The 107,920-nt window shown below is 36.8% G+C and overlaps 4 protein-coding genes and 1 long non-coding RNA gene across 6 annotated transcripts; 2 read left to right on the forward strand and 3 right to left on the reverse strand.

Annotated features, from left to right (window-relative positions):
• Window positions 1–8,246: 8,246 nt before the first annotated feature.
• Window positions 8,247–14,493, reverse strand: eef1g (eukaryotic translation elongation factor 1 gamma). The gene is made up of 10 exons (XM_030145836.1): window positions 14,386–14,493; window positions 13,389–13,547; window positions 13,119–13,182; window positions 12,777–12,919; window positions 12,494–12,637; window positions 12,263–12,392; window positions 11,663–11,867; window positions 10,762–10,934; window positions 9,304–9,428; window positions 8,247–8,608 (listed from the first exon to the last, which is right to left on the reverse strand). The coding sequence occupies exons 1-10, from the start codon at window positions 14,395–14,397 to the stop codon at window positions 8,450–8,452; spliced, it is 1,314 nt and encodes a 437-aa protein (XP_030001696.1). The 5' UTR covers window positions 14,398–14,493; the 3' UTR covers window positions 8,247–8,449.
• Window positions 14,494–14,609: 116 nt separating this feature from the next.
• On the reverse strand, window positions 14,610–20,601 carry polr2g (RNA polymerase II subunit G). The gene is made up of 8 exons (XM_030145840.1): window positions 20,462–20,601; window positions 20,140–20,249; window positions 18,349–18,508; window positions 17,789–17,839; window positions 17,613–17,678; window positions 17,352–17,423; window positions 15,964–15,997; window positions 14,610–14,962 (listed from the first exon to the last, which is right to left on the reverse strand). Exons 1-8 carry the CDS (start codon window positions 20,471–20,473, stop codon window positions 14,949–14,951), a joined length of 519 nt encoding a protein of 172 aa, XP_030001700.1. The 5' UTR covers window positions 20,474–20,601; the 3' UTR covers window positions 14,610–14,948.
• A 483-nt stretch (window positions 20,602–21,084) lies between these two features.
• On the forward strand, window positions 21,085–26,976 carry LOC115427327 (uncharacterized). Of its 2 annotated transcripts, none has more exons than XM_030145839.1 (5): window positions 21,085–21,346; window positions 21,444–21,599; window positions 21,678–21,777; window positions 25,687–25,817; window positions 26,017–26,976. In XM_030145839.1, exons 1-5 carry the CDS (start codon window positions 21,293–21,295, stop codon window positions 26,305–26,307), a joined length of 732 nt encoding a protein of 243 aa, XP_030001699.1. In that variant the 5' UTR covers window positions 21,085–21,292; the 3' UTR covers window positions 26,308–26,976. The 2 variants fall into 2 exon arrangements, with proteins under 2 accessions (XP_030001699.1, XP_030001698.1); XM_030145838.1 differs by having other exon boundaries at window positions 21,087–21,346; window positions 21,438–21,599.
• A 2,839-nt stretch (window positions 26,977–29,815) lies between these two features.
• On the forward strand, window positions 29,816–55,660 carry LOC115427330 (uncharacterized). The gene is made up of 4 exons (XR_003936478.1): window positions 29,816–29,828; window positions 30,266–30,268; window positions 31,395–31,403; window positions 55,519–55,660. It is a non-coding gene; the product is annotated as an uncharacterized LOC115427330 (long non-coding RNA).
• On the reverse strand, window positions 46,483–101,979 carry LOC115427324 (neuronal acetylcholine receptor subunit alpha-7-like). The gene is made up of 9 exons (XM_030145834.1): window positions 101,688–101,979; window positions 76,675–76,814; window positions 70,661–70,705; window positions 69,032–69,141; window positions 57,312–57,559; window positions 56,044–56,238; window positions 54,895–54,981; window positions 48,658–48,767; window positions 46,483–48,562 (listed from the first exon to the last, which is right to left on the reverse strand). The coding sequence occupies exons 1-9, from the start codon at window positions 101,755–101,757 to the stop codon at window positions 47,939–47,941; spliced, it is 1,629 nt and encodes a 542-aa protein (XP_030001694.1). The 5' UTR covers window positions 101,758–101,979; the 3' UTR covers window positions 46,483–47,938.
• Window positions 101,980–107,920: the final 5,941 nt, after the last annotated feature.

Consider the following 107,920-nt stretch of genomic DNA (forward strand, 5'->3'; position numbering starts at 1 on the left):
TTGCAAAATGTCACAATTATTAACAAAATTCTTTCCAAAGTGAAGACAATAGAAACATTGTGCTCTGCAAAAAGCCTGTTTTTTATGAGTCATCAAGATAGCTCTCTAAATCATGAGATACAATAACGGGATTTTATTTCAAAACACATTTAAGAATACAATGGAGCACAGCAAAAACATGGGCACAACATGTCTAACATATTTAAAAACTGTAACTTTAACGTGTTGACTTAATGCAGAGCCCTTATCAAATAAAAAGGACACATATTATTTGTTATGTATGATATTAATCCTACTTCAACTTCATTATCCTTAACAAACTGCATCTACCATATTTATATAAGCAGCAAATGCAGTCAAAGCAGCTACTTTCATGACAGTGAAACTGGAGCTTTGTTTCTTTAATTGTTTCTTGAACATGTCAATAAGTGAAAGGGTTTTTTTTAAGTTTGCATTCTGGAGGGTTTGTATTTGCACAGACTCACTACACAAACTAGACCAGTGCAAACAGAACAGCTCTTTGTGTTCCTTCTTCATTGGATTTTTGTTTTACACAATGCAACATTGTGAGTGTTGACAAGTGCACCTCCACTGATGCTCCAGACACAGTCATGTAAACACTGCCAATAGGACCTGCAAAAATGTCAATGGAAATGTACTACAGACTCAGCTTCTGTTTTTCACTGAAAAATTAATGTGCCACCTTTGAATAGAAAAGAAGAAGTCTGCAAAATTAATTAGTGGGTCACAAATAATGAGTAATTGCAGGCTCCGTCTGAAATTTCCATGGATCATATCTGCAAAACCCACTTTCCTCTGGCTGAAAATATTTTCCCTTAGTTTTGTTACTGTTTCTTGGGAGTTCCTTTTGGACTAGACAACTCTTTAAATGAGCAAATGACAGATTGTGATTGCATCTGTACTTCTAACTTACAAAATTAATTTTGAAGCATGACACAAAGAAGCCATACAAGAATAGTTCAAATTTAATCCTATTTAGGTATTTGGGTATGTCATTCGTTATGGGGAATAATATAACTACAAAATTCAAGGAATCTGAATGTATTTCAGTATCTAAAGGAAAAAGGCACAAACCCAAACTCAATGTTGTATGAAGTAGTGGAAAGTCACACTTTAGTAGAAGTACAGGTACTTTACCAAAAAATAACTTTGGTAGAAGTTCAAGTCACTAATGAAATGCTACTCAAGTTAAAGTCTTTTATCTAGTATTTGCTGTACTTAAGTATATCAAGTAATCTACAATTAAATTTACACAAGTAATGAAAGCAAAGCAAAATTTCCTTTCATTTCTTTTTTGTAATGATATTGTGCATTAAAAAAATACGGTAGTAAGAAGTATGTAATTGAGTCAGGAAATGTAGTGAAGTAAAAGTAAACAAAAGAAAAAATACTCAGTAAATTACACATTTTCCCAAAATATACTTGAGTACAGTACTGAAGTATTATTACTTTGTTATTATACAACACTGCCCAAACTGATCTTTGATACCTCAAACAGCGCCAGAACCATCATGGTCTTCTCTGGACTCTTCTTCTCAGTCCATATGGGACGGACCATCACTCAGTGTGAACGTGGACTCAGACTGAGCAGTTTCCCATGGTTCTTTTTAGGGATGGGGAAATGGCTGACATGAGATCTAGACCATAGATAAAAAAAAAAAAAGTATCGACTGCGACCAGCAAAAAGTTGACAAACCAGGGTCTGTGCTGGTCTGGGGTTGTGTCAGTACCCGTGTCGAAGATCATCTGCATGTCTGTGATGGAACCATGAATGCTGAAAATTAAAAACCCTCAAGTTGACAACTTTTCCAGAGACACCCACATATTTTTCACTGAGATAATGCACATATTACACAGGTCTGGCTGAGGATGAAGAAGGGGCAGAGGATGAACTGACTGAGGAATTACCCACTTGTGCCCCACAGAGATGAACCAAAAAAGGTGACAATGAAACCCCATGTTGTTGCAAACCTTAAGACTTGTTTGCAGGAACAAACACTTCATTCCCTTGGTGTCTGGCAGTGGTAATAGGATTACAAAGTGGAAAATGTTTTACTGTGCCAGCTGTATTGACACAGTAACTACTGTTGAAGCTTAAATGTGAGGATGTTCAGTATTTTTACAAACAAAAAAAGCAGACAACCAGATAAAACATTAAATAGAATGAAAAACAAACCAGAGTAAATTTGAATATCACTGCTTTTTTCAAATCTACATTTCCATACTGTGCCAACTGTTTATTTTTTGGGGTTGTGATATTCATCCTAAACCTAGAATATCAAGCTGAAAATATGTCAATACCTTAAAACTTCAAATTTGACAAGAAAATAACTAGAAAATTCTAGACAAATCTCAGTGAAAATTCTATAATAGCCTTATCTCTTTTTGCGAAACGTTTCAAGTGAATTAGCACCACAAATCAAATTTCATTCATTCACCCGGGAAATGAATAAAGACACCAGCAATACAACCACAGTGATAATGTTCCTTTTCACCTCATCAGCATCAAGAGTACTTTTAACTCATCAGCCTATACAACACATGCATGCTCTCCAGCCTCCACAGCTCTGTGAGTAACAGGCCACAAGCCGAACCCCTCAAAACAAAGTGGACCTAACGTAACCACTGAGGCCATTGTGTATCCATGGAGAGGGTACCGCTACAAAGAAATAGTCAGCTAATGACAGTGTGATGTCCTGAAGATAAACTATCTTGCAACACATGGGTCACCCCGCCTGATATTTGCAATCACCATAGTAACTTATATTGATAATCTTTTTGGAATTCCCCACGGCGCATGGTCCCTCACACACACAAACACACTCATATACACACTGAGATGAATCAGACAGGCAGGCTGTTCCTTTGGTGCAGTAAAGAATGTAAGGGAAAAAAGGGGAATGAGAGACAGATTGAATTGTGGTTTCCACTGCAAGTTGTGAGTCACGAACACGAGGGAGGGACAGAGAGGAAAAAAAGAGACTATTCTGGGATGGCTGCTATAGCAACATAATAAGCAAGGGGGCAGGTACTTAAAGGGATGTTTCCATAGCAATGCCCTGTGTGTGTATAGATAAATATCACATGCCACAAAGGAGTTTGTAATGTAGTAAGAAGCACTGCAGCATAACTTGCTAAACAAAGTTTGTTCTTGTTTTGTAGAGAAGAGGGCATCCCGCTTTCCTGTTGTTGTTATCAAGTCTGAACAGACTTTTTGTTTCTGCGCACCAAACTAATACAGACATAGACTTACAGTCTTTTTCAGGTTCAGTCTTGTCACTACCACAGCATCCAGTCAGAGGGATTAAGTAAACTGAAAACCTGCCTTTAGGTGTAGTACTGTTGCTCAATTACAAAACATACCCACTCCTAGAAAGGGCAATCAAAATGAAATCAAAATGATATGGCAAATTACTCTGTTTGTTTACTTCATTATATGATCTGGTTTTTTACAGTGTCTGGAATTCACTCTTTTAATCACTTTGGATTATTGGTTCAGAAGTGCGATAAGAGGTTTTGCAACAGATTCTCCTCCCTGTCTCACCTCCCATCTGTTGTGCTTCAACACAAGCAGATACCTTCCTGAACTGCGCATTCCAACCATAGTTGTAAGTGTTTCAAACAACACTCACACTCTTTCTTTGGGTGTGATAACTACCACCAAGTCAATACATGCAACTGTAATCAATCAGGTTCAAACATCCTGACCAACTTGTAAATTACTGATTTACTGATCTTAGGTAAAACAGTCTTGTCAATGTTTTGAAACAGCTTCATTTTTTTCTAAACTTTGCAGATTTTAGGCTGTATTACCGGCAAAGTATTTACAAGAGACAGTTGCACTTTTGTTTCATGAGAGGATAATTGATAGCCTACGGCTTAAAAAGTGGAGGCTCAGTACACGCCCAAACCACAAACTGCTTGCAAAGTCATTGTGCTTGACTTTTTGCATGTACAATTTGCAAATATGTAATAGAGTACACCTCTGGAAAATAGTGCACTAACTGATAGAGGGTCTTCATGTGTCTTGTAAACTTTTTTTATTTACATAATGGAATTTCCAGGGAGATGATCAATAGTTGTGCATGTGGTAGTGCTGGTAGTGTGTATTATAGTTGTTTTACTTTGACAATATCACTTTTAGTGCCCCACCTCCAGACTGGTAATATGAGCCAGTAGCAACACTGGGGTTTCATGTCCAAAAGTGCAGGGGCTGTCTGTTTTCCCTCCGCTGTACCTCTCCTCTCTTCCCTCATGTCACGCATTTTCCTCTCCACTCAGTGGCCACCACTGTTGCAGAGCAACACAACCTCTCTTAGAAATAAAACATTAATAATCAGCTTTGTAAACAATAACTGTCCCACTTCAACTTAAGGTGTTTTATGTAGCCATGTCTGCTTGGTCACCATCATATATCTTGTCATTCCATGCCTTCTTCAGCTATTTCCCCTCAGCAGACTCAACTTTGACCTCCCTCATTCCATTCCAGTACTGAATTACTATGCTGCGTTTAAGTGCCACAGAGAAATGTGCAGCACACACCCCTATAAACGCACAAATAGAAAACAAACACCCCCTCACCCTGTAACAGACAGTATGATCCAAAAGACTATTGCTATTGCATAGATGTGAGTTAGAATTATTTGACTTACATAAATTTGCATCCTTTATGTATGTCTTTTGCTTTTGCTTTGACTTATTTTTCTTACATGCAGTTGCTTGATTGCTTTTTTTTTTTAGCCTCCAAAACCCTGGTTGTTTTCTAAACGCAAAGAGGGGACCCGGGGTTAAGTAGTCCTTAAGAGTGCTGACTAAGGTTCCATGTTCCTGCCCCCATTCCTTTTGCTTAAGTATAGCATATGTGTATTGTATGAATGTCAGTCTATGTGAGTTAGTGGGATGTGAAGCCCAACCCCAGACAAGGTCTCAGGAAACCTCCATAAACATAGAGGGTGGGACTGTGTGGTAGCAGAGTGTCGTTTCTGTCAGCCTGGAGACATCCCTCCAACTGATTAACAACACTCGGCACTATTGTGCTGATCATGAAGCTCAGGCAATAAAAACATGTCTAAAAGAAGACACAGTTCCTATTTAACGCCTTTGTGACCACAGTAAGGAATCTTACTCAATTTAAAGTCTAATTTTGTCACTCATCCTGGCGTCATCCAAATATAAACAAGGGGAACCTCTGCAATAGCAACATTACAGACATGATGTGGTGGCTCTTAAGGGAAAATGGAGTTTGATTCCTTGAAGTGCTAGTCCCTCACCTCTCTGTTCCAAGCCCTCTACTGCCTCACTCTTTTCCAGATGTGTGTCTTGCACCACCAGATGCTCAGCACATGCATACCATGCCTACAGCTCCAACAGGGGGCTGACAGCCACACTGGGACCTTGTGTGGTGAAACAATACAGCCTCTCTCTGTGTTCCTCCCTTACAGGCACCCCTCATTGCAACTGCTTTTAAGAAAAATCCCCCCTTGTGCACGGACATAGAAAATGTCCACGGAGTGAGGAGTGGGAGAGAGGAAGGAAAAAGAAATAGTGAGTGTGTGGCCAAAAGAGAAATAAGGACCAGAGGGAACAAGGTTGGCAGGGCTGGAAGAGAAAATGTTGCTGTTGGCATGAGACTGTGTATTGTTCTTGTGGGTTGGTTTGGTTTAGCTTTTTAACTCTGAAGCTACTAAACACAAATAAGTACCACAATACTGTATACTTTTCATTTTTACTGCTGTTGCGTCGGAAACTTAAATGACCCAGGAGGCTTTAAAAATGCGTGTGATCTGCTCATGTGTTTTACAATCAATTGCGTGAAACAAAGGGTTTTGCGGCACCACTCCTTCAGCAATCCAAGGGTTAGCCATCAGCAGTGTTGTAACTGCTGCAAAGCTCTGGGTGAAGTTATTTGCTCAAGTTACAGCCCTCCTTCATGATCCACAGGATGGGTGAGTCATGTGCTCAAGGACTTGGGCGCTTCACTGTTGTGGGAACATTTCCATTTTCTGATTTCCATGAGACCACAGAACAAACTAAAATGGCCTCCCTGATTCAACACTACGGTGAAAGATGGTTGCGCCAAAACGATCTTGAATCATGCTTAGTTAGACGGAAAAAATGACACATCTGACTCACTCCAGGATGAGATTCCTTTCTTGTGCATCTCTTATGTGTGCGTGTGAAGGCATCATAGAGATACGCCTATGCCAAAAGCCTCTAAACATTAAAATTCAGCGCTGATGTACAGTGTCAACACAGGGCACACTTCCCTTTCATGAAGCATTACGGAATATTTTTAAATTGACAAGAACTCTTTATTATTAATCCGGATATCATCTTGTGGGCGGATCCAGGGTTCCTATTTGATCCGCAACTATATACGAAACACCGCACACAATGAGGCACTGAACAAAGAAATCAGGCAGGGGATAAGTGAAAGGGCAAGCAAGGCCACAGGTGAGAGAACAATCAAGAACTAATCAAAAGCATTGTACTTCTTTCATTAAAGTTGGGTGTGTCTGTTTTTGGAATATGATATAATGTGCCTGTGTGCGATTGGTATGAAGCTGTAGAGAGCTTTTCTTCAAAACAAAAGAAGGAAATCATTGAGGAAAGATTTGAGCCTCAGTTTAGACATGAAGTGTGATACAAACGCAGACTGACATGTCTACACAGAACATGTAAGATCCTCTTTTCCACGCAGCTGTAATAACACAATTATTAACACTAACCTTTCCACAACAGATAACTCAAACACAAACAGCATAAGCAGGGTGTGGTCTGAAAAATCATGTTAGATCTATATAATAATGTAAATATTCACTAACATTATGGCACATTTATGATAACGTGTAGGCCTATGCAAGTAAAAAATATAATATGCACAAAGTCAAAGCTTCAAGCCTCTTAATTTGATTTGGAAACAAAAAGTTACAGACCCCTCATGACCTCTGTCCTTAGAGATGACATTTCTAGTGGGAACCAATGCCAAGTTTTTTTTTTGTTTGTTTTTTTTTTAAATACAGAATTGTTCCAGGCTGTCTCTTTGGGAGACATAAGCAACATCAAAACAAGAACCCATGGTTTTAAACAGAGGACATTCTTGTCTTTGTGCAAACCACAGCCCAGTAATTTTCTTTGCTCTGTTGGATGCTCTCCATTTATCACATCAAACAGCGTCCAATGTGAAGTCTCTGCCTGCCCTCTACAGGGAAAAACAGAACAGAGCGGCACCAGTTCATCCCGTTTGGCTTCTAACGGTTTCGAGTTACAAGAACAGCTGCTCTTCTAGGAAACACTTCCAAGTATTGCATACCAAATGATTACCTAATAATCTGCAAGTGTGTTTATATTTACTTTAAGAAAACAATGTATTTTGAGTGCAACGTCATAGAAATTTACACCAAGGTGAGGAATCCTTCCACTGACCTCTTCTAGATATAGACTATTGCTGCATTCCAAAGTGCTGGGAAATAGAATAGATCTCATTTGGAGTTAACTTTAACCCACCCTAAAGCATTGCAGACTATCCACATTGAACATAAACAACAAATATGGAGGATCACAGATCTAAGTTTTTATTTGCTTTCTTACTGAAGAGGCATTTTGACTGTTGACCGTAGTGTTCTCATATACACAAACGAGATAGAAGTAAAATGACAGATGAGCTAATTATACATTGTAAATTTTTTTCCATTTCAAACTTGCACACTGTGCGCCGCCATTGTTGTGTTGACGTCATACTGTAGTTCAAGGGGAAGTCGGGGTATTTCAATCTGGCCCCACTTTGCAACTAGGACCTCTGACTTCAACAGCACAATGCATTTTACCTAGTTGGATGTCGGTAAGTTCCCACCTCCCAGCACTTTGGAATGCAGCATATATTCTAGATATAGTTACAGCACACCTTCACCTACATACTGAAACACCACAAGGTACTGTCAGATGCACCGCTACACCTGTATTCACACTCAAACTGACAGGATTTATTACACTGTTACATCATGGTAGCAAGACTGCAATGTCAACCACTGCAAATTAAGATTTAGCCGTTAAATCTAGTAATCAGTGACATGTGTGAAATCATAAATATTTCCAGTATTCTTTGATGGCAGGTACTTGAACTGGGGAAATGCAAACAGTAAACCTTGTTACCAATTAAGCATAATTAAAAAAAAAAAAAAAAAAAAAAAAAAAAACTTAAAATCACAAACAGCCAAACCCAATAGTTGGCATTGTGGAAAATGCTTTATTTCGCAAGTCAACCAGAAAACAGTTGGGGCCACTGAGACAGAATTCACGCATCGTCAAACATCGTCATTCCAAGTCAGTTTTGCAGGTAAGTAAGCACGTGGTGGCTGAGAGTCCGAAAGTTTGAAGTGTTGAGAGCAGAAGCGCATAGTGCTTTTGTTCAGACTATCCCAGTGTCCTCTCACTTGAAGACCTTGCCCTGGTTGAAGGCTTTACCAACGTGCTTGAAGTCTCCCTCCCAGGCAAAGTACTCCTTCACCATGGTCTTGCACTCCTCGCTGTTTGGGTCCAGCTTGCGCCAGTCGTATGATTCATAGTCAATCTGCCAGTCTTCAGACAGCTGGGGAAAATAAGGACAATGTCTTAGCTGAATTGGAGCATGTTCCCCTAAGGTTAAATAAAACTGATAAAGAACCAGTATCAGATTATCAGATGATACTCATGCTTCCTTATTTAGAAGAATCGTTGGACCATCACATGTGCATTCATAAGTAGATGATTGAAGCCACAGAATATGCATAAACAATTCCAAGAAATTAATACTTCCAACATTAACTGACAAGTTCATTAAAATTCTTCTCATGTACTTTCAGGCTTCTGTATATTTTAGCCACTGATAAAAAGGTTCCAGCTGAAGCAGCACAGAGACAACTACCCGCTCTGATTTAAAGTCAACTGCACATCTTTACTTGATTCTCATTTCATGTGGCCACAGCATGAACCAGCCTTTAAACTCACTCAAACAGAGATGACTGGGATGAATATGGTCTTACGTTTCTATTCCCCTGTCAGATTAAGACTTGGTGCCATGAGTGGACACCGCCTTGCCCAAAGACAGGGGATGAATACAACTCACTCCCCACCCACCCAAAAATGGTGTATAGTGCCAAACAATTACAGATGTACCAATGTTATTTTCATGTACTCGCGTTTAAAGAAGTTCAAACCAATGTCTCTAAAATTAGTGATTTGACAGTTTCTGAATCGCAAAAAGGCAATAAGTGTGTTTATCAACTCGGGGTGTTAAATCCTTACAGTGAAAGCCAGTTCCTGGCCTCTGAAGATCCAGATTCCAGAGATGCTGCTGTCGTTGTTGGTGCCGAACAAGATAACACTGGCAAAGGCATTCTTTCTGAGTTTGTCCAAGCGCTGGAACATACCTGTAGAAAGACACCATAGGGTTTGAGTCAGTGGTATTTTTAGTCTTACAAAAAAGCCACCAAATACTTTATTGACTTCAAAAAAACAAACAAACAAAAAAAAAAACTTCACTGGGAACACCACATGTTTTAACTAACGTGTTGACCCATGGGGATCCACATGTTCTAGATGTGGCAGTTTTTATGCCGTTGTGTATTTGTGCATGCCGTACTGCATTTGTCCAGCAGTCACCAGCCAAAGTGTTCTGGGTACAGCAACATTATTGTAAGGCAACTATATTCCAAAATTAGTAATATCTCCCAAAATATTGGTCCCATCAACTTGCCATTTTCGCTAGTCTGTTCCTTGACCAACAATACCTAAGTATGCCAAACTGCAGCAGTCAGCTCTTCCCAAATTGTGTGAATCCTGAGACACACACACACACACACATACAGAGGCCACTTTGCTTTTATAATATAGATTCCAGCAATTTCCACAGTAACCTGCTCTCCAGACACTGAAAATGCTACAACCAAAGGACAAGAGGTGCCCACAGTCTCATTTGGTACCAAAATGTCAGTTTCAATGTGACCACAGCATGAACCAGCCTTTTTACTCACTGACAAGAGACGACTGGGATGAATATGGTCTTCTATGTTCTTCCCCCGTCAGATTAAGACTTAGTGTCATAATTGGACACTGCCTTGCCCAATGACAGGGAATTCCACACTTGATTAGGAGCAGTTTCTGACTGAGGTTAAGTTTTTAAAAAGCGATTTCTACTTGGCACACTGGCTGTGAAAGACTTATACATGCACTAAAAGTGATCTTAAATCAACCTTCCTGACTAGCCAAGCATTATGGAACATAGACCCAAAATAACCAAGTTGTTTTGAGACATCTAGTCAGCTACATTATGTATAGCCGAGTTAGTTGTACAAGCTTAACCACTAAAAATAATTAACCCAATCATCTGTTTACATACAGGAGCGGTCTCTGGTGTCTACATAATCCAACAACAGAAGACAATATTTCTGTCTAAGGACTGATATAACAAGAGCAGCGAGCCCTCAATTAGCCTACCTCTAATCTACATGAGGCCACATTTCAGTAATTTTACAACACAAGTATTACCATATGCTCAAAATCCCCTTTGATTCAGACAGATGTAGAGAACGTAACCTGCCAAACCACAGAGACAGTCTGAAAATTTGAAAGACTGTTGTGTCAAACATTATGTTTCTCTAGCAAACCTGTTTAGTGTCCCATCACCACAAAAAAGAAAAACTGTACAAATACAATGGGCCATACACAGAGATGGTCTTTAAACATGAAGTGGTGGAGTCTCACCTGTGATAAGGTTGCAGCTCTTGAATGTAAGTGTAAGCTCCTCAGGGTATTTGTATACACTATACCAAATGGAATAGCCTTCACGGTCGAAGTGCTCCCAGAAGTGGGGAATGGCGACTGACAAGGTGTCCTCATTGGAGTATTTTCTTTTGAACTCATCCATAACAAATGGGCTGGAGAGGAAAACAAGAAAGGTTGGCACAAATGAAATTCCTGTCAATGAAGTAGAATGTATTGGTAATAATGTAAGCAAAGACTGAATAGTCAAGCATCACGATGCCAATTTTAGTGCCGTGCATCATGAAGTCACTAACTTTTCCATTCTAATTAAGATAAATGTTACCACAAACTTAATTTTACAAAATTACCAGCGACTGAGAAAATTTTGTGCAAAATTGTAAATTACCCCACTTTGATCAAACAGCCTCTGGTTAATTAAATTTCTTGATGTGATATTTGATAAATGTGGCCACAGCATGAACCAGCCTTTTGACTCACTTACAAGAGATGACTGGGATGAATATGGTCTCAACTTTCTATTCCCCTGTCAGATTAAGACTTTGTGCCACAATCAGACACTGCCTTGCCCAAAGACAGGGGATCTAGCTGACCCCAAAGATAGCTAATCACTAGCAGACAGGCCAATTCCCATGTTCTCCACATGGAAGGCAAATTACAGGCATGCAACTCTTGTCTCAGTGTGCAGACAAAACACACTGGCACACTTAGGCTATTCAATTGCATATTGATTTCTATGCAATATCACTTATGATAAGCAATTAAGGACTTATGAGAAAAGCAACATTTAATGCTGGATTTTCAAGACAAGTTGCCTGCATTGACAGTTTAGGTTCTTATTTGCTCAATTGTGTAAGGTATATAGAGGGCTTGATTTTTACACCTTTTTGGCAGGTGTGCAAATGGGTCCTTGGTTTTGGGTTCAGCAGCCAAAACTGCATCGCAGTCATCCATCTCCTCTTCTTGAGCAGGCTTCTTTTCTTCCTTCTTTTTCTCTTTCTTCTCCTGGGGCTTGGCTGCCTCTTTTCCTCCCTTCTCCTTCTTAGGAGGGGCTTCTTTCTTGGGCTGCATCTCAGCAAACTTCTTGGCTGCAGCAACAACAAAACAACCAAAAACAGGCTCAAGTCTGGAAAGTACTGGAGATGAATTGTGAAATATCACAAGCAATGACATCTGTTTAGAAGAATGTTTCATGAACTAAAGTAACTCTGCACTTCATTTTATTACTTTTCATCTTAATCCAATCATAAATTTATGTACAAACAACATTTTGTATCTTTCTGCCAAAAGCTTTTTCTTCACCTTAATAAATATGCAAGTAAACGCTGCACATTTCAGTGAACTTTCACACTTAAAGACAACAACTTCTTTAAGCAGTTGTGGCTTGCAGAACAGTTCAACTGGGGGGGAGCAAAAATCTTAATGTAAGCTGCAAAGCCAGCATGCACCCTTAACATGTCTCACTTCTTTGCTTATTACTCACCATCAAACTGAGCCATCTTTTCACACAGCTTTACATCCCCAAGGACAGTCTTAAATTGTGGCTGGTTAATACAGGTAACAAACCAGCGGGTAACATTGGGGTAAGGCTGACGGAAAGAGGGCTCCAAAACCTACCAACAAAAAACATAGGGAATGATCGTAAAACTGAAGAGTTTCACAAAGAAAAGTTAACATGTATAAAAGCATGTTATGTTCATAGTGCTTGTCATACCTGTTTATAAAGCCAGAGCATAGAGCAGACCACAGTGATGTCAGCTAGACTGACCCTCTCACCCACCAGGAAGGTACGTGTGTTCAGGTGTTGATTCAGCACTGTGAGGACCTTCTTCACATCCTCCTTGGCCTGCTCTGTAGCCTAGAGGGACCCAGACAAAAAGGGGTGATTACACTGGACTAGAAGACACAAAAAGTACTGAATCTGTTACATATCCTATTCTCAAGTTTAAACAAAAAAAGTAAGGCTGCCAGTTGATTTAATACACTGATTTCCACACCTGCTTGTTGAACTGCATTATTCCAAGAGTGGGGAAGACCCATGCGCTGGCTGGGGGGATGATCTCAGAGTCAGCAAAGCTCACCCACTGCAGTATCTGGGCAGCAGCCTGAGGAGTGGCACCACGCAGGGCATCATTGCTCACTGCAATTAAAGTAAGAAAACATTGTAAGACATTTCTGTAGGCCAGCATTAATGACTGGTATAACTACTGACAACTGTACTATGTGAACAAGTCAATATACTACTTTTGCTGGCAGAGTGCATGGCAAACAAGCAGGACATGTTAGAACGTTTTGTGCCGCATTACTGAAGACATGGAAATCTTAGATTTATCACTTACAGTAGTGAGCAATGGCATTGCTCTCGAACAGACAGAAACCGTCATCTCCCTGGAAGGCAGGTACCTGCAGAGACAAGTAGAAATTGGGTATAAGTTTGAGTTAATCTCACCCAAACAGAAAAATTGAGGTACTGAGACCATCTTTTGATAGACCAATTAACTGCCATAATGACGCCAAAACAAGGACTACTGTGACCCAGTGAACCCAAAAATCATACATCAATGTGCACAACAGTGACAGTCCTATCACTACCAGATTGTTGCACTCACCTTGCCCAGTGGAAAGTTGTTGAGGAAGGCAGGAGCACGGTTTGTCTGCCCGAAGGTGAAGGCAGGGGGGCTGCTAGCAACTTTGAGGCGAGCGCCACTGTACTGGGCTGCAATCTGAGCCTTGAAGGCCCGCCAGTTCTCTGGATACGTGTACAGAGTCTGGAAAGAGGAAGACAACACTGAAATTATGACAAAATATACACACACAAATGTGAAAATTTAACTGTGAGGTTTTCCAGCATGGTAGCAAAGGTAGGGTTAACTTTACAACGCTGAGAAGTTTAATGTGGTGAAAATATACATAGGCCCTTTATTTGGGTAATATGGAAATTTCCCAATTAGGCCACAAACCTAGTTATACCCGGGATGCATGCGTTCCTGGTGCAACTCAATGCCAACCAAATTCAGATGCTACATATGGACAACAATGTAGGGAGAAGCTGTAACATGTTAACACATTAATCTATGTTAGCTACCAAGATCAAATTTAAACTCAAACTTTACTTGCCACGTAAACAACAATACCTAGCTATATTCACGTGGCTGTTAGCTAGCTTTAAATGTTAGCAGTCAACACCGGTAATACACTCCGTAGTTTTTCAGCTTGATTTCACATTGATGGCTAGCATGCTTGTCAACCTAAGGACTACACAAACTCAACACCAGCACTAACGTAAAATTTAATATACGTATAAATGTTTCGGCAAGTTGTCACAGTGTGAAAAAAAGCTAATGATAACGTGGCGCAAGCCTGGCCCGGTACAGGGGCGTCATTCAGTTTGAGTGCAACGTCAGATAGCCGGAGCTAATGTTGGTTTCAATGAGCATTGAATGAAATTCTTTAAAAATAAACCCAATAACAGCAAATTTACAAGCACAACACGTTGTATACATGATAGTGGGTTCACCAGGACTGCAGATGGAGCTGATATTATACGGATTGTATCAGAAAAGCTTACAAATTATCCACAAGTGGCCATCTCTCCATCTTACTCACCCCTGCCGCCATCTTCAGGACGAGAGAAAGAAAGAACGAGGGCACGCTCCTCTGACGTATTTACGGACACAATACGTGCACGCACGTGAAATATGCGCGTTCACATTTCTCATCTGGCATTGTACTGGTTGGATGTAGTTACACAACTGAAGTTTGGGTAAAAATAACAGGTGAATTAAGGCCCACACATAACCTTTGTACAAAAAATAGACAGAAAGCAAATATACAGTAAGAACAAATAAAATTATTTATTCCAATCCATGTACAAAAAACAAATGTGCCATTAAGATGCAAGTTAATTGTATATGAAAGCAAACTAACTCCCAAACTCTGCTAAACTGTACAACAAATTCCTCCTTGAAATTTAGTGAAATCTTTAAATTTCCTTTGATTAAAACTAATGTAAGCTGCAATGATTAATTAAAAAAAAATAATATCAAAGGCTCGTCACTACCTTTCACCACACAATGTTAATCATCATAGAAAAATATTTATTTTAACATAGAAATAACTAAACTGCTTAATAAAATGTCCCCTTAGAAATGGGCTTCCACGAGGCCAAATCAGCTCACAAGACCTGAAACACAAAGCACAGAGCAAGTTAAATGATAGAGCACAAATATTTTTTTACACATAAAAAATAAATTACAACTAGAGGGGAACATAACTTCAAAATCAAAAACAGGACAACCTTAAAAAACTTTTGTTTATCAATTTCTGGTGTTAAGCTATTGAACAATCTAAGTGAGGAACCCAAGCAAAGTCCAAATATTATCCAGTTTAAAAAAATGTACAAAAATATTTTGTTTAGCAGTTATAAGTGATAATTATCATTACTGACTATTCTCCCTTACTTATTGATATGGCATATGGATTAGAGGCAGAGAAGCCTATGTGAATGTATATGTGTATGTATGTAACAGTGTATATAGGAATTTATACATGTATATGTAAGTGTATGCGCATGGGTATGTAATGTGTGTATATGCATTTATGTGTATGTATGTATATGTAGGTGTATGTGTATATGGTATATGTGGATGTGTATATGTATGCATGTATGTGTGTGTGTGTGTGTATATATATATGTGTGTGTGTGTGTGTATATGTGTATAGATGGATAGATGTGTATGTATATGGGTGTATATGTATGTATGTATATATGTACATATTGTTGGTTTAGACAAAGGGGTGAGAGCTAATAAGCTATGCTTCTTCTCACTCCTTTTTGAATATGATTTTTTTTTTCTTTCTTTTCTTTTTGTGTGTATCATGGTTTTATGCTTCCTTGAATTTTCATTTCTATGTTGTGTTGTGCAGAGAAGTCAGATAGTGGTAATCAGGAAGCTTGTATCATATTCATATTTAAAATAAATAAATAAATAAAAAAAAAAAACATCATTACATTTAAAACAAAAACATTCAAAACCATCTATTGAAGTAGCAACGGTGGCTTTAACTGAGCATTATTATTTAATGCAAATTACAGTGTGTAAAACATTTTACCAGTATAAACCTGTTGCTCCCCAACCCCCACCAAACATGTCATAAGGTTGTATTATCCCATGTTATACTCACCAAGGTAATCATCCATGAGAGAGCCGATGGCAAACTGAAAAAGAAGATGAGACTTAATTTACTGTAAACTGAAATTAAAACCTTTTCTGCAAATTACTGTGTAACATTTGCGCTATAACATGCAATGTGTGTGATGAAATTTATAGAAATTTAACAGTCCTCAGCAAAAATAGTCAATTACTTTTATATTTTACACATTAATTTTCATAATTATGGTGGCCATAACGAGGAAAGATGAGAGGTCTAAGGGGCCGTTTACACGTAGCCGATGATTTTTGTCTGTTTATGCCTATCACTTACACAATGACAGGCATGCACACAGTAAATGAAGGTTTCTAATAACTCCAGCCAAAGTGGAGATTTCAGCAAATCTCTGTGTTCATGTTTGTGTGTAAATAAAGGGAAACGGGAAAACAGAGATTCTCAAATGGACGAAGGAAATACTCCACTAAGTTCACATGTGATGATCCAGTTTAGAGGAAGAGGATGGAGCTGATAAGTGAAGTTACAAGGATTAAATGAGAAAATAAGGAAGTGTGGTGCTAATGAATGTTAGCATCTTAGCTAATTAGTGCCAATTACATCTGCTTAACAGGATCTTCATGTATTTACTTGATATAAAATAAGGTTTTTAATCAAGTGTTTCCACATTGTCATACTTCATATTTTGTTTATTTTATTTGTTTATCCTTTATCTGTTCTGTCCAGTTCAGTAGAAGGTAAATGAAGTCATTTACATCTGTGCACAGCAGTCTTCATGAACTAAAGTCAAAACACGACTGAAAAACAGATGCAGCTGTTAATGACTACAGAACTAACATGGTTCGACTCAGGGTTCAACCCCTTTTTCATCCCCTCTGTCACATCAGAAAAGCAGTTTGTGATTGTAAATTAAGTCACCGGCTTATCCATTTGCATTGCAATGTATAGGTTACACGTCTCGGATGCGGAACCAGGAAAACTACAATCTCCATAGGTCGAAGTAATGTTTCGTTGTGATTCTTTTCAGGATTCTAATTGGTTAATGGTACTTGATCATCCCACTACACTGCCATCTACAGGCCTGGCATGCTCTTGACGATATAGATATATGGGGCCACATAAATGCAGAGTTTTCCAAAAACGTTCACGTCTCTACGGGTTTTTTAAACTTAAACAGCGAAGGAGAAATCTCCATTTCAAAAAATACTCGGCTACATATAAACATAGCCTAAGCCACATCCGAATCCCTGCTGTTACAGTGCTCAGCATATGCACTACCAGATGAGGCCCACTAGGTTCAGTCTGTTTGGGAACTTTTGCTGCACATCATTCTATCTCTCAGCATTCTTCCTGTCACATAGTTACTGTTTATGTACAAATGCTCCAAAAATCTAAGAAACACTTACAATGTCATTCTTATCCACTCTTGTACCCACAATCTTTAGCCTGATCTCGTCATCTTGCTGGATCACGATGTCCTTAAAGAGAATCACACATTTTTATAGCAGTGGTACTTTGACAGTGAGCACTACTGGCTGAAGTGATAGCAGTATTTATGACAATATACTGTGCTCTCTATCCTTATTTTGAGAGCACAGTACTATGGTTTTTAACTGATTTTAGGCAGAGTATACAAAAAAGTTCAGTTAAAATATTAATATTCATACCTCATCAACTGTCTTATAGCATGGTGGATTTGAGTTTGGGTCAAACTCCATTTCAGAAGGTATAGACTGCAAAAAAAAAAAAAAGAAAGAAATGTAGTTAGATGATACACTTTAAAAATAATCCAATGATAAAAGGAAACCAATTCAACCAAAGTCTAAATATCAAGGTAACTCACATGACGAGAGATGAAGCAAGACATGGGACCGATTTCTGTGAACAATCCAACCTGAAACAAATTATATTATATATGAACGTTAAATAGATCAAAATTCTCACTATTAATTTGGTTAACTAAAATTTTGTTTTTTTTAGTAAGTTGAAGAAAATACATTGTAATTCCAAGAAAAGAAATGTGTTATGTGGCAGAGCTAAAGAGATTTCAACAAAGACTGCAGCAAAAAATGTTATATAGGTCAGTTATTCACGTCTCCCCATTTTAAGCTGCAATGTGTAACATTCACTCATGCGCTTCAAAAGTTTGTATTTATGATTCTTGCACATGGCTCCTAGGAAGAAATAAATGTAGATGTATCATGGATGTAGGCAGCAAGACATTTGGGGAAAGGGCTGAGTTTTTCATGGTGCATTAAAACCCTTTCAAGCTTTGCAAATACCAAAAAATATTAATACATATAAATTCCTTCTCATGTCATATATTGCACCTTTAAAAATTAAATGCTTTAGGTTCATCATTCATGTTTATCATCACTTTAGTTGTACTGTAGTGCTTTATACCTTGTTAACCTGTGTGACCACAGCGTCCACAACCTCCCCCTTGAACGGCCGGAACACAATGGCCTTGTACTTGACTGGATACAGGACAAAGCCTCTGCCCGGCTGGATTACACCCGCTCCGATGTTGTCAATGGTGGTGACAGCAATGACAAAGCCATACCTGAGAGGCAAGCATAAACATCTTTACAACAGGCCTACTGCATCTACACTGTATGCAAATTAAGGCTGTACACAACTGAAATATTATGGGTTGTCTATGTGGCAAACTGCAATATCCAAATAACAGCAGCAGAAATGTTTGGATAAATGTAAAATGTATCACAGCATACCCTTTAAAATGAAGTATTGTAATAATATAGAGATGTTCCCACCTACAAATACACAGGTTTTTTTCATTAATTTTATGGGAATCCCATGGATTCCTGTAGCATTCCATGAGGATGGAGTAAATGTAGCTATTTATCGTGTATTTAGCACAGGACAGAGGAAAAAAAGAGCAACAGTAACAATAGTTTCTTTTAGTTATGAATAGGCTATTTGACCCGGAAATATGGAATAAAATGAAATCCAGATGAAAAATAGGCCTATATCTTTTGTGAAATGCAGTTGTTAGATGTGCCAGAAAAACAACGTGATCCAGACTACTTCCCCTCTCAAAATATTCATAAAACAAGAATGGGATGGAACAGGAAATTTATTAAATTGTGTCATGGGATCTGCACAGGGCAATGGTATGAATCACATTCTTATTAAGGGAGTGTAGTTGTTTAGTACAGACCACAGACAAAACGTGGTCTTTGGTTTTCTCTATTTTTTGTATAAAAATACCTGAAAAATTCCCACTGATACTATAACTCATACTGTAATCTTAGTATTTATTTATTGTGTAAGTGTAGGAAAGCTATTAAGAAAAAAAATAATAATTTAATAGAGTGACACTCCGATGCTGACAAAAGTCAAACAAATATTTTGTCAGTCACATGCCTGCCTTGGTTCTTAGATGCTAATGTGAAAAAGACAGGGACACCCAATGTAGATAAGGTAAAAAAATAAATAAAATAAAAATTCTTATTGTGATAGTTCTACCATATGACAAAGAGGCAAACCAGAGTGTGACTCATTTGTTAAACCAGTGGTTCCCAACCTTTTTTTCAAAATCAAAAACTTCTGGTGACCCCAGACATTCAAAATGGAGACTTTTTTTTTTGGCTAAAATTCATTTGTTTTTGATCATGTAATAGTTTGCTATACTATGTTGTAAATAAACATTAGTTTTAGAGGACATTTAGTCTATATAATGTCTATTACTATGGACGGAGGCAGAAAAGCCAGGTGTAGATTACTGCACAAAGTGAGAATTTTATTTTCCTTGGTCAGAATATGTAGTCAGTCCAGCTTGGATTTACAAGGAGGACAACTAATACTGAACAAACAAGAACTCAAACTATGAATTATGAAAGAGCTGCAGCTTCAGCTCCACTGTTTGTCATGTCTTTTCCTGTGATTCTCTCTCTCAACTCACCATGCATTTTTTTATTAGTACGTTTTTTTGTTTTGTTTTTTTAGCAATTACTAGAAATTCCAGGCGACCCCAAGGTTGTAAACAGTGTTAAACCAAATGTATGTTCAATATAAAAAGACAGGGAGGTTCACATTTGTTTACTTTTTTCCTATAACATTTAACAAGCATATATACAATTTATCTAAAATGGTAGGACATAGACAAGCATATACCAAGAGCCTAAAATACTGGAATTATACTGTGTTTACAGACGGTACTTTGTCCCTTACTTGCCGGTACATGTGCCCTCCACTTCTGTGAAGAGCTTTTGCTTCACGGTGTTGAGGAGATTAGGACCAAAATACCTCGGATGTAGTAAGATTTCATGCTCCAAAGAAATCTGTATTAATGTAAAAAGCAACATAAATATTTTAATGTTGATTCTGTAAGCAGTGGCTGTTATACAAGACAAAAGAATGCGAGGAAAGGTTTGTTTGGGTATCTTTAGCTTTGTCCACCGAGCCACGATCACGTTCAAGCATCGGTGATGAACAAAACATCGGCACGGTGCTATTAGCCAGCACATACACGGTAATTAATAGTCATACTTACATGGTAAAACATTTCAGATGTAAAGTCTCACCCTATCTTGAATCGTTTTGTCGTTTCAAGAAATGTTTCACTACGTTTTGAAGTTGAATGAAATCGTCTCTAATGAAAGCAGTTTCCGGGTCACGGGGTCATAGCGACTAGGAATTATTTGCCCAGAGTTTTGTCTAACAGGAGATGAGAGCACGACTCACGTTTATTTAATGGTATTTAGAGAAACGCAGGGATGAAAATAACACATATGTGGTGTTATCTTATTTCTCACAAGCTAATACGCCTCGCATATGAATCGCCGATTTATATGTGAGGCTAGCTGCGCATGTCTGAGCCCTGAGTAATGTCTGTCAGGGAACGAGAGGAAAAACATTTATTTACGAGTATTTGGAGAAACACATGAATGAATGAAAATAATACAAATATATGGGTGGTATAATCATATTTCTCTCACATATAAAATTTAAATACTTTAAGTTTCAGATAAAGTCGGGAATTTACATGTTCATCGCAAGGCAACACTAAAGCTGCAGTTGCTACTACATCCATGCACGTGCAAACCCCGCCCCCTGGCGTTTAGGAGGGGGAGTTGACGAGGGGCGGGCCAGACGTAAGGCGTAACCCAGAGCTGGACTGTGATTGGACTGTTAAACTGGACTGTTGACGTCTGATGTAAGCGAAACAGGTCTTTAAGGTGATGTTTACATGTTTAGAGTAATAATGAAGACTTAAAGTCGGTCGGTCGGTTATAAGTAAATATTTTAATCACTGCCTCATCGACGATCTGATTTCCTTAACTCGTCTTTGACCCACTTCCGGATAATCCCTCAAGTTTGTGTTATGGCGAGCACCCTGGTCTCCAAGTTGTGTCACCGTCCTGTGATTACAAAGCTTGTAAGTGATCCGACTTTGTCTGATCCTGATTTGATCTCACTGTAGGCGCATATATGTGCAACTCTTGTGTCATGTCATTGTCATGTCATAGGCACAGGTGTGTCTCAGGTCCGGCTGCGGGTCTCAGGGGGCACCAGGGACCAGACATCTCTCCACCGAACCCCCTCCGGAGAAAATCAGCCGATACCCAGTACCTTACAAAAAAGACCTGCCTTATGACATAGTGGCGTTTATGGAAGAGGTGGAGTCAAAGGTAGAAGACACTGAATGTGTGTGGCATTAAATCTAAAGTTGCACAGACAGATTTTATTCACTGAATGTTTCTTTACAGGGAGGCTTTTTGCCAAATGTCTTCAAAGTCCTTTCTCACAGACCAGCAGAGTTTAGAGCCTTCTTCTCTTACTATGGAGAACTCATGAACAAAGAGACAGGTGTGTTTTTTCTTCTTCACACATGTATGAGTATAGTATGAGTTCAGACTTTTAATACTACTACTATTACTACTTTGAGCTGCTGGGTCATTCCACCTCAATTCAACGGGTTTAGAAAAAAATTCCTGCTCGACCATCTTGGATTTGCTTCAAATTTTTACCATGTGAAGTTCAACCATGAAAAGTAGCCCAGCCAAAATTTCAGTTATAACATATTTATATGTTATAACTATTGTCATGTTCACCGTTGGAAATATGTTACAAACAGATTGTTCTATTACATTTGGTGTTTAGTAAATAAATCACTATACTCTGCACAGTCAAACAGTTCAAGCATCTCGAATTTCATGAGCAGATGATAAGAATCGTGAGCGATATAGCTGGGTTATTCAAAAATATTTTTTTGTTGGTTGGAGTCCTAGAACCATCATGAAATTTTACATTTTGTAAGCATATGTGATGGTCTTTCAGAAAATAAGTTCTTTTGGTTGGTACTCCTTGTCATACTTGTGGTATTTGAAAGTGAAAATTAATGAAAAATGTTATTTTGCGATTTTATTATGACAAAAACAACAACAAAAAAGGATCATACCCATTAATAAATGCTGATCTGATTACTCTATATACTTATGTAAAAGGATGTGTAATTATTTGCAATATATCATATTTGGTTTGTGTTTAATTGGTCAATAAATATAGGGGTTCGTAAAAGTTTCAAGTTTATTTTCCAGATTTCACAAGGTCATACCACAGTCCCAATAAAGACAATGTTATTGATAATATACATATGCAATCTATATGTGGTAGTCTTCCTTTGCTGAAAATTTCATGCATTTAGCTAGAAAACTTACTGAGATATTGCACTCTAAAATTTGCTGCGTTTTAAGACGATCACGAAATGCACCAAAAACGGCACGAGGGGTACCCTGTTCATGAATTTTTTTCTTCAAATGTATTTGATATACCAATGTGAAATTTTGGCTGAGGTGTTTTTTAGTGTTGAACTTTATATGGTAAAAATTTCAAGCAAATCTAAGATGGTCGAGCAGGAGGCACTTGTTGAATTGAGGTGGAATGACCCTGCTCCCTTTAGGGGTCACCACAGCAAATCACCTGCTTCCATCTGATCCTGTCCCCTGCATGTTCTTCTTTCACAGGGGTGTCACTTCAGTATAGGGGCCACATCCTTCCAATATTATCTAAAGTGGGCCGGACCAGTAAATTAAAAACATAATAATGTATAAATAATGCCAACTCCAAACATTTCAATGTGTTTAATAGTGAAAAAAGTTAAATTACATTATAGAAACATTTACATGTATAAGCTGTCCTTTTAAAAACATGAACAACCATGAAAAAACTGAAATTTATTAAGAAAAGCAAGTGCAATTTTAAGTATATTTTGCCTCTGCTTATCATTTGTAAATGTGCATTACAACTTCCAGATGACAATGGAACTGCAAATTTACAAAGTATTTTAGTAACTGGCAGAATAGTAGTAAAATTGCACTTACTTCTCTTAGGACATTTCTAGTTTTTCATATTTTTTGTGAAAGGCTAGTTTGTAAATTTACACGGTTTCATGAAATTTAACTTTTTTACACTAAAACAGAGGAAAAATTTGGAATTGTCATTATTTGAAGGTTTTTATGGTAGTATTTTACTGATCTGACCCACTTGAGACTAAAATAGGGCTTTATACAGCCCCTAAGCAAAAGGATTGACTGTTAATATATTCAGTGTAATCTTTGCATTTCACAAATTCATCCTACGGGCCGGATTGGACCCTTTGGCGGGCCAGATTTGGCCCCCGGGCCGCATGTTTGACACCTGTGTTCTTTCACATCAACTCCCTGCATGTGCTCCACCACATACATATATCTATCTCCTGTTTGATCTTCCTCTATCCATTCTGCCTCGTCCATCATTCATTCCCTAAACTCTTTTCTTTCCTGTTTTTATCTATCTCCTTTCTTGGACCAAGTTCAGGCTGTTAATGAATAGGTAATTCCCAGAATGTGTCCCCAAATTCAATCCCAGATCATGCTACCATCTTGAAGAAGCCAGGTTATTTGTTTGCACACTTTATTTCTCATAGTTAGTTTGCTGTGTGTTACTGGAAAGGCTCACTTTTGGAGCAGGTGATGCATGCCAGGTGTGGTGCTGAAATATTTTTACTATCAGACAGTGGCAGGTATTGTAGCAGGTATTGTAACTGCCCCTGATGCCATTGAACTGTGAAGCGCTGTAAGACAAAGAGGAAAATATCATGTAATAAACAAGCACTTATTCAGGTCAGCAAGTAGGGCTGTTCTGTGTGCAAACTTCAGGAAAACTAAATACAACAAGAACAGGGTTTGATTATATGTAAAGTCATTTAAAGGATGTAATCTGTTAGATTTAATGGGACAGATTTACTGTTTACAGTACAGTGAGTGGAATAGACAGTACTGTGCAAAGGTCTTACACAGCCTTTAACTTTATTGTTTGACCAAGACTGTGACCACACACGTATTTTAGAGGTCGACTGATATGGGTTTTTCTAAGACAATATAGATTTTTTAAAAATTTGGTCTGTCGATGGCCAATATCTACAGCTGATTTTGGAGGCCGATATTTAAGGCTGACTTTTTTTTTTTTTTTTTTTAAACACATTGACTAAAATACAAATGTAAACACTCAGATAATTAAGATTTTTATGCAGCAATATAAATGAAATTATTAATACACATAGTACTCTTTTAACATTTACTGAACTCCAAGTGCTGCCCGCACAGGTGCCTGATCAAATGTCTTATAACATTTTTACTACCGATCAAATATCGGCTTTCAAAAAAATTAAGGTCAGTGGCTGATATTGAAAGGAATCAATATACTGGCCAGCTGATATATCAGTCTGCATCTAATGCATTTTTTAGTCCTTGTACTAATATATGAACAACTGGAATTTACAGCAAATATGTAAACAGCATTAAAAACAAAAACACATTTAAGAGAAAAATAATTCTGAATATAGCAGAAGCTATATTTGATCATCTGGACAGAGAAAAGGATAAAACACCACAAAAGCCTCTGAGACAATCTGAAGGTGTGTAATACAACACAAGATTATTTAAGAAAACATCCAGACAGTCGACCCAAGAGAGTTGAAGATTTACTGAATCCAAATGGACGTCACACTAAATACTGACTTTACCTGCAGAAGATAAGTTCAGATTTTTTGTTTTGTTTGTTTTGAGTTTCAATACTGTGCACATGTTTCCTGCATATTTCTTGTTAGAAATGAAGACATACACCTGTTAAAACTGTGCAGAAACTGTAGATATAATTGGTATTAGACTTTTGTCATTACTTATTTTATCTTGTTAGGATTTGGAATGAGTCTCTGCATTCATTGTTAGAAAACCTGAAACCTAGTAATAACCTTCGACATATAAAACAGGATGCATGACTAAACTCTGGATAAGTCTGTTTTTGTTATTCCAGTGCTTACTGAATAACCACAATTTGGCCTTTTATTGTTTCATGTGTTAAACTATATGGGGGCTGTTTAGACATTTGTATGTCACGCTACTGGTCTATCCTGTTGAGCAATGCCAAAGACCAACTGGCTTACATTTTTCATAGAATTCAAGAAAGGTTTTCTCATGAACAATGAGCTTATTTTACAGGAGCTCGTGTAGGCATTTTTCACAATGAAGGTTTTCTTATTGATCTGGATAACTTAAGTGTGTTTGTGAACAGCATAGTGTCTTAAAGTCCACTCACTTCTGACGTTATGCTTCCTGGAACAACAAATTAAATACAGCCTGGCTTTTCTTTATAGTCACTGTGTGAATGTATCTGCTGCGTGTCTTTGTGTCCTTCTATTTCCTGACTGCAAATTAATTTAATTTAAAATATCTTCAGGCGGACTTACCAAGGCTGACCGTGAGCTAATTGTTGTGGCAACCAGTATCCACAATAAGTGTCTCTACTGTGTGGTATCCCATAGTGCATTGCACCGCATCTACTCAAAGAAGCCCACTCTTTCGGACCAGGTATTTTCCTCATATGTTTCAGTGATGGCTTCTTGCTTTGAATGAAGTGAATGAACAGATGTACTGTTGGTGTAACAACAACTAATCTGAATCTTTCATATGCTAGATTTTGCTGGGTTTTAATGTGTTCTTCACAAATTAACCTTTTTTGTGCTTCTAAACAAACACCCACTTTGTTCAACTTCTTGCTTTCCTTCAGGTGATTGTTAACTATGAGAATGCAGAGCTCTCACCTCGGGAGCGTGCCATGCTAGATTTTGCCATGGCTGTGTGTCGCTGCGACACGATCACAGAAAAGCACTTCCAGTCACTGGAGGAAGTGGGCTTTGACCGAGAGGATGCCTGGGACATCGCCGCCATTGCTGCTTTCTTTGCCATGTCCAACCGGCTCGCCCACCTCACAGACATGAGGCCAAACACAGAGTTTTATAACATGGGCCGTGTTCCACGGGACAAGAGCAAGGACAAGGCAGATGGAGAGAACAAATGAAAAAGGGCCACTGTTACAGATCGGATAATCAAAGGTCAGACCACTTACATTATGCAAACTTTGAAGCACAAATTGTTGCACATTTGATTTACTTTATTTTGTCTCCCTACCTTGTGTGAATGATGGGATGTTCTTGATTATTTTGTATATTTTGCAATACTAGATGTACAAATACTTAACCTGAACTACACTGCACTCCATTAGCCTGACTAAGCCGCTGTTGGGCAGCAGGTATACAAGTGAATGGATTATGAACTTGTGTCTGCCTTCTTTTATTGATTAAGTCATTCTGTCATTTTACTGTTTTGATTTTAGGTGGTTGTTCATTTAACACTTGGTTGGGAAAGTTGTTTTTTTTTTTTTTTTTCTGTTAGATGTTCAATATATTAACACATAAATGAGCAGAAACACAATATCTTAAATGTAGTAAAGCTTTCATAATAAATACATATTTTGTTCATTGTAACCAACACAGTCATGTAAAACTCAGTCTATTAATGCATTTTTTTGTCATTCACTGATGGGAGATACTCTTTGTTTAAATGTGTTCCTTTATTCAGAGTTACTGTCACTGCCAGAAAGATTGTAAATACTGTATGTTGCTGGCAAGAAAATGCCTGTACTTCCCTCTCCTCCTTTCTAAATAAATTATATTTTTCTTGATTTCAACTAAGGTCTGATTTATTTTTTTTCTGATTTTACCACCTTTCATCATATTTTTCTCTCTCTTCTTTAAAGTAAATCATCTGCTTCAAAGCAGGAAGTCCACCATGAGCTGAACACAGTGGTGGGTTTGTCAGAAGTGAAGTTAGTTAATGTCAGTGTGGTGCTGTTTGTCACCACTAGGTGGCACCACATCTGCATTCATACACATGGGGGATTTACACAGCTACTAGATTATTGGCAAAATTATATATATATATATATATATATATATATATATATATATATATATATATATATATATATATATATGTGTGTGTGTGTATATATATGTGTATATATATATATATATATATATATGTATATATATGTATATATATATATATATATATATGTAGAGAGAGAGAGAGAGAGAGAGAGAGAGAGAGATAGATAGATAGATAGATAGATAGATAGATATAGATATAGATATATCCTGTAAGTACTGCTCACATAGACATAGAAAGAAAAACTGACATGAGCATTAGTGGTGAGCTTAAAATATATTTCCTTGTCATGATCTCAGTATCACATATAAGGAGTGTAAATCTTAGGTGGAATTTGTTTAGTGTCTTCCACTGCCAGAGTTCCATGCCAATCCTGTTCTCATTTCTTTGAGTTACTCATTTTCCCCACAAATTTATTTTCTGCCAACCTACTTATAATACTGACATCCACAGGCGGTCTGTTATCTAAAGTGATACAAGTCAAACATGACTCCAGGCATCAGGAGAAGATTTACTTTTCTGTGTGAGTATGAGTAATGTTGAAGTTACATATTGGGTTACAATGAGGGAACGTCATCGAATTGTGTTAAACAACATTGCTCTCCTTGATTTAATCGTCACCGTCTGAGAATTACAAATGTTGTGCTATTATTAGCATGTTGAGAGTCATTCAGAATCTGGAAGTTGTTCAAAGTGGAAATGTACTGCTATAGAATTATTTAATCTCCAATTACAATTATACACAATTAATCATAATTCCTACATCACCACATTAAATTCCTCTGACAGAGCTTTACAGACCTTGTTAAACTATGTCACAGCGAATCCATTCACTTTAGTAAAGGTCACTGCACTGACAGAGTCCTTCCCAGGCCTATCCTGTCCCCGTCACACTGATAAAGTGTCATATGTCTCAGGAACTGCTCATGTTCTATCACAGTTCCTCATTAAGTGCCAACCCGGCTGACCCCCGTGTCTCCTCTTAGTATTAAAAGGCGACAATAGGCTCCAGACAGACTAAATTTATGGTCTGCACATGCCATGTTTTTAAACATCCTAGAATAGAATAGAATAGAATAGAATAGAATAGAATAGAATAGAATAGAATAGAACAGAATAGAGCGTTGGAAATAAAATAGAAATTCAGTATATTTGCTTTTCAGTACGAGCTTTGGACACTACTTTTCGAATGTTCATTTTTCTAGGTGTCTTTTCAATTTTCAGTGTTCTTGATTTACAAGTTGCTTATTATTGCAAAAAATAATAATCTGGTGGTATTTCATGTACATAATATTTATTCCACAGTTAAGTTTGTAAAAACAAACATTTCATGTGTTTTTTCCAGTCTGTGGAAAAACTTTACAAGTCACTTTTATGAAAACTGTTGACTCTGCACTTTGTTTTTACAGTGGTCCAATATTCATTTGTAAGCTACAGAACAGAATAGAACAGAATAGAATAGAATAGAATAGAATAGAATAGAATAGAACAGAATAGAATAGAATAGAACAGAATAGAATAGAATAGAATATTGATCTCCTTAAAAAAATGTTAACAGCTATTACATGGAGGCCTGCACTTATTTTCTTTATTCCAGCCTGTTGGTAGAATGATGGATAAATCAATAACATTTTGTCTCTGTTGTAAGCTGGAGGGGAATCGCCACTGTGTAATGATTCTCCTGAGGCTGGTAAAACCTGTCATGATACTCACTTGCCAAATGAGGCATAATACAGAGAAGGAAAAATGGAGTATGTTCCAGAAAGCAGGAGATGTGGGTCAAGTGAAAGAAAAGACCAGTAATACCAATCATTTATGAAGTTCAATGAAAATAAAGAGCGATAGCAACAGGTTCTAGACATCATTCATGTGACCAGTCCTTGAGTTAGATCCAAGAAATTGCAACAGTTCCTTAGTAGACTTCACATCAAAGTCAGCAGCAAAATTCATTTTAAAAAATTATATTTCTGTGTATCATACAGTAGATTTGATTCAGTTTGATTTGGATTTGGTTTGATTCAATTTAATTTGATTCAGTTTGATTTGATTCGATTTGATTCAGTTTGATTTTGATTGGATATGGTCAGTGTTTACAGCATAGAAGTATTTTGTAAATGGCTTTTCTAATACTAATCAAAAGTGTTAGTATTTACTGAAGGTCACACACATTCCTCACTCATACTTGTCTAAAAGAAATTCTCTGGAAATAATTTACATACTAATTCAAGTTCTTTACTCAACGGCAAGTTCTGAAATGTACTCAAAGTGTAAAAGAAAGGCTTCTATGTTTCTGTTTCTTTGTAACTCTAACTGAGCATGTTGTTATTGTGCACTGCACTAAACACCCATTGATCATGTGTTCTATGTTCTATGTGTTCTATGTATTCTGTCCATTTAGACTGGGATCAGTTTTGATGTGGGGAAGGCATGCAATGTTCAAATAAAAAAACAAAACAAAAACAAATAAAGTAACACACCTGTTTTGAAAGTGTAAGTAGAAAGTACAGATATTTGTGTTAAAATAACTGAAAACTGGACCCTACAGTTCTCACTTCTGTGTTCATTTCAGAATGAACAGTCTGTGTATTTTGTGTTACATGGACCGGCCTGGTCAAATCGCCAACATTTGTCTTTAATTATGTAATCCAATGTGCGTTCTCTAAATCAAACCTATTTTCCCGTTTGTGCTCAGCCTTTATACTTCCTACTGGTAACCCACATAACTGAGACAGAGGCAACCAGAGGAGAGAAAAGAAGTGGAGTTAGCATAAAGTGCATCTCATTGTTTATGCTTCCTCTGGGTTTTCAGCCAAACTTGTCCACTTCAGTTTTAAACAACTTTCAGCAGTGTCAGATAAGTCCTCCATTCTTTCAGACTTGTAGAGAAGGGAAGGTGGAGTCAGTCAGAAAGTAGGAAAAACTAATTTGATTAAATTTTGAGGGATATTCTGCTCCTTGTACAGAGGTTATAGGAGCTTTTCCTTTAATTACGTGGTGGTTTTTATGTTGAGCAAATGATCAGTATACAGTTTGTGTTTCTAGTAAATGTGCATTTAAAAAAAATAACATTTACATTTTTTTCTAATCTCTTTAATGGTATGTGTCTAGGCTTTGTAAGTGATGCTGCTTCTCTAATATGTGATATATAGTTAGGTATTGTTGGCTAAGTATGCGGTGTGTTCCTTTCCTAATAGAAATGTTACCTTTTTATTTCCTAAAAAATTGTTTTTTTTTTACTAAGCAATAATTCCAGGTTTGACAAAAAATAATATGTTGTGTAAATTGTGCTTTGTGTGGAAGGGGTTTTCCCATCATTTTATGATATAGTGGCGAAGTGAACCATCTAGATATTGATCTAAAAGTTTTATGGAAATAATATTCAATTTCTTCAACAATACAATAGTTATGAAAAATATCACAGTGACATGGACAGAAAGGATTACATGTATTTGTATTTGCATGATGTATTTTGAGCTTCTTTCATTATATGGATTTAATGAATATCAATTAAAAAAACCTTCATTTAATCTATGGTAAGATGAACCATTTGATATCTTAGCACATAGTTAGCAAACATCCAAAATGTGTCTGAGACCAGCAAATGCCCACCTAACTTAAAATAAATATGAACAACTTAAAAAAAATTCATATACCCTGTAAGCTAGAAATAACGCGTGAATGTGTCCTTGATTTATTTACCCTTTTGTTTGTTTGTTTGTTTGTTTATGTTTAGTGGCAGTTTGTATGCATATGGGAAGGGTGGGAGGGATAGGATTCGGTTGGTTAAACTAAGAAAAACAATTCAAGACATTGTATCTAAAATCATCATATATTGTTTTTCCTGTCTTGAATAATAATAATTAAAAAAAAAAGTGTGTCAAGCAAGCGAGTTGCTAACATTCGTGTTGATAAAATTGACAAATAGAAAAATGACTGTGTATCCCTTGTGTTCTTATTACTGTTTAGTCTTACCTAAGTGTCCTAATCTGTTATGGTCCTTGTATGTCCTGTAGTGTGTTGTTGTTTGTATCGAGAAGATGACATAAGATGATGGTAGAGGTTTCTATTATTTGTACTAACAGCTGCAGTAGTAGTATATCCACTGTTAATACTTGTATTTGTAGTAGTAGTATTAACAGTTATGGACATTTGTTCTAGCTATTGGTAGTTATACTAACACCAGCTGTTTTAGGTTTTAATAGCTGTAGTGCAGTTTGCTGTGCATGTGTTTCCCCCTATTTCCCCCCTCCTCCCCTTCCCCACTCTCTCTCTCTCTCTCTCTCTCTCTCTCTCTCTCTCTCTCTGTTTCATTTTCTTCCTTTAACCCTCTCTCTTTAACCCCAACTGGTGTAGGCAGACGTCCATCCTGCAGGAGTCAGGGTCTGCTCCAGGTTTCTGTCTGTTAAAAGAAAGTTTTTCCTCGCTACTGTCACCAAGCGTTTGCTCCTGGAGGATTCTGTTTGGTTTCTGTAAATTGGCTTAAGAGTCTGGTTTAGACCAGCTCTGTTTGTAAAGTATCATGAGATAACTTTTCTTACGATGTGACACTATATAAATAAATTTGAATTTGAATTTGAATATTCTCATCTGTGTGTAATCTTTTATCATTATCATGTGTCTAATGGGTCTAATATATGCAGTAAGCGCCTGTCATAATGGATATAAGTGTCTTCCATTTGGATGGTCAACAGAGGTCCCTCCTCACACCCCGACTAGCCTTTGGTCACTGTGTGAGCTCTAAAACAAGGCATTTCTTTTTTGAGCACCTTGTCTCAGAGTGGTGATTTTCTGTCGTAAAATCCCACATTAACACTAAGTTGTAAAAATTGCTCCTCTAGTCTTGTCTTTGTACCTCTACTTCATAATTGTTATTGCAGAAATTTACAGCTGTTTCCCGTGGCACATCTTTATTGACAGTGACACGGTGAGTGCTAAGGCTAGCTTCTGTAATTAGGCAAAGGGTCAAATGCAAAGATCATTTGAAGAGGCAAGAGGAATTGAAAATAATGATAAAACTATCACGAAGCTAAAATCGTCAATTACATAAGAAATGAAATAAACATCAGTTCATTACATATTTATGGGAATAACTATTCATTTGTGTCCACAGCATAAAAAGTTTGTCTAATTTGTCATTAGACCTAAATACAAAACAACAGCAGCAAATCAAGTGTAATAACTTTAGTGACATGGTTATATCACAGAGATATTTTCGGGTACTCTTTTACATTAACTAATATGCCCTATTTATTCACAAGGGATGTACTCCCAATTTGTGAGTCATTGACGAGAATGAAGACAGACAGAAGGGCTGAATTTTAACCAAGCAAGCACATATGGGACATTAGCAAATGGACAGACACAAGGATGAGACCATTACTGTGGCTGTTAAAAATGTGTCAGCCCCTGTTAAGGATGTGTGCAGGCATCCATGTGTAGAAGACTGCATATGCACATAGGCTACATTGTGTTAAAGTGTATACAAAGCTATTTACCTCCTCTGGGAAAGTGTGAATGTATGCAGTGTAGGGGGGTCATATGCATTAAGTAGGATCACTGTTAGTGTTATAAGGGAGAATCTCTACATCACACATACGACATGCACATACGACATACATCCACTCATAGATGTGGCAAAGATAGGACATGTGAATGCTTGCTGCACCCACACATGGTTAAAATGATTTATATGTCAGTTGTTGAGTTATGTCCTGAAAACTCCAGATATATTCCTCACAAATTTACAAAGTAGAATGATCAGTTTATCAGACTAGAACTGCACTGGCTAAGCAAGAAGATGCAAAAACTACTGCACTGATTTTCCTGAAACCAGGTGGAAAAGAACAACCAAAGCCATAGGGCCGGATCTGTTAAGGTCCCAGTTTGTGTGTACTAATGTGTGTGTGTGATCTAGAATTTTGCATGTGGGGTTGAACTGTGGTTTGCGGGTGATTTACTAAGATTGCCTGCGTAAATGACATCAGGTGCAAAGTCTCCGAGACCGCCCTATTTAAATGAGGATTTTGCGTGTGCTACTGGTTGTTGTCATGGAGACAATACACTGGAAAAACTGCTCTGGGATACGCCAGCACTAGTGGAAACAGTGACTGGAATGATCCAGACACAAGGAGTTGGAAGGAGTTTTTTGTCACAGAAGGTATTGCTTGACTCTTCCTTGGTCCCAAATCATCCCTTAGTTCATCTAGAAGTTCTAAAATGGCATTATGGGGCAGCAGCGTTGGATTCATTTTAGAGGTGGGGGGGCTGTGGGGGTTGTTGAATTGAATGACTGTCAGGTGCACATCATTTTGTCACACTGTAGCGTAATGTTGGTGTGTGTTTTTAATCACAATCATAAGATCAAGTGGGAAAGTACAAGCTACAAGAGTTCCATAAAATGTGTGTGTGTGTGTGTGTGTGTGTGTGTGTGTGTGTGTGTGTGTGGGGGGGGGGGGGGGGGGGGGGGTGTACAATTATTTTTTCTTCCGTCATTCCTGTTTCATCATTTTGATGTCTCCTTGCGACAATACCCACTTCTATGTGTGCACAATTACACATCCAAACTGTTTACACCTCCCCCTCAGATGTGTTAAATATAGACGCAGTTTTTATGAGCAAAATGGCTTTCTGGTTTGATAAATCACTTTGCGTGTGCTATATTAATATATTTACATTTTCTCCTCCCACCACTCACACAATTGTGTGTAAATGCCCCATATTGCATATTCATTGTAGCAAATGTACTAACTGAATGTAGATGTGCTTTTTTGCACCTTTGAAAGACGCAACCCTTAGTGCTCACTGTTAGTAAATCAGTTTGTAAATTTTTTTACATGTGTAATGAGTTTGCACATGTTTTTATACATGCAAACCTTTAGTGGATCCAGCCCATAGAACGATCGCCTTAATTTTTGCAGGAAAAGGGACTTGGATTTCAGTGCTAATCTTTGTCAATTTTAGTGATCTAATGATATTGTGGGATGAGAAAAAAGAGGATCACTGATCTCTCTGAGTATCTAAATAAATACATGATGACCTATCAGAAAACAGAAAAGCAGATTCACACATAAGCAGTAGACCTGTCACATAAAAACTAATGATGATAGAAGTTGTGTTGACTCAATGAAAAGTGGAAATAAAGGTGAAGCAGCAGCTGAAGGATCTTTAAACCGCAGCTGTTCCTATAAATGACCACGTTGCATGCTCGACCAACGCCGCTGCACCAGAGATCTTCATGGGTCTTTAAAGGTGATTGATCATACCACACACTCACCAAATGTCTTGCTTTTTGTGGCCAAAAATCATGTGTTGGACCCAAAGATGTAAGTGTAGTAAACTGCAACTGCTAGTGGGGACTGGAGTCAGTGAAGTGTTTTAATTTCTTTTGTGAAGCAAACACTGGTATGCTGCATCTCCACATGACTCAAGCTCTGACCTCTCCGAAGTGTTTCAGATTAGACTGTTCCAGACTGATAATCCAAATGCACATTCACTCAGATTACTTGATGCGGATTATGAACCATGCATCATCTCTAATTTACTGCAGAAAGAGAGAGAATCCTGCTTGTTGTCGTTGTGTGTCCTTGCATGTTTTATTCAGGTATTTGTACAGTCTATGTTTACTTTTTGCATTCACGTCATTTTTTGCGTATGTTTATCACCCCCTTCTTACTCCTAGAATATTTAAATCTACATAAAAGAGCAGTTCCTGTCATTGTAACAATAAATAGTATGGCCTGCAACTTGCCTGGTTAGCACTAAAACAAAGGGCTTTAATAATGGATGGAACATTGTTTAATAGCTGGGATATGTTCTGTTTGGCATCATTCCACATTTAAAGATCTGAAGTTTTAAATGCCTTGTTTTCTCTGTTTTTATGTTTCAGTTTGTGACTCAATCTGGGTTGCAATACTCTTAAAAACATTTTCAGGAGTCTGCTTTCACTGGCGTTGTCCTTGAAACTTGGCAATATCACCAGTTGGCAGACTATATTGTATGTTTTTGCAAATGCTGTGCTCATATGTTTGCATGTGCTACCATGAATATGAATGTATTATTTGACTCATTTAACTGGCGACGCATCTCTTCAGGGGGATTTAGACGTCTCACACACACAACTCATGTTTGGGTTCTAGCCTGTATTCAGGTTCATGTAAACAGTTATCCAGACCTCTGGCCAAGAGAGGAGGAACGGCTCAGCTCTGTCAGGAAAACCCAAAGGAAACTGAGAGAAGATGAGACTGATGGATGACAGCACTCTCTGCTCAGCCAACCCCAGCTCTGCTCTCTCATTTAGCGATGCATCACATTAGCATTCAGCCTGCACCTTTTGCCCACCCACTGAAATAAATCACAGCTTATTACAGTAATGAAAGTGTCATGACAGAATTAATTAAATAATGCCTTAATGAATTACAGAAACAGAATAGCACAGCAGAAGAAATAGAAAAAAATAGAACAAAATAAAAAAAAAATATATTAACACAACAGGGATGAGAATGCAAAATTAAAAGGTAAAACAAAGCAGAATAGAGGATAAAAGCAAAAAAAAAAAAAAAGGGGGCACACAGAAATTAAGTGAGACAACTAGCAACAACCAGAGAATACGAAAAGAACTGCTCCAATAAATCTAATCCAGACCAGGACAGGGTGTGAAGGTGGGACTGTTTGGATCTGAGGACCAGACAGGTGGCTGGACAACATGCAGGGCAAGGATGGGAAAGATGATCATCTGGTATGGCAGCAGGATCCAGCAGGGTTGTTTCTCAACACTTACCCCCAGGGGATTGTGGGAGTGGTGGATTGATTAGGAATGGAATGAGAAAACGTGAAGAGGAAGCAAGAGAGGAAGATATAGTCTTGGGCGTCATCCAGGACTAACCTACAGGGCTGATGCTCTTGGATGTGTGTGAAAGAAGGAAGCCTGCCACACACACACCTACTCAGCAAAAGCTTTTTTTTTTATTTATTTATTTATTTTTTACTAATAATGCTGGGCCAGCCGTTCAGCATGCAGAGGTCATGACTATATTGGATGGTAATAAGATTGCACTTCAACCCATAACTTTTTTATGGATTTCATTACTTTCCTCTTTTTTCTTCACTTTGCCCTACAGCCCCTCAACCTGTTTATATTGTAAATTTCACAATATTTTGCCTATAGGGTCTACTTGTATTATTTACCTTCAAAGATTAGATTTGATTCTATACTTGGCGCCATTAAAAACACATGGGTCAGAATAATATGTATATTTGGAGATATATTAAATTAACTGGTTTGGGATTAACTTCATATTAAAGAGGGAAGCATTGGTCAATAGAGAGCAAATTGTGGACAAATTGTGATGAACTTTGCACATTTATTCAGTGCATTGAATACAGGGACTCAGAAATTAAAAGTGTCATTATTCAATATTGGGTATGTCCACCTCTGGGTTCCAAACAAGTAGTGCAGCGACATGGAACTGTCCGATCCGATCTGGCACTGATCTGGCACTCAGATGACTGATTGTACTGCGATGACAGCACAGACGACGAGCAACTTCGCCACAGCTCAGACCTGCACGTAACATACCAATGGTATGTTCTCTCTGTTGCATCGTAAGTCGTGGCATTTTGAGCTAGCAAAAACATTTGGGCGTTTTCTTTACTGCCTTTATATAGCCTATTGATATGACATTAAGGGATTAGTCCAAATGCAGACGTTGCACACATCGGGAATGAAAAAAATACAGCTGTTAACTGTGTTACTCATCTCGTGAGCAACATATATAAAATAGGCATATGAGCAAATCATTTTCTGGAAATTACACCACATGTTGGGACCTTGCGTTTTTAATGGTGTTAAGTACATAATAATAATAATAATAATAATAATAATAATAATAATAATAATAATAATAATATAATTATAACAAAAGCATTTCTGTTCTTGGTTCATAACTTTTGAACTTTTGCGATTCCCTGTGAAGTATACATCAGCTCCACACTGAGCCCAGCAGTCTGACCGTTTGACACTCTCTGATCATGCAATCTGGTCTCATTCAGACCCCCACAGTGCACAGTGTGTTTGTGAATGTGTTCATGTTTATGATGCACAAGCATATTTATAATTAAGTGTGAGTCTGATGGTGTATTGTGGATGGGAGCCAACCGGCCACTCTGTCTTGCACTTCCACCTCTTTACCTTTTACATGATCAGGCTCCACATCTGAGCTTCCTGTTGCTGGATTGACATCAAAACACGAAAATAAACACAACAACATTTCAGCAACAACAAAACATGTTTACATCTTGTCATCTCTGGAACCCCATGACTGCAGAGGTCTGGTTGGATGTTTTAAGTACTTGAAGACTAGCAGCAGAGTCTCAACAGGGGTTTGCTTTGTACGCCAGTCGGTGTTGATGAGATTGTGGTACGGCATCTGTTCCAATGGTTTGTTTTCCCCAGACTGTTATCTAATTTTATAATATATGCCCTAATGCTGGCCATGTAAGACAAAAACAAAGGATGTGGGAGGAAGGCAACAGCTTGCAACTTATGGAAGTCAGCAGAGACATTCTCATGGATAAAATCAACGTTTCATCCAGTTACAGCAGCACATCATTACCACAAAGGCCTGGTTTCTGCACTTTCTCTGTATCTTGGTACATTAGCTGCTTCTACAACCATACACTGTTTTATAATATGTAGTGTCAGTATGAAAACAGTGGGAGATATTATTAGAAATACTACGGTCTGTGTATCTTTTGGTAATTGGATTTTCTTTTCAGAACAAAAGAAAAACTTGCACTTAATTGATGTTTATTTTAAAATAGAAGAATTAAAATAGAATTTCAAGGTGTTTTCTTTTTCAGTGTCAAAGCAGATAAACCAAATTTTAAAAACTGATTGATTTTCGTTTTCTCTTTCTAATAACAAAAAATAAAGTTACTACCTGACACAAATGGATTAAAACTGACCAAAAATGCTTGGTTTTGTCATTTTCTGAGATGTTGTCATTTTTAAGGTAAGAACGCTATGCCAAGGTCACAAAGATTCTTATGAATGATGGGTTTGTATGAAAACTGGACATCGTAGACATGCTCCTTCCGTGAATGTCTACAAACTCCAGATTTCGTACGAACTAGAAGACTCGTACAAACTAGGGATGCACCGATACCACTTTTTTCCAGACTGAGTACGAGTACTTACATTTGAGTATTTGCCGATACTGAGTACCGATACGAGTACTTAATAATCCCATTCCAGTTGTTAGTTCCTTTTGTAAATGTGCTTTATTGTCTTTGTCATTAGTCTGACTGGAACAAAGTGCTGCTACTGACATTTAATGTGTTGGAATGAGCATTTCTCAATTAATCCACCAGGGGGCGCTGCTCTGAATTAACCATACTGGACAAATACCACGAAGAAGAGTAAAGTTTTTTGAGAAGAAGAAGAAAGTCAGTAATAACAAACATGGAGACGACAGAGGCAACACTAATATGGTACTAATATTGCAGCGTTTTCACTGGTAAGGTTTAAAAGCTTAGCTTCAGCAGGTAGAGAAAAGAGAAATGAGTGATAAGTTTTGTTTTCACTTCCGCTGGCGGTGGTCCGCACCGCTCCGTACTCCCGGTGGTATTCTCTGTCTGGGTACGCATCCCCCAGCATCTGGAAAACGGATGGAATGTACACAGAGGACGAACAGAACGCTGCGTCCGTATCTGTCTGTGTCTTTAACATTACCTGCAGTCAGCGTTACTTTTATCACCGTCATTTATTTTGAAAAATCTCCACACTCTTCACACTCCACACACATTATTCCACTGCCGCGTACCTGCTGCACTGAACTGTGGATGTCACACGGCTACAGAGGGAATGCACATACGTCACTTCCCCCCTGGGCCACGCCCCTCTAAATCAGACTGAGTGGCAAAAACAAACCGGCTCAACATGGCGGAGCATAGCAGTAACTACAGCGAGACCAGGAAAAATGTGGAATATAACATGAAATTAAAGACAATTAGACTCGACATGGATCCATACAAGCTACCAAACAACAAGTGGTCTACGAACATTGATATGTGGCCGGAAATCACGTATCCTGACATTTATATGAACCTGATTTCAACGCTGGGAAAATCCCCAATGCAAAGGCTGAAAGCATACAGAAGCCAAAGAGCTGTTTACATCCTCGTCATTGTTAATTAGAGGATTACAGCTGGTGAGTGCTTTCAATTCAACATACTATTGTTTTTGAGGTTTTCTGTCAGTGCAGACGTATTTTCTTGGCGGTGATTGCCGAGGTAAAGGCCCAGCAGTAGTGCTCACAGTTCACTACTGATTTACTGGAGTTGAACCCTTAGTATTGACCCAAGTGAGTGGATGATCTACTGGTACTGTGGATATTTAAGTAGAGTTAACATCAAATACTTGATACAACACAGCTACAACAGCTTTGTGCTAGAGTACCCCCTTATGTGGAAAACTAGGTTAGCCTCAGTTTAAGCTATGTAAATTATGTAGAGCACAAGGTTCAGAATCACACAATTGAAGACAAAAACGTTTCAGTTATGAAATATAGAACTAAATGACAGGTGCTAACATTAAGAGCTTTACTAAGAAGTAATGTTAGCCAAAACCATATGTAATTTAAGGTCTGATTTTTTGCAAGAATACAGCATAAATTAACGTTACCTGACACGAAATGACAACCACAAATCCAGGTTTCGTTGCCTGGATTCAAGTTATTTCTACAAATTGCAGCGATCCATCTGCTTCTTCTGTCTTTGGCTTTAGGTAGCTGGTAAAACGATAGCTCCGAGTGCTTTTTAAATCTGTTTGTGCAATCAATGGCACAACAGCTCTTCCCCATTTTTTAGATTGTTGTAAAGTTTTCGCAGTATTCAAGCCAAAGCCGCTACTCATCTCCCTCTTTTTGCCACTCAGTGGATGTAACCGTGGTGACTTCCACTAGCGGTGACGTCATGTGCATACCCTCAATAAGTGGTATTGGTGCATTTGTATTGGATTACTTTTACGAGTACGAATACGAGTACACACACTGAGTATCAGAACTGAAGCCCAATACTCGTATCGGTATTAGTGCATCCCTAGTACAAAACCATCGTTCGTAAGAATCTTTGTGACCTACGTATTAGCGCTCTTTGCTTCAAAATGACAACATCCGGTCTCAGAAAATTAAAAAAAAAAAAAAACTGGCGTTTTTGGTCCATTTTTCTATTTTTGTCAGGTAGTAACTTTATTTTTTGTTATTAGGAAGCAAAAATGAAAATCAACCCGTTTTAAATTTGGTTTATCTGTTTTGACACTGAAAAACACCTTGAAATTCAAATTTAATTCAGCTATTTCAAAACGGAAATCAATTAACCACTAGTTTTTCTTTTGTTTTGGAAAAGAAAATCCAATTACCAAAAGATACGCTGACCTATTACATATACATAAAGTTGATGACCTAAATGAGTAATAATATGTTTAATGTAATGTTTATTTTTGTTTGCGTTACCATGACTCAACCCTTTAACCACAGCTGTAATCCTTGACAATATTCACCTCTCAGAGGGATGGAAGAAAAAATAGATGTCTAATTAAACTGTGTGTAATGAGGTGAGTGACTGTTAGGTATGTAAATATCTGAGTAATTACAAGGGTAAAACTGATTTAGCATGCTGTGTACCATCACACAGGTTCTAACATCCTCTAGATTATTTAGCTGTGGCAGTGAATTGGTTTATTAAGACCCTACAAATGAACTTTAAGGATCATTAGTTTCACAATTGTCAACAAAAACAGAGTTGCCCTTCTCTCAGTGCAGATCACATACATAAAGCAGATTTATTTATTTTAAAAAAGTGTCTACGGACTTGTTTTTGCATGTCCCTTCTTATCTGTTTGCATTAGTTGTGTGTTTATGTATATGTAGGGGGTAATGGCCCATGACACACTATTGGAGCAGACACTCTTTCCTCGTACTCTTGAAGCCAGGGATCCACAGAGAGCTGATATAAGCAAAAATAGAAATGATGCGAAGAGAAACAGCTGCACTGGCATGTGTGTGCAGACACACTGGTACATTTCACATTGAAGGTGTCAATAATCACAGACAATAATGTTAATATGCTCACACTCAGGATGTGTCCTTGTGTCTCTCACTTTTTTTTACAGTGTTTATGTAGCTGTTTATGTGGCTGTGGCTTTTGTGTCAGTTCCCAAATAAATTTTTCTCTCTATTTAACCTTTCCTGTGAGATTTGTCACCATACAGTATAATATTATCCTCTGAATTTTGCATTTTTTCCAGTGAAAATCATCTATTTTCCTATGTTTACTTCACTGATCATGTAGATGTTCATAAAAGCTCAGATTAAACCTGTAAAGCCTGAATCATTAAATCATTGACAGAAAATTCCAGTTCGAGACTGGAGCCTTTATTGGTCCCTCTGAACAACCCCCATTTTTTTTTTCCCCAAGTATCAATTTCCATGCATGAGTTTAAATTTTACATCATATTTGGTACATCGAGTCTCAGTGCTCAAATATTATTATTTTTGAACAAACAAAAACATAATCTAACACAAACATGTCTAACAAATTGGTAATTCTTTTTCAAAATTAGCAAAGTTCTGCCTCCTTCCTCATTAATGACAGTCTTGTCGTGTCACCGGAAAGGCCTCAGGTGAACGAATTCCTCCCCCCTGGTGGATTATCTGTGTATTGCATGTATCTAATTGTATAATCAGGTTTTCCAAGAAAAGAAAATGTTACACTGATCATCTAGAGGGCTTTGAAACTCATGTATCAAATATGATGCGTTTGGCGTTATAGTGTTAAAGTCAAAGGTTATTATATCAAAACAGAAAAAAACAGAAGAAAAAGTGACTTAAAAGTACAATATATCATTAACTGAACATAAACCCAGTGTGTCCATCCACTGTCATTTATTCAACTCCATGGGTTTTACTGGTGAATCAGTGTTGTAGAAGATGACAGTGTTTCCACGGTAACTACGGAGCGTCTGAACGTCCAAATGGTTCATATCCGATGACTATAAAAAGATGACAAACTGTATTTTACACCAATTATTTACACGTATTAATAGGATTGGTGGATCAACAGTTTAGATCAGTAGATGCTTTTGGTCGACAGTGGATCTTTAGGTCTTTATGGGTTAAGGTTACATATATGATTACCCCTGTTTGTGTGTCTGTCAGAGGGATTATGCAAAAACTGCTGCACTGATACTGATGATGGTTGGTTTGAGGGTTGGGCATGAGCCAAAGACAAATCCTTTAAATTTTGGAGCAGATGCATGAACAGTTTCTTTTTAACATTGCATTATGGTATTGTAGAATGAAAAAAATGACTGTTGTCTGACCTAATTTTCATAGTAAGTAGTGTTTTTTTTCTTATTCTAAACTCATTTCCAATATCATATCAAAGTGCAGCTGTGTTAAATGTAATATTGATGTTTTGTGGTGTCAATGGTAGGGGGAACCAAAACCGAAATGCACCAAAAACCACCAGCAAATAAAAATTGCATCTCCACAGATTGAAAAATGTGAATCTCATCTGTATCATGGTGTCATCAAGTTTTCTTTTTCGAACAAAAGCACGCTGCCTTTTATTGTGATAACTGGTCAAAACAATACTTCTGTTTTATGGTCTTCATATGTGAATAATTTACTGCATCAATCAGGAGTTTACATTATCAACACAGTAACACCTCTGTTGTCTGTATGTTATTTGTTGCCAAAAGCTGCACTAAAGATACATTCTGAATTGTGCAAAGAAAGTTCAGAACCAGATTAGACTGAACAGTGTATCATCAAATGGTGAACTTAGCAAAGATAATAACTTTATACTGTGCCTCGGTAAGCCTCATAATTAAAGTCACGGGTAGAGAAGAAATTCTTTTACTTTAGAACTCCAGTGTAGAAAGTGTGTCCAATGAAGAAAACAACAGCAATGCTTCTATTTTTTTATTACTTTGACACTTTTAATATCTTAGAAAGTAGTTTCTTGTTCTCATCTCATCACTCTGACATTTTAGTCAAATACTCTATGACATTCGTCTCCCTCTAATGTTCATACAAACCCCCTGAACCATCAGTGTAATATATTTAGTGCATATCTTTGCAATCCAATACAGTGGAATCTTCCAAATTCCTTCTAAAAACTCTAATGCCATCATTCATTTATTTCCATTTTAACCCATAAAGACCCAAACATCCACTGGCAACCAAAATCATTTACTGATCTAAAATGTTAAATACCTGTTGAGCCACCAATCCTATCACTACATGTAAATAATTGGTGTAAAATACAGTTTGTCATCACTTCATGGTCATCAGATATGACCCATTTGGACATTCAGAGGCTCCATAGTTACCGTGGAAACACCATCATCTTCTACAGCATTGATTCACCAGTAAAACCCATGGAGTTGGATCAATGATAGTGAATGAGGACACTTGTTTTATGTTCAGTTAATGATATATCTTACTAAAAAAAAAAGGAAGTTTTTCTCAAGTTTTCTCTGTTTTTGATATAATAAGCCTCAACTTTAATCTGAGCTTTTATGGACATTTACATGATCAGTAAATTAAACATAGGAAAATACCTGATTTTCACTTAAAAATGCAAAAATACGTAACATAATATTAAAATAAATTGTGATAAGTCACTTAAAAAAAAAAAAGTTAAAAATTGAAAAAAAAATCATTTGGGAACTGCCACTAAAGTAGCACTGGGTGTTTATGGGTTACGGGGCTACTACATATAGCTCCTTATGAATAAAAGATTAGAATTAATTTAATGTAGCATTTAACACAACTTGATTTTAAGCCAAATTTCATTGAAAACCTTCTGGGTCTATATATATATACACACACAAATGCATCAACACATGGACTGCCAGAGCTCAGTCTTAATCGAGAAGCTGCTATTCCAATCCTTAACCTATAATCTCGCCTCGTAGCTGGGATTCTGTGTTGATCCTTGGTTATGTAATATTCTTTATGTGTGGCCCACTTGCTGATCATTACCAGTCAGTGCTACCACCCTGTCTCTCTCTTTAACTTTCATTCTCTCCATTTGAACCAGTTTATGTTTGGACTGAGCCTAATTTATGAATAAATACAAAAAAATCCAGACAATAAGTTTACTTTTGGCCTTATTTGCTCTTTCAAATTACTTTCATTACCACCTCAGTGTTTTATCAGTTTATTCTTTTGCTTTTTGAGCTCTCATCCCCCCCACTATGAAGTTAATTGGTTCTCTTCCAAAAATGTCTACAACTGTAGAACTGGGCCATGAGCCAGGCAGTGCAGAGCATTATCTAAATTGTAGGGAGATCACATAAACAGCACTGTCATGTGTGATGAAAATCACAGAGGTGACAGCCTCCTATTCCACTGTTACACCTCGATGCTGTTGTCAGTATCATGACACAACTATAGTGAGGCACTGTTACATTACGTATATTTATGGCCTATGTATTACTGATTGATCAAAAGTATAATTGTTGTAACCAGATGCCTAATTATACTGTGATAATTATAGGATTGAAATGTAGTTACTATATATTCTATATGAACTCCCTCTTTAACAGCTTGTGCAAAATGCTGCCCATGAGCTGCAGTACTTTCATTTGGCTCCGTCATGGACTGTTTCACTCATTTTTATTCCCATGCCCCTTTAATAAATGATTAGAATACTGACACAGTGCTAGAGGCATTACTCTGCAATTTGGCCCCCCAACGCACACACATTTTCAACAATGCAGAATGATGCGCACAAGTTTGCACTTCCCATTTATCAGTAAAAACTGCATACATGCATTAAATAGTCCCTGACATAAATATTTGTCCCCAAAACTCTGTACATTCAAACAACAAATGTTGTATCAAACTTATGATTTATTGCAGTTGAATTAAGTTCTATTTGTAATTATAGCTTTAAGTGATTTTATGTCATTTTATGATTGAATTCAGGGTGCACGTTACACAGTTTTGCCATTTGAAAGATAGGATTTGTGTTTGTCTTTAATCGCTTTGCTTTTGTTCTCGCCAGGTCTGCAGATTTATCAAAATAAACTAACTCTCAAAAGAATAAGTTCACCAACCATTCAGCTTGAAATGCTGTCTTCGTTGTATTGGCTGGAGTTCATCCACAAAACATCAAACAATAAAAGCTCTGAGGAAGTCTTTGTTGGTCAAACAAAAAAGAAATCAGAGCACATTTCCTAGACCACAGAAGGAAAACATGCCCCACATTCGTCATCTTGCTTTTTTTGGCCTATTTCAATTCAGATTTCTATTTGATTTCCTCTCCTGTTCAATTTTTTATTTTGTTTTCTTATCTCACGGCAAAGACAATTTTCTGCCATTATTTCTAAAAGCCAGATTTGTGCTGAAGTAATTGGAACTCATACTCTGGGAAATGCAACATTCACCTTGTCTGGATGAGATTCTTGGACTGTTTGGTTCATCGAAGATAGATTAAAGGTATAACATGGAACATTCCACATGAACCTCTAAAACCCACCAGACATGTATTATATATTTTGTTGACTTGTGCATTTATATTATATCATGTTTCCAACAATGTTCAGTTTTGAAGAAATACATCATTTTATTCACTGTAGTGGCCCATTTAAGTAAGTAAGTAAATTTTATTTATAGAGCACTTTTCATAGACAGGGAGTCACAAAGTGCTTTACAGTGCAAAATGCAATTAAAATACAATTTAAAATGCAATTAAACTACAGTTAAAATACAATTAAAATGCGATAAATACATTAAGTGCAATCAGTTTGTAGCGGCCCTAAGTCAGTTGGATTTAAAATGCTTGCTTGAACAAGAGTGTCTTATTTCATTTGTCAACTGTCAATGGCTTACATCAACAAACATAATGTGAATAAATCTTTAATGGATTAGTTTGTCTGTGAACACAAGTCACACTGGGCAGATTTTCATCTTTAATGACAGAGGTGAGGATTAAAGTTTTATCCTCATTGAAACTGATCTGACTTTTTTCAAACACTTACATTTTGTTGTGTTATTTTTTTCCTATTAGGATTAGGATAATAATACTGCTCAAACCTGCAAATCCAAATCTTATTTATCTTCTGGATGCTAGATTGAATGTCAATAACATGATTACTTCAGTTTAATGTTTGTGGCACCATGATGTTATCCCTCAAAGTCTGTCTTCAGTTAAATCCAACAGATCTATACAGACCATGTTATACACAGAATAAATATACTTTTATTAACACAGAGAGCCAAAACTTACACTTGGAATGACATAGAAAGAGAAAAAAAGGCCAGTGACTGCAGCTACAACAAACAAGTGACACAGAGATGGAGGTGGAACTAAATACATGAACAACTGTGTTATACTTGTACCTGTCAGTCATGTGGCTCCTTCTATAAAATGCAGACAAAAGTGTTAGTCACAACAGGGCCTTGTGTACATCTACAGTATATTCTCCAGTGATATGTTGGCTGATGTGTTGGTGAAGGTTTCCCCTTGCTGTGAAAACTCTAGTCACTGTCTATGAGGTAACAGATTCACAAGTCACAATGGTCTTCGTTTTCAGCTAACACTTACATATGTACAGTCCAACAAGTACAAAGTCTCACTCATCCTTTAAAGTTTTGTAAATGTTACACTTTTTACAGCATTTAGACAACTTTATTCTAAACCCACTTGACCTGTTCCCTACATAGAAATGTGTTGAACTGTTTGTGTTGTTGGTCAACACCAGTATAGACCTGTCAGTGTTCCACACCGTCTCAAACTGATCATATTACATTTCTGGTTTTAGAAATAAAAGCAAGCAAGACACAGTGAAAAAAGATCTTTACATCAGCATTCCTACACTAACAGACCTAATGATAACAGCAAGTGGCTCTACACTTGTGTCAAAGCAATAAAGTTGTGTCTAATGCTTTGTTGACTGAAGTGAAGCAAAAAACAATAAAGTTCACAGTGAAACATCTCAGTTTAGTTACTAACCTAATATCAGTACAGGCATGGTAACATCATCAGAAGAGGTTTGTAATATTCTTAGTAAGAGTTCAAAGGGTGAACAGACAGTGGTGTGTGAGCTATGAGATTGTACATGTAAGTGGGTTTGTACATACAGGACATCAGTCAGAGAACAGTCCGTGAACTGGACTGTGATAAGAGTCATTGCAGGTGGACTAGTTTTTAAAATGAACACTGCAGAAAAAACTATGATATATACATATTTTAATATAAGAGAAAAGACAGTGAGCAGCATCAATATCTTCCCCTTATTTATATTTTAATTAAAAAAAGAAAATCTATACAGTCTCAGAGATTCCCACCCTTTTTCCTACAGTTACAAGTGCCAATAACTCTTACGCCCTAAACTTTTTAATCTTCAAGATACAAAAAGGATCAACTGCATAAAGTCATATAATATTTAAGGTTGTTTTACTAGTTCTGAATGTGATAGTTGAACATAATGATTGGTAATTACTAGAGTTAGGTCATTAGTGCTACACATGTTAATCCTTACAAAAAACAGTGTGGCCTTCAGTGTCCTGTCTCATGGGGCACTCAGACTGTAGGTTGGAAACCACTACTTCTGCCTTCATTTTCCTTGTCCTCTCTACGTTTGTTATTTACCTCTTCTTTTCTCTTCCATCTCTCAAGCTGCTGCGAACCAGCTATGTGAAGTCCTTGGAAACAGCCTCTATGAAGTTGGGGGCTGACATGAGAATGGTGAAGGTACAAATGATGGAGAAGAGGGAGAAGGCCACCAGGCACAGCCTGTCCACCACTGCTGCAGCAAACTTCCACTCGCTGCAGATAGCTTCAGCCTCGTCCTGATCCCGGAACCGCTGGGCGATGTAGGACACCTCCTCTAAGATTCGTTGAATCTCTGGAGGAGGAATGCTGATTCCCATCCCTGCTCCAACCCCCATCGCCAGCCCCCCCATCCCACTGCCAACTCCTCCAGGTGGTTCAGCCTCCTCACTGGGGGAACCATGGGCACGTCCCCCCAGGGCTACCCCGGAGTCGCTGGAAGTTGGGCAGTGTGGACTCTCCATGGGGTGGTAATTACTAAAGTAGAGGCTCATGGATCCGTTTGAGGTGCCTGTGGGGCAAGGTGGGCAGGACGCCTGGGAGAGAGGCACAGTAAGACTAGGAACAGTTCCCATCTCTATGGAGCTGGTGCTGGAGTGGTGGTGGGTGGCGTGGCGATACTTATAACCAGGACGCTTGCGCTCATCACCCGGCTGTTTCATACGAAGAAACCAGGCACACCAGTTCAGGAGAACCACTCGAACCTGACAAAGAAGATCACAGACACATATATAGTTCATATATGCTTCATGTCAAATGTGACTGGAAATTATAATAAAATAATGTTTCAATTACTCACCCACTTAGGCATTTTGCCTCCATGAGGGTCATGGTGGTGAAACTGCAAAACTATAACTGTCACCACCACAGACATTCCCACAATCATCATGGTGCTGGCAAAGTACTGGGCTGCCAAGTACACACAAAAAACATGGATATTAACACAATTTTAATGAATACATGGTTTTAGTATGTGTCTGTGCGCATACATATACATACATACATACATACATACATACATACATACATACATACACACACATATATATATATATATATATATATATATATATATATATATATATATATATATATATATATATATATATATATTTAAAGATTATATTACTTGTTGAATCTTTCTTCTTTTTAACACTTTTACTATTGCCTAATAGGGTTTTAATTAACATGCACTAGCAGGTAAAACATTAATCTTAAATTAATTCCCAAAAATAGGTTGATTTCACACTCCAACATAAAAGTAAAACCAATCTGATCAACCCATGCAATGAGTTGTATTGCCAAAGGGAAAAGATGCACACTTGAACTCATACAGAGAGAAATTGTGACAAAACAGAGAATGGGGGTAAACAACCAAAAAAACAGTAGGAGAAAATAAGAGTGAGACAGATTAGTGCAGATTCTGGGGGGATGTTTTCATCCACACGAGGGAGGAGGGTAACATTAACTGAACACTGTGCTCTCACTCTCTCTCTCACAGAACCACAGTATATCTGAGGGCCTGCCCTCTTTTCTCTGGTCTGACTGTGAACAAAGGGCTAAAAGCTCACAGCAAAACATGACTGCAGCTGATGCAGAGCAAGTTAAACTTTATGTGACCTCATGAGGTCAGCACATATGACCCTATTTGTTAGAGTCATGGAAAGACAGATAGACATTATGTACCAGAGAGGACAAAAGAAAGGTAGAGCTGAAGGTAAAAGAAGTGAGCAAAGATATGAGGAAAGAAAAATCACCCCGGACCTTAAAAATAGTCTTAAAGGACATTTTTACTGGAACTAGAAGGGCATTTGCTCTCTCCTGGCTGCTTTATGGGGCTTATCACTTCCCTCCATGGAGAGAGACTAAAGAAGATGCCTCAACATAATATATAATCATTTGAATATAATTGTGAGACCTTCGGACATGAACCACATTGTTTTTCATGGCTGCATATAGTAAATTATAAATTAGGAATGAACTAAATTAAAATGAACTTAGCCAAATGGTCTTTAACAAGATAAGACACGTCTTAATAAATCAGCTAAAATGGAATAAGTCCACGTATCTTATCTAGTGGTTCAGGGCTGACGATAAAAGACACAGTCTAATTCATGCAGCGACACTGATCCCTGCTTCATATATTTACAGCTGAACCAAACAACAACAATAATTCACACCAACATGCAGCCACTGTGTTGTAAATAGGCATGAGTCATTTTATGTAATAAGGCTTCTAAATGTGTCTGTGTCCGACTTGTGGTCAGATGAAGGCAAAATTTAGAAACAGATTAATCACTGTATAGATGAAACATTTGACACGGTGTTCTCATTAGTTATTTTAGAAAGTCCACCTTTCTGATGAGCTACATGGGACCCAAGTGAAAAAATATGAACAGCGGTTAATGTTGAGAGACAACTCATTTTTATGACCCTGTTTGAATTGTGCCACCATTTACACATATGATGACTGACAATTTAACAGATCATGTTAGGAGCCAAGAAAGACAGTAAACAAACATGTCATTTTGCATTAAATGTCAAAATGATCTTCGTCTCTTGTCACATGTCATACACCACCAACACCACAATGACTGTTGCCTTGGCACGTTTTACCTCAATCTTCCAGAACAAAATGTAATAAAAGATGCCAAAATCACCACAAGTTTAGTCACATTTAAACTGCAAAGACATATTCAGTGGCTCTAAACTGATCACTGAGAGACACAGTTAAGATGGCATCATCTCTGTATTTATGCATTTTCACAGTCTGATAATTTAACACTTTTACCACAAACTGCAACTTTCTTGACTTGCAAAATTATCTCTCAAATGCACAAACATCACATGGGTAAATGATGATATAATTCAAAGGGGACCAAAACTTGTCTCTTGCCATTGAATGTATTTTTTTCCAAAATAAGGGGTATAAATGGAAGGGGCAGCTTCCATTTATACCCCTTATGACTTTTGATCTCTGTTGCAAAAATAAGAAGTGGTGCCAGGCACAACAAACCCCGCCCCTCACACGTATTGTAGTTTATTTTGGCATCGATCCAGCGATGTCATCATGTCTATGCATGTGCTGATGTCAACATATCAATTGCCTCTATACAGGGTGGGGAAGCAAAATTTACAATATTTTGAGGCAGGGATTGAAAGACAGTGTATGACCAATTAGTTTATTGAAAGTCATGAGAATTTATTTGCCACAAGAAAATTTACATAATAGAAAATGTTTTTATTCTATGTGTCCTCCTTCTTTCTCAATAACTGCCTTCACATGCTTCCTGAAACTTGTGCAAGTGTTCCTCAAATATTCGGGTGACAACTTCTCCCATTCTTCTTTAATAGTATCTTCCAGAGTTTCTCGTAATAGTTTTGCTCATAGTCATTCTCTTCTTTCCATTATAAACAGTCTTTATGGACACTCCAACTATTTTTGAAATCTCCTTTGGTGTGACGAGTGCATTCAGCAAATCACACACTCTTTGACGTTTGCTTTCCTGATTATTCATATGGGCAAAAGTTTCTGAAAAGGTATGGATAATAGTGTTAGGTATGATTATGACATCAATATATGTTTGGTTTCAAAACAATTGACGTAGTGCCTGCTGAGAAAAAACAACTAAATGTTCATTTTAAATTTTGCTTCCCCACCCTGTATATGTGCCAAGTTTGAAGTAAATTGAAACAAAATTGATGTTTTTATAGACATTTGAAATTTCGCCTATGATAAGTAAATGGGAGAAGAAAAAAGATAATCATAAAAAATTTCAACTTTGGCCTGCTTTTCCCAAAATGTAATGACATCTATTTTGGGTCACTGGCAATCTATAAACCCAGTTTGGTATGAATTCAACCAACAGGTTTGCTGCTACAGACATTTGAAATTTCACCCATTATAAGAAAATGGGGGAAAAAAGATTTTAAAAAATTCATTAAAAATTTGAACTTTGACCTAATGTTCCCGAAATGTAATCAGATCTATTCTGGGTCACTGGTAATCTATAAATCCAATTTGATATGAATTGAAGCAATAGTTGTGTTAACAAACAAACAAACAATCAAACAAACAAACCAACCAACCAACCAACCAACCAACCAACCAAACCAAAAACAATACCCCTTGCCTCCCCTTTGGGGGCGGGGCAACTAAGCTAAACATGGTCAAACACTTGTAAGTATTAAATATGACCATCTGATAGCAGTAAATATCTACATTTACATGTAAGGTTGCAGTTCTAATCCAAAATATTTTACCAGTCTGTGATGCCATAGTCCTTTTAACATATCCCTTAACCTGCTCATTTATGCTTCTGAAAACTTCAGTCTCAAAATTTATTCATCCCTTCTCTCTCTTCTCTCTTCTTACTTTTCTGTCCATTATTCCTACACTGGCCTTTCTATTCCTTCTTACTTCCCTAGTGGAGAATCAGGCATTACACAGACTATTAATGATGCTGACAGCTTTAGTACTGGCCACCCAATATCCTCATCAACCATCAGGAATTATTGTGAAAGATGGATAGAAGCCCCTAAGCATCTCAGTGAAGTCTTTAGATAAGAAAGCATGTGACATATGTACTGGTAATGCATGTTTTATAACACTGGTGTTTACTGACAGGACAAGAAATACTCAAGGGGACCTTCAAAATGTTGCTTTGTGCTCAGAAATGTCTATGTGTTAATGGACTGAATCGATATTGCAGTCCCTTCAGTCGGTTTACACAAGAACATTTTATCTGTTTGTTACATGAACATACAGAACAGGAGCAGCAGTACTAGGCAGAACTCTGATGCACATGTTCTATAATGTTTTTATACACGTGGTTATATGTCATGTGCCAGAATACACAAGGAAATCAAAACCACCAATGAAAGAATATATCCACAGACTGCATTACTCACTGAATAAATGATCAAGCTCATTGTTTACACACATCTGTATTAGGTATCATCAAGTTTTCTTCTTCAAACAAAACTTAATAGCTGGTTATTTTGACAGTTGGTCAAAATAACACAGTGAATTATAGCTGGTAGTTTGCATTTTAGCTCTGTTAGCTCTGTTTTTAGACAGAAAACAGCCACAGTAAATTCACAAATCACCTGTTTTCTGTACGGTTTGAGTTAATGTGTTAATATCTGCACTAAGATCTGTTTGGAATCATCCAAACTAGAGGTAGACCGATATATTGATTTTTTTTTTTTTTCAATATCGGCCATTGTTCTTTATTTTTTTTTGAAAGCCAATATTTGATCAGTAGTAAAAATGTTATAAGATATTTGATCAGGCACCTGTGTGGGCGGCACTTGAAGTTCCATAAATGTTAAAAGAGCACTATGTGTACATGTATTACTAATTTCAATGATATTGCTGCATAAAAATCTTAATTATCTGAGTGTTTCAATTGTTTCAACATGCTTTAAAAAAAAAAAAATCTGCTTTAAATATCGGCCTCAAAAATAGGCTATAGATATCGACTGTCAGCTGACCAAATTTTACAAAATCAGCATCGGCCTTAGAAAAACCCCTAACAGTCGACCTCTAACCCAAACAAGGTCAGAACTGTCACAGTTTAGTTTGAATCATGGATCAGCAAACAGAGAATTGAACAAAGATAAAAACATCACATGAAAACTTCATACCGTTATAAGCCTCATAATATCATCATTTCAGCATCAAACTCCATTCTTTTCATTTAGAGCTGTGTCCAGTGGTGAAAACAACAACAGTGCATTTAGCTTTAATCACTTTATTTGACTCTAAAACTTGTGTCTTAGTGGTTCTCATCACTTTGGTCAAAGGCCCTGTGGTGGTAGTTTTCCTCACCATGGGAGACAGGCAGAGTGACTCACTACTCCCTCTAGTGGTCACATAAATCTGTCTGACTGTGAGTATGAACAGATTCAGCACATACTGCATCTCTACAACACAAAACACTGGAACTAAATTTCATCATTGCTCTTTCTAAATTCTAATTCGGTGCCAGGCACAACAAACCCTGCCCCTTGTACGTATTTCACCCATTATAAGTAAATAGTAAGATTTAAAAATTCATTAAAAAAAATTAACTTTGACCTACTCTTCCCAAAATATAATGAAATGTATTCTGGGTCACTGGAAATCTATAAAGTCCATGTGGTATGAATGCAACCAATAGTTTTGCTGCTACAGACATGTGAAATTCCACCCATTATAAGTAAATGGGGGGAAAAAAAGACTGAAAAAATTCATAAAAAATGTAAACTTTGACCTATGTTCCCCAAAATGTAATCACATTTATTCCGGGTCACTGGACATTTATAAACCAGATTTGGTATGAATTCAACCAATAGTTTTGCTGCTACAGACATTTGAAATTTTGCTCATTATAAATAAATGGGGAAAAAAAAAGATTTTATAAATTCATAAAAATTTTTAACTTTGACGTACTGTTCCCAAAATGTAATGAGATCTATTCTGGGTCACTGGCAATCTTTAAACCAAATCTGGTGTGAATTTAACCAATAGTTTTGCTCCTACAGTGTTAACGAACAAACAAAGAAACAAAGAAACAAACCGAGCCAAAAACCCTACCCCTTGCTTCCCCTTTGGGAGGGCGGGGTAATGATAATTTTATCTTATTTTTTAATACATATAAAAGTAGAAATGCTACATATTAAAAGCTACCTTTAAAGCTACAGTTGGCAGAAATCAGGAAAAAAAACACAACTGTCACTCTCTCCTTTCTGTCCTAAACCAACATTCTATGTCACTATGTAAACATGAAGCGCAGTGATTGGTTATTACAGCTGTCAATAACCCATTTTGGTGTAATTTCTAAACCCTGAAAACAGAGCCAAGATGAGGAACAGAGGTGCTGTTTCCTCTCAGACTTATTACAATTTACTAAAAGATTATTATGGATTTTTTTTTTGCCAGTGACACCAAAAAATGTTGTCTACTGAAGCTTAAAATGTATACTATGTTGTGTCCCAGATATTCAGAAATGATAGATTTGTAAACAGACACAGACAGATAAATATTACCCACCTATGAGGGGCACAGAGTCAGATGTGGCAGGCATGATCTCTGCGACCAGGAGCATGAAGACAGTGAGCGACAGAAGCACAGTGATACCTGGGGACAGAGATGAAGACCGGCCGACAACATGAGCGTATACATACCAGCATCACAGTCACTGGAGTGTGAAAGTATCCATGTAATTACTTGTGTATGTAATCAGTTATGTTCTCATGACCACAACCATTTGTCAGCTGGTGACTCCTCTGACGTGTCCAAGGTAGGTTACACCACCATCACCAATCAGGGTGGCAATTTATCATAGCTCACGGCAATGACAGCATTTCCAAAGTAGATTTAATGACAGAAATATTCTTATGTTAAAATGCAATAATACCAAGATCATTTGACATGCATTTATTCATGTTTGTGAGACTCATAAGGCCTTGTCTGTCTATGAATACACAAACATGTGAGAGTCGTTTATGCTTTATCGTTCAATTTTCACCTCAATAATTATTTAACCCATAAAGACCCAGTGCTGCTTTTGTGGCAGTTCCCAAATGAATTTTTTTTGGTCTATTTTTGACCTTTCCCAAGGGATTTATCAGCATTTACTCAAACATTTTGGTATGTGTTTGGCATTTTTCAGAGAAAATCTGTTATTTTCCTATATTTACTTCACTGATTATGTAGATGTTCATTAAAGGTCAGATTAAAATTAAGGGTTATTAAATCCAGAATGGAGAAAACCAAAGAAAAAGATAACATTTTTCTGCAAAAAATATCATTAACTGGACATTGCTCAAACTCCATGGGTTTTATTGGTGAATCAATGTTGTAGAAGATGACAGGGTTTCCACGTTCACACTATGGGTCATATCTGATGACCATGAAAAGATGACAAACTGCATTTTACACCAGTTATTTACATGTATTGATAGGATTAGTGGATCAACAGTTATTAAATATGTTACATCAGTGAATGATTTTAGTCACAAGTGGATATTTGGGTCTTTATGGGTTAAATCTTTTTCTTCTCTTTTCCCGTCTTTTTTATCTTATCAAGTGATCAATAAATCGAAAAAAAATGTACTGAATTCAATTGTTTTGCAAAGCGCAGACCTTTTTACACCTTACTTAAAACTGTGTGTGGTTATGTGTTTTTCAGTGTCTTACCCAGAGAGATTTTTTCTCCAGAGTCTGCAGGAAGAAGGAACACGAGTAGGGCCAAGCCAGAGATCAGCACACATGGAATAAGCAGATTGAGTCCGTAATACAGAGTTCGTCGGCGCATGGTGACAGTAAATGTCACGTCTGGGTAGGGCTCCTTACAGCACTCATAATACAGCTCATTACGCTTGGCTGGTACACCTGAGGGTGGAGCATGCACATACAGGTACGTTTACTTGACTGATGAACTGGAATAAGATGTAGTGTACGGAGATTTGAAAATATATGTAAACCAAAAAACATTATTCACAACCATTCTTATATTGTCAGTGGATTCAGTTTTTCAGTGTATTCTTCCATAGTGATGGGGGAATAAAAACACACTGGGTCAGATAATACATGGATGAATTCAGCTCTGTAGCAGAATGTAAACTGTTCAACCATGAACACTTTCCACAGGAGGGAATCAGAGTCCGACCAGGTTGAGAAGTTTGCATTTCATGAAACTTTTTTTTTAGCATTTTTATACTAAAAAAAAAAACAAACCACTGAGCAAGCTCAAAAATCAAGAAATTAAATAGAGTTGTCATGGTAACACTGGATGTGGTGTGACGTTCTCACAAATAGCCTGGCTACATCCTTGTCTATATGTCAGATAATTCTTTTGCGTGCCATCTGGTCCTGTCTGACATCCATTTCCAGCTAATCAACACCTCGGGGGCTGAGGCACTGGGACGTGCTATCACTGCCCCAGCTGGAAATACCCTGGCCGGGAGGTCTTCCAAACCTTTTCCCCACCCGATTACATCCAAGTTCATCCTACCAAATGATGTCCCATTGAAAACAAGCTGACAATTTAATAGAAATCCCTGCTTTTGATTCAAAGTCAGCAAGGTTCAGCTTCCACATAATAAGTGGAGTGCAAAAATACAGAGTGATGATGTAAGTACTTATTTTAATTTCCTTTCAAAGATAACCACATCCCATTACATTTGACATATTTGACAAATACTGATAAAGGAGACCTGTGATGTACAGACTCAATAGATCATTAAGTCCTGTGGAGTGTTTTCATTCCTCCAAAGGGAATTATTTTAATTATGTCTGGGTTTTTAAAAAAATTTTATCTCTATAGTATGGACAAATCTCAAGAGACGCTTTAAAAAAATGGGTTTTGTGTAGATATATAAATTCAACAACCTCATGGGATCTTACAGTGAAGCAATTTATTCCGAAGACCATAAGACCACTGAAGAAAAGTGAAGCTCTCTTACCCACAAGGTCCCACTCGCCGTTGGGTATATAGGTGGAAGTGTCCACATCAAGCATCTGGAGGTCCAGCAGCCAGCCGTTGTGTGTCCAGGAGCCAAACTTCAGGTTACACTTCTGCACATCGAAGGGGAACCAACGCACATCAATGTAACAGGTGCTCTTTAAGATGCCAGGAGGGATGTACTGGCAGTGACCAGACGCATTCACCAGTACGTTGGTGTGGAACGTGGCATCGAAGCGTTCGTCCGCACTAGAGAGGGATTAAAGAAGAGTAATGTGTGTGCATGTTTAAAACATTTCCTCATTTGGCTTGAAGCTAAAAATGTATCACTTTCTATCTGAAATCTCTTCAGTGGCTTTTTAATTGTTTTTCACATAGGGGGCCCGAAGTTGGCAATTACTGCCACATTTTCAAAAATGGGTTTTGTCACTGTGTATGATCCCAGTGAAACTAAACCTCATCAAAAACTGAGCTTGTAATGAATATAGACTTAGATGTAAGAGGTCACAACAGGGTAATTTCTTTACTTTCGGACATTTCTTCCAGTCAGTGGGAATTTGCATGTATATTTCTGAAGAAAAGAGATAGAAGTAGATGACATTAAGTTTTAAAAGTCTGAAACCTATATTTTTAATTTTGATTTGTTCATGTTTTGTTCGTGATGAATACAAATGACTTTGTTTTATTGACAAACATGTGTCTTCTGTGTTATTATTATACATGACTTAGTGGCCCAGCTGTTTGTGAATGAGCCCTGTAACCCATAAAGACCCAAACAGCCAACGACGACCTAAACCATCTACTGATCTAAAATGTTTAAGAAATTCTGAATTACTAATCCTATCAATACATGTAAATAATTGGGGTAAAATGCACTTTGTCATCCTTTCATGGTCTTCAGAATTGTCCCATTTGGATGTTCAGAGGCTCTGTAGTGAACACAGAAACACCGTCATCTTCTACAACATTGATTCACCAGTAAAACCCATGGAGTTGGATCATTGGCAGTGGATGGACACACTTGTTTGTATGTTCAGTTAATGATGTATTTTGCTGAAAAAGTGACTTTTTCTTCAGTTTCTGATACAATAACCACCAAATCTTAATCTGAGCTTTTATGAACATCCAAATGATCAGCAAATTAAATATAAGAAAGCACCTGATGTTGACTGAAAAAATGCAAAATACAGAGGATAATGTCATAATAAATTACAATTAAGTTAAATATAGAGAAAAAAATATGTTGGAACTGCCACAAAAGTACCACTAGGTCTTTGTAGGTTAAACCTATGAAATCCATGGTTTGATAAAACAGCATTGCTATGTTGGTAGCAACCAAAAGTAAAGTAAAGTAAAGGGGGAAAAAATTTCTCCCTTCAAGGCTCTACACCTTACATCCTGCTGGGATAACGCAAGGGCAGCCATGGACAGACTTTGCATAAATAAAAGTCCCAAATTTTCACTGTTTGAGTAGTGTTAGCCTTGGACTATCAGACTTTCAGACACTGACAAAAGTTAATAATTCTAATAATTAATTAAACATAATTCAGTCTGTATAGTCCAAGAGTCTTGGAGATGTAGAACTAGCTTGGGCCATATTTAAGAAAATACCTTGATACCTAACCTTAGATCCTCCTCAGCTCTTGCACTCCTGCTGAACTCAAATTAAGAATTAAAGAGCAGCTTCTCTGGTGTCCATGAGTGTGTTAAATAAAGTGCCACAGGCAAAGTCTGAACTCAGAAAACTTAGACCCTGCCTATTGTTTCTGTGTGTAATTCTGTTTTCAGATTTCTGTTTTCGCTGCTGTATCTAGGTGGAGGAAAGTAACTATTTTTCCTCCTCCTTCTCATCACTTTGTATTGCACTTTGTATTCTTGTTCCTGAGGATATAAAGTAGGGCAAGTGAAGAGAAGATTTGCCATGAACTTTATCCAGATGATACTGTATTATGAAAACACTATAGACGCTGAATTATAAATGAACAAAAACACATACAGTATAATTTGTTCTAAATTTATTTGGGCTTATCCCTTTTTTGCCTCACAGAGAAATTAATGTAATTTAATTGAATGTCTTAGTTCATCTGGATTTACTAGCTCTTATTTTCAGTTACATAACCAGTTTCTCTTTATCTGCTTTAGTCATCCACACAGTGGCTGCAGTGTGCTCTCAGTTGTGTCACTCAGATTGTTGACTCTCATGAATGGCAGTGGAGCTTTACTCACATGTTGACAATCTGGAGGGATTTCAAGGACAGTTGTGTCCCATCATAGGGGCAAAGGCATTCTCAAAATTTGAAAAATTTCTAAACCAAATACTGTATTATCAGGACAGACCAACTTGATTGTACATCTAACACTATAGTCCAGGGAGTAAAACCTTAAAGCCATCATAATAATTTTTAAGGTAGTAAACTAAAATGCATTATCCATAAAATCAGTGAAAAAACAACAAATAATCTTTAGCCTTTACACCCACTTGCTTTAGAACAGGGAAAATAGCTTTTTGAACAAAGCAGTCTGAAGTAAAAATGTGCTGGTATGTCAGCAGGGCAGTACCAGTATGACACTAACACTGCATTAAGAATAAAGGAAACAACTTATACTTGAAAATTCTGATAGAAAGGCGACCAGATGAGAACCACAGCTAATGTAACAGTAACAGTATCACACCTTTCTACTTCTGTGTTTGTTAGTACAGACCACACAAAAGCTCTTTGGAGAACTGACAGTCCTTTTCACTTCACTCTGCACCAACTTTGAAATCCCACAGACTGAAGTATATAGTGTTAAAGCATACACAATAGCACCTATACATGCACACACAAATATACACACACACACACACACACACACACACACACACACACACACACACACACACAGACTTTCCAATCCCCAACAGCTGTGATAATGTCGCTCTGTCTGAAACACACTGGAACCTCATTCAGCTTCAACAAAAGAGTGTGGCCTGCATTTTAAGAGAATTTGTTGATGGACTCATTTTTTTGTCCCTACCTTCCCCGAGATTGAGTGATGTACCTTTTTCCGGGGGTTAAGTGTGGTAATTTATTTCTGTTATGTGTGTTGCTATCATCTGTGGCTCCGGGTGCTGGGGGATGGATGTGTGGGTTGGCCAAGACAGAGCCATGCAATGAATTATTCAAGCTTTGGCCTTACTTTATCTGAAGGTGTGCGCTTTCTCGCAATCAGCACTTAAACACAGCAAAGCAGAGCGTGTCCTGGAGGGTTTGTATGTGTGCACTGGGGAGTACATGCTGTACAACACATGCAAAATAAGCACAGGGACACTTTAATACTTTTTTTTTCTTGCAAACAAAAGCAGTTCAATTTTGGAGTCATGAGATTTGCAATATACAAAAAGAAAAAAAAAGATCATCGGATGACTTTTCCTAAGAAGGACAGCTTATTTCAGGTGCTGTCCACCATGACAATGGTGGCAGTGACAGGCTGCTGCACCATGGGAAATGACTCACCACGCTTTCTTTCACTCACTCATCACCTGCTGCACAAAGGAACACACCGGTGAAGACACAAAGAGCCATATGGGGAGAAATAAATTACTACATTCCATTTAAATATGTAGAGTACATTAATTTTTTAAGACACTGTTTTCAGGGGCTTTCAACTGTATCTAAGTTTTTCAGCCTTTTTAACTGTTGTGACCAATCTTCCATGCTTGAGTGAAGTGACCACAACTGTACTATCTCCATAACAACAGGTTAAATGTAGATGCAGGTACACTTCAGGAGAAGTGAATGAGAAAACCTTTTTTTTTTCTTCACAAGGGTTATATCAAGTATTTCTAATTTCAAATATCTATCTATCTATCTATCTATCTATCTATCTATCTATCTATCTATCTATCTATCTATCTATCTATCTATCTATCTATCTATCTATCTATCTATCTATCTATCTATCTATCTATCTATCTATCTATCTATCTATCTATCTATCTATCTATCTATCTATTCTTTTTTTTTTAATTACACCTAAAGTTATGATTGTAGTGTTGTAAATGAAGAGCTGGTAAGATATGCCAAAGATGCTAATCCATTGAATTGTGGAGACATCCTCTGATTATTGTTGGTAATTCATTTATCAGACAGGGGTAGTTGTTTGTTTACCTGCTTTTCAGATAAATGAATTAGCTACAATAGTTATATTTGGAAGACAGTATGAACCATTACCAGATCCACAGTCTGGCAGATTTATGTGACCACTAGAGGAAACAGTGAGTCATTTTGCAGGTCTTCCATGGTGATGGGAACTGACACCACGGGGGCCTTTGACCAAAGCGCCAGAACATGATGAGATGGGAACTGCTAAGAGACAAGTTTTGAGTCAAAGAAAGTGACAGAGTTCTAAAAACTAGAAACACTACTGTTGTGCTCACCACTGGACACAGCTCGAAATGAAAAGAATGGAGTTTGATGCTAAAATATCTCTACATGTGTGAGTTTGATTATGAGGTTTATGAAGACATAACATTATTATGGGATGTTATTTTCTTTGCTAAGTTGGCCATTTGTTGATCGATTCAGACTACTGTCATAGTTTAGCTGTGACAGTTGATGATTCCAAACAGAACTTTAGTGCAGCTACTGACAACAGAAACTGCCCAAAAAACAAAGGGTATTTATGGTTTTACTGCAGCTGTTTTTTGTGTAAAAGTGTGACATGGTGTGAATGTGACACTGGCTGTGAGAAATCATGATACCATAATGCAAATGTAAACCAAGCCCTTTATATTTTATTGAGTGTGTGACAGTCTGTGGACAAATAGCACGTATTTGTTGGTGTGTTCTGTGTGTTGTGTTAAAGGGGTCATATTTTGCTAAACCCACTTTTATTAGTCTTTGGTTCATTTATTTGCATATTTGGACCCTCATAGTTCGAAAAGTTTGAATTTGAACTCTCCAGGTGCTGCAAAGCTATCTTTATATTCATTTTGGCAAAAATTGAGTGGATTTCTACAACCTGTTTTAATTCCTTTGTAATTTTTGCGTTTTATAACTAGTTATGTCAGGATATTTGCTCATATATGGTCAAGACTTGTGGCAAAGATTTCTCTAAGTACAGGGTGGGGAAGCAAAATTTACAATATTTTGAGGCAGGGATTGAAAGACAGTGTATGACCAATTAGTTTATTGAAAGTCATGAGAATTTATTTGCCACAAGAAAATTTACATAATAGAAAATGTTTTTATTCTATGTGTCCTCCTTCTTTCTCAATAACTGCCTTCACACGCTTCCTGAAACTTGTGCAAGTGTTCCTCAAATATTCGGGTGACAACTTCTCCCATTCTTCTTTAATAGTATCTTCCAGAGTTTCTCGTAATAGTTTTGCTCATAGTCATTCTCTTCTTTACATTATAAACAGTCTTTATGGACACTCCAACTATTTTTGAAATCTCCTTTGGTGTGACGAGTGCATTCAGCAAATCACACACTCTTTGACGTTTGCTTTCCTGATTATTCATATGGGCAAAAGTTTCTGAAAAGGTATGGATAATAGTGTTAGGTATGATTATGACATCAATATATGTTTGGTTTCAAAACAATTGACGTAGTGCCTGCTGAGAAAAAACAACTAAATGTTCATTGTAAATTTTGCTTCCCCACCCTGTACACCATAATGTTTTATCATATATCGTAATTATTTTTGCGGTAAAAATTGAAAATATGTCTAAACTTCGAGCCGATTATCTAAAATGTTCAGTAGCTGGTTGTATTAATGAACACAAGGGGCTGAACGGGACAGAGCAGCACAGCCAACAACCTGGAGGGGGTGGGGTGTGAAGTGGCTCATTTGCATTTAAAGGGCCAGCGCTCAAAACGACCTTTCTGGTGTCATTACTCAGAAATAGGGTTGAAGATGGACCTGTGGAGTTGAATTAATGAAGAATTCAGACCCAAGCATAGCATTTACAGTTTATGTAGACCACAGGGAAATGTTTTAAAATGCATAATTCCTTTTAAAAGAGCAAAATATCACTCCTCTAAAAGTTTGAGAAAGCAATACTACATTTAACTCCTTAAATTTCAAATGTAAGAGTAACACAAACGTTTAGTCTTAGATCATTATTTGATTTGTAAGAAGAAATCAAAATAGGTGTGAGAAACATCAGAATAACAGCACTACAACGAAAAAAAAAAAAAAAAAAATATGCATGTCGCTCAAGAGAGGAAAGTTGAAGCCCTGTTTGGAGCTTTTAGTCATGCAGAGCTGAGGCCTACAGAATATCTGCATCTACTCTGACTGCATTAAGGAGCGATCTATCCATCCATGTACACTATGTCATATCCTAGAAATACAGAGGCACACTAAACAGCCTCAGGGCTCTGGACATTAGGCATTCTGTCTGAAAGCCTTAAGGCTCTGTGGTTAACAAGGAGCATAAGGTAACTGCAGGCAAGAAGTACAGTATATTCCCAATTTAATGTGAGATATTTTTATTCCTGTAGGCAGAGAATATATAACTATGCACCATTGAGAATTATTCATAAACATCTTCAATCATGAATACAGAGAAAAAGAAAGCTTAGAGTAAATCTGTTTGGTTGATGATATGTTACATAAATGCGTTATATCTTTTTTTATGGAGATCTCTAGTATTCAATCAAACATTATAGTTATTTAAACTGAGCATCATTGACTTCCATTTTTTCTTTTGGCATTTGGGTGACAGTGGAGTTAATGCCATACAACAGCACTGCACACACAAATAGTTTAGACATTTGCATATGCCGCAAATCAGTTACTAATTAGTTTTGAGGTCAGGCTGGTTTTGGGGGTTTTATATAATAACTTGACCTAATTCAAGTATGTACACAAAGGTTTATTTTAGTATATATTTATGAAATGCTACCCACATGCTGTGGTCACATATTCATAATGAATAGACGGGGCTCAACCTGAAAAATAGCCCAGACCTGTGGTAAAGGCTCTGTGAAATTATATATATCCTTGTTTGTTTTGTGCTCTTACTGCATAAGTGCTTTTGTTTTAAGTGTGTGTTATTTGGACAATCACAGAGAACTCATCAAATCTGTCCGCCTGTCCATTCAGTCATTCACCTGTCCATCTAAAAAAAAAAGAAAAAAACATAAAAATCCCTCGAACTATCCATTTATCCGATGAATTCCCCTTTCATTTTTATGGCCTGTCACAGTTTTCTGTTTACGTCTGTGCATCCACCTTTGCCGTCAGACTCGGTCTGAGGTTTACCTGAGTTGGACGACCTTCGTGTGCCTCATCGATCGTTAGTCAAGTGAGACCATTGACTTTTTTTCACTAATGAGAGAGGAGGTCAAGAGCCTACATTACAGTTCTAGATTGTTATACCATACAGTTTACATACACAAGTACACACATGCAGAGTCATGGTCGACTGATGCACACACACACAAAAGTCATACAAACACTTTCATGAGTGCACACCAGCCTTTATTGCAGACGAGATGGAGCCAACATAAATTTTACAGTTTGTCTTTGTTTATCAAGAGGGAGAGCTTTGGTTTGTACATGTGTCTTAGTCAATTATTTAAGTACATTTGTCCTTTTGTTTTAATTCCTCACTACTTATTTATATCAAGGAGAATTATCTTGTAGATCTACACCGGCACAAATGGCGTAACAGTTAAGATTCCATCACATTCTTGTAAAATAAATAAATAAATAAATAAAATAAAATAAAAAATATATATATTTCTGCTGTCAGTTATAGTCTAAAACCATAGTAAACATGGTGAAAATGGATTTTCCCATGGGCAACACGCATGAATATAATCTGAATCTAGACTCCATGACTCACAGTATGGATTATGCATGCGTAAAAAATTATAACAATGATCTGGAAATATGTGAAATAATATGAGCAAGATATGACATGAAGTCATGAATGATGTGACCTGAATGATTCCTCAAAGCTCATATCAGACATTACATCGGCTCATTCTTCTTTTTCATTGAACATATTAGTTACTGCAAACAGCATCTGACCTTGTCACTTCTAAACATCATTAACTCCATATTAAAACAACAGAAGTGACTGAACGCTCTTGTCTGAGCAGCATGCTAATAAGTCCGAATGCACCCATTTTAAACAGTAAGACAAGTGTTATTAGCTGTAACCTGATAACTCATTGTGTAATGGTGTGTTTTGTCTTTACTGAACATAATTTAGTGACAGAAAAAATACGTAATGTTCCTTATATGTTAATTCTCTGACACTTTATTTGTTTTTAGACATCTGTTTACAAGACTGTGTATATATTATTATGCGTTGTGAGCAGACATTTTCCGTGTTTGAATGTGATGGAGATGGGAGCTTAGAGGTGTGTGATGTAATTAGTTTGGTGATCTGCGCTGCTTCCACCAGCGATCCATATTACTGCTGAAAACAGTAAATTTTCAACATTCCCTGGGGGGAATGTAACCGGTTCGGCTATAAACTGAATATTCCCTTTCAGATTCACACTGTGCATCTCTGATAACTTCAACAGGGGGAAAATAACCTAAATGACGGAGGTTTGTTCCAGATACATAAAATTGAAACATAAATGTATGGCTACTTTCAACAGGTTAGTAAAAGCGCTTTTACGCTCATTGTCACAAAAGTACCACTCCTATACGACAAATTTACCACATCACATAGGAAAAATATACAGCCCACATTACATGTTTATACAAGGACACAAAACCTTTCATTTTAATTGCCACATGCAGTAAAAAACAAGTTATCAATGCAATGACCCTCTTCTTTTGCTGTCTATGGTAAAGATATACATGTATGCAGAATAAAAGATAAGTGATGTCGAAAAGATAAATGTGCAGATATAAAAGTATTTGTTTTTGTTCACTGCCAGTGCATTTTAAGTGCTTTTACTTTATTATCAATTCCTGATAAACTCAAAAAAACTGAACTAAATTCAGAAAACTGTTTTTCACGAGAGAAAATGGCCTTAAGTGTCGTTCAACATTTTAAAAAAACCAAACACAGACAACTGGCATAAATGAATGTATTCTTAAGAATAGCTACTGAAATACTTAAAAGTATAAAACAAATATAAATAGAAACTAAAAAATTCTTAATGTGCTTCTTTTTAGTATTGATATTCTAAACTTTCAACAGCAGGGGAAGTCAAGAACCAGAACACACTTAGGTATGTCAACACCACCAATGAATCAACACTATGTATTCACAGACTGTATCACTCACTGAATAACGTACAAAGCTTATTGTTTACACACACCTGTATTATAGTATCATGTCAGAACTTTCACAGTTTAGTCTGAATTGCAGATCAACAAACAGAGAACTTAAAATGTCCCATAATAACGTCATACCTTAATACGCCTCAGTTTTTATCACTTTGTCACTTTCTTTGACACTAAAAGTCGTTTCTTAGTGGGTCATCCCATCTCATCACTTTCTGATACTTTTTTTTCCTGCGGTGTTAGTTTTCCTCACCATCGGAGTCTGGCAGAGTGACTCATTACTTCCTCTAGTGGTCACATAAATCCATCAGACTACATATGAACAGACTCAGCTCATATCTCTACAATATACTACATTAGACTACACTCATTGGAAATACTACATACAGTCCCTTTAAAACAGTATTGTGTGCAAATTGGCTTATACTTATAGCGGCGGTAGTGGAAAGGGGGTCTTATTGTTTATTTAAGATGTTTATGGCAGCGGGAAAAAAGGAGTTGCATTAAATGTTTTTCTCAGCGAGGGGGACATTATAGCGGTGGCTTGACAGTAAAAGCTGGAAAACTTTCTGCAATGGATGGATGGGAGCTGCTGTGATGGAGTTGGGTTTTATTTTTAACTGTTTGAGTGTGGGGTGCTGTTAATTCAGATAAGGCTTTGGCACTTATTTGTCTTGCATGATTAATAATCTGAGGGAAAAAGATAAATGGTTATTTAATATTTATCAAAAACATGACCTTTCGCTAATCAAACTTTACGTGAAATTTAAAGTCTCTGAGGTCAAAGGGTTTTTATATCCAGCTATCCAACCTATACTACCCATGATTTATATTCTAAATATATAAAATAAATAAATAAATAAATAGTATGTGCCACAGTTAAGTTTCTCCCAACTTGTATTAGGCAGAGAAAGTTAGTAAAATCTATGTATAGGTATTTTTTTGGAGTCTGAGTTTGTATTTTCATATGTTAACAGATAGCAGGGTTACGAGCAGCTAAAAAAGAGTCAAGACGTAAACAGGTAGGCTATGAGACGAGGAGCAGAGCAACATGCTGACACCTTGACATACAGAGACAGGTAGATGGAATGATTTATAAAGAGGAGTCAGTGAGGGCTGGGAATGATAAAATATGGAGAGAAAGGTCTGATTGAATAGAGTGAATCATAGTGAGACAGTGAGTTATGAAAGAGAGACGGAGGGAGACACAAATAGAATGAGATGAGGAGAGAGATGGTGGGGAGGGATGGATGGTGGAGGAATAGATGCAAAGGGTAAAAGGCAGTAAGGGGGAAAAAGAGGGGTGAGAGCAGGGAGATTAGGATGGGTAATCCCGGTAGATCTAAAAGCTGAGCTTTTAAAATTTGGGTTAATACTCCGAAACCTTTGTTTTTTTCCTCGCCTTCCCTGTGATGCACTGGTGTGTCTATTTGGGTGCATTAAGGGGGATGAAGAGGAAAATATCAGTTTCTTCTTTCTATCTACTCAGTGACACTACTGAAGCTCTGCAGCAAAGTCTCTCTAAGCCCCACTTTAGGTCAAAGAATTTAAGTTCTGATTTAGTCTTTCAATAGAGGATTCCTCACACTGAATCTGTGCTGTTGATCATCCGTCTTTCACTCAGGCATGCAAACGCGGTGCAATTACTTGTTTTGGAGGAACACAACTGGCCTACATTTCTAATTGACTTCAGAAAGCTTTACAAAAAGCATGACGTATATTGGGAATTGCATGCAACACTAGCGTAGCCTTTAATCACAAAATGCAATAAGATCACTCAGTGTTGTTTATAAAAATGTAACTTTTGACCTTAATGTCTTTTTAATTCTGAAAAAAAAAAAAGTTTTTGTTTTTCATGAAGCTGCAGCTTAAGGAGCAGTTTACAGGAAGAAAAGATGATGATGTGAACAATTTGCATAGATATTCTATTCATCGCAAAAAAGTAAAATCATTTTGAACTCGTCGCAGCTGAAAAAAACCTCTTCAATGTGTGTAAAGACAGTTTTTGCAAATTAAAGTGAACACTTGCTTTTTTATTTACACCCATCTCCTGTAAGATAATCAGTAGGGCATTGTCTCTCCTGCATAAATGGAATGTTACCACTCTATTAAAATGCAGACTCTCCCATTCTGCAATTCTGTGTTTCTTTGGGTTTGACTGTTATTACATTGGCTTAACATAGCCCTATACGGCTATGATTTGTTGAGATTAAAGAGAATTGAACAAAAATGTGGTATACATGGAGGATTAGGGTGATATTTCATTGACTCTTATAAAAATAAAAAATAGTTTATTAAAAAGCCATCTCTGACAGATGTGTTTATCTGCTGTAGAGGACTGACACCATCAGATTACAATGCCTATTTTATCATATTTGCCATCAAGAGAAAAGAAAGAGGGCAACATTTACAAATAAAAGAATGGAAAATGTCATAACCTTCACAAAGTCACACCAAAGACTGGAGTGTCTGACCTGTTGTAAAGGAGGATGTCAGGGGTCCAGATCTGATCTGAAGGGAATCGCAGATTTTGGACCCCAGGATAGTTGTCTGGATTCCAGCTGAGGTAAACATCTGTCCAGTACTGAGGGAGGGAGGAGAGAGAAATGTTTAGTTCAGACTAAAATGATGGTAAAATAACTGATACACTGCCTCTAAAAGGAGTTGTTTTCACTGACTGGTGTAAGTTTACATGAAATTAATTTGCATGGCTGGTAATAGTAATAATAATTAAAGAAATATAACAGCCAGTCATTTGTCCATTGACATTTGAATGAATTAATATAATTGTATGAAAACATGTTACATCTATAATCATAAGCCACAAGTTAAGTCTATAAGTCTACTACTGCATACATAATCATCCTTAATGTTGAATCTCATACATGTATAAGAAGATTCTAGCTAAAAAATATAATTAATCTCAGCCCGATTCAAGTGCATTTCTCTTCCTGCTGAAGTTCCAGTCACTGTTAAATGTTTACAGTTTTACTAAAGCATCTTTGTGGATTAATGCAAACTAAAAACGGATTTTGCTACTGCATTAATGTCACATTTTACTTGTAGACCAGTGAAATTTAACCAGCTCCCATCATAGCTGACTCTCAGATATTTCCACCATTTCACTGAGTTTGGATCCTTCCGATGCAAAAAGGACTATTTGAATGCAACGTGGGAGTTGCTTTGTTTTTTTATGGTATTGCATATTTTATATTGTATTGCATGAAGCTCTTATGGCATAGCTGGAGGTCCAAACTCACTGCTCCCCTGGAAAAAAAAAAACAAACAAAAAAAAAAACAAGTGCAGTGGGCAGGAACTGCAAATAAATACACCACCACACAGTCAGAGATGATGATTGAGAAGGATTAGTATTCCATACCATCACCACAACACGCAGAAAAGAGGAAACTATTTGGGAATACATGGTTCCTCTCAAAAAACTTATCTGTGTGTTTTGAGCTTTTCTAGCATTAAGCAAACATTTTTGCTGAACAAGACAGTGAGCACCAAACCAACCATGTCACATCTGAAAAACCCACAGACTAATTTGGCTCGAGGATATGAACCTGTCTGTGGAATTAAGTCAAGTTGATTGACACTTAAAAATGCTACCTAAATATACTGCGGTTCCAAAGCTCTACTTCCCACACTTTGGGCAAGACAATCTGCCAGAAGTGAAGCTTGTGAGTCTGCTGATGCAGCATCAAAGATACACACAAAAAGTCATCTGTCTCTCACACTAACACTTTCACACATACACAAAGTCAGCAACAACTGGCAGGTCAGCGTTTGTATTGAGGTTGAGTTAAAAGAGAATGTGATCAACATGCATCTGTGAGCACTGAGAAATCTGCAAATCAGATGGATGGGCTAAAACATTTTCTAGGGCTGACTGGATATAGAGTAAATACTGTATTAGATGAATGCTTTTAGACTGAATTCATGGCACTAATTGTGTCTCCGCTATGATATAATGTAATATAGCAAACAAGTATCTGAAGTCATACACTGTCTGTAGGTGAGAATCAGGTAATACAAGGATTAAATCAAACAACATGGTGATGATGTGTGTTCTCAGATTTCTTCTCTGTTTTCCACTCACCAGCTGCAGCCAGGCGTTGGTCATCAGCACTTGGTTCTTCTCATCCTGAGGATGAAAACAGAGGAGCAAGAAGAGAGGAAAAGAGAGAATACATTTGTCTTTTGTTTAAGAGAACATAACCAGGACAATCCATATTTAATAAAGTAGAAGAAGCTTTGTCATAAGCAAGTCAGTAGAGTTTTGCATATCCAAAGAACAAACCAGACTCTGTAAAATTGTGTTAAAACTTGGTTTATGTAACTGAGGGAAGTTCTTTGGAACTATTTCACAGCAGAGCCGCCTTAAAAATTACACAGCCCTTTTCAAAATTAACTATACATATATCCTCGAGGATTTGCAGAATCAACATCACAAAATGAGTTTTTTCTTATCTATCTGCAGACCAACCAGCTCTGTGGAGGATCTGTGTATATAGATTGTAGTCAAAGCGTATGCAGACAGTTAAACATGCTCTGCAAATGTGACAAACATTATTATCTAGTAGTAAAACTACAAGGCAAGTGTATTAATATGGCATATTGCAGAGACAAAGGCAGTTCAGTGTGCGTGTTACATAAATAAAAGGAACATCGAGAGGAAAATAAAAGCAAAGTGCTAAATAATAAAAGTTAGAAAAATATTAAACATATAATTTAAAGAAAGTAGATAACAGTAATATAAGAGAAAAATATAATTAAATAATGACTAAATTGATTGAGAGAATGGGCAGTGCTCCAGAATTACAGTGTAATAAGGCTGGTTTTAGAGCTCATCACAGGCTCATGAAAATAGACATATTTTAACTTGGATTTGACCTGAATAAAAAATGACTACTGGTCATTTTCTCCAGTTGCAGCATAAAGACTGAAAACTTCTGACTGGACTACACTACCTGACTGTCTGATTAGTTTCATCAAACATATCATAAATATATTTTATGCCAATAGTGCCACCTTACTCTGTAATGAAGTAAGAGTCACTGTGCAGATTCTTAATGGTAAATACTTTTATTTAAAACAAACAAACAAAAAAAAGATTTGTAGATTCCTGCATAGTCCTCTACCAATTTTTGAGCCTGTGAAGCAGTACTTGTATTATTTCTAGTGTCCAATGTGGCACTGATACCTAATAAAACAGAACTAAAACACACTGTAACACTGAAAAGTATTACAGTTTCAGTTGGAGATACTGATAACATAAAAGTAAATAAAATATAACATATAAATATATATATAAAATAACATTATTACATATGTATTTTTATATTTTTTATATATAAATATAAATATATAAAAAATATAATGTCAAATAATATTTGTAACTCCTGGATGTCACTGCTGTCTCAGTCTTATGTCTATTAATAATTTATACTCATCAGAAATAGACATAATGGTTTAGGAAATTCTGAATGCTATAAAACAGCATTTTAATAACCAGATTTTTGCCTCATAATAGTGACAAATTCTTGCCTGGATTCCCTGGAAAAAAAGAGAAGACATCAAATCAAAGCAGGGTCAAAGGTTTTTTTATTACTACGCTAAAGCTGTTTACGCATTTATCTCCATGCATCTGTTCTTAGGTATACTTCCTGTGCTTAGAGTTGAAAATATCTGCACATATGGCAAACACTTAACAGTATAATGTCTTTCTGAAAGCAGATGACCCATATGATCTAATAAAACACACAGCTGAAGGTAGTGATCAAATATATGTCTCCTTTGGGATTTCAGATCCCCCAGTGGCTTGTGTGTTAGCAATTTGTTAAAATGAGAAAAAAATAGAAGTGTGGATTGTATAAAATTTATAACCTGAAAATATTATCTTGACTCCTCTATCCAAGGTCAGAGTAACAGAACGCCTGGAGCCTTCTGTGGACGGTGAGCAGATAAATAATCAACACACAGACTCTCATTTACCCATCGGAAACACTAAACCCCTAATGTGTTAACATCGTTTGCTATTTATTACTGACATTACTCCAATCCTGATTATGTGTGTTTAATAGGTGTCCATGACAACACACAGCCACTCTGCTCAAATGTTAAGGTAAAACTGGTATAAAACTACTTAAAAGGGGAAAGTAGCAGTTAGTCAGAAGACCAGAGCATCTTACACAACACTAAGTGCATTCCCATGAATGGGTTTAATGTGTATTTGCATTGGAACATACACTGTTGCCCAGAAAGTTGGAATCATTTTGATAATAAATTTTTGACACACTCCTCTTTTTATTGCTATTTATACACATCAGTAATCACCTTTGACCAGGTGCAGTGATTACATACTAGTCCCAGTTTTACTTTATCTATAAAGAAAGTGATAAATCACATTGTCACAATCATTTCATTAGAAAAGGTAAACATATTTTTATTCCAACTTTATAGGCAACAGTGTATTCACTGCAAAACTTGAAAAAAAAAAGTCCAGAATTTCACAGAAATGATTGTTCACTTGAGATGGTTTTTGCCTTTATCTGTAAAGAACTAAAATAGATAAGAGGAAGAAGAAACCCCTTTTTGAGTGAATTCTGACAAAATGAACATAGTTTACTCATGAAACTGACCAACACTTTGCATTTCAGTTTTTCTGTGTGAAGGAGTGTACCGCCGCATTATGTAATAACAGTGCAATATGTAGCCCAATAATGGAATATTTTTTTCACCTCATTATGTAATAACACCACATTTTATTATAACATGACGCATTTTGTAATAACTTATTACATATTGCAACAGTTATCACAAAATGCAGGTGTAGCACTTTTTTTTTTTTTAAGGAAATGTAATAATTTGGTGCATTATGTCATACACCATCAAAATTGATGCCTTGATTGGAAAAACCATCATATCAGCAGAACAACAATAAGCATTCCAGCTTAATTAGAATTCAATTAGAAAAACTAGTAGGATGTTTCATTGGTCAAATCTAAACCAAATGTAACTGTATTCATTATAATGGAGAATGTGTTTGCAAGTTAGAGACAAAAGCTGCATTAATTTAGTATTACTGACAAGAAAGTTACTGGTGCACTGAAATTTGGGAGACACAATATGTATAAGTTTATTACAAACTGCAGCAAGGTTTATTACAAAATGCGTTCAAGAATTTTATTACAAAATGCAGCGTTATTACATAATGAGGTGAAAAGTAATTCATTATTACATATTGCACCATTATTACATAATGCGGTGCTAGGAGTGTCTAAGAGTACAACAGGTAGTGTAGACTGATGAGGAAACTGAATTAATCCTCTGTTTCGTCCTTGAAAGAAAAAATTCCAGCCATTTTACATAGAAAACAACAATTTCTACTCTTCTCCTATTTCTAGACACATGTGTAACATAACCTACAACGTCATATGTGGACAACATGATGCAGCCAAGATTATTTTCTCCAAATCAATTTATGGAAATGCAAGGGACAAGGTCACATAATGAAACAGCTCAGCTTGAGTTGTCATTGATGGGTTTCACCGAAAAAAAAAAAAAACTTTACCATGGGTTTATTAAATAGTGCTTGATTAAGTTTATTAATACAGCTGCAGAAAAAATGATTAGACCACCCTTGTTTTCTTCACTTTTTTGTTAATTTTAATGCTTGGTACAACTAAAGTTACATTTGTTTGGACAAATATAATGATAACAAAAAAAATAGATCAATACAGTTTAATTTCAGAGCTGATATCTAGCCATTTTCCATGTTTTCTTGATAATAACCAAAATCACTTCAGTTCTTCCGTCAATATCTATGGCATTGTACTGACAAAAACAGTGCTTTTAGGCATTCCATGTTTTCTTTTCTGTCTGTTTTAGTCACATAATACACACAGGAGTTAGTATTTGATTGCATAACCATTGTTTTTGATGACTTTCGATGGTCTAATAATTTTTTCTGCAACTACATAAGCTAGTATTTAGCATTAATTCACCTCTGACCCCTAGCAGCTCCAGCAGCTTCACTCCTTTATGCAAATGCAGTCACTTTCAGCTCCAAAGATCCAACATGGTGATGGCCAAATTGCAAACTACGGACTTCATAACATTCATCCATCTACTAATTATATATACGTACAAGCACTGACTGGTTCATTACTCTATATTTCACAGAGTCAAAATCATACACAGACGGATCTTCACTGTTGCCAAAGGTGAAGAGTAAAACTTTGTTTTTGCATATGTAGAGTTGTACAACTCTCACAGGATGACATCAGCACACGAGCACATCTTCACAACATCCTGAATAACTCAACAAAGCACAGTCTAAGGCAAACATGCAAATTTGTTTCAGATCGCTTGACATTTAATACAAACACAGCTAGTGAAGAATGAAACTAAAAACAGATGCCGCGTGATTCTTTTTTCACAAAACCATGCTCTGTTTTTATCTGTATTACATGCAGACGAAGTCTCTGCATCACTTCTTATCTTTTGTTCTTTCCCATCAGTGTGTGTAAACATATTTCTCATCTGTTTCTTGTCTGTTTTCCTTTCATTTTATCCATGAGTGCTTGCTTGTTTTCTTCTCTCTTTTTCTCTCTAGGTCTCTGTGTGCACATTCACCAGTCCTGACCTAGAAACATGTTAGCACTGTTTGGTTTAAACCTGATGAATAAGTGAGTTGAATGAACATCAGTGCTCCCAAGATAACTGGACGATACAGTACTAGTGCACCTCGGCTTCTCAGCAAATCAGATTTTCTATATACCTAGTATCAATCCCACATGAGACAATTACGAGTCTTTTTTTTCCCTGAAAGCAATAAAACATTATTAGGTGTTAATTTTGAACAGAAAATCAGTAGGTTGTCTGCAGGCTAAGAAAGATACACAAATTCCAGAAATCTAATAGTGCCATACCCTCCTCTTACACATAATATAATAGCAAAGCAAAGGAACAATGGTTGAAAAAAACTTTTTTTATTAATTCATTTTTATTAGAAGCTCAGGAATGTTCCTACTTTCTCAGACTGGTTAAACAACAGTTACCAAGGACAAACTGTCTTTATTCTCCACTGTGAGACCCTGTGGGAAGAACACACACTGACAAATAAGAACAGACATCTGGCTGGTGTAAAGCTGTGAACAAACTGGCTGACAAATGTATAAACAGGACGCAAAGTGACACAGCTCTTTGGTCCATTCTGGTGGTTAATGAGTTTAGGCCCCTATCTACACTTTGGAGAAGTTTTGCTGTTAAGAAAACCAATAAGGATTGCAGAAGTGAATTCATTTCTGGGTCACAGACTGAAGGACGGAGGAAGGAATTAAAATTTTTATGAAATGGAAATGTGTCAAAAGTGTCAAACTCAGGTTGACACAGACCTATGATGGGGCAGAAGTCCTACAGGAGCAGTTTGACACGTCTAATCTGTGGTTTAGATCAGATGTGACTGGGGAGAGTAAATAAGCAATGTGCTCTTGGCAGCTGACACACACTTAAGCTGTTAATATTTACAACAATGCTCAGCCACCTTTCCTTGGACCTATTAAAATTAAACATTAGTGCCCATAAGAGAGATGATGATATGTTGTATAATGTGTCCATTAATTTAAGATTTGCAACCAGTGGTAGCACAAAAAGTCACCATTAAAGAGAGATTTGTATAAAGAATAAAATCTCAAAGTCTCCAGTGTGTGTGTATGTGTGTGTGTGTGTGTGTGCGTGTGTGTGTGTGTGTGTGTGTGTGTGTGTCTATTTGTATGCATACATATATGTGTGTGTGGCAGGAATTATTCTGTTGCAGCCCAGAGGGTCTTTATGTAATAGAAGTCAAACAGCAGAAGTGCATTACTTCTACTAACATTCACCACTGTTTCAAAAGCACAAACCTACTGCTGAATGGCATCATAAATACCTAGAATATAAATTATGCAGCGGTCTCCTAAATAGTTTCTGTTTCCATTACATGACAAACTGTTTGTCCAACAAAAGACAAACATTCCTGCTCTCTCAAAACTCTGCACTGCCCAAACTCAGCCCACTGCCACAGACACACAGACGCAGACAAACATACAAGACAAACAAATGCTGCCTCACCACATCTATAATCTGCAGCAGTGTGAGGCCCAGCTCCACCAGGATGGGGGCTGAATCATTGACTACAGGTCTCTCCAGGCGGTTGTAGTTAGCCAGTAGGTCCTTGTAAAGCCTCCTCTGGTGCTCCCCCTGTAGGGATCCTGAGGGGAAAAGAGCAAGAGGATTTGTTTTGTGTGATGGATGTTTTTTAAACTTTCAAGGTGAAAAGTAGACACAACAGAATGTTTGATGAAATAGCAGCCGCAGGGGAGGATGGCTCAAACCTCCCTAATGCAGGCAAAAGACCAAGATACAAGCTGTAGGTGCATTAGAATTCAATGTTCATGATTTTCAGAGACAGTGAATGAATAAAGTATATCAATAGACAAATACAACTGATAACAAGTGGTGTCAGGCACAACAAACCCCGCCCCTTGCATGTATCGTAGCTTATGTTTCAATCCAGCTGATGTCATCATGTCTATGCGTGTGCTGATGTCAGCATATCAATTGCCTCTATATATGTGCCAAGTCTGAAGTAAATTGAAAGAAAATTGAGGTTTTTATAGACATGTAAAATTTCACCCATTATAAGTGAATGGGAGAAGAAAAAAGAATTTAAAAATTCATAAAAAATTTGAACTTTGACCTACTTTCCCCAAAAATTAATCACATCTATTCTGGGTCGCTGGCAATCTATAAACCAAATTTGGTATGTATTCAACCAACAGTTTTACTGCTACAGACATGTGAAATTTCGCCCATTATAAGCAAAAGGGGAAAAAAAAGATTACAAAAATAATATTAAAAAATTTTAACTTTGACCTATTTTTTCCAAAATGTAACCACATCTATTCTGGGTCACTGGCAATCTATAAATCCAAATTGGTATGAATTCAATCAATAGTTTTGCTGCTACAGACATTTGAAATTTTGTCCATTATAGGTATATGGGGAAAAAAAAAAAGATTTTTTAAAATTTATAAAAAATGTGAATTTTGATCTACTGCTCCCAAAATGTAATCAGATCTATTCGGGGTCACTGGCAATCTATAAACCAAATTTGGTATGAATTCAACCAATAGCTTTGCTACTAGAGTGTTAATAAACAAACCAAAAACAATCCCCCTTGCCTCCCCTTCGGGGGGTGGGGTAAGGATGGTCAAAATATGGTTAAATTAAAACCTGAATCAGTGGTCATGCAGTGTGTTTGCTCCCACTGACTTACCACACACTTCATTCTCTATGGAGACGTCAGTTCCATTGGCTAATGAAGACTGTATGATGTAGTAGGACCCACCCTTCTAGTCAATACAAACAGTCTGTGAAGGTCACTCTGTGATTTACAGACATCGAGAGCAGTATTTTGATTTGCATTTTTAAATCATAAATCTAATGCTGAATGTATTCTGTTCCAGAAAAGGATTTTTTTAAAATGCTCTCAATTCTTTGGCTTGAGCTACCCCTTTTTCTGCAAATTGTTCCTTGGATCATATTCTTGTGTACTAAAGCTGAATTCTAATCCAGAAAGTAACTTAATGGTCTCTGTAACCTTTTACCCTTCCTGCATTGGCACTAACACCACAGGGAGATGATATTATACCTGGTAAAGTCAGAAACAGGTTGAAGTGTCCTCATACTGTATTCAGTGGGGGCTACGTAGTGATTCCTATAGTCGTCTATGGATAATAGAGGGAAAGGTCATTTGTTGAGCTGAAACTTTAGTTAAATAGCTGTTCCATAAACATGTGCTGACGCCTGCATGCACCTTTAGACTGCAACGCACACACAAACAGTGACAGTATGGGAGTTGGGGTAGTCTTACAGTCCAGGGTGATTAGGATGATGTGTTTGTTGGCCCGACTCTCGTCACTATTATTGATCCTCGCTACTTCACCTTCCACACATATTTAGCACCACTCGTTTGTCCCAAAATAAAGGGAGACAGACACACATACAATCAAACTAAATTAACAAACCTATAATTAATGTCACAATAATATTATTAACTGTGTTCATTTCAGTTCCATATTCAGTTTAGCAAGAAAATGTTGGAAAAGGGGCAGTTCTACAGTAGATATTTTGTTGCTTTTTGTTGCTTTTGGATTGGGAGATGTATGAACTGAAGAAGCAACAACTAATCCCAAGATCTATATTTTAAAGATGTTAAAATATTCAGTTTGTTTAGAAAGATTATGAAAAACCAAGTAGCTTGCATATGCAACGTGAACACATATTGCTAAAAGCTGACACAAAAATAAATAGTCGATAACAGCCATGCACACAAAGTCATAAATCACCATCTCTATTGCACATTTCCAGCCTGTCAGTGCTAGGCAGACACCACATGTGCTCAGCAGGTCATCCTCATCCACAGTGTAGTGACTCCTTCGTAAAAAAGTGCAATAAAAAGTACAGTGGTGGAATGAGGTGAAAGAAACAAGAATTTAAAGACAGGACAAAAGAAAAAGTGAGAAAATAATGACAAGGACAATGATAGGCATGTGGTGGCAGTGAGAAATAAAAAAGTGTGGGTTACAGAGAGGGAGGGGGGAGGGCCTTGTAAAGCAGTGAAGGACAGAGGAGTGTGCCTGTGGCCCGGTACGGTGCTGATTGGCCCATTAAGGCTGTAATGAGGAGAGTTATTGTAGGACTGAGCCGGAGGTCAGAGAAACAGGAGCTACAAGAAACTACTCAGCAAAGCAAAATCCCTCTCCCTGCACCCAAAGGAGCCAAACCAATGCCAATAAATGCCTGTGACTTTATTTTCTCAATACATATCCACATATCTGAGTTCCACATGTGTGAGCTGGTCTAACAGATCAGTGGTTTTCATACAGAGACATTCCTGTAGAAATATGGACCATGTGTCACATTTGGATGGACACTCAACAGCTATAATGGTTCCAATGGGAAGTTATTTGCTTATGATGACAAAACTCAACAAATGGTTCCTGGAAATATCCCAGATGAACTAGTACATTTTAATTTCCTGTTGAATTGTTTTGTTTGTTTGTTTTTTTTGTAAATTTTTTATATACTGTGACACTGCTCAGCTTAAACAACAGCTATAATGGAAACAATATGTATGTGTTATTGCCACTAGAAGTGCTACTAGGAGCAATGCAGAGTGAAGTAACTGCACAAATCCTTCCCTCTAACAGTGTAAAACTTATGAATTACCTGCAGTTTTCTTGCTTTGCACATTGTAAACACATTTGCAAAACAACTCCATGCAACACCATGGTCACACTAGAGACTTTTACCCCATAAAGACCCAGTGCTACTTTGTGGCAGTTCCCAAATGATTTTTTCCTCTATTTCCACCTTTCTTAACTGATTTATCATATTTTTTTTTTTAGAATACTATCCTCCTTCTTTTCCATTTTTCAGTGTAAATCATGTATTTTCCTGTATTTAAGTCACAGATTATGTAGATGTTAATGAAAACTCAGAGTAAATTCTAAGTTAATTATATCAAAACAGAGAAAAATTAAGAAAAAGTGACTTTTTCAGCAAATATATTACTAACTGAATGTAAAAACAAGTGTGTCCATCCACTGTCATTGATCCAACGCCATGGGATTTACAGGTGAATTAATGTTGTAGAAGATGTTGGTGTTTTCATGTTCACCAGCCTCTGAATGTCCAAATGGGTCATATCTGATGACCATGAAAAGATGACAAACTGTATTTAACACTAATTACACTGATCTACAAGGAAAATGCTTCCAGAATAAAAGTAATTAAATTTTACCACATGTGAGTCACTGATAAAGAAAAATCAAGTCAAAAATGCTGATTGGCTGAACTTTCCAAGATACAGCCTTGGGTCAAAATGTGAAATTCAAGAATTAACGAGAGAATGGGTTTGACTCAAAAGGAATATTTGTCTCAGAGCTACAAGATCTACTTCAAAACACTGTCTGCACATTAGAATACATTCACTTTACAGGTTCTATTTAGTGGAAGATTTATAAAACTATTGTATAAATGTACATAAACCAATATATATGTGTAATAACACTTAATCATATACCTTGAAAACATAGGCAAACCGGCACTTTTGTCATTTATTTTCCAATTAATCTTATTAAAATACGTAACATTTAGCACATTTAATCTCTGAAGGAAATTATTTCTAAAAAAAAAAATGGAGATCAGTGTTATTTACATGTATTGATAGGATTAGTGGATCAAAAGGTTTTAAACATTTTATATCAGTAGATGATTTGTGTAGCCAGTGGCTGTTTGGGTCTCTATAGGTTTAGATTAGTATTTTACTTTTTTGCTGAAGTCGCCAGCTTATCTATTGATTTGTGAGTTGTCTTTTGATGCAGCAGTTTGGAATATTTGCTTCCAAGTTTCCATGTATTAGCATGTTTTTCACAATTGTTTATATTCTCTAAAAGGCCACATGGCAGCAACTCAGCCCATCTAGGGATGAAGAAATGGTCAAGATGACCTGCTGAATTTCAACCTGAGCATCATAATAGCGAAGAGAGGTAATTTATGTGACTTTGAATGAGGCTACAGAGGGCGGTCTGAATATTTCAGAAACTGCTGATCTACTGGGATTTACTGATCTACTGGTCCAAGGAGAAGAAAATATCCAGTGAGCGGCAGTTCTCTGGGTTAAAATGTTTTATTGATGCCAGAGATCAGAAAAGAACGGCCAGCACCAGTAACTCAAATAACTACTGGTTACAGTTGAGGTATGCCGAAGAGTGTCTCTGAACAGCATGTTGAACTGTGAAGCAGATAGACACAGAATATACAGTCACTGGCCACTATATGTACACCTAGTACTAGTACCTAATAAAGGGGCCAGTGAGTGTATGTCCTTCCATTTTTATGGCAGAGCAAAGTGTAATATGATTATATTATTATTAATGAAAGCCTTCATTATACTACATTTGTATACACTTATATAGTATAAGCTAAAAACCTGCATTAACATGTCCTCTGGGTTCCCCCCACCATTAAAAACAGGTATTCGTAGGTTAATTCTGCTATCAGTGTCCTTGACCACTGTACGGATGAAGATCTGTAGTTGGTCCAAGAGCGCCTGCAGTGGCAGCTCACTGGTCCTGATGTGTTACATGCTGACGCTAATGTTAACCCATAAAGACCCAGTGCTACATTTGTGGCAGTTTACAAAATTAATTTTTCCCTCTATTTAACCTTTCTTAAGTTATTTATCACCATTTCTTGTAATATTATGCTCTGTATTTTGTGTTTTTTCAATGAAAATCGGGTATTTTCCCATATTTACTTCACTGATCATGTAGATTTTCATAACAGCACAGATTGAAGTTAATGGTCATGATATCAGAAACAGAGAAAAATTAAGAAAACATTACTTTTTCAAGAAAATGTAGTATTAATTGAACATAAACCAAGCGTTTCCATCCACTGTCACTGATCCAACTCCATGGGTTTTACAGGTGAATCAGTGTTGTAGAAGATGATGTTGTTTCCATGGTAACTACGGAGCCTCTGAACATCCAAATGGGTCATACAGGGGTTGGACAAAATAATGGAAACACTTTCACCTCAAGATGATAATGCCCCAATCCATACAGCTAGAGATGTTAAAGAATGGCATGAGGAACATTCTAATGAAGTTGAGCATCTCGTATGGCCGGCACAGTCCCCAGACCTCAACATTATTGAGCATTTATGGTCAGTTTTAGAGATTCAAGTAAGACGTCGATTTCCACCGCCATCATCTCTAAAAGAGTTGGAGGGTATTCTAACTGAAGAATGGCTTAAAATTCCTTTGGAAACAATTCACAAGTTGTATGAATCAATACATCGGAGAATTAAGGCTGTAATTGCTGCAAAAGGCGGACCTACACCATATTAAATTATATTTTGTTGATTTTTTAAGGTGTTTCCATTATTTTGTCCAACCCCTGTATGTGATGACCATGAAAAGATGACAAACTGCATTTTACAGCAGTTATTTACATGTGTTGATGGGATTAGTGGATCAACAGGTATTAAACAGTTTAGATCAGTCGATGGTATTGGTAGGCAGTCACTGTTTGGGTCTTTATGAGTTTAAAAAGGCAATACACAGATGTGGTAACACCTCCGAGCACCAACAGTACCATAAATCATTGTTAATTTGAGTTCACTATCATGTCTCCAAAAGGAATTGCACAGTCCAAGTAAAGTGTATAGAATTCAAGTATGTGTATACATATATAAGCATATGTGTTACCTCACTGCATAATACATTTTCTGTACAAATATGTATACACCCACACAAATCTAACTCCATTCTACGTGTCTCTTTTATTTTTATTACTATAAAATGTGAACTGAGGTCTAAACAAACATAACCATACTAATAAAGTCAGTGAAGAAGAAGAACTGAAAGCTCAGTCTCAGTTGCAGCTTGTCTAATAAAACTGTGTTCAGACGGAAGTAAATAATCAAATAAAATCCGGCACTATGCCACCCTTAATTCACAAACAGGCCATGTGCAGCATACGCCAGGGATGAAGGGAGACATCCATGTGATTTTTTTAATCATCTCACTAATGAAGCTGATATGAGAGGCAAGAAGATATCGTTTCCCAAACACAGCAAGAGGTCTCATCAAACAAACTCCAGTTGAGGGAGGTAGATGAGGCAGAGGCAGAGGAGGAGGAAGATTTGTCGTTTGTTCAGCACCTTCTCTGTTTAATTCCCTATTCTCTACCCCTGTCCTTTTATTTAAAGAGCATGATGGAAAACCCCCCAGACATGTGCTTCACTCAGCAAGAATAAAAGCAAGTCATTTATTAAAAAGCCTCCTTTATTCTACAGTTATCTTTTAATACATCATCGCTGTTGGGCGGAAACCTCTTATATCCAAAATGGTTATTTTTCAGGAAATTGGAAAAACAGTGCATATTCTAAATAAATGAAAGGAGTTAGATGTAGTCACAAGCTGTTTTCTACACTTTTTATTCGTTAAATATTTTTAAAAAACATCAGGCTAACATGAAGACTGACCAGTAGAATTGTTTCGTGACCCAAAAAAAAAAGGACCAAAAATTAACTTAGGTTTTCGCCCGACAGCAACAATATTTGGGTTTAGAGCATAGTAATGAATCATAATTATTAACTATTTTCTTGTATAAACATTGACCTATTTGACCTGTTTGACCTACCCTCAATCAGTGTCTTTATTCTTGTCACTTTACTGTTGTTGGTTTGACCTTTAAGCGTCTGTCAAACATATGCACCGCTTTTACAGGTCTGCCACTCAGACATAAAAATAACAAGCAACTATGGCAGATCAGTACTTCATCACTTGAACACATGTACGTTACAACATACAGTCACGGAAAAAATTATAAGACCACCCTTGTTTTCTTCAATTTCTTGTTCATTTTAATGTCTGGTACAACTAAAGGTACATTTGTTTGGACAAATATAACAATAACAACAAAAATAGCTCTTAGTAGTTTAATTTGAGAGCTCATATCTAGCCATTTTCCATGGTTTTCTTGATGATAACCAAAATCACTTAAGTTTTTATATCAATAGCTATGGCATTGTACTGACAAAAACAGTGCTTTTAGGCACACTGGAAAAAAATCTAAATCTTACCAAGTGTATTTTTCTCATTTCTAGTCAAAATATCTGATCACACTTAGAATAAGACATAATCACCTCAAGAATAACTTTTCAGTGAGATATAAAAACTTATTTTTAGACAATAGATTTTGAAAATCTTATTTCAAGAAATCTTACCAAGATCACGTTCAGATTTTTTTTTTTTTTTTTTTTTTGCTTGAATTGAGCAAAAAAAATCTTGAATTAAGCAAAAACAATCTGTCAATGGAATAAGTGAAAATTTTCTTTGTAAGATGTCTTGAAATAAGATTTTCAAGATCTGTTGTCTAAAAATAAGTTCTTATATTTCACTGAAAAGTTACTCTTTAGGTGATTATGTCTTATTTTAAGTGTGATGACATTTTTTGACTAGAAATGAGAAAAATACACTTGGTAAGATTTAGATTTTTTCCAGTGTGTTCCATGTTTTCTTTTCTGTCTGTTTTAGTCACATGATACACACAGGAGTGAGTACTCGATTGTATAACCATTGTTTTTGATGACTTTTGATGGTCTAATAATTTTTTCCACGACTGTATGTCAGCAGTTCAGAGTGGTGTTTCACTAGGCCATTAATTACATCAGTTATCTTAAGTCTCAAGTCTGTCACCAATAAATATTTTACTACTTGAGCACGAAGGTTAAATATTTTGCAGGAATAATCACAAAAAGCAGACGATGAAAAAAAAACAATCATCCTAGATTCTGGAAAATAAATCACACTGATGTCATTTGCAAAGCGCTGTTCAGAGTCAGAATGTGGCCTTTGTATTCAGCTGCTGGTCCAGACACTGTAGAGCGGCTCAGTCATCAGCAGTATGGATTAAGGAGGCGCTACACAAAAGCCCAGTCACTCTGAGGTTGTATAAAGCTGATTCATGAAAAAAAAGCGCAGAAAGAAAGGCTGAGGATTGTTTTGATTGTGTTATTCAAAGATTAAAATTGTTGCAATAGTTATGTGCTGTTATTAAAAGCTCACTGGAGGCAAGTACGGTTTTCTTTTCCCTCTTTATCATCCATCTATAAAATTTATGGACTGTGAATTCCTGAATAATTTTAGATTCAGATCGTAGTCCCACAGGAATAGATTACACATGTTTTTGTAGAGCATTCTGTACTCAGCAGCTTAAAATGTACATAAACTTATGTGTGCATCGTCACCTCCAGTAACCTCAGCGATGTAGCGTGTTGACGTTGCCCCTGAGCTTCATATAAAATTAGTTCTAGTTTAATAAGCAGAACCAGACTGCTTCTGGGAACCTCAGGGACCCTGAGGGTATCAGCACCCAAGGGGACCTTTTTTTTTTATTTCAGCTCAACCCGAGAAATATTAATATATTTCACATATTCACTGGTCTCCTTTGAGACCAAGCCAATTTTCTCTTTATGTGTGTGTTTCCTCCATATCAACATTTATTGGGAGAATATTGGACAGTGAGCAATCGTGCCGATTATTATGTGTGCGAATCGAGAGGAAATGAAAAATGTGAGACACATGCAGATGTAAATTAGGTCTGTATGTCTTTATGCTTTGACTTGCATTGTGTCCAAGATGGTGCCACCCTGCCTTTCAGTCCATCCTTAATGAAACAAACTCAGATGGAAGGTTTTAGAGGCGTGAAATATGAAAAGGTTTTGGGTTTTTTTTTTAGTTGCCATTCACTCTTTTTTGCAAGAACACAAGACAAATTGACAGCACTTCTGCAAGCAAAATGCTTCTAGAATAGAAGTAGTGAAAGTTTATCAAATTTGGTTCTATAATATATACTTTTTAAGTCAGAACTGCTAGCTGGGTTTAGTTTTTAAGACATAGTATTTTGTCAAAATTTGAAACTCTACAAATTAATGAAAGAATGGATTTTCCTCAAAAAGTTTGTTTCTGAGTTATGACTTCCATTTCAGAACACTGTCTGCACATTAAAATACATTCCATTTCCAGATTTCTTCTAGTATGAGGTGGAAAAATATAGGTGACAAATATTCATAAGTCTGTTTATACCTATGATAACATAATAATACCTATAATAACACTATCACTATATCATATATCTTGAAAACATCAGCCAACCTGCACTTTTATTAAAGTATGTAATATTTTGCTCATTTATCTCACAGCAGATCATTTCCAAAACAACTGCACACCAATGTAATGACAAACTAGAATTACACAGAAAGTTAATTCAGTCAATTTCAGGTAATATCTTATTGAACTTTGCACAATTCCGTCATTGCCTTTAATATAGTAATAAACATAATACAGAAAGTATTTTTACAATTAAGCATTGTATTTAACACTGTGCTATTACATTATATGAAGATTTACCCTCAGGTAGTCAATTCAAAACTCCCTCAAATACTTACAGTCAGGTCTATAAGTATTTGTCATTTACAGATTACAACCATTTTAGACTTAGGGATTCCATTTGCAGAGGCTCAAATGTAATTGGACAAACAATGATCATTATAAATGTGAGGGGTTTTTTCAATGCTTGGATGAAAAACCTTTGCTGTCAATGACTCCCTTAAGTCTAGAACTCTTGGACATGCTCCCTGGAGATGCTTTACCAGGGCTTTACAACAGTCTTTCTGCCTTTGGTTTATTCTTCAGTACCTGAAAAGCTGCTCTGTTGGGTTGCGATTAGGTGACAGACTTGGTCACTGAAGAACATCCTATTTCTTTACCTTCAAAAGCTCTTGGATTGTTTTTGGAGTATATTTTGGTTCATTACACATGACGCCATTATGGATCTGACCACATATTTGCTACAAATACTTGGAATTTTTGAGTCACTTATACTGCGAACTAGCAATATTTCTACTCGTTATTTACAGGCCTACAACATGACAAAAATGACAACAATTTAACATGACCCTTGACCAATTTGAAAAACTAGAAGCACTCGTAGAGCGCAGACCTCCGCCAAGGCAGATCAGTGTCCCGGATTTGGATAAAAATTCCAGGAAATGTTGACACTGGCACAAGGAACAAATGATTAAATTTTGGTCTTTTCTAGAAAAGCACTCGTAGAGTGCAGACCTCCGCCAAGGCAAATCAGTGGGCCTCCATGGCCCCCCCAACCCCCCACCCCCCATCACCACCAAAATTTAATCGTTTGTTCCTTGTGCCAGTATCAACATTTCCTGAAATTTTCATCCAAATCCATCCATAACTTTTTGAGTTATCTTGCACACAAACAGACAGACAAACAAACCGACGCTGACAAAAACATAACCTCCTTGGTGGAGGTAATGACTGAAAAATTCCTACGGGCAGCAGGAATGTCGTAGAGACATGAAACCAAAGGTCAGTTTTTTCTGTCATTCACTCCCATGTTAGATTTCTGTCACTAACATATTTGACGTTCCCACAATCACTGCTTATTCAGTTTTGACTTTTTTTCCCATATATCACACATAGATATGTTCACAAGACTCACCCCAAGTCTCATCGGCAAGAATTTTTGAGATAGGATGTACGGTTATGAATTAATTTTGGTTTGTTTGAGAGGTGGTTTCTTATTCTGTTTAACATTGACATCCATATCTCCTCCATAAGGAGAAGCTAATTGGTCCTTGACCAATTCCTGGTTGTAGCAGTCATTTTCAGCTCAATCGAGAGACTCAAACACTTATTTTAAGAATTTTTTTCTACTTGTTGCTCTTATTTAAGACTTAAATTCTTACATCCAGCTCAGTCAGAGACTAAAATTCCTCATTTAAAATAATTCTGTCAAAATGAGTGTGATTTTATTTCTTGAACAAAGCACTGTTGCTAAAATTCTAGCATTTTTGTCTAGTTTTAAGGTACATTATGTTTTTTTTAGTTGATACACTTTTGTGCTTGTTTAAAGAATTCTAGCCAATATTTTTTTCTTACCCTATTGGCAGATTTTTTGCTCAGTATAAGCCAATTAGTGTACAGTTTCTTGATTCTCACTTCTGTATTCACACAACTCAGTGAGAGCAGGAACATTTAAAGCACTGTTTCCTTGCCCAGATGTATTCCTTTGCATCTTTCATTCATTGTTGTTTGTAAAATTTTCTCCTGACATTATTGCGAATTTTTGCAATCCCTCACCCTCTTCTATTATAACATATTATCTGTCTTCAGTGTTTCATCTGTAGCTCCCTCTATGAATGTCTTTATCCCCTTACAAGCTTACAAATCGCATGTTTTGATCTCTACCACCATATCTGGTCCTCCCTTTCAGTCTGTTCTGATCGTTGTTCTTATTCTTATTTGGAAAGATTGAGTGCATCACAAAGTAAATTGGGTTGTCCGGAGAGAAAGAAGACACACCTCCCCATCAGTATTGTCTCCTAATATCAAGATCATCTACAGTATAAACGAATGAACTGTCTGGTTTATTCCAAAGTTATCTTAGGTAGAGGACAGCAGTGGTCAAACAAAACAGGCAGAAGCTGAATGCGCTCGGTAGTTTGTGAACTGTGAAGTCGAAAATATTTGTTTAGGATGGCGATGCAATAACCATGAGGACTATACACCTTCCCTGACATTCACACACCCGCTCTGGCACACACACATACACACACACACTAAGATATACAGAGAAATGCAGCTAGGCGATTCTGTCCCATCTGAGTATTTTTACTGGGTCAGTGCGTTCAGATGAGGCTTCCAAACATCAGACACAGACTCTACAAACACAGACGGCCATTCTCTCTCTCTTTTACCCACACACACACACACACCTCACATAAACAGGAAAAGCTATTTTAGGCAGAACACTAAACGGCCACCTCTTACATCGTGGTGTTTTAGTGCCCCCGATGAGTCCAGCTAAACCGTCTAGACACAGCTGCATTCCAGCACACACACACAAAAATAACTGTATGCAGAGGAATGATTGTCCTCAGTGCCTTTCAGTCAAGGTAAACTAGTGTGTTTATGTAAATGAGGTTATGTACATTGATAAATGATGGGAAACAAGTACAGACCATAGTAATATAACTTCTTAGAAATTAGTGCTGACACATTAATTTCACAGAAAAACTCTGGGAGCGGAGACGATTCACATTTTCTTGCAAATGGAGTGGAGCCTGCAAGCTAGTATAAGCAGTCAACTCAAGCTGCAACTGCTCGGCTGCAAACTCCTCTGACAAGCCTCAGTCTCCTCATATCATCTACTAAAACGAACCTCCAAAAGTTTGGAAGATTTACAGAGGTTTGGGGGGGTCTAATTCCAGAAAATGAATGATACACATTTTCTCTACTGTGTCATGTTGTGCTGCCATGTTTCTACAGAACTGATTTCTACTTTGTCTTTTTTCTGTTTACACTGGAAGGCATCCAGTGTTAAAATACATCACTGAGTACATTTACATACACACTAATATTTAACTATCATTCCAAATTGGACAATAATATGACTTTGATAAAACACTGCTTGGATCTTCCAAATTAGGGCCTTTTCCAAATGGAGCATTTTCCGAATCCAAATTTTTCCATTTTTGAAGAATTCTTTGAACACATATACAACACATTTGGAAAAGCAGTCTAACTTGCTACAGGATGCAATACATGTGCTGTTTAAAGTCAGCTGGAGTAAAGTCCATGATCATCTCTGGTATAGATGAATATTTCAAAGAAATATCAGAGAATTTGTGATTAGAAGGACAAACTGTTAAATGTTATAATTAATTAATTAATTAATAAATATCAAATAAGCAGCATTTTTTTCTTGGCAGTATTTTAAGGAACAAAAGGAGGAGTCTGAAGCTGTTCACACAGTGGAACGTGTGCTGCCATTAAAACTTTGGAAAAAAAAAAAAAAAAAGATTTTTAATGGGGTATGCACAGCTGCATGTAAACAGGAAAATTCAAGGAATATTCCTTTTCATTGGTCATCAATATTACTTAATATTGTCTTTTTTTTTTACAAAAAAATGGAATATTAATGTGTATATAAACATAGGCACTGTCAACTACTATGTTTGACTAAGGACCACAGTTAATATTACATTATTAAAAAAAAAAGCTTAGAACAGGCAAAAAAAAAAAAAAAATGCTAGCTCTAGGGGGACTTGCATATTTTTAGCTGCCACTACAGGTCAGGGTCGGGGCAGAGGGTGCATTCTGCCACATCACCAATTAACTTTAACTGCAAGAATTTCCCTGATCTCCATCTGACACATTAACGCTGCTGTACTGCATCACTGCTGCCAGCTCTGTAGCCGCCCCCTCTCCTTCCCCCATCATCCACCTGTAGGCCCCAGGGAGGGTGTTATTTATTCATCACTCTTGGATTTCTGTACGTTAACATATTTGTCAGGAGTGATGAGCTGGGAACCTAGATTTGTCTCTTTGAATTTCTTTTAATACAAATTAGTGCTGACAAATAATCATATTTTCATTGTCAACATTGCAAATGGTGACTTGAAGAACAATGAATAATAAAAGTATTTTTATGTACTTGTATCATGCATTCACACTGAACATTTCGACTCTCATAAGGAAACGAGTAAAACATCCACATCAATCGCCCCAGTTACCCAGAACTCAGATGACTTGGTCAGTTTGATGACAACAGTGAGGTTAGGTAACATGATGACTGAAGAAAGACAGATGAGAGTGGATTAAGACCTTGTGGTGAAAAAGTAGAGCAGTTCTACTGTTTAAAAATAGAATAAAATAATAACACAGTAACCTAATGCCCCTGACTATTCTATCTTTAATACTGTCAATGTAAATTTTGTACTTTACAAACTATCCTGTGGACCAGATTGGACCCCTTGGTGGGACAGCTTTGACTGGAAAAAAAAAAAAAAAAAAAACTGAAGAAAATTACTGTAGAAAAACTTTCATTTTTTATATTTATGATGTTTTATATATCTAAATTACTATCCTGTTTAATAAGTTAGATGCTCATATATAATTCATTTAATGAGAGTATATTAATGTATTTGAAGGTGGGCTTCAGTTATTTAGTGTTTTGGGTCTGTATTAGCAGTGCAGCTTTTACAGTAGAAACACATAGGGCCTATATAGCAAATATGCACAATCAAGTATCTTTGATCACAAGTTATTTATCATAATGTGGAGCAACATTTTTGAATATTATAGATTTTCCTCATATCATGCAAGTTACCATACTGTATCATGGCTTAACCCTGTAAAGTCTGAACTATTAGCAATTTCCATGTATGAGTTTCAATTTTGTATCATATTTGATACATCAGGTCTCAATGCTCAAATATTATTTTTTAACAAACAAAAACATAATATAACACAAACATGTCTAACAAATTGGTAATTCCTTTTCAAAATTGGCAAAGTTCTGCCTCCTTCCTCATTAATGACAGTCTTATAGTGTCACTGGAAAGGCCTCTGGTGAGCAAATTTCTCCCCCCTGGTTGATTATCCGTGTATTGCATGTATCTAATTGTATACATCAGGCTTTTCAAGAAAACAAAATATCACACTGATCATGTAGAGGGCTTCAAAACTCATGTATCAAATATGATACATTTGGCGTTATAGGGTCATTGAATTTCCTGGACTGAACGGTGGCTGTCACACATAGGTTGGTACTTACTACCAGTGTTGTGGAAGTTACTTTTAAAAGCTAACTTTTGCTCGTTATTTGTTACTACTTTAAAAAGTAACCCATTACTTTACTTAGTTAACCTCTATAGAGAGTAACTTTTTACATTACTTGTTTCTTTTCCATTACTTTTATGTTCCTCGACTGAGCAAAACCACATATCTGTTCCTAAATGTGTAGGGCTATGTAAAGTTCTACTATGGAGGACAAAACAGGCATTTCATTTGTGCTCTTTATTATAAAAAATGCCAGAAAACAGGGGATTTAACAGGAAAATATTGGATTTAACACCAGGCTTAGGCTTCAACATAACCCCTAAACTCTATCAAACAATATATATAGGTGAACACAAAATACATAAGGGCTTATTGTCTCCTGCTAACGGTATCTTGTGCTAATTATCTTTCTGAAAGTGGGAGATTCAACAGTATTAATGGGAAACATTTCTCCGACAATGAACAAAGCAACAAGTTTGTTCAAATCGTGTTTAGTTACCTGGTGAAACTAAAGTTTTAGCTGCTTATTTGGACTTGGATCATTTGACATATCATCATTTCCCCAGGGTTCTTGGGCTACAAGCTTCACGTTAGCATGTTTTCATTTCAACTGCTTGGTGAGGTAAGCAGTTGAGTTCAGGGCAGTGGACAACAGTTTTTCGCCAGGGCACAGTGTACACTTTACACTCACATTCCTCCCTTTAGTTTTGACGAGTTGAAAGTAATGGGAATACCTCCATCCCTCCAAAGTTATCGTTGACTGCTTCTCAGTCGCTAATGTCGCCATGCTACCACCAGCCTCTGTGGTGTACCTTGTGGAATTAGAGCTCGCGACTATTGCGCAGTCACAGCTGGTTCACTACCGAATGACTACGGAACTAAAAATTGTACATGGCAGCAAATCTGTCCCTAAGAAAAGTAATGTTGAAAAAAGAACTTGGTTTCGTTACCAACTTTCAGTAGTAACGTGTTACACTACTTTTTACCCGAAAAAAGTAGTTGCATTACACACAACACTGCTTACTAAAGAGTTCATGGACTATCATAGATACTCAGCTTTAAAATAGACCATGTCAGTGTTTATGCTTCTCTACAGTTGTCATGTAACTGGATTCAGACCCTGTTGTTCAGCCCAGCGATCTGAGGTTCTCTCAAATGAAACATGAATCCTAATGAATACATAATGATTAAAGAGCTGTGGTTAAAAAATGACCCAACACAAAAACATAAATGAATTGCAGGTAACAATTTCAGAACCATGGTGAAATAAATCCACACAGTAATCTTATTTCATATGGATGTAATATGCTTGCTAAATCTCAAAAAATTGATACACTTGTGGAGAGCCAAAACCCATTATCTGGTCTGGAACATAACAGGGCTCTGATCCCAGAATGCTTTGGGACAGTGGGACCAGAATGATAAACCTGGAGGGGGAAGAGGGCGGCACAAAGAAACAAAGAATGTTGACAGACATCCACTCCCCGAAGGCCTGGACAGTCTACACCACGACAAATGCTACATATCCAGAGTCATTCTGATGCAAATATCACATGTTTGTGTGCAAATGCAAATGGAAAAAGCAGGAAGAGAAATTGCACTGCAGATATACAATGGTAATGTTTAGGGAGTGATTATGAGAGGGGCCAAGCTTCCACAATGTGATTTCCTTTGTTTGAAGCTATTTTCCATCTGCCAAATACAATTTAAACCTTTAAGCTGGAATATTGTGGAATAAAGGCTGCAGAAACGCATTGCAACCAGTGTGTTTATGACCAGGCAGCACATACAATTGTTGAAAAACTGTTTGTCCGTGTTTTTTTTTTTCCTGCCGACAAGCTGCTTTAAGTGTGTCCCTGCTCTCTCAAGTTACCTGATCTGCAAGTAGGGGTATGTAAATGTATAAAAAATATATATACAGAAGCTGTATGTTACATTAATGCTGAGTACATTTGAATGAAACCCTGGAAAAGAATAAAAGAAAAAAGAAAAAAAAAGGAAAAAGTAATGTATGCATTTCCATAAACAGGCTGCACAGTATAGTCAGGAGGGGTGTTACACATGACCATAAACAGAGTAGAAGAAGTAGAGCATACAATGATGTTTTATCAAATGGCTGTGAATTTATGAGACCACAGGATAATTTCATTCCACACAACCATGTTTTAGCACATCATGATAATCAGTCACATGTCAGAACGTATTTAACGGGGTGTTTCTATTTGCTATTAAAGCAGCTGGAGCAAATATGAGTGAAAAAAAGTGCAGATCTTGAAAATACATGCCTTCACCTGCAGTTCTTTCCTTTCTGTCCAAATCAAAAGACTAACTATAAATACAGACATGACATGTTTCATTTCAATGTAGAAGAAAGACGTCTCTGTTCCATATTGAGACACAGATTACAGGTAAAATTTCATGATCAGTGATTGGTAATTACTAGTGCTGTCCAACAATTAAAATGTTTAATCAGATTAATCACAGGGTTACTGTAGATTAATTTGGATTAATCACGATTAAATATTACTAATTTTTAATTTATATTAATCACATTTCATTTTGCATGAGCAAACAGACTCAAGAAAGAAGGGAATATAGATTCACTTAAAGTGTTTATTAAACACCTTCAACAGAATCAAAACAACTTGACACAACTGTTCCATCTTTTTTGTCCTCATATTTCTATCCAGAGGACCAATGTGCTGTTTAGTGTCTTCCATCTTTATGGGTTTGTTCTGCTGCCTGTCACTATTGGATCAAATACCCATTTGTTCATGCACGACGCTAACTCTACTTGGACAAACTGGGTGAAAATGCATTGCCAGAGAGGTTCAGAGTCATTCTGTGCTGCAGATGGGTTAAAATTTGTAATCAGATTAATGATGATGATGGATTAATCTGCGTTAACGCATTAATTCTGACAGACTATGTAATTACACGTCAAATATGTATTTAACCCCCCATCGCTCTGAAAATACCATGGAAAAGAAAGAAAGAAAGAAAGAAAGAAAGAAAGAAAGAAAGAAAGAAAGAAAGAAAGAAAGAAAGAAAGAAAGAAAGAAAGAAAGAAAGAAAGAAAGAAAAACATGCCTCAAGAGAACATTCAAACTCTTTTCCAATCTTGCCGTTCCCAAAACCTTTTCTGAAGCAAACTTCAAATTGCTCATAAACATGATTGAAACAGACCTATTCATACTTTGAATTAAAGAAAGAATCTAAACTAAGCTTGATTTGATTGTTACTTCATTGAACCTTCTTAGTAAATTAAAAATGGCAAGGGATCACATTTCTGGAGCACTACAAATGTATTTGTTGCCGACTAAGCCATGCCAAATGTAAATTCTGAGAGTCAGACGTGAAGTTCGACGTGTCAGTCCCTTCATCTCTCCTTCCAATTATGACGAAGACCTTGACAACAGTCATTTACCTGTCTGTAAGAAAAGCACCCGAAGGAGAAGAAATTATGAGTCCCATGGACCATAATGTCTGATGGGCTGCAACGAAGTGTCCACATGCACCACCATGTCTTATATTCATGCTTGTGACGAGCAAGTGTCCTTCAAAAGACAGGACACTAAATAGGACACACTGTCGTGCCTTTTATTATCTGTATCTATACATGCAGCATATGAACGTACACACCGCTCTGTGTGCACTGACTTATACTGAGGTCACATCTACTTTCGGTATTTGTTTAGTACACCATAATTTTACTACTGGTCTTTTGACAGAAAAGTGAATCAGTCAGGTGAGGTCAACGGTGAAGCATCCAGATGTTCAGCAGCTCCAAACACACATCGCAGCCCAGGTGGCTAACATATTACCTAACCAACAGACAGGAAGGGAGTCGAGAAGGGGGAATGAGATTTAATGAGTGTCATACTGACAGCACAAAAATGAAGAGAGACAGGAGAGGAAGGGCAGAAGGGAGAAAGAAATGAGCTGAGGGGTGAAAATGAAGTGAAGCTTCTGCAGGAGAAAACCTAGGTCATCCTTAAATCAACTCAAAATCAACAAGAGGTTTTACATATTTGTTAAGGCTTAATAATAATAATAATAATAATAATAATAATAATAATAATAATAATAATAATAATAATAATAATGCAAATATTTCATATTATCATTGTATGGCTAAAATCTACTATGAAACATGCATATGAACACTATGCAGATGGCAATACATTTTTTTTATAAAACATATTTACACGGTTACAAATGATGTTTTAGGAACAGAATTTCTGTACGGAATTTAGGAATACTTGGAGAAAGTAGACACTTTAGAATGTCCCTCTGCATTTCAATTTACATGTCTGCCTTTTACAGAAGTTCACTAAATTATTTCAGGAGACACGACAATAAGAGGACATGAGTGGTGGGATCGATATCCAAATGTGCTTTTAAAAGTAGCAGTGATGGGAAAAAAGAGAACTAGATGACCAGATGTTGCTTTTCCATTAACCCTCAAATTGTGCGAATACAACTTGCGCATAAAAATTTGCCTAATGGAAAACAATTTTGCCAAAATTCTGATTTTTTGATGAAAGGTTTTTGTGCTGGAAAGAGGTGTTTTTTCATGCATAGCGAAAGTGGTATATCATGCAAAACTGTAATGGAAAGACCTTTTACCGCATGGCGCAGTATGTGTGGACTCACCAGGAAACCAAATCATTTTTTAATTCATTACAGGATAGAGGGGTAATATATAATAATAATGAATATATCTGTAAATCAACATAATATTTATGTTTGTCACCATGTTTATGGCATGACTTCTTCTGTCATCTCGCGATAATAAATAAACAAGTCATTGCATTTGTGATTTAATAGAAAAACTGACATTACACATTTCTGTTTTTTCAACATTTAATAAATATTGATAAAGTTTTGCACAGATGTCCAATGGAAAAGCGACTAGGACAGACAAACATCTTAAACACAGAATGTACAAATCTTTACATTTAAGGGTGAAAGGTGAGGGATTTTTTTGTGAACAGGTGTAGAAAGACACTAAAGACGGTGGAGCGCTCAGAGGACTCTCTGGATGTATTATGCAGGAAACATTTATTGGAATGAGCTCCTGAGGACAGATTGGTCAACACAGGAGTTTGAAGAACCTAATTCTGAATACACTTTCAAAGACACAAAGTTTGTCTAGTCCTAAAACACTGAATGCTAAGGACAACATAGCAACTGACGTACATACACACACATTACCAAGGGAAACAGCAGCAGATACTTTAGGCAAAATATATCTATAAACCTTAGGCTGTAGACATGTTGTCTGCAGATCCAGATGGAGGCAAAGTGCACAGACAGCTGCACAGCACATCAGCAACCTGACCTCAGAACTAAGACATGGATAAAAAGCACTGGTTAAGTTAGAATTTGTCTTCATGGACTAAGGTTAAGGTTTACCGTACCGTTCCAAGAAATGAATGCTAGTCTAGTCTTAGATTTAGTGTCCCCACAAGTCATGCAAACAAGGCTGTGTGTGTTTTAAGTAAATGGGTTGCCATGTGCATGAACATGTGATCAATTCTGCATGTGCAACAACACGGACCATTAACACATTACTTTCAGCGTCCTGTGACTGGCTGCAGTGAAAAGCAGGGATCAGAGTGTGATGTTGTGTGTTAATGGACTTTTAGATGGATGGATTCATATAGGAGAGATTTATAATCTATGGTCAAGGACTCAGAGTCCTAAAACCACTGGACATTTAATCCTAATCCAGATGCTAAGACCTCGGCTGCGGTACCATGCTGAGTACACGGCCACCACATCTACACTCCTTCAGCACAACCTCCAAACCACGATGTATCTGTCTACATCTACAGCTGCTTGAAGACCGATCAGGCCTATTACAACTGATTCATGGGTTATTGGATCATCTTGAAATAATGAATCACAGTTGTAATTCTACCAAGTCTTGGCATCAGTTTTAAAATGGATACAAGTGTTAAGACTTTCTACATTTAACCCATAAAGACCCAAACATCCACAGGCGACCAAAAGCATCTACTGATCTAAAATGTTTAATAACTTCTGATTCACTAACCCTGTCAATCCATGTCAATAACTGGCATAAAATACAGTTATTTGTCTTTTCATGGTCATCAGATATGACCCATTTCGATGTTCAGAGGCTCCCTAGTTACCATGGAAACATCAGCATCTTCTACAACATTGATTCACCTGTAAAACCCATGGAGTCTGATAAATGACAGCGGTTGGGGATGTTTGTTTTTACATTCAGTTATTGATATCTTTGCTGAAAAAGTTGTTTTTACATGAGTTTTCTCTGTTCTGATATAATAACCTTCAACTTTAATCTGAGCTTTTATGAACATCTACATGATCAGTGAATTAAATATGGGAAAATACCTGATTTTCACTGTAAAAATGCAAAATACAGAGGATAATATTAAAATAAATGGTGATAAATCACTTAAAGGCGTGATATTTTGCTTTTTTTTAAAAAAGGAATTATGCATTTTAAAAATTTTCCTGTGGTCTACATAAACTGTAAATGCTATGCTTGGGTCTGAATTCTTCATTATTCAACTCCACAGGTCCATCTTCAATCCTATTTCTGAGTAATGACACCAGAAAGGTCATTTTGAGCGCTGGCCCTTTAAATGCACATGAGCCACTTCACGCCCCGCCCCCTCCAGGTTGTTGGCTGTGCTGCTCTGTCCTATTCAACCAACAACTGAACTTTTTAGGTAATCGGCTTGAAGTTTGGACATATTTTCAGTATGGACTACAACCGCTGCTGCTGACAAACAATTATAGCATACTCTGTGAAATCTTTGTCGGAAGGCTTGACCTTATATGTGCAAATGTTGTGATGTAACTAGTTATAGACATAACAAATTAAGCAGGAATTAAAACAGGTTGTAGAAATCCACTCAGTTTTTGCTAGACTGAATATAAAGATAGCTTTGCAGCACCTGGAGGGTTCAAATTCAAACTTTATGAACTGTTAGGGTCCAAATACACAAATAAATGTACCAAAGACTAATAAAAGTTGGTTTAACAAAATATAACCCCTTTAAGACAGGTTAAATACAGACAAAAAATCAATTTGGGAACTGACACAGAAGTAGCGCTGGGTCTTTATGGGTTAAGGATAGAAAAAAAGTTTAAATTATATGGCCCCAGTGAATGATAAATTCTGGCAAAACACATTTTTATGTGTTATTTGGTGTTGTACAGATTTAGTCATTTTAATTCCACAGCTTTCATCTTCATGCACACCAGTTCAACCAAAACAGCTGCACTATTTTGCCCAGACATTGTCACTGCATCCTGCACTTAGCGCCACCCAAGACAAGTGTGATCTGTTTAAAGAACTTGCCAAACAGCCCAGAGAACTTCTATCCCTATTCCAGAACAATAGTGGAAGGTGCCAGACCAATGTTCAGCATTGGCACAGGTCTGATGAAGTCTGGAGATGGGTTTGGCTTTACAAGATTACATTAAGAGTGGACAATCCAGCCAAAATCTTCTTTCACAGTGTATATAATTTAATATTAAGGTAACTGTGTAAATCACTGTGTGGTAATTCTATATTTTCAATCAAGAAATGGTTTACAGTATAATAATGGAAATCCACATTGTGCTTTTTTTTTTTGTTGCCTTTATGCCATTTTCCTGTCTGGAACCACCTGATGAGGAAGAGCATATAACATTCCAAAATAGGAGAAATATTGAGCAAAGAGTCAAATTTGTGATGTAATATGCAGTGATTTCCATTGTCGCTGGTATAAACGTATTACCCAGATCTGTTACAAGGAGACCAAAAAACCCAGTCTTCATAAACTTTGTGGTTGAACCTGCAAAAGTATTACTGACCATGGAAAAAATGATAAGCAGGAACACTCATGGAAAGTCTGTGAGACGCAAAGAGACAATGAATGAAAGTGAGAAATGAAATCTGTGCCGGGCAGAATCACTCATACTCATCTCTGATTGTGTCAGTATCAACATTTCATTTCTTATTCTAAGATCTTTAACGAGTCATATAAAGTCTGTGTCACCACCGTCTTGCTTCTGCACAAAGCTGAGGTGCAATGAACAAAAACTCAATGAAACATAATTGCTCTATCTTTTTTTTTTTCTTTTGGCAATTGTCTTGTGTTTCCCTTGACAAGCTAAAGCTGCTTATCAATGGTCCTGTGAATGTGTACATGAAAACACAAGCAGCTATCTGGTTTTTATCCCCAAGCCCAAAGCCTCATAAGTGAATCTGTTCTGATTCAACTATGACAACACTCACAGACCAATAAAGAGATTCATTGATGCAAAAATGCTAAGTTTAGATTCCTATGCAGGAGCTTTCCCAGTTCTACACATTGTTGGACAGACCACATTCAGCCACAATGACACAACAGCTTTGTTATGACAGACATTAAAACTCATAATCCATCCTCTTTATCTGTCCTTTCAGTCTGTGTTAAAGCCATTCCTTCCAGATAACCATGGAGAGGAGAGGTGAGGACAGTGGCAGGGGTTGACGTCTGCACGCAGTGGACACACACACACACACACACACACACACACACACACACACACACACACTCTGACACACATAAGCAAGTCTGACAGTATATCTTTAGTAAAGCCACAGTGTCACAATGGGTAAGGAAACAACCCAGATGTTACAGATGATGATGATGACGCTGATGATGGAAAGGGGCTTAGGAGAGATTTATAGTCCGGCATGCACTCGAATGAGCAAACATTAATGTGTACACTCTAATCATACACACATAAACACACACAAATACACACTCAGTGTTTTAAAACAAGTCTTAGTGAAAAACACTTTTATAAACATGAATAAGGACGAAATTCTTGTGAACAATTTGGTTCATTTTTAGGTGACCAATTAATTTAATTACATATTAATAATTCTGTTTTATTTATGTTTAGATGTAAATTGTGATCTTTATCAACATTTTCTTTTTTCCTCTTTACTTGTATAATAATGCAATAAAAGAAATAATAGAAATGAATGAAAGGAATCCCTGAAAACCAGGTCTTTATTGCACTTTGTAAATAAAGTATTTAACCCTTTCATGCATACTGGTCACTACAGTGGACAGTTATTTTACAGATGTTCTCTTGTATATTCATGGATTTTGTTGTTTTAGTTGCATATCAGACAACACAGTGGACGCTTATGCATCATGTCATACACTGCAATTCACACAATTACTGATAAATACTTGATAAACCTGATCTGCGGTAACATGTTGGAGAGTTAATCAATTGCTCTTTGTTATTAGACTGTAATTAACAGTTTTCTTAAGCAAAAAGTTAAAAAAAAAAAAAATTAAAAAAAATCTATATTTATATTATGTCCATGAAGTGAGCAATAACTTGTATTGGAGTATGATAAAATGTGAGAAAACATCAGATTAGCTACATTAAAAGAAAATATTTCATAGTTTTCACACAGTATATCACTTTCTGATATTGTATTTTAAATATATTTTTCTTTTCTTCAAAAATCAAACGCATGCTGTCTAGCTGAGTAGACATTTTTGAAACCCCATAAAAAGCAGCTTCATAAAAAATGTCAATGACATTGTTTTTTTCATGCCTAAAGAGGAATAAAAACACTCAGGAAAAATATCTTGACTAAGGTTTTCATAATTCATGCATGAGAGGGTTAATGATATTTATTCTGACAGTGCTTAGAGGTCAGTTATTCCAAATTACGCACAACACAAAAAACATGCAAATATTTTCATATCAGAAGAGTTGAAGCTTTCCAAACAGTGCCTTAAATCAAGTGTCCAAAACTTCATTCGGAGCGAACATCAGCAGGACTCATCCCCGTACCTACCTTGGAAAAGAATGGCCGTCCAGATATAAAATCCAACCGAACATGGTCCCAAAAACTTGTAGCACCGCATCCTGGCACCGCTCAGTCAACTCCACCGGCCCCGGTAACGGGCTCTCAGTGTCGGCTACACAGGGAATCTGCTCCGACTTGGTGTGGTTGTACGAACATGAGGCTGGAGGGAGACAAAAAAAGAGGGGAGACACAGCGCATGAGACAAAAAAAAAAAAAAAAAAAAAAAGACTGACAGACCCGAGTGAGAGTGGAGTTCAGATTGGCGCGTTCACGCTGTTTCAGAATCTCATTCCCCTACAGAACAACGTGCCTGCGGGAGCGCGCATCAGAGCCGGAGTTGGATAAAGCAGGCATCAGTATGACCCCAGCAATAACAATTCTCCTCCATTTAAAGTCAGATCACGCTCTATATAAGTTCTACTGCTAAAAAAAGTTATTGTTTCATTTATTTTGCCCTCAGCTCTCTCCAAGCTCCAAGCTGTTGAGTTTTTACATTTTAACAGGATCATAAAACAGTAAAACCTTATATTAAAGTCTAAAAGTGAGATCCCCCCCCCCCCCCCACCTGTTTAGAAACTCAACCGAATCTCCTGCAGGGGAAATATTTCATCATTAAAGACACATCATTTTGCTGATATACAGTCATGGAAAAAATTATTAGACCATCAAAAGTCATAATGGTTATGCAATCAAGTACTAACTCCTGTGTGTATCATGTGACTAAAACAGACAGAAAAGAAAACATGGAATGCCTAAAGTACTGTTTTTGTCAGCACAATACTATAGATATTGATGGAAGAACTTCAGTGATTTTGGTTATTATCAAGAAAACCATGGAAAATGGCTCTATATCAGCTCTGAAATTAAACTGTTATGAGATATTTTTGTTGTTATCAGTATATTTGTCCAAACAAATGTACCTTTAGTTGTACCAGGCATTAAAATGAACAAGAAAGTGAAGAAAACAAGGGTCAACAACAACAAGGGTAATCATTTTTTCCGCAACTGTATCTACAAGTCTTTTACTCTCTTGACAGCATGCCAATAAGTGTGGGTGTTCAATCATACAACCAGAGACTGACAAGCAACAATGCATACTTGTAAGTAAAAAAACAAACAAACAGGTTTTCTAATTTATGTGATGGAAAGATGTTCCTTTTCTAAATATCACTCTTTTCAAGTCTGTTAGGTGCAGCCTGTTACTGATTACTTTTATTACAGACTGAAAAAGACTGTTTATGTCACCGTTTCCTCGGTGTTGGACATGGTTAAAGCTGCTCAGGACCAGGCAGATTACCACCCAAAACCTTTTCCCACAGCTGTAGATCATTTGGGAGTGAGCTGAGCGCCACACTGCAATTTCCCACTTCCCTCTGTGACAAAAAGGTTAATCAACTGCATTTTTGTTATGTTTGTCTCCTTTTTGTGCCAGGCTGGCTCATAATCAACTGACCTATTTATTCCAGTCCATAAATAATTTCAGTTAGAAATAGGATCCGACAGGCGATGAGGGGGAAGACTGCACATTTCTCCAAATGTTAACACGGCCTGCTCCTCTTTCCCTCCCGCTCCTCCTCTCAATGGAAGGCATATCATCTCAGAAGCAGGCTTGTGCCAGTGGTATTGGAGTAGTGTCTGCTACTTTTCATACCCCACATGTCTATGTCTCGTGGAGCTCCATCACAGGAGATGCATGCTGTTAGATGTATTTTGGTACAGACTCTTAAAATTGCTTGAGTTGTGGATGGGCCAATAGTCACAGTGGGTGCAGAGGAATCTTGGATGATAATCTTCATGGTTCTACATGTTCCCATAGGGCTAGTCAATGTAGTAAAGGTGTGTTTTAATGATGAGCTGTCCGTAGTGCTGAAATCAAGACAAGAAGCAGAAAGCAAACAGGGCAAGCATCATCATAATCAAACATGTAAGTTAGTGTTTTCTCTTGTTTATTGACTATTCTGTTCGTAACTACAGAAACTGTTAACCCATAAAGACCCAGTGCTACCTTTATGTCGGTTCCCAAATAAAATTTTCTCTATATCTAAACTTTCTTAAGTAATTTATCACCATTTATTTATAATATTATCCTTTGTATTTTGTATTTTATTAGTATAAATCATGTGTTTTCCTATATTTAATGTACTGATCATTTATATTAACCCTTTCATGCACGAATTATGAGAACCTTAATCAATTTTTTTTTTCCTGAGTGTTTTTATTCCTCTTTAGGCATGAAAAAAAACAATGTAATAGAAAATTTTCTTCTGAAAAATAACTAAAAAAATAAATAAATAAAAGAAAAATTAAAAGAAAAAAGAAAAATACATTAAAAAAGTAATAATGACAAAAAAATTCTTATGAACCTATTTTTCATGAAGCTGCAAAAATATCCACTCAGCTGGACACCACATGTTTAATTTTTGACACACAGAAACATGTATTTACTGATAAATTGTGTGAAAACTGTGGGGAAGGCTTGTGATTCTGGGGGTTTATCCTCAGGAGAGATCTACATAATGTTACCAATTCACGTCAGAAAAGACTTGTAGTGTCTTAAAACTTTAATAAAGATATGTGTAAAAAAAAAAAAACAACAACAACAACGAAAAGAACAACAAAATCCATGAATATACAAGAGAACAGCTGTAGAATAGCTGTCCACTGTAGTGACCACTATGCATGAAAGGGTTAAAGTTGAGTGTTGGTATATCGAAAACAGAGAAAACTGCAGAAAAAGTGACTTTCAGCAGTCAAAAGCTTGGACACACCTTCTCATTTAAATGACATGAGATGGACCGCAGATGGCCAACAAGTGCTCAGTATCACTGGGAACCCCATCAAGACTGTTGGAACATATTTCAGGTGACTACCTCATGAAGCTAACTGAGAGAATGCCAAGAATGTGCAAAGCAGTAATAAAAGCAAAAGGAAGAATTTAAAATATAAAACATGTTTTGAGTTATGTCACTTTTTTTTTTAACTATATAATTTTATATGTGTTTATTCATAGTTTTGATGCCTTCAGTCAGAATCTACAATGTAAATAGCCATGAAAATAAAGAACTGTCCAAACTTCTGACTGGTAGTGTATATCATTAACATATACCAAGCATTTTTATCCGGTGTCATTGATCCAACTCAATGGTTTTTACTGGTGAATCAATGTTACAGAAGATGACAATGTTTCCACGTTCATTACAGAGCCTCTGAATGTATCTGATGACCATGAAAAGATGACAAACTGCATTTTACACCAATTATTTACATGTATTAATGGGATTAGTAGATCAACAGGTATTAAACAGTTTCGATCAGTAGATGGTTTTGGTCGGTTGTGGATGTTTGGGTCTATATGGGTTTAGAACAGTATCAGAATCAAAGATGAGGCTTGAAATAAACTTTGGTGCTACAGCTCATGATTAGAAGTGAAATTTTCCATTCATTATCTAAATGATATAAATAAAAATAAAGCGTTGACAATAAATACAACCCAAAAGTAAGAAAATACTCATCAATTTATTGTTTTTTATTTCTTTAACCTTTATTTATCCATAGAAAATGACTCACTGAGATTAAAAAATTCTACTCTGGTCAATACAGCAGCAGCCGAAGGTTACATTATTATTATTATTATTATTATTATTATTATTATTATTATTATTATTATTATTATTATTATTTATTTTATTTTATTTTATTTTATTTTATTTTATTTTATTTTATTTTTATTTTTATTTTTATTTTTATTTTTTTTAAATTTTATTTAACCTTTATTTACCCAGGCAAGCAATTAAGAACAGATTCTTCTTTACAAATGTCAAATATCAGCCATACATCCACACATAACTAACATAAAACACAATATTAAATACATGCATATAAAACAGCACTAACAGAATGTTAGAAATGTAAATATGACAGCTGATATTATCCCATTGTATCTGGGTATACATAATTTATCTAAAGTCTGTGTGAATCTGTTGCATTATGTTTGTCTCTCTCCACATGTTGCCTTCTCCTGCACCTGCTACAATATTTTGCCCCATGGGGAAGTGAGATGAACATACTTTCCAAACACAATGTCATGCACTGGAGTTGAGAATAGACACAAAAGCACTTCTCTCTGAGTCCAGTCATCAACAACTGTTATGTGCAGAGACTCTGAACACAAACATCACAGAAAGAGAAATATATTTACTTAACTGTGAGCCCTTTGTTTGCTTTATCATCTACAGACAGGTGGTGAATGAAAGGAAAAAACCTGATGGGAGTGGTTTCTACATCCACATCCGTAGGGCATGAATGTTTTAATGAATATGAAAATGATTTTGCTGAACAGATGAACACCTGTATGAGATTCTGGATCAGCATGTTAGACAGAGCTCTCCACTGGTATCATCAAAATGCAAATGAGGTAATACCTTTTGGAGGAATGTTTTAATCCTACCAGTAGTGTTAAGAGACATTTAGAATTAATTGCAGGTTTATTGAAAGTATTCTATAGGTATGCAGTGGATTAATACTTTACAAAGACACTTTATGTTGTTTTTTCTTGTAATCTAATAATTATCAGGTGAGAAAAATGGGTAAAATGATCCTAATAAGAGTTAACTGAAGTCCCGTTGTCTCTGATGAACGTTGAGGTTCAGCAACATCATTCATTCATCACACCTTTCCTTTTCTAAATGCTCTGATAAGTGAACAACAGCAAAGTGAAGAGACCAGCAGAGTGTGAAGACTGGAGGGAGCTGTTAATTCTCTATCTTTTATAAATGAGAAGTGGTCCACTAATGGACTTCAATGTTGTGGTGTTACCAGTGCATTTTCTCTCCTCTCATGCTGTCTCTGTCTTTATGGCTGTCTCTTTTTGCTCTGCATTCTTCTTCTTCTTCTTCCTCTTTTTTTTTTTTTTTTTTTTTTTTTTTTTTTTTTGCATTAGATGCCACTTCATGTACAATTTTACCCACATGTGGATGTATGCAAAATAGTCATTCATCCACTAAATCTGATAAAATACACACAATTATAAATTTTTTAAAAATGTGTAACAGTGATGCTCCTTTATTTGTAAAATGTTCATCCTCTGTCTGCCCCTGTTTCTAAATTAAATATTTGAGGTATTTGTAGGTCTCAGCAGGGTGCATGTGTATGCATGTGTGCGTGTGATAGAATGGGGTCAGATGAGTTTTAGTTTTTGTCTGACTCTCTACCTTTGATGTGTGGAAGATGCAAAGCTTGTGCTGTGACAGAGAGCACACAGGTTTCCGATCTTCCCAAGTTTTATGTGTGCACTTCTGTTGTTGATACCTGCATGTCTTTGAATTCATACAAGTCAAAAATGTTCAGAAAAATCTCACAAGTGCCAAAAAAATTTTTTGGATCAGAGCATAATTAGTGGAATTAATCAGTAATCATGTCATTCTGTCCTCTGGCATAGGTTGTGTTATGTATTTTATATGTGTGGACATATGGAGTAATACAGTTTCAGAAAAAAATTACTAGACCATCAAAAGTAATCAAAAACAATGGTTATGTATTCAAGTACTAACTTCTGTGTGTATCATGTGACTAAAACAGACAGAAAAGAAAACATGGAATGCCTAAAAACACTGTTTTTGGCAGTACAATGGCGTAAGAACTTAAGGGATTTTGGTTATTATCAAGAAAACTATGGAAGGCTAGATATCAGCTCTTAAATTAAACTCTTATGAGCTATTTTTGTTTTTATCTTTATAATTGTCCAAACAAATGTACCTTTAGTTGTACCAGGCATTAAAATGAACAAGAAATTGAAGAAAACAAGGGGTGGTCTAATAATTGTTTCTGCCACTATATGTTTAAGTGCATTTAGGTGATGCTGAAAAACCTCCTCAGCCGGCCATTTGTCTCACTGCACAGGTGACTACACGGTTTATTATGGGATGTCAGAGAAAGGTCAGACCTCTCACGCACACTTAGTGACTCAGTCTGGAAAAGGTCAACAGTGCACACAACAGGGAGGCAGAAGCAGAGTCTGGAAAAACACAAACAAAATGGTAAAAGAGAGTTGACCGCCGTGTGGGTGGAGAAAAACAATGTGTGATGAAAGAAAAATCTCTAGAGGGGTTTCATACAATTGAACAAATTGTAGGGTCAACACTTACTGTGCGCACACCTTCAACTGGTTCTTAAATAAAAATGTATCAGTGCATTTTATTTTGGCTTTAAATAATCTAATCTGA

This window comes from Sphaeramia orbicularis, chromosome 10 (assembly GCF_902148855.1).
Source record: "Sphaeramia orbicularis chromosome 10, fSphaOr1.1, whole genome shotgun sequence".
In the NCBI taxonomy this organism is placed as follows: domain Eukaryota; kingdom Metazoa; phylum Chordata; class Actinopteri; order Kurtiformes; family Apogonidae; genus Sphaeramia; species Sphaeramia orbicularis.

Excerpts from the sequence above, each read along its gene's own strand:
- eef1g (XM_030145836.1), bottom strand. Across the intron at positions 13,183-13,388 it reads ACAACTTTCCACTGGGCAAG|GTACCTGCCTTCCAGGGAGA; the intron begins GTGAGTGCAACA and ends TTGTCTCTGCAG. Across the intron at positions 11,868-12,262 it reads AAAGATGGCTCAGTTTGATG|CCAAGAAGTTTGCTGAGATG; the intron begins GTGAGTAATAAG and ends TTGTTGCTGCAG.
- LOC115427324 (XM_030145834.1), bottom strand. The coding sequence starts at position 101,757 with ATGCGGTGCTACAAGTTTTTGGGACCATGTTCGGTTGGATTTTATATC. Across the intron at positions 54,982-56,043 it reads TGGAGAAAAAATCTCTCTGG|GTATCACTGTGCTTCTGTCG; the intron begins GTAAGACACTGA and ends CTCTGTCCCCAG. Across the intron at positions 48,563-48,657 it reads GAGGCAAAATGCCTAAGTGG|GTTCGAGTGGTTCTCCTGAA; the intron begins GTGAGTAATTGA and ends CTTCTTTGTCAG.
- polr2g (XM_030145840.1), bottom strand. Across the intron at positions 18,509-20,139 it reads GAGGGCACATGTACCGGCAA|GTATGGCTTTGTCATTGCTG; the intron begins GTAAGGGACAAA and ends CTTGCCTCTCAG. Across the intron at positions 17,424-17,612 it reads GCTATAAGACAGTTGATGAG|GACATCGTGATCCAGCAAGA; the intron begins GTATGAATATTA and ends ATTCTCTTTAAG.
- LOC115427327 (XM_030145838.1), top strand. The coding sequence starts at position 21,293 with ATGGCGAGCACCCTGGTCTCCAAGTTGTGTCACCGTCCTGTGATTACA. Across the intron at positions 21,347-21,437 it reads GTCCTGTGATTACAAAGCTT|GCACAGGTGTGTCTCAGGTC; the intron begins GTAAGTGATCCG and ends GTCATGTCATAG. Across the intron at positions 21,600-21,677 it reads TGGAAGAGGTGGAGTCAAAG|GGAGGCTTTTTGCCAAATGT; the intron begins GTAGAAGACACT and ends GTTTCTTTACAG.